At 28.3% G+C, this 144179-nt stretch overlaps 2 protein-coding genes across 6 annotated transcripts; one reads left to right on the top strand and one right to left on the bottom strand.

Annotated features, from left to right (window-relative positions):
- Positions 1 to 2039: 2039 nt before the first annotated feature.
- Positions 2040 to 107274, bottom strand: LOC132919313 (leucine-rich repeat-containing protein 24). 5 transcript variants are annotated; one of them, XM_060980803.1, is made up of 8 exons: positions 106930 to 107274; positions 84124 to 84169; positions 55025 to 55084; positions 18067 to 18163; positions 13890 to 14628; positions 13277 to 13687; positions 11630 to 12005; positions 2040 to 3772 (listed from the first exon to the last, which is right to left on the bottom strand). In XM_060980803.1, the coding sequence occupies exons 5-8, from the start codon at positions 14583 to 14585 to the stop codon at positions 2832 to 2834; spliced, it is 2424 nt and encodes an 807-aa protein (XP_060836786.1). In that variant the 5' UTR covers positions 14586 to 14628; positions 18067 to 18163; positions 55025 to 55084; positions 84124 to 84169; positions 106930 to 107274; the 3' UTR covers positions 2040 to 2831. The 5 variants fall into 5 exon arrangements, with proteins under 5 accessions (XP_060836786.1, XP_060836806.1, XP_060836775.1 ...); XM_060980823.1 differs by lacking the exon at positions 84124 to 84169 and having other exon boundaries at positions 55032 to 55084; XM_060980792.1 differs by lacking the exon at positions 84124 to 84169.
- On the top strand, positions 98979 to 103891 carry LOC132926225 (uncharacterized). Its single transcript, XM_060990566.1, has 10 exons — positions 98979 to 100118; positions 100202 to 100291; positions 100768 to 101407; positions 101466 to 101688; positions 101779 to 102042; positions 102129 to 102506; positions 102671 to 103189; positions 103268 to 103362; positions 103456 to 103658; positions 103747 to 103891. The coding sequence occupies exons 1-10, from the start codon at positions 100012 to 100014 to the stop codon at positions 103877 to 103879; spliced, it is 2652 nt and encodes an 883-aa protein (XP_060846549.1). The 5' UTR covers positions 98979 to 100011; the 3' UTR covers positions 103880 to 103891.
- Positions 107275 to 144179: the final 36905 nt, after the last annotated feature.

The raw sequence follows: 144179 nt of genomic DNA on the forward strand, positions 1-144179 counted from the left end.
TCGACACTTGGTATGGATGAAAAATATTTACAAAAATACTAAATAGTAAATACTGTTTATATTAATATATTTTATTATCAACAATAATTATTAGTAATCAAAATTATCAATTTTAGGAATATAATTCTTATATTTTTTTTTCGTGGCATAGTTTATTTATTGGTTTTGGTTTTTGATTTTGTTATAACATTGTTTTCGTTTAATTGTTTTTTTTTTGTCTAAAAACAAGGTTTTATTTTTATAAATCAATTAAAAACAGGTTGGAATTGAGATATATTCATATTTTTAGTTTAAGTGTTACCGACATCTTGAGAATAATACACAAACAAAAAAAACAATACAATGCAGTACAAACGGGGTAAAGGGCATCACCATTAGTCTCATTAGAGAAAAGTTCAGATTACAAACAGTAAAAATTACATAAAGTGTAGGTAATGCTATTGCATAACAGTAAAACTAATAAATTACAGTGTTTGATATGGACAATAATAACTAATTAGGTTAACGATTTTTTTATCCATTAAGTACACGGAAAATATTATAATTTTATAAGAACTGAATTAAATTTATTAATTATTAATAACAAGAATAAGTTCAATCGTATAATGATAAATGCTCTAGTGATATAGATACAACTGAAAACTTTTTTTTTCTTTGCTTTGGAATTAAATCAAAACATTATAATAGGTACTTAGATACAAGCTGATCCTTAAATGAAAAAAAAACCCAACATTTGATTTCATTTGAATTGTTCTTATTGACATTTATTTATTTTTCATACAAAATATACTATAATATTAACACAAATAATATTTTATTTTATTTTTTAAAATTAATATACATTTTCCAACTATGTACGCAATATTAAATTTAATTTTTAATTGAAACAACAATCATCTTTTTTTACAACAGTTATAATTTATAAATTATACAATTACAATTTTGCCTCCACATTTTTCAGTCGTTAGCGAGCACAATAATATAATATTTATATAATAATAATAATAATAATAATATAATAATAATAGAGAAATACTTTGTCGAGAAATGGTATCTCGTTTTGTGGTCAACCTTAGTCGCTAACCTACACTAACATTTGCTTTTCAGAGAATATCAGCTTTAAACCGTTATGTATTTTAAGTAATAATAACTATAAAAAAAACAAAATACAAAATAATAATAAAATAAAATATAAATACAGGAACTTTTACAAATTCAATTATTTCTACAAAAAACTTTTTTGTTGATGTCTTTGAAATTTGCTATTGGCAAGAGTCATGAAGAGGCCTTAATTTTTTTATAAAATTACTTTACATTTCATAATAAACATAATATGTTTACAATAAAACTATTTTACAGGTATTATTGTATTTTTTAACATTGTTTGGGAAAAATCAAATTAACTGTGATCAAAAGTTGTGTTAGCAAAATCAAAAAAAAAAGATAAAACATTTTTTTTTTTTTTACATATCATATTTAACATTTGTCGTTTGACTAAAAAGTTTTAATTAATTAATACATATTATAAAATATAATATATTAGTTACATAAAGTTTAAATATTATCAATACGTTTGTACAGTTAAAAAATAATGGTATTCAAAGCAAGTATAAAAAAAACAAATTTGTTAAAAATATATTAAAACACACACAAAAGAGTAAAAATTGGACATTCATTAATTGTTGAATTAAAATGCGCATTATCACTGTTTGAAACAAAAATTGAAAAATATTCAATATAAATAATAATATAGTCCTAGAATAAACGAATAATATATAATATGAAAGACGCGTAAATTGTAAAATAAAATAGTTGAAAGATCCATTATGACAATCAGGAGTTATAATTATTAATTAATTTTTTTCTTTTCGACTACAGATTAAAAGGGGACCATAAATAACATCAACAAGACAATATATAATAATAATATATAGACAACAGGGGTTAATGAGAACAAACACATTTTATACATAATATAAATATACCGCCCACTATGTATTATACAACTATTTTTTTTTAAATTTTTTTTTTATTGACAATGACAGTGACAAAATCGAAATTGATTCATTCATAGAAACATAATATTACCAACATAAATAGATATACAAAAAAAAAAAAAATACAACACAATAAAATATACTATCTTAGTACACAACACGTCCAATCCAAAAACCAGCAGCCTCATATCATAGAATATATTCAACATTGTGTGCGCAATACGTCGTTACGTGGGTTAGGCCTACACGAGGGGCATGCATTTTTCATTGATTTTTATAAATCGGACTCCCACTGATATCCGAGGGGCTAACGCACTATGCGTTCTTCAATTATTTATTAATGTATGCGCATAAAAACTTCGGTAGGAGGTAATCTTTGTATAAACTTTTTTAAACGAAACAAAAAAAACACTGGGTACCTATATCGTGCACAATCACACTATACGACGACGACGACGGCACCGCGATATAATATATAACTATAACACGCTTCAATTGTTTCTTTATAAATTATTTTTATAAAAAACTTTGTGTGGGAAGGACAAAAAATAAAATAAAGAATGAAACGACTATAACCGCCGAAAAGTATATGGAAAAACAAAAAAAATGTACAACGCCTTATGATGAGTGAACGAACAAAAAAAAAAAAAGAGAGAAAAAAAATATTAGCATGTTATCGATATACATGTAAATATAATTGATGTATATAAGAACAAAATACGAGTACGTATAATAACATATAATATTATATAGAGATATATATTATGTATTATCATCGTGGAAGTACAGAGGATTCGTTCGTGTGGCACGCGCGAGGAGGGGACGGGACGGACCTTAGACTTCGGTACCGTCCTCGCCTTCGTCCTCGAACAACGGGCCGCCCTTCATTTTGGGCTTTGGAGGCGGTTTGGGTGGCACCTTGCGCTTGACGCTCGTCTGGCTGGCCGGCTTGAGCACGCCCGACTCCGGAGTGCCCACTCGGCTCGGCGCCCAGCTGCTCCGGTTCCTCGCGTCCATCTCCACCAGCGGCGAATAGTTGGGCGGCAGCGCGTTGTGCTGCGGCAGGCCGGACACCTGCGACGGTGGCCCCTTGTCCGGCGATCTGGGCGCCGGCGACGGTACTCTGCGGATGTCCTGCACGTCGTCCGGGTTGAATCTCGGACCGCGATGTCCACCGCCGCCGCCGCTGCCGTGCAGCTTGGTCTTGTGCGGTAGCGTCTGACTGTATTGCGGCTTGGGCCTGTGCACGGCTGCCCCCGGCGAGTCGGCCACCGCTTTGGTCAGCGAGAGCACCGAACTACCGTCGGCCGTGGTCCGCGGGCCCAGATTGTCGTACACGGGTTCGCACAGCCGGCCCACGCCCAGCGGGTCGTCCAAGTGGCCGGCGGTGGGCGTGGACGCGGACGCGCCTCCGACGCCGGTGCTGCTGGCCCAGCTGGGCACGCGCGGCCGCCGCGGAATGGTCACGTAACCGGCCGGCGGCTGAGCGGGACGCGAGTTGAACGGCGACTGGGACCGATTGTACGGCAGCGTTCCCGAGTAGATGGGACTGTGCAACGGCGACTGGAACGACGGGACGGTGGACACCACGCTGCCGGCCGGCGAACTGTGGCCGCCGCCGCCACCGCTTCCCCGGGGGAACGCCAACAGGTCCGGTGGGTGCGTGCCCTTCCGGTACGAACGGCCGTTGCCCACGCCGCCGCTTATGCCGCTGCTGTCGATGATGTTGGCCAGCTCGTCACCCGACTCGCCGTAAAATTGTTCGTCAGCATCGCCTGTACAGAGAAACAAAACAGTACGCACATTAGTATCGATATTATTATACGCTGTACTAATAGATTAAAAAAATTGTATTTCGTCGAGTAAATTGTATCGGAAACACGAAAACCAAAATTTAAAAAATAGCATTTTACATTTATCATTCTAACCTACTACGTAGTATAACTGCAGATTGAATACGTGTGCTCTAAATCGGCGTTAATGCGCATGAACAATACAATATAATAATATTACGCTATACATTATGGTAAACTGTCAGCCCGTGATTTTCTATTCCGTCGAAATTTAAACGAAACAGCCAAGCGAAACGTACGGAAACCAGGCAGACAAAAAAATAAAAATAAAAATCTAAAACTAAAATTGCGCATACAATATAATAAATAAATAATTACGTTCGGTGGCTGTCTCGGGTTCATGCAACAGTCGAAGACGTTCCCAAGTTCCTAGTTTAATTTTATGCGCATATACAAATCCTTAAATATTATATTATAGTGTTCTACTTTCTTTAAAATTTGTTAAATACAAACTCTCCGAGTTTGACTGCTTTAGTAAAGCACTGGAATATATGATTATATGATCTTCTTCTATTAAAATGCGTGCGTTTAGATTTTTAGTTCGAGAAAATAAAATGTCTACAAACTTTATATGTAAAGGCATGCTGCCATTTAAATTTTTGTTTTATATACAGTATTTATTATTCGCTTGAATACTTTATTATGTTCCCGAAAATTCACTCCAAAATAAAAATATTTTGGGTATAAGGTGAGAACTTCAAATGTTAGTTGTTATACTGACTTATTTAACTATATATTTATTAAAGTCAAAACGACGGAACTATTAAACTAGGTAATAATTTTATTGTATTTTTATTTTTTAATCTTTTGTATATTGTATCCGGTAGAACTTTTAAAAATACTTCATAATAATTATACGTATTACGGTTTTAAATAGTGTTGTGTAATACTTTATTCCGCGGAGGTTCTTCCTCCGGAAATTTTTTTCCGCAATATGCCTTGAACAATAAAAATGCTGCAATAATGCGACTGCGATAGAATCGTTGTGTCAGTATAGTTTTAATCGACAATTTCCGAGAAAAAACTTAATCAATGGAATATTTGATTGTTCATTCGAATATTGTGTATTTATAATATTATCTCGATTCAATTATATTATATCCTACGTATATGGGATTTTAAAATTTCGATTTTTTTGTCGTATGAATGTGAAATCATTTATTTTAAATTTCGTGTGAAGTCGTACAAAGATAATTTCTATTCAAAATCACTCCTACGCACGACGAGGAGCCCATTATAAAGCATGTGAAAAGAACGGACGAAACCGGGAGAACAATAAATAATACAACAAATCTATACATACACACACACGCACACAACAGCACACGGTAGTAGCGCGTACCGCGTAAACAACTTTGGCGGGTGGTCCCCGGTGACATTTTCGATAAGAAAGACGTGTTTGTTAGAAAACTACGAAATATAAATGCGTGCATTTTTGAATAATAACATCGATGAAGTAGGTTTATAATAATAATAATAATAATGTAAGCCCGCGATCGACCGACTGAAGTAGGAAAAAATAAAAAAATAATAATACTCGAGAACGGGGGTTTGCGGGGAATCCAAAGAGAAACTACCTTTATACGTGCGGTGTATAATACAAAACGACACGCCACTGCTGTATTCGGGCTGTTCGTTCGTATATTATATTATAAGCTTTTCCACGAAACAGTGGGCACGTCTGTTGGGGATGGTTAGGTATTCGAAATCGATCTCGTAAGGTGAGAGGCGAGGCGGGTAAACGATACAATATATGAGTAATATTATTGTGATCTACGACAACGATTATTATATTGTATTATTGTATCATTTATATATTTCATACCCATTATTATGTCACGGCTTACAGGAGAACGCAGAGATTTACCTACTACAGGTATTTATATTTTTTTTTCGCACTTCCACAATAGTTCTAACCTACGCTGAACGACCGCAAATTCTACCTTTTTTCTCTTTTTCTTTTAGTCTCATTTTTTAACGGAGACTAGTGTCGGAATGGGAATAATACTGAATAAATGATATTCCAAAGCTATATTAGGAGAGTCTTGAATTAAATTCATAATATTAATAGGTATATTACGGAAGTGTAGCAAGGAAAAGGGCAGCCTTTCCTGATATATCAGGAAAATTTTAAAATGCTTCAATGTTCTGTGAGAATGTGACGTTGACGTATTACGTAAGACGTAACCACGTATTAAAATTGTAATTTGTGCGAAGTCTAAGATGTTTTATATCTATATGACATCAGCATATGAATCCTATGAAAGATCTTAGTGGCTTAATTAAATCTCCCCTATATAACAAACTATCAGTCCTGCCCCCGAAGTAAATTCTGACTAAGCCACTTGTGATGCACCTACAGTTTTTTTTTGTGTACCGCATCTTCGAGACGAACAATAAATAAGACTATCAGAAATATTATAATCGCTCAATTATTATATTTTTATGGGCAATTATATGGTGGTAATATATATATTGTTGTAATTATAGAAGAAGAATAATACAAATTACTGCTACAATAGTCGTTGTAAACACACAATTCTTCTACCACCAAATATGAAATTGCCAAAATCTGATCGAACAAAATACAACTATTGCTCGAGATAATAGTAATACAGCCAATTCTCGAATTAATTTGATTTATGTATTTTTTGAGTTAAATACCTCAATTACAACTTATCAATATTTTAGAGGGGACAAGAAAAAATTTCAGTGAGTATTAAGTATTATGATTCGTCTCTCGCCTGTAATATATGTTTTAAGCTGTACAATATTATGCTGTATAAAACGAGATTACGTGTCATATACGCGAAAACCAGAATACAATAATATAATAAATATCATTCTTCTCTACTATTTGGCGTGTGTGTGCAATATTACCACATAAAACATCATTAGTAAATACCTACCTAAAAAATGTTAAAAAAAAAGGCTTTATACATTAAGTATACTGATATTAATAAAAATTAAATTTTGTTTTTTAACACGCTGGAAATTCTTTAAAATTGTTAAATTAATAAATTTAAATCACACGCAGTTTACCAATAATTATTATAAAAATATATAATATTCGAGACGATAGGCTATTATATTGAAGCGGCAAGGCGGCTAAATCATTTTTGCGCGTGAACTCGTTCACCACGTGCTTCATGCGGCCAAATGCACAATGGTCATAGATTGATTCATCACATAATTATAATAGTGATTAAATAGTAATATTATTATTGTTATTACTTATTAGTTATTACGAAGAACTAGATCTCGATCTCCGGGTCTGTGTTTCTGGACAATACGCACGGCGCGCGTTATCGGTGTTTCTATAATATTGCACTTTGAACGGAAACGGTAAAACAGAAGCGACGATGGCGAACGTTGAACAGACAATAGAGAAAACAAAACGGAAAACAATAATATCTCGAAACGTATATAGCTGCTATTACAATATTATAATATTATATATAGGAAGGTTACAATAACAATGCTATAGCGCGCAATTGTTTTGGTCCGGTCGCGGGGTAAAAGTTCAGTGAACGGAAAATGTCCGATTCGGAATAAATGAACGTACATATAGAACAAGTCGGTATAGCTTTTTAAAAAAATAATGATAATCTGTCATGTCCACCATATATTTCACTATATAGTTCACTCTACCAAATGCGAAATGCCACCTTGGACAAGGGTAATAAAGGGTAATAGTGAAACGTTGACGAATTTTTGTTTGAATGTCATAACTTATGTCTAACTTAGACATGTTTAGTAATTAAAATTGCAAATTCTCTAAATAAATTTCCGAGAAAAGCACTCAAAGCTTTTTCATTCATGTGAAATAATATGACACGAAATTGCCCTACCTGTATCAACATGTATAATAACTAACTAATTCAAAAACTTTTACAATTACCTAAACAAAACCCAAGGAGAGCTCTTTATTATAAAATCGTCGAGAAAACATCTAAAATATAAAAATTGTTCCTAGAAGACCAACTAGACAATTAACTAAAAATATATTTTTTGTAAAAATATTTGATAAGTTGAAACAGTTAATTAATTGTATATACATAAAAAAATATAATAATGTTATATTCAATTGTATACACTCCCCCCCCTAATAATATACGTAGACGAATAATATAGATATTATAATACCACACGACGCCGTTACATATTATTTACAGACTGCTGACTAGTGTGTTTGTACATGTCGGAAATGTCTTTCGGTTACTACTCTTACTATTACTAAACTCGTGCATGTCCAATATTTAATAATGCATACATCAGACATTGCACGGTCCAGGGGTAAGATTAGAAGATTATTTACACATAATGCCACATACCTATATGACACATAAGTATATTAAGTATATTATGACTTATATCAGGGACGGACTCTCTGCTATTGTGATATAAAGCGAGTTTCAAAACGTCTAATCTCGCAGCTTGCTTGTTTCTCTAAAACACGGTCGCTTTCTTTACGAAAATAGTAGAACTTATAAGATCTAAAATTAAATAATAACTATCACCATTTCTCTAGACTAGCTTAATTTTCGACCTTAAGAAACTTTTGGAACACTACTCAACGGGGAATGTAAATATGATGTAATAAAAATTAAAATATTTAAAAAATATGTATGTTTGCAAGATATGGCAAGTACATTACTAATACTCATACATCTTAGATTATATTATATTGCTTCAACGCGTTTATAGAACGAGGTAAAATTAAATAAATATCGGAATTCAATCTGCTATATATGATTACAATAATGCACATAATAAATTATACATTATTAATTTTTAATCGGCGCAGCCGGCTAGAGACTATACTTCGCCGGCCTTTAATATCTATAAGTAAGGTAGTCTATTATGAAATAAACTGTAGAAAAATATATGCGTCGGATACGAAGAGGGACGGCGAAGGAAATTTAGTAAAACAATGTTATTGATAATCTTCTATAAACATAGATATTATAAAATTGATTGGCCTTTCTGGGCGTTCTCGAATGATAAGCTATGCTATGTGGTTATATATATTTTTATATTGTAAACAATAGTAATTTTTTTATACAAAGAATACAGTAAACCGGGTTCAAAGCCGGGCCATTTGCTATGTTACGTCCAAAAGTTAATATATGCTCAAACTATGGAAGTTTCCTTAAAAATCGAACGATTGATACTATATAATTACAACGGCCAATCAGAATACGATAAAAGGTACATGACACAACGAAGTAGCTGTGAACCCGGCATAAGTCGGAATGGTTGCCTATTGGTTACTACTTACTACTATATTATAATAATAATAGTGATATCGATGGGGCATATACCTAAACTTCGCAAACGCTACCACATGAGAAATTATAATAGAGATGATCTATATCCATTATATATATTATCTATGTATACAAAAACTAAATACATAAATAACATACTATTATTGTCTTTAACAATAAATATATATAATATATTATAAAAAAAAACGTGCACCACGGCTTGCTTTAGACTATACACAAATATTGCAGAGACGCGACAACGATGGTCGTATTTTGTCTTTACCTATCATCTTCGAAAGTGGGACTTTTTTATCATCACCGTCGCCGCCGCCTCCTCGCCGCGGAGATCCGTCGAAGGTGTAGGGTCGTGTGCCGGTTCACTCTTTGCCGTGGCGATTCACTGCTGCAGCAGGTGGGTGACGCGTACACCAAACACCGCCCGCACCCGGTTGTCGAGCAAACGACAATATTAATTTCATTAATTCTTTTTTAAACTTGGCGTACAATAAGTATACGACACGGGCGTGTGCGTGTGTATATGGTAAATGTATATTATATTGTGCGAGTCGACTATGCAACATGAGCACGCGACGGACATTATAATAATATACAATATTATATTATTATATTGCGATGATAATAATATTATAAATGTTTAAATAGGCGAAACGAATTTCGTGTTTGGTTTTGTGAAAAAAAAAAAAAAATAAGAAAAATATAGTCGTAAAAGAAAGCGCACACGCACACGCACGCGCCCGACCTGCAATATAGTTGCATAGATTGCGTGTAAACAGCAGCAGCGAAAAATTAAACGGATATTGAATTTCGGCGGCTCGCCTAGTATGTGAGTGCATATACCCCTCTGATATAATATAACGACCTACCAACAATATCTACCTACATACTCGAATTTCTTTGCGTCATTATTTTTTCTGAGATTCATTTATAAACTCGATTTCTATACGTATCGATATCATCTGACGCGTGCACATATAGGTAAAAGTATAATACTAATAATATACGCAGGTACTATAATAATATATTATGTCGTTCTCGTGCATTAAATTGCATTTGAATCATCACTGCATCATTGGAAATGTGCCGGAAATAATAAATGAGGGGTGTTGAGGGTCTTCTTTCGCTCGGGATGAAATGTTGAGACAAATACAATTAGAATATTTTGATATGATCCTGCCCGGCCACCTACAATACATATAATATACTCTGAGTGCTGTATTTTGTATAGTTGTGCAAGGCACATTGTTTTGAACTAGGTACTTGGCTTTGATTGACTCAAATTGCCACTCGGTGCGGTTTTTCGTGGAAAGTCGGAAAATAATGTACAAGCCAACATTCAAATACATACTTAAATACGTATAATCAGTCGGAAAAATAAAAGCAAATGAAAATATTAATAATTATTATAAATAGATTTCATTGGTAAGTAACTAGGTAGGCAAAAATAATAATAAAATAGACCTTCTATTCTTAAATAAAAAGCAATAAAAGTATTGTCATTAAAATATAAAATTTGTATTAAAATACAAATATAATTTTGAACTTGTCAACATTATTAATACCTATTTCAGTTTCTCAAGGCCATTTTTAGAAAATTAAATTATAAATTTATAAATGGTGAGTTCATTAATAAAAAAGGGGTTTAGTCTATAAGGGAAAATAAATGAATCCTTTTGTTGGATATATACATACTCTGTATACCTCGACGCACGCCTATAACATCGAGCCGGCCAGAAAAGAATCGTTCTGAGTACATATTATTATATCCACACAATAAGCAAACCACGTCGCTGGACATGTTGAACGGTTTGGTTTACCTTTTGGGGTTGAGGCGTATCTACACACGGGACAACGACGTGGCGCGCCGTAAAGACGAAAACACACAACAATTGATAATCAATAGTTTTGTGGAATGATAATAATGACAATGATTACGATAAAGCGAGTGTAATGAAACAATGGTCTGCCTGTTTGTTGGTGTGATAATTCACTCCAAAAAGACTACGGATTGTAAACGTTTTTAAAACGAAAAATACAGTAGAATTATAAAAAATCGAAAAAATATAAACGAAATTAAAAATAAAATTAGAAATAAATTTAATATTTTATAGAAGTATTAAGTACCTAGCTATAATATACTTTACTGTTAAATAATTTTTCTTTAATTAAACTTTTACTTAAGATCTACATTTTTAAAATACAATGTACCGATAATTATATAATTTATAATTTGCTATAGTATTTTAAATTTAAATTGGTTTTGTATTGTATTATTGTAGGAATTAAAAAAAAACCGAAATTCTCAAAAACGTTTAAAGTATCGATATGATCGAAAAATAACGATTTTAAAAACATTATATAAATACGACGTTATATTTAAATTTATCTATAAAATGAAAAACCAAAAACTATAGGACATTTTCCATTTTTGTCGAAAAAACATAATATCTATATTATAATATTATTATGACGTATAAGGGTAGATACTGACCGCTGACGGATGTCTCGTCTAGTAAATTCCTCTTCAGTTCAGTCATTTCGGTACCGGTAGGTGACGATTCATATCTTCTGGGCGGCTTTTGAACCGGATTCACGACGGCCAAAAGGCTCTTTTGCTGTTCAGATGGCTCGGACACTAGCGACGTGACATGATTGTGATGGTTGGGCACGTCGCCGTTTGAAAAGCCGTTGGCGTGCGATTTTTTCGACAGCACACCACCGCCCGCCGGCCGACGTCGGTAACAGCATAGACAGCACACAATTAACAACAGGATGATGATGAAAATTCCGGCTACCAGGCCAATGATGATGGGTAGCGATTCTTTCATGCTGACAGAACCACCCAGGATGCTTTTGTTACTACTGCCCTGTAATCGGCAAGGTTAATAGGTGTTAAATACGCCAAACAATAATAACAGTTATAATATTATTATTTATTGTCATCACATAGCTGCGAGTAAAACGTAAAAAATGTCGTGTTACTTTTTATTCTAAAACCTATCTGAGCACGAACACTCTTTTCGTGCCCATACACCAGTGCAGTATAAATAGTTAACGGTAATAGTTCACGCGTATTCAATGACTAATTTGAGAGAACTAAGTTAGCAAACTTTTTAATTTAGGGAAAAAAGTTCTATCGTGGATCGAATGAGCGCGATTATATTAAAAGATGTTTGAACTAATTTATAGCCTTCAATTTCTACTAGGTACCATCTATCATATATTTTATATTATACAACGTGTACATTCGTAAAAATCGTTTAGCAGGTATGTTAATAGTTTAAACATTTAAATTACTGTCGTTAAAACTTCTTTTGTACATAACTATTAAATTTATGATGGATACAAATCTTGTACTCGTACAAGTATCGATTAATTATATCACGCATAAACAAATATTAAGTATTACTTACCTTGTACATAGACATTTGATAGTTTTATTGAAAAACGTTTATATCATTACAAGGTCATACGATGAGTAAAGAGCATGACTAATTATTTTTTCTTTAACAAAATATGTTTTGTCTTATACGGATCAATAAAAAATTAACTCTTAAAGAAACAATAATACAATTCAAGCTCAAATTATTTACAGTTATTTTTAGGTAAAAACGGCACCCCCCCCCCCGCTCAAATAGACTAAAAAATGAGCTTAAATGATCTATGGCAGTTTAAGTATGAAAAAAGTACCCGTATATATAAACGGATAATGATCATAGTTAACCTTAAGGCCTTAACACAATTGCGCTCCATGAAATATGTTAGTTCTTTAAAAAAATTTTCAATACGCTATTTAAAAATATAAATATATAGCAACATAAACATTTGCGTTTTCCCAATATGTATGAATTAAAGATATAAACATTTCAAAACCGATATTCTACATAAACTATAATTATAATAATCGGGTATTTAATATTATGAAGTACATAATATGTGATAATATGAAACAAATTTCAACAAATCTAACAATTTACTTTTGTTGTAAGTCCTAAGCCTGTAAAATTGTTAAAAGAACAAACACATAAAATTCATGGGGCATAATAACGATGAATTTTTTTCACGTAAAAAAGTAAAACAGGTGCAATATTGTTGCAGTGTAGTAATGATTGCAATGATAACGGAAGGGGAGTGGTACCTGAACGATGACGGTGATTTTGCGCTCTTCTAATCCGGCAGGGTTTTGCGCGATGCATTTGAATTCGGATTTGCCAATCAACCGGGACCGGGACACGGTCAGATTTATCCACTTGGCCATAGTGTTGTCCACGCTCTCGTATACAGTGAATTTGTAATCGCCGTGCGAGTAATTCGATATGGGCCGGTTGTTGAACACCCACTGGACGCTGGGCATCGGCTCTCCGTAAATCTTACAACCGATAGTCATTAGCTCGTCGTCATCTAGCTGAAATGTGGAACTCTGGGCGGGATACTGGATGACCGGCTGACATGCAAAGTCATCAGGTTTAATGTCACCCCACAGCTTGTTCAACAGTCTCGGTGGTTCGGCGCACGATGCTGTTTTGAAGTAGAGGTTTTTATTCATAACCTGCAAAAGAAGATAATAAATCTTTACGGTTACCGTACCTTTAGACTATATATATAATAACTAAAACACTTTTTTGTCTAAAATAACTTAATGAATTTTTTTAAAATAAAAAAAAAAATGGTTTTTCTTAAAGTTTAGATACTTTAAATTTTCTATAATATAAGTAGTAACGGGTAAATATTATAATGAATAATATACAAACCAAGTTCATAAAAGGCCTAAGCTTGCAGTCACATCGCCACGGGTTGTTGGTGATTTCCAAGTTTATTAGACTGGGCACGGACTCTAGGACCTCCGACTTGATATTAGTCAACTGGTTGCCGTTCAGCTCTAAGCTGTTGAATTTGGTGACGTTGTAGAACGTTTTGGGCTCAATATCCGTAATCAGGCACGCGTTAAGTTCAACTGTCTGCAGGAATGACATATTGTTGAAAAGGCCGTTCCGTAATCGCTGTATAAGGTTGTGGTTCAGGTAAATCTTGCGTAACCGGAACGGATCCCGGAATGTGGCCGGGTGCAGTACGTGAATATTGTTGTCGCTCAGGTCCAGCTCGATGAGTATCTCCAGGCCACGGAATGCGTCCTTGTCGACAAGTTCGATTGAACAACTGCGGGCGATCAGCTTGTGTAGGTTAATCAAGCCTACCTCCCGGAACACATCTTTGTTCATCTCCAATATTTTGTTGTTGGACAGATCGAGCACCTGCATCTCATTGCTCAGGTTCTTCGGTATGCTGGTGAGACCCGAGTTGATGCACTCAGCCGTCTTCTGGCCACTGACCCATTTGCACCGGCACGTCTGCTGGTTGCACACAGTGACCCAGTCCAATTCGGATGCCGAGTGTGACACGATGGGCGCCCACAACAGCAGCGTGATCAATGTATAAAGGTAGATCATTGCTTACGCATAACAGCTGGCACTTGTGTATGATGTCAATGACCTGTGTATCGTTTGCAGACCGGAAAAAAAATTGAATCATATTATTATTATTATAAAATTAATAGTATGCTATGCATACATGCTGTAAATGTACAAGTTATCGTTTTGGACTGGCCGGGCTACCTGGCCGTGTATGTGGGAATTTAAGCATTTGAATAATTTTTTCAATGATATTAAAGGATGCTACTCTAGGTGACTCAAAGTTGGAGGGGGAAGAAGGAAGACATTTTTAGGAAAAAATTGTATGAACTTGAACGATATTCGTTGTTGTCTATAATAAAAATTACGAAGACGTATATTTAAAATACAAGGAATAAGACGTATACGATGTATTTAACGAAATTGACGTGACTACGTGACGACACGCGGTGCGAGTTAGTCACGTGCGGATTTCTTACAATTTCTTAAACCAACCAAAAACATTGAACAATTTCAATATAAATTATGTTCTATATGTACTTAATATATCTATTTATCCATAAGTACCTACATGATATATACTTAAGTACTTAACTATAAATTCAACATGAAGCACTGGATACGATTATTATAGTAAATTCATCATTAACTGTGTCGCTGTTTGCATTATTTCAAAAACAAAATATAAACATATTATAAATTATACCGTCAGGGAATATTTTAACTTGAAATAGAAATTCTATTCATTTTGTGCGACTTAATATTTGTGGAATTTAAATTAATTTCATATTATGACATATTCTACAAGTTTCAAAAGTAAAGTGAACCAAGTTTTGGCTGACTGATTAACACAAGGTATAACTTAATGAATGTATTTATTGACTTATTGTATTAATTCAATGTCGGAAATAAAAAGAATAGTTTGGACGAATAGTATTTCCAGTTTGAGAAAATGTTTAAGTATATATCTTCACGGGCGGTGTTTATGTTTTTGGATTTATATGTGTCTCAATGTTTGCATATTATGTTGAAAATTCCCAATGGATTATAGTGAATATGGTTCATTCATGAATTCAATTCAAATCAAATATCATACAATAATGTACTAAAACCAAAATTCACACATGTTTATTCGATTTCTAAGTAAATGTGTAGTTTTGAGTAAATAATAATAATTTTGAGCTTTAGTAAAAAAATCCGTACCTCCACGGAGTAAAAAATATATGTAAACGTAATACAAATAAAACATTTATCGCATTCATCGATTATTTTTAGTATTTGCGTTTATAAAACGAATATTGATATTGGTAATTTATATTTAATTTGAAATGCACGATTTTACAAAAACAATACAAAATGTACGAAGAAAAAGAGTAGGTTTGTTTTATTCATGAAAAGTAAACAATATATCAAGTTTCGATAAATACAGAAATATAATTATATATCTCATTCGTAGACCATGCTTAATTATATTTGTGTATTTAATAAATTACCAATTAGGGTAGGAATATGTTTTAAATATATTTTTAAAACAATCATAACATTGTATTGTACATTTTTATATGAAATATATATTTTGTTTGTATATCACGGTATATAAAACCATGGTGTAGGCTGTAGATAATATAAGAATGATATTACTTCATAATGCACTATCATATACACTTGAAACAAAGCATTGCTATAAATTAAAAAATGATTATAAATTGTTTAAAACACTACGTTTTAAACTAATAAAACGTTTGTTTTGTATATTTTAAATATATATATATATTTTAATCCTGCAAATTATAATAACGATAAATTTAAATAGAAGTCACCATCTAGAAAACTTGATTTATGGCTGGCTAAAATGGCTAAATAAATTAAAATACAATTTTAAATACTGTTCTATCTATAGACAATTCGTCTGTAATCTATTTGTTTGAAGTATTAAGTATTTCATTTGCATATATTATTCATAGTATTATCAATTATAATATACAAAATAGCCTAACCTATCAGGTACGTGGATTTTAAAATTACATTCCACATGATGAAATTTTTAATTATAATATTATGACTCATTTCCCTACTGTTTAATGAATTTAATTTAATCATTTCATATTTGTACAATGAAAATATATTTCTGATGGCATTGGTATAATTCTACAATTAGGCTGTCAGGGTAGTGATTGTCGAATAAATAAAAACAGTAATATAGTTTATGATAAATATTGATTTTATAAAATTTTAATGACTATTATGAAATCAATGATGATTGAAACTAAAAATTTTTTTTTGAAACTGCACTTAAATAATATAAACACTCAAGGTCTACATGTATTAGGAATTATATGAGGTCATTAAATTATACAAATACACGCGCACTAAATATGCAATATATATAAATATGTAGTTGCTGGTTATATTGTTCATCGGCATAAAAAATAGAAAAAAAAACCATGTAGTACCTTTTTAATATGCACCCTATACAGTTCAATGAATCTTCATTTAAATTGAACACGGATTTTTTATTAGTACGTTTTCCATAATAATAATAATAATTATTTAATGTTAATTGTTTTTATTCTAAATCTGCGGAGGATCAGACACACGGTAGAGGTTCGTATTGTATTATAATATATGAATCATTTTATATTTGCTGGCTAACGACGTTAAAAGTTTTTTTTTTGTTTTGTAGTAATTAATGACGCAGAGATTTAAAATGGAATCGAAAAAAAAATAATTCATTAAAATTATACATTTATGTACCTACGCTATACATGTTACACGACTATATTGAAACAACAGACACATCAAAATAAGTTCCAAACGAATCCGTTTATTTGTTTTTACCATTTTTTAAAAATAATTAATGATTCTAGTACAGAAGATACATGGGATACTTACACACTGGGATAACGCCGAGAAAATTGTTTAATTGGTGGATTTTTTTTTTAATCTCTTAATAGAGCGTAGGTGCAGAAAATTATGTATTATGGTTTAAAAATTGAGAATAAATTATTTAGAAATTCTGATGATAATTTTTCAGTGTCAAAAATCTGAAATAATTTCGAAGTACGTATATAAACGTAGGCGATGAAAAAATATATTTTACAATAACTAGGTATTTACATGTTAATTATATTTTATTTAAAATCAAGCGCGATTGTCCGTGAAAAAAAAATGTAGTTGATAGAAAAAAATTTAACGGAAAACCGCAACATAAATTTATATGACTGAGACCAAGAGTTAAATGATTCATAAAGCAATATTACAACAATATTATATTATATTATAACATTGTATTCAACTCTAAACGTAACATCGTTACACATACTTATATAATAATATTACAAACATGCCACTGTATCGTCGGATAAAAATATATATAGTTTGCTAGTCGTGACATAAACAAAAGAATTGTTTAGATGCAATAATAAATTATGATATCGAGTTCGTACGGATGTTAATTGGGAGTTTAGAAACGGTTAAAATAGACATATTAAAAAAAAACCTTGTGGTTTTGCGCACTTACGTCAACAGTCAACACGTCTCAAAGCTGGCGGCTACGATCCGACGATCTAATGGTTGCTCCCACTCCTTGCCATCCGATATCGTAAAGTTCCATATTCCTGAAACACATAAGAACGAATGACGTCAGTATAACAATTTATTCATTGTATATAACGCATCACATATACGAAGGGAAAAAAGTGCATTATCTCCAGAGGAAAAACGGTTACGTAATACTGATGTTTCAACTTCGCGACACATAAATACATAACAATATAATATTATACGCACATTAATCAATTATCATTGTTGTTACTCGCGTAGGACTTAAAATTTAGACGAGTCTAATTGAGGGACGTGTACATGTGACAAACAACGAAACGAGTGCATAATAGAGGTATTCATCACTGAGTAAGTGCAGTACATAGTGTGCCAACTTTTAAGTATAGTACCTATATAGAATGATTAACAACACAAAATAATGACAACAAAAATTGATTATTCAGATTTTAATGATAATAGCAATCAATTTCAATGACGACGAGACGGGGCGGAAAGGAAATCGGTTTAACGCAAAAGATAATCGTTTATTTATCTATTTATTTTTATTACAATAACGTGGCACAGTTAAGGGTGGAGAGAAGAGAAGAAACTCTGAAATTATTTAATAACGAAAGACGTTATATTTTCCTTCGTTCGTGTCGTAAAAATGTATTCCTAATTTACAAGGCGTTATACTGATTAGTATTTCGAGAGGCAGTGCGAATAGACTTTCGAGACATTTCAGTTCTCGTCGTTCCAAACAAAATCCTCACATCGGTAGTAAAAATTGAACTTTTTTTTTATAATTTGATATTGTACATACTATAGATTATAGATAATATTATTTATATACACCTTGATATACATTGCGTGTCCAGGTAAGCTTAGATATTTTAATATTGTAGTTATATTTATATTTAAAACCTATACGAGGGTAGGAAGAGGGTTTTATTCTAGATAGGACATGAATATTGCAATGCTAGATATAACGATATTTGGTTTATAATATAGGATTGTTATTTATGGAGGATCAAAGCAACGGTATAGTCGTTGCAGTGGATTCAAAGAAAAAGGGCAAGTCTAGAAACATTACAAAGGGCTCGATAAAATAATTATTTAGGAGTGGGTTTTAGGTATTTTTGTTTTATATTTTGAGTTAGATTATCGTAATTATAATTAAATTATAAAACAATTAACTACGAATTAATTAGGGACACCTTTCTGTGAAATTCGTAACATCAAAATTGTAACTAAATAGCTTTATTTCAAGCGAAATATTTCTATTATACTATAATACTATTCGGCAGTAAAGCTTCCTTTAACTTTCTGTTCTTATTGTAAATTATTTGTTTTGTAATACTTACAATCGTAGACAATAATAATATATGTACACTGGAAATAATTATATGCACATAGTCGTATAGATTTTCGATGCACACACGGCATATTATCATTCTTGCTGGAATTATTAGATTGAATAATTTTTTTTGGTGTTGTTAAAAATTGTTTAAAGGACCGTGCCCGAGTGGTGGAGAGGTAATCGGCAAGGGCCCAGTTCGCGCAAATATCTACGTTTGCTCCGTTATCCACCATTTTAGGGAGGCACGCATTAATATATGACTATTTATAACATATTACCTATATTTAGTAATGTACGTGTCGTCTACGACCGAGACGGATTTATTTCGAATTCCGCTTGTATGCTCACGCACGTACGAGTTTCCAAAATTCGGCGGACCGCGACGTACGAAATACAACGTTGATATTATTATAAATTATAATAATTTATACGACAATAGTAGAGACGCGGCCGACCGACGCGCGCGCGCAACCGTCTTAGAAAAATAACGGCGTTCGCAGCGGCGGTTGCCGCACGTTCTCGTCGCTACACCGTCGACCGACGCGCACTGACTGAACAGTGAACCTGTTCTGCGCGGTACACGGCCAACAGACGGCGCGCGTCGGTACCGGCACACTACACGCTCGTAGAATGCACATCTCGGGTTTGTGCATTGTTACACATATTATACTGCAATAAACGCAAACAACGATACATTTGAAGCAGCGAGAATTTCAGCGTAGCAGTCCACCACACGACAAAATATTAAATGTAACCGGGTCCTGGTGGCTTAGGAATACTTTTAATCAATCAATATTATTACACCATTGCAATTAATAAAATAACTAATTAAATTCATAAAAAATAATTCTAATTTCTACAAGTAAACCTTCAATAAGTCCGACTGAAAAACAATTAAAAAGACTTTAATGTTTTTAATACACAGAAACAATTTTATCGAATTCAAGCCAAGAAAACCTGTTAAACGAAAAAAAATGATTTAATCATCCCTACAGGCTACAAATAACACTTAAAACAATCAGACACTGCCAAAGTAGGTTTTTATCTTATAGAAAAATCCCCAGTTGAATTTAAAAACTGTTAATTTTACATAAAATACAAACAACTATAATTAACAAATGGTTAACTGATTTGTCAGATTAAATCTTAATTTCTCATTTATCTTCCTAAAGATATTGTTTGTAAATCTTTAACTTCAGTTTTTCCAGTTTCACGGATACATCCGCTTTAGTGGTGAATTGATTCAAGCTATTATTTAAAATTTTATGAAATGTTTTCGGCCGATTAATTATATATATATAGAAATAAAACGGTTAGCTATGCGTTGCAAGCGTCTTATTCATCTCAAACTAATTTCCGTCGGTTATACCTACTGAATTACACCGCGGAAGAGACCTTTTATTTGTCCATAACCGTGTCATACTATTCAGTGTGACTTATATATTTTATCACCCAACACTTCGTGACACTAACGTCTATGTTAGTAAGTGCCCAGTAAGTCGGACAAGGTTATAAGTTATAATACATCACATGTAGGCATAGTTTGTGGGCGTATACTGTGTGTCACACACCGTCCGTAACTGAGAAGTCTCATCATTTTATGATATTATTATCTTGTCCCGCACCAGTCGTCGTCGCGCTACATAACATCCTAATATATTATGATGTACTATAAATATTATTTTATTTATCGATTCACGTAATAAGAAGTAACATTATTAGAGCTTAATAATAAACTTCTTTCTTACCGTATGAAATATATTAAGCAAGAGTAATTGTTGAGTATTTGATTATACCTTTTAATTTAACTTTAAAAGTAAAAATCACCTGTGTAATGTTACTCAACTCGGATATTATTAAATATTAATAATGTAAAGTATTTTACTTTATAGTATAGGGTTCATTTTTTTGTTGCTGCCTGTTATTTTTCCTCGTAAAGTAAATGACGTACATCGAGTTAATTAGTTTCTTATTATCTACTACCTCGAACGATAGGATCCTAGTTATACTTCTTAAACGAATATTAAAACTATCAAAGTTTTTAGATCTGCTATTAGTTGTTAAAGATAATAATAGACTGCAACATGCCAACGCAATTAAAAATATGATTTATAATATACAGCTAATGTTCGTGATATTTTTGTAATCCATTGGGACTCTATCTAGAATTATAGATTTTATACTTGGCTTTACAAGGAGAAAAAACCGATTACTTTTCGAGAGCATATTAAATGATCCCGAAAGAATTCGGGAATTGAATTCACATTCTACCCACAACAGCCACCGCCCTTATGTACATATTTAATCCGTTTGTTTTTCCTCGCCACCAACCCAAACCACACAATATAATATAATATACGTAACCGATAAGTTATGTATAACGGGTACTACACAATATATCGATACTCACATGTATAATACATATATATTTTCCTCGCTCAAGCCAAGCTGCAGGTGAATGAAAACCAATGCATACCAATACAAAACGATAATAAAACAACATACAGAAAATTCACTTTCAATTAGGTATGGTAGGTATTAACATACAAATCGATTTTTGTAACGTATAAATGTAAAATTATTGACACCTGACTCGAAAGACATACATATAATTTACGATCTCAAGTGTTGGGTATAAATTGTGTAGTATATATTAAAATGACCGCAACGTTACTATATTGAATTTATACGCTCGTTTTTAATACTTAAAAATATGTTTAACAAAAGACGACGCGTCGAAACATATAGGACGTGTATATGTATCTGTTTCATATACGAGGAAACGTTCATTATGTAGCGCTACGTTCGAAAAAATGTGAAAACTAAATAGTCACATTATGGTGTTAATTAAAATCGACGACGTCAACTCTAGACAGCTAAAAATACTCGATCGAGACTTATATGTTTTAGTTTTTAGTTGACACTGTATAAACGGGCGACATTCTGACTTTTTAATCAGTTGTTATCAATCAGGAACTTGGAGAGGGGTGGTCGCGCTGGTTTGCTAAAAGGTTGATGTGCACAATTTATTTTACTATAGCCTTAAAAGTATTTTATATTTGTGTACAATCATATTTTTAAATAATGTAAATGAAACAGGTCGATAGAAAATATTTGATGATAACGTAATTTTGTATTTAAGACTTATTAGTTAGTCATTATTTAAATCTTATTAGTTATCGTTATATATTTGTTTTATACATACATTCATACATAATACATAAAAAACAAAAAGATCATATACAGTGTGTATATATTTACATTATAAGGAGTAACCGAGATTATAAACGTATATATAGTTATGTATATGCGTGTGTGTTGTACAGCATACGAATATATAACTCGTAACGTTCTTAACAACGTATAATAATAAAAGTATTATACACCGTTAACGCATGTTTTAACGTCAAAATACAATTTTAGTAAAACAGAAGTCACTTAACAACATAATTTATATCCAGGCCAGTTTAATATAAATGAATATTATGTAGGTACGTGTGACTGTATGTCGGATCTGCAAGTCTACGAAAGATGGTGTATGAGTGCACAGAGGGATGACACACAAAGCGTGTCGGTCAAAACTTAACCACTGTTTTGGGGTTGCTGGGGGGGGGGTGAACTGTCTGTTATCATTATTATTATTACGTTTCTGAGGATTGCAGGGATATTCATCTAAAAGCCTGGTAGTTGTATAACGGATATAAGATTTTGGTTGCGGTGCGGTATGGCACGTACTCGCGGTACACACACACCTACAGTTATAATCTATTACATGTTTAGCGGTGAAGATAAAGCGGAAATATCGATTTTGTGCCGAATAATAATTTCCGTACCCGTACGCAGAAACACCACCTGCGCGACACGCTGCAAGTGAGTTATACTGTTTTGTACACAATGAGAGCAATGGCACGTTTGAGCCGGAAACTTTGCGACCCTCGAGCTTGATAAGCTGAATATATTTTTTTATCCGGTAAACCGTCAGCTATGCGGTGTCGAGTTAAGCGGAGCGCTTCGTGTCACAACAGAACGCGCGAACTGGGAAAAGTTAACCTAAACATGCAGGTACTTACTGAAGTTGCACAAATCACTGCAAGTATTAGTGAGTTATGGGTATATAAAGTTTAATTTTGTGTTAAAATATAATGGGTCTGAGCATAGACAATAAAAATACATATTTAACATGATAGGTACATTGTATAAGCGCACGTCGCATAGGGGTAGCAATAAGCCATAAAACGTAACGCTTTAATCCACTATAATTTTATAATCAAACATATTAAAGCCTAAGAAATAAGTTCTCTATCTATACAATATAGGTATACAACGATATTGCATTTTATACAATAAATTACGGGATGTAACTTAAGGGTCTTCTTTAAACTTGCAGTTGAAAATATGTATTATTGTAAATTAGTTTTTCAATTTTTGAGTCAAAGTTATAGTATATACGATAAAGTAAGTTATGTTTTTTAATCTAACATTAAATACGGCATAATTAAAATTCTTGAAGCTAAATTTCATAAAAAAATGTGTCTTATATAGAATAACAACACGTTGGTAATTATTTGCCAATTAGCGGGTTTCAATATGCGCACTACATCGCGGCCACAACTGCTGGTACACGTACTAACATTTTAGAAACACTCGATAACACACTAATATTTTTAGTCCAGAATAATTACAAAGCGTCATATGCTGACGAAAAATGTATTTTAGAACGATGATTTTTATACAAGTTTTGTACATTTTTTATTATTAGCGTAGGTCAAAGTTTTGTCGTCATTGGTGGTTACTTTTCTTTGGAGAAAAAAGTGGAAAGTTTTAAAAAAAAAAATGTTTTATGAGCCCCTTTAAGACTTTTATGAACGGAAACTCTGCGAGTATCAAATAAATATCTGGAGTGATTCCAAAATATATAAGACTCATAACAAATTGTTATACATGTATATATGATATGGAAAAATGATTTATGGTCAAAACTCTACACTATATACACACGAGGGGTGACTGTGCAAAATCATAATCAAAATCATGTCCACCCAAAAAAGTTTTGCAAGAAAAACAATTTCAAATATATATATATACACACACACATACATCACCGTGTATAATATAAGTTGTATGTCTATATTATGACGTACTATGTATATATATATATAATACTACAGTGAACACGCTGTAGTGCATTTTATATTATATTATATTCGTGAGGGTCAAAATAAATTCGTATATGATGGGTTGTAAGATGTTCAATGACGGATATAATTGGCTGTTGTGAGTGTTTCATGGCAATATTCGATTGATCTAGAAACAAAACCAATAGATCTCTGTCCGACAAGGAATTTTTTTACGCATCATTCTGCATTGAACGCGTATAATAATATGCATATTATTATAATATAAAATTATGAACACCATGGAAAACATGCATTATTTTTCTAGTGAATTTCACACGTAAATAAGCCCCATGAGTAGTTTACACACACATACACACGGTGAAAATTATAAGACCAGATGGTCATAAATAGGTACACAACTGCTATAAAATACTACATCGGTGTGTGCATTCAAAATATTCAAAAATATACAACGCAAGTTCAAGTCTACCAAGTACCGGGTCGTGGCAATGAATATGACGTAGGCTGACTATAATATTATAATATTTATATAGTCAGAGTCGTCTTTTGGGATTATAGGCAGGGGTGGATTTAAAAATTTTCCGCCCCTATGCCAAATTAAATTTGCCGCCCCTCTCCAAAAAAACTTACTATTATCGTATGTAGACGAGTTCCTGGGAAAATATAAATATTCAACATAATTTTGCCGCTCTATGCGGCCGCATAGTTCGCAGTGCCTTAAATCCGCCCTTGATTATAGGGGAAAATTAATGTGGTCTCCTCAATCATCACAATACGATATGAAAAAAAATTAGAAAAGTTGATCAATTTGATCAATCAAGAGCATTCATACCATTATAATATCTGTGTCAATGTGACTTATATAGTATAGTATTGAAATAAATCAATCATTATGGCAACTTTATTAGCCATTACGTACGACACTAAGCAATTGAATAAGATAATAACGGAAATATTGAATATTCGTTAACATAATACATGGTTACCGTCCGAATCTATATCACACTGCACAAAATATCATTCAATAAATATAAGATAAATTTTAAATGTCCACCAAAAGTAATGTGATAGTTACGTTAACTTAATATACGGAACACATAATTGTTTACATCAATACAATGATTAAATTATGTTTCAAAAAAACTTAAGAATAGAATTAAATTCAAACAAAAATAACACAATACTATACGTTCAATCTGAACTTACATCATCACTTACTATTAATGTTATTATGTATTCATAAAATCATAAGTCCCATTAAATAAAATGGGTATCATAGTAATTAATAAAAAATAAGTTAGATACACTTCAATTAAGCATTTATTAATTTATTTGAATACAGCATATACGCATAGTTCAATATAAATATAGCAGTAGATAAAAAATAAAAAAAACTTTTTTGTTAGTTAGTAATACTATGCCATGTAAATACTTGTAATAGGTCACGGATTTTTACTTGGAAATTTGAATTATTTTTATCATTAATCTATAGAACCGCGAAAATAACAAAACAATTAGAGACAATTATAATATAGTTTAGACGTAGCCAGTTTATATAACATAATAATTATAGACCGAAAAAACGAAATGAAATCGAATTATTGAAATGTTACAAAGAAAAAGATTTCAGCAACCGGTAACTCCGAGTAAATCCTAATGTATTATCTGACAGACCCATCTGGATTTTTTAGGGGGGGGGGGACTAGAAGTTGTCCTAAAATAGGGCCGGGGAAAATTGGTTCAATTGCCCAGCCTCCATACTCGTATAATAGCTACTGTATAAGTCGGTTTATTTTCGAAACTCGCAGACGGCGTCGGCTAAAATGCGATCGAACAGCGTCGGAGATGTTGGCAACAATGTAGTATACGCTAGAGACGAAGACGGCGTGTGTCAATTAGTGGGTGGAAAACGTATATAAATATATAATATACGGCGCGATTTCTTCGGGAGAGCAGCTCACACACGCACACACAAGTCATCGTCGTCGTCGTAGTCGTAGTTTCCGAGGACAAAACAAAGAGCGAATCGTCGGCCGTGAACAAACCGGTTGCCCATTGTTCGGGGCGATCTCAGTGAAAGGTCAAGCATTGTGTGTGTGAAGAGAACATGCGGTGCAGCAGCACAGCATCCATTATAGATGAATATTACGATTTACGTTTAATCTGAACGCGATTTACCTGTAAGTCTACGACCTACGACAGGTTGAGAAGATGGGCGGAATAAAGTCTTTAAATCGAATTAAAGTTTACTAATTAACAAAATTGTACGATCGCCAATCGATAATCTGCCGAGGGCGCTAATACAAATAAATGTAATAATCAGTAAAGAACTTATGATGTATTATATTATATTAGGTATAAAGCGAAAAGAATCAAAATATTATTGTTATGGCGTAGTATGCGATCGGCGGCGATGACGCGTACGAATCTCCTTGAGCAATATTGTTATCCGGATGTCGGCAAGTGTGTGTTTGTAGCGTACAGTGTTTTCTCAGTGAAACCTTGAACTTGATACGCGTAAAATAAATTATCTGCACGACTTTATGTCTGTATTAACCATTTGTATCGTGTGTGAAAACGAAAATCATCATAAGTTAAATTTTAATGAAAAAAAACAAGTATGTAACAATAAAAACGTGACGTTCAGGTTACTCGAGACCATCACACGGTTGGTCGAAGAAACCCAGAACGTGCAAACGCCCGAATATCGGATAATATAAATTATAACAATATATTAAAGGTAATAATTGTTTGATAAATAACATTAAACACGTTAAATAAAAAAATGCAACATTTTCTTGTTTGGAGAAGAAATATTTTTTTTCTATTATATAAGACCAAGTACGACTAAAAGAAAACGTTCAGTATCCATGGAATTAATAATTATACATCAACATTCGATATTTCAAATTACCATAGTACCTATAGCATCTGGCTGTGCAAATCGATCATTCAGATGGAGATGGGCAATGAACTTACAGGTATTGTTATTGTATAGAACAGTTCATGGTATTTCAGTACAGTATGCACATCATATACAATGCGTATTACTTACAAGCTGAGATTGATATTAGCAATTCGAAAATATTTATTCTGATTAAAATACAATTTTATTTCTGAATATATTTTAAATTTTTAACATGTACAAACAATGAAATCATTTAGAATACAAAACAACATTTAAGAATTGAAACCTTGTCGATTTAATTGCCATTTGGAATTTTCTTCTTTTTTTTTTAACGATTAATTTAAAATTCAATTGGATCGATAAGCCTCGTTGTGACTTCCACCCACTTGAGTAAGATTTCAAGCAATTAAATTCAAAATAAATTAATTCATTTTTCTGTGCTTTTAAATGCAGACGTAGACACTCATCAAATTTCTAGTTATACGCAATACGCTAGTGAATTAGTTACGAATGTGGCATGAAATGCCTAAGTAGTACACATACACCAATGTCACGATAATAACGATGTGGAAATGAAAAAATTAAATCGTTCGTATTATAAGCTAGGGCAAATATTATAAAGTGGTATAAAACATTATAATATAGTGAACGAACGTTGTTTTAGTCCGAATGTCGGACAAACATAATATTATATACGAGTATACGACGTAATAATAATAGACCATATAGTAGATAACGAATTGAACTGAACTGGCTTTGACAATATCACGCCTGCAGTGTCGTGTAAATTCCTCGACCGCTGACAAACATTATCCACCATAATATACGCATCCGTCGACATGGATTTTTACTGTTCAATTCGGACGAAATGGTTAGAAAAATAATCTTTTTTCTTCCCATTCCTGTTACATCAGGCCAAATTTGATTTGTGACATTCGTGTTATGTGTAAAAAGAAAAATCGTACAGAAAAAAAAAAGAAAACCAGTGATTAAAATTATACACTTGTCGGACTAACGAATTAAACGCCGTCCACGCGCCATTAAAGATATTAATGTTCCGTTCCTGGTGACTGCAGTAGCTGTATTATTAATATATACGCAAAGACTTAAAAAAATATGCATAATTTATTTCAATATATTTGCTGCATCTAAAATTGGCAATTGTACTCAACCACCGTTATTTTTTAGTATAGTATTTGTTTTTATTGTTATTTATTTATCCTTTGGCTTTATAAAATCTCCACATACACCCAACCACTCATCATCAGCGTATAAAAACATAAATATTAAATATTATACAACTATGATATACATAATAAATATTAAATAATAACTATGTACCTTGTTCGGTTGCATTGCGCAAAACCAAAATATTTCTCCAGTCTTATAATGTCTATGTATAAGTAGAGTTCTGATGTATGCAGCATGCGTAGTGGTGCATGTACGCGGATATATTATTTTCATAAACGTCATATTATCCCACGTAAGTACTCCATTGCAATCAGTTATACCACGGTCACTGATGATTTTTTTAAAACAGATTTGTTTGCACGCTTACAGATACAAAAAGCGACGCTGTCACAACAACGGTGACGTTAATGTAAATACTATAAATATTCACTACGGTACTTCCACAACCACGAAATATCAAACAAATTAGAGAAAATATACAATATACATATTACATATAGATATAGTTACGAAATACAAATGATATGCAACATTCGAGCAGAAGTAACAGAGTTTACACACGATCTCGACGTATTATGTTTATTACGGTTGAGACCCCTCCACTCAAAATTCTGAATCCTCTAGAGCACCATAATACTATTATAGGTACTCTATACTTTCATACGAAAATGTCTACCATTAAAAAAATAAAAAACCATGGTATATACCTATCTAATTACACCTCCATCGGACAACGTAACTGATAAAAATGATGTACATTAGAGAGTTACGCGAAGGTTTGCGTTTGTGACAGATTTGCGATTTACTAAATGTCAGATGAAAACATTTTTACAAATCGTACGACCGAAAGGGTTTCATAAGGGATTATACTCGAGGCAATTAGGGAAATATATACTAACTTTTCATTTTTAAACGACAGTCGTCATTTTGTCCTAACATTTTAAATTATCGTTGGTTTTTAAAATAATTAGCGTGTGCGTGTATAGTAAAGTTTTATAAGTGGTATACAAAAATAAAAATAAGCCAACTTAACTTTAATCGGGTTTCTCTGTTATATTTGCATTGTTCATCATAACAATTGTAAAAGAATACAAGATTAATTTTGGAGCAAAATTTATTACTACGTATTTTCGTATTTATAAGTTGTGTTATAGGCAAAAGAAAGGAGGAATAAGCAATTGTTAGGGAATTATTATAGATTATAATATATTTAATGCGATGAAAATAACTAACAATAAACGTGAAAAATGAAATAAATATTTAACATCTTAAAAATGTACCTATGTATTTTTAATGAAGCTTTTTTAATGGTAATATGGATTATGCAAATTAAACATAATATTATTACGCGTGGTATGGTAGGTTGATATTTTTTTTATTTCTTGTAAACGAAATCTTGGAACGCCCGGCTTAAACCTTTTTTTGGTGATATTGTAGGTCGGTACAAAGGTTGGCATGTAAGTATGAGAAAAATAGTAACAGTGTATAAAAAAGTGCATGAACGCAACTTTTTGTGTTTAACGAGGCCATCAAAACTTTGTTTTTCACAATAAACGACACTGTTATGATCCGTTATATTATAGTGAAAGTTTATTCTACCTAATTTATTTTTGACCCAACGTTGTTCTAAAAGTAGGTTTATTATGAAAACTGCAAACAAGCGGAAAATTGCTGACGTCCATAGTTAGACTCCCAGCGTTTTGAAATTAATTAAAAGTATTATTATAAAATTCTCGAATGACATGAAACATTGAAAGTGAAAAATATATTTAACGAGAATACTCTTTCTGTTCAATGAAAAGTTGGGTTTACCTTTATACTTTATTGTAGTTTGTAAAGTAAAAAAAAAATTGACGAAGTCACTTTACTATATAGAAGGTGTCGAGTGTACCTTGTCATTGAGTTGGACACTGTAATCTGTAATGAATGTGTTAAATTAAAATTAAATAGTAAATTTATATCATTGCATATGAAAAACAAGATGAAATGTCACCCTATTTTTCTAAGAATATTGTATTATAGGTTTTGTTGGTTGTTTATTGATATTTGTATCAATCATAAATGAAGGAAAGAAACTCTAAAAACTGCCGAGTTTAATTTTAAAAGAGTTGGGGTCTAGGTTTTAGATTATTTTGAAAATATTTACCGGGAAAACTATTTATAAATAAATTGTTTAATACAACACACAACCTCGACCTATTGTTGTTGCCGTATAACCGAATCGAAGTTTCATGTAAGCCCGCATAAGTTTTCCAACATTATAATATTGTTTGTTCGTGCACGTAGGACGCAGAGAATTATTTTCACAGGAACACCGTCACAGTGAAAACTTCATATTAATTTACGCGAGCTTAATTAATCTCGGATTATATATTGTAATAATATGACGTTCACAGTGATGGCCTGACATATTGTTTTTTATTTATTCATATTATTATGCAAACATATTAATTTTGCACACGTTACATAATTAAGAATAAAAGACAAATTTAACAAACACTTTATTATTAAGGAACATGAACACAGCCCTCAGGAGGACACACTGCGTTCCAATGAATTCATCGTTTACATGATTAATGTATATTATTATAATGAGATTAATAAAGTTTTCCAAAAAAAATGACAATATTTTCTATAATCATTTCTAACCTAATAAATATGGCCTTTATAAAAAAGTTATACGCCCAGGGTGATTGCCACTCTTCCCTAAATAGGACTGGTTCTAAATTTAGAAAACATTTTAGTTACATATTATATAATATACTCGTATATTGTTAAATCAAAGTTACATTTTGGATTTGGGAATTTTGTAAAATTATAGTCGAGCACGCCGCGTTGATGGTCTTTAAAATTTAACTTTATTTTGATTATTAAGTACCTAGTACTATGAGTTATGACATTACTATTATCCTAGTGCAAGGTTCATTTATCTTGAACTATTATTAAACATACATAACAAGCTTTTAGTTGTTAACAATGTAAGAACTTAAAAAATTATGAAAATTAAATTTGCAGATGAGTATAATATATAAGCTGTTATTAGCTAGGTACCCACTGTCCACGTTTAACATGAACGTATACCACATTAGTTTCGTTTATGATGTTCGTTGATATTGTTATTACGAATTTTTAATTATTACAATATAAATTTCAAAGCCCCACCATCTGACTTTGCTGACTTTACATGGGGTAGTGGTGTATAATAATTACATCGAATACATATGATAGGAAATTAAGTGGAACTTTTTGATGTCACGACTACTCTTTCCTACCAACGTAAATACGCATTAATTCTCTCTTCACCCGAGAACTAAAAATAAATATATACATCTATACTTCAATATATCGTGTATACTGTCTATTTATCTATAGGTAATAGGTTATGATTTAACTTACGAATTAAATTATCGTTCGAATTTAGTATGCATAAAGCATAAAATATTGTACAACTTACCATAGAGTATATAAGTAGTATTATATATATATATATTATACATCATATAGGTATATTATTATATGATATTCAATTACCAGTATTCAGTAATATAATTAGTATACGAGGTTCGCAATACTGAGAGCAAATGACGATGACGCAGTCGTCACTCGTCAGTCGTTACACTTCGGGGTGTGTGTGGAGGGAGGAGAAGAACCAGTGAGAGACTTAACGGTACTTTATCTCATTGATATGCACATAACACGCGATCCCCGACATCGTCTCGTACCTATCTGTACGTGCGTATCATAGCAGGTACACATAATAAAGCGTATGTCATACACGTATTGTATTATAGGCAACTATTGGGCTTTAGACATTATCGCTGTCTGCGACGTGCATTGAACATTCGTCATTCCTGTCGTCGGCGGAGGTAGTGCAGTGAGTTATTGTAAATTCGACAGGTATATCCTAACCCAAATCGTTTATTGTTAAGTAACACAGTTGAGTCTTATGCGCCAGAAAAGCTCATTGTAATTATATGGCATGTACAACATCCGGGGTGACGACGGGCGTTAAATAGAGTTCAAAAGTCATATGAAACACATAGGTAAATACAACGCTGTTATTTCATCACAATTCAATATTATAACGTACATGGCGTGCGAGTGCATAGAACGTGTATTACCTCGCACAAACACGTACATATTATTATTATACGTATTTATTCCGAACTCGGTCTGAGGCAGCCTTATGCTAATATGTCGGTTACTGCAAACGAGTTTATATAATTAACGTATACACGCACACGTACGCACATGGCGTATACCTCACTAATAACCCTCTCTTCCTTTTAACGACGACGACTACCACCATCACCATCAGTACCAAACAACTACCATCGCACAACTATTTTATAACGAGTGTGCTTCCCCGCGGAGTTTAGTACCCCTGCCACACCTCCGGGAAGAACGTAAGAAGATAAGCAGAGAACAACAATAATATAATAATATATTATACACATACGCATATGAGTTGGGCGTCAGCAGGTTTTCCGAATGCGAATCGCAAAACAGGGACACACGCCACCGCAGATTAAAGACGGATACCTGCATGTGATACTGTATAATACTATATGCTATATAAATAAATTAATCTGTGACAGATTACATATTTTACGAAGCACGAGGGATTTGTTTGGCACAGGAGATTGAGAAAAAAGTTCATAAAGCATTCTGCCCTTGTCACAGTTAACGCGAACGTCGAGGAATAAATTAGCAACTGTATTCTTTTTCCGTCCCACTATTATAATTTATAATCAAACATAATAATATCTAATGATGTAATATTATTATTTATATACACACTATAAGTTATAAGTCGAAAGTTCGATTTTCATTTCATATTTCCAGTGCTTATACAGTAAACATGTGTACAGTTGACGTCGTGTAGACTTTGAACTGGGGTGCAAATACAAAGTTAAAAAATTATTCATCGGAAATCGCATTTTAAGTTGAAAATGTTCAAATGTATTATATCGGGTATGGATTACGGCTTAATATGGATCTGACCAAATAAGTTTCCGATATAATACTAAACTGGTAAAATACGATTTAAATACATACGGTTGTAAAATAATATTTGCTAACGGTTTAATTACTAAGAGCATACATTTTCGAGTAAATATTTTCAAATATAATACGATTCTAAGCATAAACTTTTCGGTTAAAATATATTTGAAATCAATAAAGTTCAGGAAAAATATTTTCCAATCTTTACGTTTCAACTTTCAACCAATTATTTGACAACGAAATAATTATCTTTTGATGTTAAGTCATCTTAACAGTGACCCGTTCACGTAATTCTGGACCCGAGTACAATTTAGCGCGTTGTGCGAAATTAAACGAAAATTACGAACCCTACTCCAGTGTTGAATCGTTCTAAGGTTTGTAATGAATGTAATTTTGTAAGACCAGTGGCAGCGCTAGGGACGGGCAAAGTAGGGCCAATGGCTCTACCTGAAAATGCCTGGCCCTACCACTGGCCTTATCTTAGACACACATAATAATATAGTCATTTTTAAATGCCTATTAGGTAGGTATCGTACGTACTACGCGATTACATGTAACTGTACTAGGATCCGGAATTACGCAACCTGTTCGGCAGCTCTCTTATGACTTATTAAACCCATTGGCGGTACTTGACAAATTCAGGAGGGGGTGAAATTTATTTCACATTAAATACAATCCTTACAAATAGAAGTCACAAAAAAAAAATAATGTAAAACATAGATATAGGTATATTATCAGGTTTTTGTTGTAATATAATATAGGCCTCCCTCGTAGGACCACCACCACTGATTAAACCTGTTGCCTAAAAATATAGTTTCAATGTAAATCACTGTTTATATTTAAATATATTCCTGTGATAATAAGTTGTTGATCTGACGACTACTCGTTAATTGAATCCGCTGTTTTTTCATTCATACCTTGGCTTTTGAGTAAGTATTTAGTATCAGCTCATAGAGCGTCTATGAAATTTAACACTAAACGAAATTTAATATAGAAACCTTCTTGGTAATTTCGGGTCTGATTACAAAATCGATTTTAAAACTTGTGCTTAAAATATTTTATGATGGTCGATCGTCGTCACTAGCGGTCGGAGTTTGTGTTTTTCACTGAGATGTATATTTAGTATTTACTATGGCTGGTGGTTAGTATTATATACCATATTATTGAATCGTCGAAAATTGTATACCGATTTGTATTGGACGTGAATAAAAATCATAAATAATAAAGTAAATAAATAATGAATAAGTGATAACCCACATGTGTAGTATATTATGAATCAAAACCAATATTGTGAATAAGCAAATAATATGTGTATCAAACGATCCTTATTGTAGTATAAATAAACAAACCTATTCGTGAACGACTATATATAATAACTATACTGCAACTATGTATATTATTATACTTTAACTTATAAGTATTTCAATACAGTACTCGTCAGCTGAATAAGATAAACCGAATAAATACATTCGTCTGTATATATTATTGTATATAATATACTATCATTAGTAGAGAAGAAAAAGGTCGAGGCGAGAGCTAAAACCGTATTTCAACAAAGGAATAGAGAAAAACACTCGAGTCCCACGCAGTAACGAATGCCACTGGAATGTTGCAATGATCGGTTTATTATTATTATATAGAATGCGGTTCGGCGTCGAATAACGCTGAAAATGTAAATTACATTGTTAAATCCTGATGATTTTTTAGGCGCCACCGATATCATTAAAGAAAATCACGGAGGTACACAATTATATATACAGTAGGGTTGATCGCGTGTTCCAGCCGTTCATTGCGTTTAGTTCCTTCGAAGATTTCAAACTATTTAAATTGTATACGTAAATGCATACATTCAGTGCTGGGTTAACAGATTTTCCGTTTTGGGGCAGATTTTAAAATTTCACCCTTTACAACCATTGTATCCATCATAAAAAAATTAATTATATTAAAAATAACACCGTTAAAATTGTTAATATTTGTTTTAAAAAAAATGTAAGATGACATTTGATAGAGTCAAGTTATTATTACATTTGTTAAACAATGCAGATCCATTTTTATATAAAACAAGCAATATAGAGAAAATGTTTGAAATAAAATCGTAGTCTGGAATGTTATAAATTAGGTTTTTACAATTAGTTTTAAAAAGTATTATTATACTACTATTATTATTGTTATTTACATTTTTTAATAATTCTTCATCAAAATTAAAATACATTAGAAAACTTTAAAACTTTTGTGATCCCCGTAAAACTCAAGCTGCCGTCTTACACTCCCCTTAACCTAGTACTGCTGCATACATTACAAACGGGATAAAATATATTAAGATCTTTAATGATAAGATAGGCTATTACCACGTCATGGGTTGGTTGTTTTATGAATCTGTAGTCAATATCGTATCGTGACTACTTGGCGTGGCAGACATAGACATTATTTTCAGGGCATAGTGATTTCCGAGAAGCATAAATGATATACTCAGTCCCCTACTTCTAATGGCGGTTAAAAAGCGTTCCCTTTAACATATTATTAGTAAGGTAGCTAATCGAACGCTTCAATTATAACCAAGCATTAGTCAACATTACTCAGAATTCCGTTAAGATTAAATCTTGGTTTTTATTTTTATAAATATATCTTTAGATAAATAATTTAAAATTGAGCTTCATTTATTCATATATATAATAGGTAGTGTGAATGTGTGATTTTTTAAGCATGCTCACCCTATCATGCATAGAATTTGAATTTTTTCTTGTACAATTTAAAGCACTAAAATCATTTTTACGATAATATTTTGTCTGGGTGATTTCTTTAGTTTTCTTAAAAGACAACCACTTACAACTTAATGTTATGAGAAAAAATATTCTCTTTCAAAATATTAAATTTGTATAAACAAGAGTTATTCTTAAAAATGTAGTATTATTTGTGATTTAAAGTTTTCATGAAATAAATTACAAATTTAAACATTATTCAGGGATAAAAATGGGATGAGTATTGAGTATGTTTCACAATAACTGTTTAGTGTTTATACATTATTATGCTTACATATTATACTATGTGCATAAATACATTAGACATACACATAATACATAAAATTATATATGGAATGCTTAAGACTAGGTATATGGAGACATTAGTCCCCTGAATTTTTTTCCCACTTTAAGCCTTGCAAATACATGATCAAACATAATGTATAAGTAATAGTTTTAAGACATTTATAATATCAACAAAAATATAGAACGCGCCAAACAACGCGAATGGATACCGAAATACGCACATACAACAATACTTATAAGTACCAAAAATAAAATACCAGATACATATTATATTAAAATAATATTGATAGTTACTGGTATATATTAGACAATACCCCCAGGTAACAGCCCATTTGCTATCGATTTAAGTCAGAAACGGAGGTAAATGGTGCTAATATGATAATATTATGTTTATCGAACAGGAAACCCTGCGAGGAACAAACAAACACCGTCTTTAGTGTCTCTTTCGACGTCACACATCCAGATACGACTATAATAATAATGATACCAGAACACGATAACATTATTTTATTAATAATAGTAAAAGACCCATCCTGTTGTCTCCAATAATACGCCTTCGTTTGAGGCGTGCGCGATTTCATGAATTGCACGTCTCGAATTAAACGAATGACGCTGCGCGCCAGCTGTAGAGTCCATGTTTTATAGCCATCATAAATTACACACGACCCCAGCTATCGTATTTACAAACATATATATATATATATATATATAAGACAAGTACAAATGACCGCACGTACACCATTCGACTCAATTTTGAGACCGTAATAATATAATATAGCCGTTAGCATTATTGATTGACAACCGATTTTGTGGTCGTTATAACTTGTAGAATTCATCCCCAAGACTGTATATAATAAATCTCAACTGTTTAGTATATATATAGTGTGGTGGCTCAAAGTTTATTGAAGGGGAGGTTTGAGTGCGGTGCTCAAAAAATATTTTATTCACCAATCGACATTGGGATTCGCCAACCCAATAAATAGCGTGGATGTATAGTATCTATTGAATAAACCATGTTGAGTTAGTAATAAATACAAACAGCGGTTTCTAGTTTAATATAGTCTCTTTTTCTTATATATACACAACGCCTACCTATATTATGTTGCACGGATGTCAAATCCGCAGTACAAAATACATAATATATAATATGTTAAAAAATTTCAATTGTCACACGGTGTATGCTTGCTGGTGTCTCATTTCTAAGTTCACTTCACAGCAAAATTATTTTAGTATTAACACTGAAGAAAGCTGAAAAATGTATTCACCATAGTTAAGATTTTAAGAAATATTTCCTAGTAATTGTATATTAATTTTCTCAAAAAGTATAACTTGATTTTTTGTTGGTAATGAACTAATCACATATAAAATAAATAATAATAATAACAATAAATTATGGGACGATTTTTAACTCATACGATGGATTAAAACATTGTTTCATAGTAATAATTTTATAATGTTGTTATCATTCAAAGAATGTTTAATTTTTAAACATTATTATATTAGCTATGTGAACATTATTCCTCTGTAAATAATAAAATCAATGATATCTAGAGTAAAATAGTTTGAAATAAAGTATTCGATATTCAAGCCAGTAATTGATTACAAACATCTATATATATCACTTTCACACACCAACTTTTAACTCAGAAATTTAAAATACGATTAAATAACTTTAAAATTCATACATGTAGATTTTATTAAAATCTTAAAATGTCAGTGCTTTATAATCTAATAGAAATCATCAAGTCTTGGGTACTACTTGGCTATACTTTTTTGCGCGCGGACTAAGGTATAAATCTATATACAACATAAATATAAAGTAACACATTCTAGAATAATTCAATATTTTAAAGCCAAACTGGCACAAACCTAAAAAAAAATTGTCCGATAGATGGCAGAACTTGTTTATTTTGATACTGCTATTAAATAATTCAGAAATTGTTTGAAATTTATTTTAGAACCGAGCATCTAGCTCACCCAACTCTATAATTGATATAGAATTTTGTCATTAACTGATATTAGTTGGGCAATTTCAATGAAAAAACTATATTTAATAATTAATTGGATTGCTATTATAGTTACAGACAATTATTTAATAACAATAATTATTAAACATTTTAAAACATGCAAAAATCATTCTCTCAAAATAATAGATTTTAGGGAAAACTGTTCTAGCACTATGCACCTCAATAAATAATGTGCAATTATTTTCTCAAAGTATAAATAAATATCAAAATGGAAAATAACGGTCCATAATCATAATTAATTTCCAACTTACTTTTTAGTATAAGATGATATAAGGCATATTAGATCATCTCAACTAAAATGTATAAACTTATTTGCTTATTTTTTATTAAAAAATACACTTGTGTATAAATAGACAATTCGTGTTCAAAATCATCCATTTATTAAATTTTAAAATATAAAGTGTTAATTGAAATTAAAAAGAAAGTATAATTTGTAATATAAAATAATACTATCAAGTGTAGAATATTACCACGGTTGAGTGAAATGTAAGTATTCTTTTATTATATTTAAATAATATTATGTAATTATTATATTATATGATTATTATTAATCTTGGCACCCTTAGCAAAAGTGTCCAGAGAAAGTGTCGTAACGTTTTGCACGTTGAACACTTACATGTTCAAAATCAATGTACCTATAGTAGATAATAATTATTGAATAATATATTATATTATAAAGGCGATATCGATATACACATGCTTGATTATTTATCCTATTGTTCTTGAAGTCCAAACAATTGATCATTTTTTCAATTTTTTTTTTTTTGAAAACATAATTTACGTAATGCGAATGTGGGTCATTATAGACAAAAACGTTATAAATAAAAACGAATACAATACGAAATGTTTAACAAAACCCGATTGTTATTTCAGAAATTGCATTGAAACGAACAAGGATAATATTCAAATAGACCGTACAGATTTCTGGCTTTTTGTACAAAATACAGCCGAACTCGTCTCGAATGACGTTACAGCCCCCCTTTACTAACGGCAGCCGTTTGGAAAGCGCAGCACAATAGTTTCTGTAATAATGGGATACAATAACTGTGGTCCTCCGTGTAACAGACCCACCTATTACTGTCGAGTTAAAAATAACCGATTCTTCTATTATAATAATACAAATTTGTTATTTGGTTTGTAGCACTTTTCACATATTTTACACAGTAATATAATATTATGTGGAGAGTGAAAAAAACATGGACAATTGATATTATAATAACAAACACGTAATAAATACTAATAATTATATTAGGTAGGTATATAATAATATTATATTCATTTTAAATAAGAGGATATAAATGCGCTAACGAACATGTTCTAGACATCCACGACGACGCGGTATTTATAGGAAAATTACACGCAGAAATAATATTACACGAACATGACATATCATAATATTAGTCGATCTACTTTGTCTTACTTTAATGTTTTGTAGGAAATCGATAGCGAAAGGCAATACGTATATTATATTTTATCATCTCTTTCAAACAAGGTTAAAAGCTTAAAAATTCTTGTACATGGGAATATTGTTGTCGAATAACACCTACGCTGATATCAAAATGACATCTTGCAATGCAGGTATATATTATAAAACATATTAACTTATTAAGATCGGTATGACTACCTTCTTACGTTGACTGTTAAAACGGACAAAGCCGCTAATATAGACACGACCTTCCTTGTAGAGTAGTATTCTATACAAAACAGTGCGTCTTGTCACCGATATAGTTGACAAAGAATTGTAATGTAATAGAATATAGGTATATATAATACATTAATGACTATGCGGTTAAGTATGCAAAATTATCAACACAAAATATTAATAATAAATAATGATTAATGATCAGGTTGTTTCCTGTGGTTCTCACAATTCATCGTCATTTAATACCCATATTAAACGACTACTTACCTTATTAAAATTGCTATTTAACCATCAATATGAAAAAAGAGAAAATACAAATGATCCCAGATAAATGCTAATAATAATAATGAAATAGATTATTTTAAGTTATTTCTACTCATTATTGATTTCACAATAGTAGGGGCCGTGCATCTAGTAGATATTTAATTCCGAACAAGTTATTAAACACATTATCATGACATGTCACAACTCAGAGATCCGAACAAAACGTATAGATCCTATCGGTATAGAAATAAAATATAGCTTTAGAAAAACTGCAGTGCGATGGAGACTTCGCTTATTAAATTGCCATCACAAGCCGCAGCTGTTTGGATGTGTTGTGTCCGTTGTTTGAAGAAAAAATGGTTTAAATTTCTGGACAACAAACGCCGGGACTTGGGGTTTATTTTCGATAGATATTGTTTAGTATTTTGTATAATATACGATAGGATGACATACAATGCGTAGTACACACACAGGCTTTCGTTTGGTCACATATAACAATAATAAATATAATAATGAACGAACCATGTCCTCGACGAGAACGACACTGAACACGAGCTTATCATAACGAGTAATAAACTACACGCGGTCAGGCATTTCAATAAGCGTATAATAAACATAATCTCACAACCGTACATTTGTACAGCAATTACTATTTGAATAATCAACAGAAGAGATGATTAAAAAACAAAAAAAAATTAAATCCTATTATCTCTATATCCGAGGATAGTCCGCCCTTTATTTGGTAATTTATTTTTACTCCTAACTTACGGCTTTTTATTTTTGATTTCATACTTCATTTTTTAGTGATGGATGCTGGGAGACATTGTACATAACACAAAAACATATTTACCTGTATAATATATAATAAATAGCTTCACCATTAGCAAAGGATTTACTTTTATTGAACAATACATACTAGGAATGGTAAATTTTAGAGACTTTCGAGAAAAAAAATATTATCAACAAAACGGATTACCATTGGCTTTGTGTTTTTTTAGTCAACTATGATTTTTCGTTGCAAAATGTTAAAAGTATAAGATCTAATAAAAAAAAAAAATAAATAAATTTTATAAAATATAAAATTACGGTGTAGTATGACCATTGACCACGATGATTCCTCCCCTCAAAATCAAAAATTTTTTATTTACCTTGATATAAATGAAAATTTAAAAGTGAACACTATATCGGTTAAAAATATCCTAAACTAAAACTATGTCGTTGTAAATAAACAAATCTTTGCACACAATAAATTACAAGTAATATTTAACATTTTTACCAACCATGCACAACTATATTATTATGCTCATGTAGGTGTAAATTATACTTAACTTTCGAGTAATAATTTAAATGATTTAACTGATCAGTATATAATAATAATTATATATTAATCGTCTTTTACGGAAATTGCTATAATCACCACGTACTGATGATTCATCTACTTACTTTACGCATGGCTTGGATTAAATGTATCAATGATTTTTACCGCCTCGTTCGTATCGTTAAGTTTTTGCGTTACTACAAAAAAAAAAAGAAGATAATACAAGCCCAATAAATAAAGCGGCGTGCAGACGAAAAATACTTATTGAAAATGAGATAATGTGAAGGATTTGAGAAAAATTATTGACGTTTAAGGAGATGGTTTGTAAGTCGTTAAAACGTAATTTGTGGGGAGTTTAAAGTTTCCGGTAATAGAAACTCACAGTGACGGTTTTTATTTTATTTTTTACTCGTTTCTTCAATAACACGTGCCCAGTAAAAGCCATGTGGTATTTTCCTAATGAAATCTGTTGCCCTCCGGTTCATTTCCATTTAAACCCATTCTCAAAAAGTTCACAACGAAATTCTTCACCGGTGATTGTAGAATGTTTTTTTCCAAATAACTTTAAGGCAATCTATGTATGTAGCCCCCCCTCCCCCAGGAACATTTTGACCATACATCTGGCGGGCACAGGATATTGCGGTCGGTTTAATGATTCCGCCATACTATACACATGCAATGATTTCTGTTTCTCCTGCAATACAAGGCGTATATCTATGGCAAGCGACACCGTTTTTCACCGGTGTATCAAGTGTATTAAACTTTGTTATAGATCTACCATCCAAGAATTTCATTAAATACAAGAAACCGTCGTAAGTAGGGGGGTGACTAAACGTTTTTTTCGTTTTTCAGTCTTCTTTTTTACTTACGTAAGACGTAGGCGATTTGTCATTATTGATTAACGGCCAGCACAAAAGGGTATAGAAACATTTTAAGAGAAAACATTAATAACCTAAATAATTTAACGTCTTCCGGAGGCGCGACACTATTCAATCATTATAATATATAAATATTAAATCTACAATATATATTATAGCTATCAATTTACATATATAATACAATAAATACTTTATATAGAGGAACAAATTATAGGCCTCGGGTGACATTTTTTTTTTATAAATGTAATTTGGAAAATAGTTTCGGTCTTAATGATATATAATCGTAGGATAATAGTAGAATACAATTATTTTCATCGTAGATATTTCATTTAAATAACGATAATAATAGCACGGACAGTGTGGACATAAATGACAAAATGTATGTGACTCGACCTACCTATATTATACGTATTATGTGGGAGTAGGATATTTTAAAACAAAATTGTTTTTCACGGTCTTCAATTATTACTATCCTATATTAGAGTATATTTTCCGGTTTACATGTGTGTGGTTGACATCCCGTATACACCAAACGCAAATATTTAACATGAATGTTTTGTAGACATTATATTGACATGAGGGAGCTATATAGCCTACATAGGTATACGTATGAATTAAAATATGACAATTGTAGTATCACACAATATTATATGTGGTATGTACATTGTGCACAAATATAAAAAGTCTGATGAGATTTTTTTTTATGTACATGTCATATACTAATGATAAGTGTATTTTGTTTCAAGGACAGTTTTTTTTATATTAACGCTCATTTTTTATGCAGATCACTGATCAATATAATCGAAAGTTTAACAATGAATTAGAAATTAAAATTGAAATTTGATTCAAATCATCTGGATGCAGTAAAAATTATTAGGACAGTTATAATCAAATTTAATGAACTAGGAATTTTTAATAACAAAAAGTGAACAGTTTAAAGTATAGATAAAAATTAAATATTAAATTAAATTAATCAAGTTTGAGCAACAATTTTGTGGTATAATAATATGAAAATTGATAAGAATAATTGTTTCAATAAGTTTAAGTAGAAACAGTGAGTGTATTGTGTTTGTGATATATAAATTATTTCTATAGAAAATTTTTTTAAATATTATTTACAAAATAAAATTCGATAAGCTCTATATTATGTACATTTACAAACTTTGAGTTTGAAATTGTCTATAATATTTGAATTCATATTATAGGTATAGTATGTAACATGTATTGTACGTTTAAAAGTAGCCAGTTACTATAGTATTCTGGTAGTATAATAGTATTATATAAATATGTATACAAACTCTAATACTTTGTCTAAATATATTATGGTTACTATAATTTATTAATATTCATATTAAACTATTTAAATAAATTATAATATCTAATCGAATACTCGTAGGTATGAATGAATTAATTAAAATTTTTAACTTTACACGAAAAAAATATTTGAATGAACAATTAGTTTATCAATGGAATGAAAAACAATTAGCTATTTCAAATAGGTGCATTATGAACAATTTATAAAATGCTATTAGCTCGCTCAGTTACAGTGTAAAAAAACAACTAATAGGTATTAACTATAAATAAGTTCTTTGAGTGACGAATTGTGTTTGGATGATATGCATTGCATGATGTCATTTGCTATCTGAGAGAATTTATTTATTTGCTTGTACTAAAAATCGAGGAGTCAATTTAGTTTTAATTCAGAATATATAATTGTTTTCAATCACACAGTAGTAAACTGCACCCCGTCAATTTATTAGACCGTGAAATGTTCATCACAAGTATTGATATCCATAATATCAGTATGATATTATAAATATTATTAATTTATTATACATAACAATCTAAACAGCCAGAATTATAAATTGTGTTGTTTTACATTTCCTGTGAAGTTAAAACATAGTTTTAAATTGGTGTATGGAATTTCGTAATGATAAGTTAGAATAAATAAAATATTTGAAAACAAAAATAGTTAACACGTAAATAGAATATACTATTTATTGTTGTGTAGGTATAATAAATTAACATTGATGTTCGAAAGAATTGTAAAATAGAAAAACATTTTAACATAAAACATATTTCTATCCATTGTAAATCAATGTATATTTCATATCCTAAAAGTACAGTTTGTTTAAAAAACTTTATTACTTTAATGCTTGCAAGGATTTTTTAAATATACGTTATAATAAGCTTTCACTCTTAAGGTAGTTAATGAACCTAATTTTGAATGAACCGTACCTAGCAAATTAAATTATTTTATTGAATTTAAATATAATACTTGGAAACATAATTCTTTATTTAATATATTACTACAACCAAAATAAACAATTTTTATAATACAATTATACAAAAAATATAGTTTTATACCAATATATACATTATATATACATATCATGTTTATGTTTTATTTGTATTGAAATAACTGAGTTTGAACCAATAAACAGTGATTTTAAGGATCGGGTACGGATTTTATACGATTCCATTATGATGATACAGAAATTACTTCAATGAGAAAGTTATAAAAAATTTCAATTATTTGTACTCAGAATGCATGAATAGTATATATATACTCATAAAGATATATCTACTGATATTTGATGTACATGGTGGTTTACATCGTTTTATGAATTTCAAATAAGATATTATAATTCAAACGTATCGGTTAGTGGTATAAGATTTATTTTATGCATGACAAGTAGAACAATAAAAATTGTAAACAATTTTTCATTTATCAGTGTCGTATAGTTTATAGTTAATCGAGCCAAAGAAAAGTTGCTTAACCGGTTTAAATAGCATAAGTTGTAAGTAGATATTTGATTTTTAAAGTAGAATTTGGCTTGTGTAATGTATCAATCATTTAACTTTAGTAAAAATAATAAATTAAGATTTAATTTTAAATTGTGTGCTAGGATTTCTAAAGTTATATTATGTTTATATTTATAGTTATATTCACAATAGACCGACACAAAAAGTCGACGTTTCAATTATAAAAAAAAATAAGTTCAATGACCCCAATGAATGTAAAATAAACACAACGTAGGGACGGACACCCCACGACCAACGACCACACTTCAAGCAAAACTCTAAGTATATTTAAGTTTAAGTAGGTATGTGGCTTAAAAAAGCTGAACATAATTTTAGCATGCTACTTTTTTGAACGTTAGTTTAAAAATAAAATAAAAATAATGATATACAAGATATTGTAATTATCGTGCATTCATTGGTACACCGAAACAACTATGCATGTATATGTATTTATGATTAACGTTAATTTACTAGGTAATTTTTAAATCGTACCGAAAATTTAAACAGTTATAATTCAATTATGTATAAAATGTACCTATTACTAAAATGAAAGTAATAATACTTTGAGTTTCGAACAGCATTAATATTCCTAAAAATTAACCTTGGTAGGTATACAGTTAACACATATAGGTAACACACTATAATCTGTAAGGAAAAAAAATTATATTTTAAGACTTTAATTTTCTAACTAAATTCTATACTGTGCGCCCAATTTTAAACTTTGGCATCATTTTCATAGTTTATCCGTATAATATTATATTAAATTAATGTAAAGGTTAATCCGGATTAAAATCGTGACCCAAAATTGGTGAGGATTATATTACAAGTGGGCACGAACGTTTTGGGAGTGAAAAGCGGAAAGTGGCGGTGACGACGTCAAGACGAGGGAAATCTGTTTACGATAATAAAACTATAGGTAAGTAATAAATATTAGGAGTCAGGTAGGATGATATTATGTAAAATATCAGTGGAATTGTGACACAGAAAAGCTGATGTAATCAATTTTATTATATTATTATTAAATATCCTTATCGATTCGCATTGTCATAGTGATCGATGATAAATAAAAGGATAAAAAGACGAACGTCTGTCGACAGGAGCTGATAAATTAAATAATTTGTATGATTACATGGTATTGTGTTCATATTATATATATATATAACAGCCACGTTTCAAGTTGATCCCTTTAGATATTCGAGCATCCTTCTTAAGATATACTGTTTTGAAGGTGCAATTTGACAAGTCTGGAGTTTTTTTTTTTTTTAATTTGCTAGTTTAAATGTTGAAAATAACACGTTTAGGACGATAAATATTTATAACTATTTAGATTTGGGTTTTCTCAATACTCCCGAGCGGATGTTCAATGTCAAAACACAATTTTGTTGGAATCGTTCCATACATTCACAAGATTTTTTTTTTTCGGTGTATTATTTATACGGTTTTTTTTTTTGTTCACTATTGGTGATATAACACGGATATAGAAAATACATTATCAAAAATACATTAAACTGTTATAAGATACCGGAAAAAAAAATGTTAACGCCTATACCTTATCTATAAACTTTAGTACAAACATAAACAATTATATGAAATTATCGCCTATATGTAGTTAAATGATATAAAAATCATCAAATATTTTTATAATAATTTAAATACAATTACCTATAGAGATGGTTAGATTTCACTTTTAATAGGAAAATAATAGTTTGATGATTTTTTAAATATATTTAACTTAAATAAGTGTATTATATTGAATACCATTTTGTTTTTGTAAAATATATTATTTTTTTTTAACTGAAAATAAAAGGCTATATTGTACAAATAATTACATTTTCATTAAAACAGTTTTAAATAAAGAAACACTATAAAATATCTATTACTATCCAACAGGGTAGAAAGGTTCTTCAGTTTTCTACTACATGTTCCAAAAACAGTAATTAACAGTCTCTGTGCGATTATTCCCTCTCGCTGTATAGCTCCAGTTGTTACTGCAGAACGACATTCTGGAATACATGTTACTAAAATGAAATCGTTTTATATATTAATGAATTATCATGACGTCCAGGCTGTACACGCAACGAATACTAATTCCACGATATTGGCTCTTGTTAAATGAGAATTAATTACGAGCATATTGCAAGTCAAAATGCTTAAGAAAAATTACAGCTTTAAAATAAATTACAGCTTATAATATATTAATTTGTGATGGACTATCGCACGGTCTGCAATGTGTTGACTGGTTTTATATTGTTTTGTATGAAGTAGGTATAATATTATACTCTTAAATAGGTTATCACTGGGTCTTAAAGCACCTCATTGCATACGAGACAATAATGTATATGGTTTTTATATTGAAAAAAAAAATAGTTTTCCTTTATTTTACTTCCATATTATATTATTATTCTTTCTTTTAACCTCGGATACGAATAATTGTACGTTGGCAATAAAATTCGCCATCACCATAAATATCTATTATTTACGGTACTGGAAGCCGGCGCGACTCTCTCTCTCGTGCACGAGGGCTTAGTTCGTTATTATTATGATTATATAATATATTATATATATATGTGATATATATTTTTTTGTAATAACGAAAATACGCCATGACACGATTTCTTGGTTATTATAGTGCACAGGATTGAAAACAAAGCGCATTTTTTTATTGTTATAATGTTCTTACAACTGAAATTAGTTATTAAATAAAATAAGAATAATTACCACAATTATAACATATATTATAATATATAGGTACCTGTAGAATTATCAAGATAGTATCAAAAAAGTAAGGAAATTTATGAATATTAACAAAATAAATAAAATGGAAAAAGGTAATAATAATCACTCAAAAGAATTAGTTAAAAATATAACATATTGTCCCCAAAAAAAAACCACCTACGCGTACCTCGTAGGTACATCATCAACACCTTAACGTAAATGTTTAATGGTATTACATCGGGATGCGTGTGTGTTTTTGGCATCACGATATTAGGGCATACATTATTACGATACATTTTTATGTTGAAAAAATATTTTCTAAATATTTATATTTCAAGATGAGTTATTGACAGGTTATAGCATGTATAGTTAATTTAAGACTAAAACAATCAATAAAATAATAGTATAAGTAAAGTTGACGTTTTTATTAAAACACACACGTGTTCCATACATATATTCATTAATTTGTATACATTTTTTTTTTATGCAATCAAGGCTTGATTATTTCAATATTGATAGTTGGTAGGTATGATTACTAAGATGAAATGTAGGTACTTTAAGATTATCCTCATCAGTATAGCAGAATTTTGGTAACTTTATATAGCTTTACATGACTTTTCACAGCTTTTTTTGTTTGCAGAATATAATAAAAATTATAAAAAATAAATAAAACCCACGATAAATAATTTACAGTAAAAAGAAAAATTCTCATTTAAAAAAAAGAAATCTGTATTTCTTTAGAACACTCCTTATGTAGTATACACAAATCTAAGTATTTGAAAATATGATCTTTATTAAGCATACTTAAAAATGCCAAACATCAGAATTTTAATAAATGCGTAATTAAGGAAAAAAATGCTTAGTGAATCACACTGTATAAATTATGATATCAGCGCGTATCACTTAGCTGACATTAACGACATTCGAGTACCGACGAGTGGCACAAGGATAATTCCGACAATTAATACTGAAGTGAAAACTGACATTTCTGATTATTCTTATCTTGCATCTTGAACTCGGTATAAAGTTATTAGACAAAAAAAAAGAAAAGAAAAAAGATACGATACAATTATTAAAGAATAAAATAACAAATTCACGGTGAAATAATGCTCAACTCGTAAATATAAAAAACTTAACACTGTTTTCATATTTATACATTTTACATATTATGTTATGTACCTCTGTTAACGTATCGGCCTGTTTACTGTTGTACATTAATAGCCGGCACGACCGCAATAATGGGCAATAAACGTTTTTATACGCATCGAAGTTGTAGATTGAGTAACCTTCTGGTTTTATCGTTCTGTACAATTTTGATTTTGGTCTCGGTCTTCAGTGAAACGAAAAATAAGGATTATAGAAACCCGTTACTTATTACGGTACAAAGAAAAAAATGAATACGATGTGAATGAAAAATAATTTCAGTTGGCAGCAAATATCACGGTAATAAAATTATGTTGGAAATAAGTGAGAGTAAAAAAGTATTCCCAAAATTAATGTGGACAATTTAGGAAACAAGTTTTTAATATACATTTTATAATTTTTTTTATAGCATTTGATGAGTAATATATTTATTGATTTCGTCTTCAGATATTTGAATTAAGGGAACGTAATAGTGTTATTTCTAGTACTATTAATAATTATTATTGTTATTATGATTATTTTAATTATCAATAAGAATAACCATACGTAAATAAACATATTATAATATATACATATTATGTTAAACTGCACTGTGAGAATTTGTACGAAATGAATTATTTTTTCTGTATAAAACAACATTCCCCTACAAAGGGGACATTTTAACCTAGACCTAAACAATTTATATAATGATATTTTGATTCATCATCTGACTAAGCACAGATTTTACATAACAAGTGACGATGGTGTCCTTGGAATGGTTATGCTAATAATATAGGCACACTTAGTGGTAGATTATCGATTTAATAGTTTTATAATATGTACGCTCTAAATAACTAGAATATTAATACTTCGACCTCTAGTAAATTTCACGCATTAACATTAACTTTTTCAAAGCACATACTATGTTAATTCAAAATATACATGAAATGAAAGAAAATGTGTTACAAATATAAACATTTTTTTCTCATAAAAAAACAATATAAGCTTTTAAATATATCAAATATTTAAATAATACAAATACATACATTGTCATTAGCAAATATCTTATATAGTCATAATTCTCCATTATGATTTATGACTATATAAGATATTAAAATCAGTGGCGTATCAACGGGTGGGGGATTTAAGGATTTAACTCCTCCATAAGTAAAACATGTATAATGATTTCTTTTATGGAATATTGCATTAAAATTTGGAATAAACATTTATATGCATATAAATGTGGTAACCCCCCACATAAACGAATTCTACGTACGCCGCTGTTTAAAATAAAAATTAATTTAATTATAGAATACAAGTTAAGTATTTATTAGGATTGAATAAAATATTGTTTAAGTATTAATTTATTGATAGTAATTATTAATTTGTAAAGAGTATTTTTGCTTTGCTTGTTATAAACATAATAACATATTTTAATAAGAAGATAAAGACAATATCTTTATTTTTCTAAATCTTAGTGGAAATGTAGAAAACTTATTTTTACAAAATTGTATAGTTATAATTTGAATATGATTTTTTTTGGAATAATATTTAGAATGGAAAGATTAGGTCTACAATTATGGGATTTTGAAATGATGTCTTACGAGTGATAGAGCGTGGAAATGTTCCTGGTATAGAGATTAAAGAATAGATTTATTTATAGTATTTTTAGAGGTACATTGACAGCAAGTATTTTCGCAGAAACTACAATATTACCAAATGACTAAGTATGAGAAAAGATATCAGCAGTTATTAAAATTCTCTACACAACTATTTCGAATTCTTCTTATGGTTATCGTATTCTACTCATTTAATAAAACAACACGATATTTCAATTGGATTTTCGTAATTGTAATGTATAAATAAGACGTGACATATTCACAACTAACTATTTCCAAAAGTACATAAAGACTTTTTAATTTAATGTAATGAAATTATCTAGTCCAATTAGATAAAATCAATCATGTATTAATTACGATGATAAAATAAATACAAAAAAAATACTTACATTAATTTATATTGGATCTCGGATCGGCTATAAAAGCAAGTCACACGTATAAGACGTAAATAGAATTGATCTAAATCTCTTTAACAGTAAAATACTTTACCCTAATTTATTTATGAAATGGTAAAGTTATGTATATAAAAAATAGTAAATATTGACATCTGAGAATAAATTTTACAACCTTTTTGTTCAGTTACCTATGTAATAAAGCTTTTACTAAAATAAACAAATATTAAATATATTGCTACATTAAGCATAGGAGTAGACCGCTTACACAAATATTTGTTAAAAATCTGTAACAAAAATCTACAATTGCCAAAAAAGAACTATTTATCATGAGGAGACTGCACCTATATAAATCCTGAAAGATTTCTTATATATATATATATATTAGATGTACAGACATAAATACGGTAAGGTAACTAAAACTTAATTTAAGAAGTATAATCTTATAAATTAAATTGGCGGTAGTTTGAACCTTTTAAATACAAGTGATATATTTTATGAAACCACAAGCAGAACATCATCATGAATGGAAAAATAAATAGTATCAGCTATTACACTTAGCCTATTATGAATGTGATTATAGTAGTGTCGTTTAGATTGTAACGTATTCAATATTTAAATTTGAAATCATAATATGTGTTATTTGAATTGGTAATTATTTTGTAATGATGTAAGAGATTGTTTATTTTTTGTTTTTTTATAAAGTTTAATAACGTCTACCTATACTATTTTCAATCAAGTAAATGAATATTGTGATATTTTAGTATGAAATAGTCGACTGAAAGATAACTTACTAGTCACTACTATAGTAGGTAACATATAAATTATATCTAGTAATAAGAACAACAATAATATCAATACTAAAAATGATAATAATAAAATATTAAGGTAGATAGTGACAAATGACAATGACTCATGTCTTATATAATAGGTATTAACATTAGAAGAAAAATATGATGATACATACACTATATTATGTATATATTTACATAGAAGAAAAAAATCAACAAAAATCACTAATACTTTAAAATTCGTTATTTCGAAACATCAAACTGATTTGGACGTAATATAATACATATAACTGTAAATATTATAACCATAATAATGAAGGTCACATAAAAATTATATCAATTTAAGAGTATGTCGAAAGCAGCACGACTTGTTGTCTAAGCCAATGCATAACGCATGTAAATATATTGTACATTTTAAAATGTTATGAATTTGTAATAAGTAATAACAATCTATGAACTTACTAAAAAATTAAAAAATCGAAAAAGCCAATATGGAAATTGTGGGATCCTAATTCATATCCTTTAATTTAAATTTGATGATAATCAATTCATTCTGCTATTAAAAATAACAAATTAAAATAGGTGATACTGAATGTTAATGCACTATGTTAGTAAAACAGAGTCTTATATGACGTCATCGAGGAAAAGTTATAATTAAAATTATTTTAAGTTAATTAAAAATGGAAATTTGTTTATCTCTAGAGTATTTTGAAGTCTCCAAATATAACAGAAATTGATAAATAATTTTGAATGATCGCATTGCAATATTCGTGTACATGTACTTATTTTTACTCTAGCCGAACGGGAATTGCAATTATACAAAATTACAGTGCATTATAAACATAAAACAAGCTATACAGTAGCGTTCGTTAAAATCGTCTTTTATAATGTTCACCGTAACTGATTTAAATCAAACGAACGATAGAATAGTTACAGAAGAGTTGTTTTAAAATTACAAAGTAATATTATGTTAAATCATTAAAAACAAATTAATAAAATCATTGATATATGACTTAGTTATCCGATTGGTTATTGTTTATTTTACATTAATATTATATTAACTACCTATTTTAATTTATGTATTTTTCTGTTGCTTATATATTTTAGTATTTTTATTTGTAAAATATAATAATTTATCATACAATCTTACCTACACATAATTGATAATTTATATTATCATAGGTTTATTTACGAAATATAAAATTCATATTTACGACTTGTAAACACTTATGGGAATATTAGTCTCAATTTCTTATTATGTTAATACGTACCTAATACGTTCATAGGCGCAAATATAGTGGGGCTGAGGGCTTATCCCCCTAGTATTGCTATAGCTCCCCCAAAAACTAATGATTTAATTACATAATATATTTGAAATCCAGTACAGAACTGAGATACAGCCCCCCCCCCCAAATTTCAAACACTATTTGCGCCTATGAATAAGTTATTAAAATATGTATAATACTATAATACCAAAAGGTAAAAATAAAAATAAAATAATGCTCACGCATTTTGTTATTATATTGAAGTGGTAAAGATGGATGTGAATTTATGTGAATAAAACAATTTTGCAAACATATTTCTTATTTGAACTCCTATAATGACAAAGGTCAGTATCATAAAACAAAACGAGCACTGAAAATTATTTTTTCATCGTTTGTTACGTAATCTTGCAATCAATTTTGCACGGTTTAATAGGTGTCCGGACTAAGTTCACGATTATAATATTAACAAGTTTTGCGAAACTACTTTAAAAAAATGTGTTACTAAAACCTGTAAATTTGGTATAAAAGAGAAAATATATTTTATTAATAATTTTCTTCCAACAACCATGCTTTATAAAAAATGTCCATTATTTTTAAAATAATTCTCTAATTATTGTGATAAAGTTAATATTTTGCTTTCATTAACGTTCTAAAAAGAGAATTCCTGGCGATCAAGCTGTACAAACTAAAAATTTTCCCACGAGTCACAGCTTTTGAATTTGACTACTTATTTTCGGAATATTATTTAACTTTATATTTACTGAAGATATATATTTTAATGAAGTAATACTAAAGGGATAAGTATAAATTTATTATTGTACCCAAATAAAAATAAACATAAATGTATTGTGCGGGGAATTCACCAATGATAGTCAAAAAAGATAATAAGTACTATTATGATGAAATGTTGACTATAATACTTTTTTATACATTTTAATTTTAAGTCTATGAAGTTATAAATATTTTAAATAATATGTTTAACTTTAATAGGAATCTTAATATACAGTAAAAATAAAGATCAAAAGTATTTTTTTAAGAAAACAACCATTTTCACTTGGTTGATTATCTACTGATTGCATTTTTTAGCAAAGATGTTGACTGATAAGACAATCTAATTTCGATACTACTTCAAGAATTTCAGTTTACAGATTGATGTTTGTAAATTAAACTTGTATAACCCACGGTTGTTAATCAAATATATATATATGCTTTTTGGGATTTACATTTTATTAACAATTTTTTTCCTAATCATAATACTAATAAATATTACATGGCTATTAATAAAATCATTTTTCTTGTAAAAATGAATCCTCTTAATATATTATGTAATGAATGGTTTATACAATAATATTAGTCGTTGGGACTTCGCTCCGTCAGCAGAGGCGAATATATTATTTTTTTTAAATTCCAGTTATGCGAATTGGGTTGCAAAACGAGTAAAATAAGAAAACTTACCAATTACATTTTATTAAGCATGTATCGAGTGCATAGTGATTTCCTTGAATTCAAATTAATCTGAAACACAAAAAAAAGCGAAACGTCAATTTAGTTGTCGTATATGATATATAAACAGTAGAGGGGTGCAGGTGGTACAACATTGATTTAACTTATATTATTATAATATTTATAGAGCATGGAATTCACAAACTAAACTATCGAACGCAAAAGTGCATACGTGTTCAATAGCATTTTAGGGTTCAACATAATACGTAAAACGATTTTTAAAAGACAATGTACGTAGCGAGTATACGAACGAATATCTATATAAAATACTTGTACATAATATAATATCCTATGTAATACGTATACATTATACACGATAATAATAATAATATTAATCGAATATACTAATTATTTGGCGTAATATAACTTAGTGACATAAATATATATATTTATTTATTTATATAGGTTGGCTGTGCCAACACCAAACAGAATATAAAAAAATTGTTTCATCTCGTTTGTTCTTAATTATTATCCGTTATTCCATTCTTCATTTGGTTTTTTTATAAAATAATAATGCAAATGTTTTGTAGTTTACTATATATTTTTAAAATGTTTAATTTTAATAGCTAAGGTTTGAAAATGAAGTATCAGGTTCCACATAAGTTGCCCTTACTATGATTAAAAAAATAAAGTACCTAATATGTGTATAATATAATATTTATTTGTTTTTGCTTTCTTTTGGTTTGGTACAACGGCGAGACAGCTGCAACAAAGTGCATACATAAGTCGTGTGTTTAGATTAGTGATTAGTGATTAATAATATCACAATATTTTTTGCTAGCATATACGACAAATGCACGTGGTTGAATGGCTAATATTTTATACTCCGCAAGTAATGTTGTATTATGCTCGTTGGATAAAAGGTCTAGGTGTTGGGTGTTTCTCGAGCCATCAGCGGCAGTAGAAAGGGGCACCGGCCGAACAGAGCAGTAGATATAGGAACTGGGTTGCATGTGATTTATACCCTGAATTGTACGGAAATAAATCTAGTAATTTTATTTAAAAAAAATAGTAAATAAATAAAGTTAAATATACACAAATATATATATATATTGTTAAAAAAAAGGCCGATATAATCATAAAAAACAAATAACCTTGAACTTAGCCCTAAGCTGAACTAAAATAAAAACTTAAAAAGTACAGAAAATGCGTTATTATATTTCCTTTTCTTAATTGCAACAATTAAAATGGGGGAAACTATATATTATTATAATATTCAATTCTTATTTTAAATACATCAGATTTATATTAATCACTTTTCATAATACATGCATATAAATAAATCCTAAACCTATATAATAATACAATTGTCATCAATATTTAAAATATTTAAATGTTAACAAAAGGAGATTAAATTATAAATATTATTTCGGACGGCGAATTCAAAAATATATACAGGATAATTGACTAAGAATAAGCATACTTCAATAAATAATTTATTCAAATTGTTATCTTTGGGATTTTTAAATATACTAAGGAGTCTTCTGTAACGATATCAACTTTTTTTTTCAAGTTAATACTCTCCTTTTTTCAGTAAATTGTTAATGGAATGAGTTTTTGAAAATTTTGATAAAGGTAGGTATTTAAATTAAAAAAAAAAAAGGTTACTTAACTCTGTGTATTAAGAATATGAATCTTATGGTCCATGTAGGATAATAGGTTTTAAATTCATATGTTGAACGATGTGTAATAGCTACAATAAAGAAGGTTAGTTCTCATTTTAAAAACAGAAGTTTGTATCACAATAATACCAATGGTATAAAATTTAAACAATTTAAAATATAGCTCTTGGGTATATTTAAAAATTTCAAACCTAGTAATATGAACAAATTCAGTATTAAAGCGAAAAAATGGGAATGAGCGCATTACCTTGTATTCATACTATTATACAAGTTAATTTGAAAATACCTACTATAAATCAATTTTCTTCACCATTTAATTTTTAAGAGAATTATTTTAGTTTTAATTTTAATGTCATAAACGTAATAGTTAATGTCATTAATTTTTCAATTAGTACAACAAATTAATTTTGTAATCAAACATAAAAACGTATATAGGTAATATAGTATAGGTAATACAGTAATATAACGATTGATAACTAAAATAAAAAACACATTTTGAATTGTGAACTATATTATACTATTTTCACAGAATAGATTATAATATAATAATGAATATTTTGTAGGTACACAAATAAAAAAAAATATGTACGGCTGATATTAAGTGAAAGATATTGTGGTTTTAGCCTCTTAGGTATGATCTGTACAATGATCATTCGCCGTATACATTAATCAGTTAATGTTTCCTAGAGCGTTCCGCTGATGTGGGCAAAAACGGCATGTGACTGTTTTGAAAAGGTATAACTTCAAAGAGAGTAGGTGTGCGTAGACGTCTTATAGAATATTTTACGATGATCTATCATTTTTCTTTTAACTCATTTTTTCACGCGAGCACAAAAAAACCATACGATCAGAATATAATAATATATCCTGCAGCAACAATATACACACGGATCAATCCGTAATAATGTATTTTCTATAAGGTCCGATTACAAGAAAGACTTTTTTGCTTAGGTACGCTGAAACATTGCATGCTACAATATAGAAAGGTAACATAAAAAAATAAAATGTAGGCACTATACATGCATACTGCGGTATACTGATGTGTGGCAAAAAATATGTGAGTATTTTTTTTTTTATTAATAATTTTGTCAATTACAATTATTTTTTCCATTACTCGCTATCTACATGCACGGCGTGTTAATATATTATTTAAAATATTCTCCCCCTTTCAAACCGAGTAAACATTTTTTTTGCACGTTGGTTTAATCAGCCGATCCAATTAATTTTAAATTGGTGAAAAATCATAACATCGTATAACACAATAAATAAATCACATCGCTGTACACAATAATAATGAGTGTAACACGCCTACGACTGCTCTTTAATAATAATAATGATATAACATATTATTAAGTTGTCTATAGAGAGTAGAGACTGGATACACAAATAATATTAATAAATTAGTATTTGATAATTTAAAATACAATTGATAAATCATCTGAATATGCAATGACTCAAGGGCGGGAAATCACAAAAATACTGCTATCGATTTTTAAAATGAAATACTTATTTAAAATTTCAGATATTCAAGATTTATAAAGGTCGTAAAGTTAGAAATAATATATATATATACATTTATCATATGGGTAGTCAATGGGGAACCTATTAACGAGCATTATAGTTAAAAAAATATTTGTTTCCCAAGATACAATTTATGGTTTATGTAATCTATTGTCATTGTACAGAGTATTATTGTTATATTTTATCAACTGTCCACATAAAGTTGAATAAGTTGGCAACATAAAACGTGTCTTGAAATAAGAATATAATTATTATTATTATATATAACAATTATTTGAATGGGTGTTTATAGGCCTTTAGGGCAAAAGTGACATTTACTTGTATTGTGTTTTTTATTTACTTATTTTTATAACAAATGTTGTACAATGGGACGTGTTAGTAAACTTTCATTGCAATTTACATAAAAAAAAAAAAAAACATCGCTCAATTACATTTGTAATTAATTTGTAGTTGCTAATTACAACATTTCTTCGCAAGTAACTTCGTTCTTTGACCTACTTAAAAAGAGTTTAATAACAGACTCGTAAGTCATAACTTACTCTTACTTAAAATAATTGAACAGTATACAACCTTTTTATATGTTATTTAATATTTAATACATTATTATGTACGACGTCGTACCTGCCTACGAAATAATATTTTTCATAAACCATATGTTTGTAAGTAATTTATTCTTCATAATATCAAAAAAGTAATATGATGTACCAAAGTGTTTTTTCAGCAGATAAGGGTATAAATATTAATAGAAAAATATTAAAAGAAAATTCGTATGTTGTACGCACTATTCATAAAAGACAAAATATAGTTAATGTGAAATATGTAAACATTCTAGCATACAGAGTAACTACCTACCCATTAACTTGCAAAGTTGTTTTGATTGAGTATCATGCGTATAATGCACAATTTAAGCATGGAGACATATCATAAGTAATTTTTGTGCCTAGTTGCGTTTTAAAGATAATAATTTATACATTTTTTCAACAAAATTAAACAGCGTAAAAGCTTCTGTGTTCAATAAAAATAATTGTTTATGAGAAAAAAATACCAAGTGAAAAAGTTGGCTAATTAAATATAGCTTACCTCTACAAGGTATGTCAAAACAATTCCAACGTAAAATTGAAAAGTTATGTTCAAAAATATATCATGGCCCGCGGGTTGATTTAAACGATTCATACATATATATATATTGGCATATAGTGGCCCTTTTATCACAATACACGATAGCAGTTAGGTGTATCTATTAAACGACTAAATACATTTGATACTATGCGCACTGCGTAGTGCGTATATTATAATTTATAATATGTAGATTGACCATGAATATATACGTATAAATAGCCCGATGTATAGACGATAATAAACGATGTTATCAAAGTCTGACGGCTGTCAGTTGTCTGGTATTGGTGTTAGTAGCATTTTCCCACATTTCTATATACTGTATACACGTATCAGTGGATTTGGCGACAGCTGGGTCAGGTCAAAAATGTGTATTTTCACCCTATTATAATGATAATGGAACGACTCTAGACAGTGCGTAACAATAACATCGAAGCCTCGCATTAACAAGAACCCTGTCGTACGTTAGCCTTAGGGTTTTACAAAATTCCAAAGAAGAAAAATGTGTTAGAAGGCAGGAGAAAAACCGCGAAAAATCACGGAGTCGAAATAATAGTAAAATCTTCAGCGCAAATGATGGTCCCGGTGGAAGTGAGGAGGAGGTCAACCACCGCCGATATTTTGACGTAAGATTCGAACGCATATACGAATTATATTGTTTAGAAACACTCAAACTCCGAACAGCGCGTGGTATTTTGTAAAATGCATATTTTTTTATAAGATGCGTTGTGCCAAAATTATTATTATTATTATTACTTTTTTTATTGATGTAAATTGTTATAGTTGTATCTTATATATAACTTTTTAAACATTAATTTAAACATTTTATAAGGGTATACAAGGCGATATAATTTTATTTATAAATTATGGACAGTAATATTGTTTTAAGTTTTATAAAAGGATTTTATTCCTTGTTGACCAGACGACCATCGTCAAATGTACTGTTATAATAACATAACTTTTCCATAGAAATTAAATCATTGAAATTGAACAATGGTTATAATATCAATTTAATTCAATATTATTAACTTGTAAAATAATAAAATATATGCATAACCGTAGCTTTAAATAAGTTCAATGAATGTAAGTTCTTACAGGTTTATACAATATCAAATAAATATTTTATTAAAACAAAAAAAATTTAATTAACTGTTAAAAAGTTAATATTGAAGACATTTCGAATTTTTAATAGATACCTCTTTAATTATGAAATAAATTTGACATGGATATACTAACTTTTTGTATGTATTTATATGCAAATAAAATATATTATTGGGTAATCATCGTAATAATTTTGTGTATCAATATGTTATGAACCGAAATCGCAATGAAAAGTATTGTTTACATACTTTGGTCACGTAGTAATTTAAGCGCATACATAAAACTTATTTATTTTTTTAAACTCAGGAACTGAAGTTTGAATGTGTTTGGGCATTAGAAACACTAAGAAGTACATTATAAGTACAACTAATTAACACGATATCAGTTTTAACGAGCTTAATAAATTCTGAATGTTTAAATAAATATGCTTAATTCACAATTTAATTAAGTATTAAAAAACAACAACATTATTTTGCAACAATATATATTTTTATAAATGTTCAGAGAAAATATACTTTTAATATTTTTGATTACGAATAATTTAAATTATTTTCACTTTTTTATAGTTTGCAAAAATAAAAAGTGAGCTAGAGTGGTTTTTACAAAGCTAAAAAAAAAATCATAAAAAATAGTAGAACTGGGAATTAATAAACAAAATAATTAATGCGTATTTTTATTTTTATTTTAATGAAATAAATTTCCAGATAAGTACTGTATATACAAACATATAAATATGGCCATTATAAATAATATAATACCTACATTAGATATACATTAAAGTTTCAGGGACACAGTTATTTTAATAGTAGCCGAAAATACCAGGCTTTTTTTTATTGTTTGAAGGTAACTTGGTAGGTAAAAAGTTATACAACAGCAAGTAGGATAAGCCTGAGGATAAACCCCTTCGCCAAAAATGTAAAAAAAATTTTTTAATGCTTATAGTAAATGGACACAGGAAATCAGTATATTTAAATAGCATCACTACAAAAACACAGTAATCGTAAATCGAACTATAATCATTATTGAAATGTATAATGAAATTAATAACATTTTAATATACAACTTATCAAAAATTAAAATACAAAAGTAATTCGACATTTTAATATTTTATAATGTACATAATATTATGCGGATAGGCACTTATATTATGTTTATTTAATGTACGATAAGCATAAGTGAAAATAATTTAATTTTAATAATATCATATTCGGGTAAGAAAGAAGCAGTCACCCACTGATGAAACCACTATAATATTATATTTTATAATAAAATATTATTTAATGGCTTAAAAAAAACTACATAGAATATAGACTACAAATTTGAGTCGTAGAATCTGCAATACAAATATATAATACATGCAGTTTCGTGAAATTTTACAAATCCTATGTTATTCGGTTCATTTAACAGTGGTTTTTCTCCTGTTTCTGGATGATTCGAATCTAATCGAATGCTGTTTCCATCTGTCTCTTTTACTTCATTTTTCTGTTTTTCATTCACAACGAATTACCTACGCATACGTAAACTCATACTAGACATTTAACACAAATTTAATTCACTTGAATTTCAATTCACCGCGGATCTTCTACGCTTCTATCGAAGCATAACTTAGTTGGTAGGTATATTGGAAGATAAAACCAAACTTAATTTCATGGTTTATAAGGGAATTTCAAAGGTTATCAGTTAAAAAGTTAACGATTTAAAAATAATATTTGATATACAGCAGCGATTACTGCAAGGTAGTAATTTTTATGATAGATAAGTATTATTATTAATGATGTATCTACTGATGTACCTACTAAATACAACATTACACTAATTTAAATTTTAGTCATATTATAATAAAGACATTTCTCAAAGACAAATATCTGTAAATACGATAATCATAACTCATAACATACATCATAAATACATTAGATGTATAAGTTTAAATATGTTATGAGTAAGGCCAACACTTATATGCATTGTCAAAAAAATAGCTAGTTAATATCAAAATTTGTTTTATAATCTAACGATGCTATATATGAAATTTTATTTTGTACATTTTTGAATATTATAATGATATTTTTACAGTTTTAGGACATATTTTAAGATTTTGAACATTTTAATCATATATTTTGTATCATATTTATGATTTTTAAGACTCGCAACGAATCGATAATCACTATTTATTTATTTCACTCATAAAAGTTATTATGGATAATTGAACTTATTAATAAAAATAGGTAAGATAAGTTATCTTAGATAACTAATCTTAATCGATTAACCGGAAATGTTCAATTGGTATTGCATAACAATATCACATAAATACGTAATATTATATATTTTTATCGTACCTATAACGCACTCGTCAGTCGTGGTTCATACTTGTGCGATGCGTTATTAAATCGGTAAATAATTTTAAAATGACGAAAGTAAAAATTTTAACACTTTTTTAGAGCATATTTTAGTAATTTTTAGGGCATAACTGCATACATATTTTATAGATTTTAAGGGCATATAATTGTTGGACTTAGTTATGAGATATGATAAAATATAGTTATGCAACTGAATATGAAATCCGTAAGATTAACATTTAAGTCAACAAGTAGGTACACTGATTATAAGATACCACTAAACTATTAAAAATTAATCATGCGATTGTTCTAAATGTTGTTTTAAAAATATAAGATGTAATGTACTTATAGGAAATCAATTATATCCAAAAAATAAAAATAATAAAAACTTTTTTCGCAAGTACCTATATACACAATCTATACAAATTAATGCATAATAAGCATAGAAGATAAAAAGACTATACGTAACATGAATTAGTTGAATACGAATCTACTCATTAGTGACATTTATAGCTTGGCAAATGTTTATAATTAACGAGAGATATTTTTAATTTAAATGGCCACGACACCATTTTCTTTTGAGTCTGTGTTGTGGATTTTTAGGAAATGTGAAAGTATGTAACTCTTTTATTAGTGGGTTGGGGTGATTTTCTAGTTTGGCAAAAAACCGTTTGTAGAATAATTCTGCTTCAGTTATAACCGGTTGGAATAAAAATGTAAAAATGTTATTTTTAATTGGTTCAAGAAATAAGATAAAAATAATATTTTATAAGACATAATAGGTACATTCATAAAATCGGATGTTAGTCAAAATTCAATAGGTTTTGTACATACCTTTTATTTTACATACAACGTCATTATGGTTTATTATCATTTATCATGATAAACTGTATTAATTTAAATTTAAGTTAAATGAAAAATATAAAATGTAAAATATGAATATAAATATATTATAATACTATTTAGTTATAAAGTTGCGTGCTGAAAAAGTTTAAATTGATATTTGTTTTGATGTAGATCAAAATTAAAATATGTAGTTTAAAATAAGTTTTAACCATAAAATTATATTTTTTCTCATTATACTACTCAATTACTTTCAATTATATATTAATTTTAAAACTGTCCACGCACTTTATTTGTAGGTAATATATATTACATAAGTGGGAAGCAAAATTAAAATAATGGTTCTAATTTAAACATAGATTTAAAAATAATAATATTTGGTACAAGGATACCTAAGTATTAATAAATAGTAATAAATAGTTAACAATATTTTTTTAATTACTTAATTATAAGTACATACTATTATGTATATCATTAGTTTTATTTGCAGTTATATAATGTATAAATGTAATATAATATGTAATAGTAATTATTAGTGTATTAGTATTAAATATTATTAGGTTTGTTTGTACAAAATAATATTTATTAATAATATTGAGACAACAAAATTAAAAAAAAACCAGTAACAAAGAAAAAAATCGTGTTGATTTTGATTTAAACAGATTGACAAAATGTTTGATTAATGAGTAAAAAAAAGAGATAAAAAGATCAACGCAATATATCTAAGGTTATTCGTCTAACTTTAAAATATTTAAAATGTATTATTTATAGTTAATCAATAATTGTATGTATTGTCTGTATGACTCCAAGCTTACTGCTTAAGGCTTAACCTCTCTCTAGAAATATTTACTACACATTTGGTAGGTAAAGTAGTTTAAATAAAACTGTTTACATCTAAAATACAATTACAGTATAATATTTACAATGACCAATACTAAACAACCTTGAGGGTTCACAAAACATATTTTTAAAATCAAGATATTATGTGAATTCGAACTTTTCCCATTGCATTTTAAGTGAATATTGTGAATGGGTCCGTCTACTGTTTACACTGTATATAATATATTATATGCGGTTTACCAAGTATAGTTGAGTATATAGTGAATCTTGTATAATATCTAAGCATCGCTAAATATATCAAATTATCAGCCCTATCATCGTAGATTGAAATACGATTTGCTGTGATAGCCAAGAGATACTGTATTATAGTAAACATTGTTAACTCTTTTGGTGTAAAATTTTAATAAAATTGGATATTAAAACGAAAAATAACTAATTATTTATAGTTATAGCTAATTTTTTTTAAACTTTTTTGAATGACATTCATTTCCATTTTATATTTTAATGCAAAGTATTTTTCTATGAATTTCATTCAAAAAATCAATACATTTAGACTTAATAATTATTTGTGTATATTTAAAATTTAGACAAGCAAACCAAAATGTTACAGTACCCCTTCCTGTACCACTCCACACGACTGTCTAAATTATAAAATAGTTGTTAAATATATTGCGTCTGTAGTAACATTTTATTATTATTATTAACATGTTTATGACATACACGTTATTGTTCAACAGTTTTTAAGAAATGTGTTGGTACCTAAGGGAATATCACATCCGCTGTGATGTCTCTGTCTTACATATATATACGACATGACAAATTTGCATTCAGAAAAATCCATTTCGTATTGTAAGCTTTAATATTAGAGTAAATTTACCTATTATCAAACTTAAAGATAAAAATATTATTCAGGCAATCAAATAGGAATATAGGATTTTATTGATATTATAATTTTAAAGTAAATTATAGGTATGTAAAATATTACAACTTTAAAAAGCTCATAACTCACTTTAAAATTATATTTACCTACCTAATATTAATAAAAGCCTATGTAAGATGGCCTAAATAATATTCAAAACATTTAAGTTTGATAATCGGTAAATTTACTCTAATATTAAAGCAAACAATATAAAATGGATTCTTCTGAATGAAAATTAGCTGCTGAATATATGCAAGACGGAGACATCACAAGCGGGTGTGGCATCCTCTTAGTAAAATATTAAAATATAATGATTAATGCGTTAGTAATTATTATTTATTACAAATAAAAGTGGTCAAACAATACTTATACATTTTACATTTAACTGCTTCAAAAATAAGATTTTTATATTGAATACAATTTTCAGAAAAATATTTTGCTTTGCAATATGAAATAATAAATTTAATATACTCTCATTCAAAAAAGAGAATATTTGTAAAATAAATATTTTCAAAAACGTTAATACTTTTCAAGATATGAGTTTTTACTGTCAAAAGAATCAAATAGTATGGTAAAATACATTTCGTTTTTATAAAGCAAAAAATAAAAGGTTAGTAATACAAGATTTGATATATGTAAAAAATAGATTAATATGTTGATATTGGTGATGGAATTGGTTATTGCATGACTTGTCGCTTAATTATTTCTATCGTATGACACAATACAAATATATTTCATTATCTTTTGGTTCATATAAAATGTTAAGATACCTACAACTAGATATAAGTACGTATTTAAAATAATTTGCCAATGATGTGAATTACAGTAAGTCTGGTATGATGTGAATATGTGGTTATGTTTTGTAAAAAAAAAAACAAATAATAAATCTATTCAATACACCACAGTAACTGATAATATACATAAAATATATTAATTCGGAATCGAAAAAGAGTGCCATCTAAGATAATCGATGTACAAAGGTTAATAATTGGCATAGACGTGAATATATTTAGATATCATCATACGTATTTTATACTAAAATTGTCCTAATAGGGCCAAGCACTACAAATATAGACACCCTGAGCGGAACCATATATTTGCGCCACCACTCTCATAATAATAAATTACAATTTTTACATTATAAATTGTATTCATATTTTAAACAATTATCTTACTTAAGCTTAAGTTTATTAAAAATGAAAAATAATATTGAATTTCAAAATATTAAAAAAAGTTGTAATATTTATCATTTTATCATTAGAATAAGGCACTTAAAATATTTAAATTAAAATGAGAAATTATTCATAAAAACTAACGATGACAAATCTAGCAAAACATTTTTATTAAAAAAATATATATATACATCAAATATTCCAATGCGATGATTATATCAAAAAAATTATATTTTTTATTATTGATTTGGTTACTAAATATATGGTATTTTGTAAAGATTAAATTTTATCTTACATCCAATTTAGACTTTAAAATAATTGTAAAAATTGTACCTATACATTAAACATTTATTTTAAGTATATAGTATCTATAAACATCGAAAGAGAAAATAATATTTAAACTAATCAAATTTTATAAATGATTTATTATTAACTTAATTTTACGCATACGACCTCATAGTTTTTGTTTGATTAGTTTAACTGAAAACAAATAAAAATAAAATACGATAACGTTATTGTAAAGTTTTAGGTATAAAAATCAAAGATATGTGATTATAAATATTTCTATTAAATAAAAATTAAATTTCGAATGTATCAAAAGTATTTTCTAAAAAAACACAAATTCAAAATATTTAAAACTAAATAAATTGTTAATACAATAATAATGATAATACAGCGCTGTGTAAAAAAGTACGAAAAGTATATATTATTATGTAATCTATAAATTATAATTTTTTCTGAAATAAACAATAACAATAAGTGAATAGTATACGGCCATTGATTATAAAATATATGTCATTATATATGTATATCATATTTTATTTCTATGTAGTATGTATATAAGAAACAGTCTCTTATATAAACAATGTATACGGTACGGCTATATATTAGTCCTACCTTCACAGCACTATACATTTACACTTTATTATTATTATTACTGATATTGTTATTCCAAGGTTTGTCGACCCGTGTGTATTTACAAAACTCGGGAACAAGCGGTTGTTTCTTGTTTGTTATGATTTCACTTGTATAACACATTGAAACTTCGAATAGCAGTGGTGGTGATGGACTAGGTCAGTATTCAGTTAAACGAAAATGTATTATGTGCAGTGTGCACAGGACAAAAATGGAGAGACGTGGACTAATTAAACAACGAAGTGAGTGAAAATATCATAGAAAATAATAACAGCCCCGAGCTGATTAGATCTTTTTTTGTTTTTTGACAGATAAATATTAAACGTGATCAGAATAAGAAAAATAGGTAATAATAAGTAATTTTAGGGTGTATTTATTTTTTGAATATGTTTAATATTAAGAGGACGCCATACTCGCATATGCTGTCTCTGTCTTATCCCTGGTTACATTAGAGTAAAAGGTTCTCAATAGCTGCTCGTGGATATACTTAGTATTCTATAAAATTTTTTGATATATATACAGAATTTGTAACTCAAAAATAATTATTATTTGATAACAGTAATTTACATAGTCAATGTAAATAATAAAAAATTTACATGATTTAGAATTTAAGACAATGGTTTTTTTCTAGATTTTAATTCACTAAACTTTTGAATTAGATCTGAAAAATCAAGTGTGTTAGTTACTTCGTTTGCACTCTTGATAGTTTCAAAAAAATTCGTTAATTTAGGTAATATGCTTACTGCGTCTTCAGTCTCCTTCTTTAATTATTGTTTTGCATAACCACTGAGATAAATACTTTTTTTCTCAGACATTTTCAAATTTCAATAGTTTATGGCACACACTAGTAACGAACAAAACTCACAAACTCGACCAAAAACTAATTTAATAATTTAACATCACTACGACAGTCGACGGAATACTAACAACTAATGTACCGATTGTACTAATGATGCGAAACTGACCAACAAAATGTATGTAAAGATAAACTGTAGACTGAAAGGTAAACTACGTAAACAATAATATCATAAAATTTCACAGTTTAATAATTTAATATCAACAGGGGCCTGAGGCAGCCTCCCTAGCCCCCCTCTAAGTTGGGCTCTGACAGTAAATCACATAATATGAATGGTTATTATAACTAAAATAATAATATATATACAATATAAATTATAGGGACTTATGAAAACATTTTCTTCTAATATTTAATTGATTTATTTAATTTTAAATCTAATTTGAATGACAGTGTACGTACTTTTTTTTACTTCCAGGCTTAGAAGATGTTCTATTGATTTCATTTTCTTTTTAATTTATCAATCCAAAAGGTAATAGGGTGGAATCTTATTATCACGTAATTCAAATTAATGTTTCTTTTTATCTTTATCATATATACTTATTGTAAATGTATCTGTATCGATCATATATAATTCTTATCAAAATAAAAATTAATACATTTTAATCTTACACACGTGCAAATTTCGACTTTTACTGAACTCTATAACCTCAATTGTACATACAATGGAACCTATTATAAAGCATGTAAAAAAAAAATGCGTTAACAATAAACAAAGTGATATCTAAAAAATAGAAACGCTAATATGTTTTATATATCCAATAATTGTAACTGATAACATAATGTAGTTGAACGAAACGAATGTGTATACGACAATAACACATTTATTTTTACGTCACTTCAAACGAAATGTTCACAAATAAAATTTGTTCATGTTGTTATGTCTCTATTTTCAAATAAAATGTTGCCCTAGAATTCGCCCGAAATATGTACAAATGTAACAAATAACGTCAATTTAATAATTTGATAACCAAAACAGGTTTACTGGAGAAATACAATTGTACTTGACAATAATATGTAATTTAATTTTAATATGAACTTATGATATTGTTTTAGTTTTAAACGTATAAGTACCTATAACAATTAAGTTTGTTTGTTTCATTATAAATGATGATTAAATTTTATTGTATTTATTTTATTTTATTGAAAGTTGAAGTGAAAAAGTGAACGACATTATAAGTTCGTTGAAAATTGTTTTTGAGAAACAGTTAAGACTATGGTAGATTTGTTTCTCCGGTGTAAGTTAGTTAATTTTTTTTTATATAATCTAATCTACATAATATTATTCAAAGTAAAATTGTACAAAGAACTTTTCAAGCAATGCCATAGTGAAAGGCATTTAAAGATCGGCTACAAGCTCCTTTATCAAAACTTAACGTGAGTGGGCAACTTGACTTGGTAGATCATAAACAGAGAAATTAATAACCTAATAATGATAATAATAATAATAATAAAATAATAAAAATGTTGTTGTTAATCATATTTATATGGTATTAGCTTGTGATTAAAATACATAATGGCTAAGTAAATCGATATTTAATAAATATAATTGTTCAATAAAATTTTAACCTTATGTCAATATGTAATTAAATAATTCTGATAATTGATATGCAAAATAAGAAAAAATACGTCAACTGCAACTGTTGAGAATTATTATCTGACAAATTCAAACCTTTAGCAGAATTTTCATATTCATATTATTTATTCAAACCAAAGCGTACATTTTTGGATAAAGACGTGTTATTTTGACGAATTAATTTTACTTATTTATAACATAATTACAAAATAATTTAAATAAGTGTCATACTTTTCTATGGTAATTCATATAAAACGCATATTAAATAAATTAGGTGAGGTTATTTTTTTTGTCACAGCTATTATGAGTATTAATTGGGAAATTAATGTTATGCGAATGTATAAACACAAACGTTAATACAGTGAATTAAACTAATGAATAGCAATTTAACACGGAACTTATTTAGATATAAACAATAAAAATAGTTAAATTTATTTTATGAATTTTTAAGAATTTATAGATTATAAAAGAATAATCAATTTTTGATTTGGGTCTGCATAAAAATGTATAATATTTAATCACAGTATATCATTATACTCGTACATTTTACCATTTAAAATATCATACAAAATAATGTTTATTTGTCATTCATTAAATACCAATTATATCCATAACATATATAATTCATTTATACAACGATTAATGACAATGAGGTCTAGACTCAAATTTCTAATGTTCAATACATATTAAGTCGTAATATAATCAGGGTCACGTGTTGATTAGTTATAGGTACACACGTCTAAACTATACTAATGGTAAACATTTAATCAAATTATTATTATTGATAGTTTATAATTCATATATATAATGTTGAATTGTATACATATATCGTGTATTTATTAAACTGTAATCAACAAAATATATTCATTTAATTACCTGTAACTTAATCGCCATTTCATTATTATATGAAAAAAAAAATAAGTAAAAATAAAGACCTAAAACATAACTGCTTAATATAAATGATATTTGTCAGACCAAATTAACAATTATTTAAATTTAGCTGTAGTTAATTTGATTTATTAGGATATTTACCGATTCCCTATAATCTCACTATAATTTAGAGATAATTATTATTTGACAAATTATATACCTAAATACACATTGCAGAATCAGCTAACATAAATATCAAATATTTTTGTTAGAAACGAGTCAAGAGCTCTAAACCAACACCTGGAACAACATGTTCGTAATTTTGAAATTCCACATAAACACTGTACAAGTTTTCGACATGATATTATCTTTGGAGAAGTGAACCAAAGTTATTGTTCGACTTTCTCGAACATCATTTAAACCGAGTTAATTATGAAATTTACATTTTCGCTATATCCACGTTATGCCATGAACAAATATACTATAGGTTGGTTGGGAATAAATATTTCGACAATTCAGTTTGACCATTACCACCCCTTTTAAGTCAAGTTGATAAAATATCATGGCTGTATTTGTTTTCATTGTTTTGCAGTTTAAAATTGTTTACCTCATCACTTCGTGTAACTTGTATACCGTGAACCATGTACGTGCCTTTAGTGAACAATGGTTATCAAAAGAATTAACATAGATTACGTCATATGGTTTTGTTCACCGCGATTTGTTTCCTAGAGTTTACCATTACCGCATTGCAGAAGCCTTGATCAGTGTAAGATGGTTAATAATATAAAAATTGGCAATATGCCTTAGTTTTAAATAAAAATGTTTATAATTTAAATATGTATGATATTTAATTTAGTTTATAACACTATGTATGAATTATATCAGAAATATTTGGTATATTGTATACATAAGAAATTGCAGAATAATATAAATAAATACAACCAGTCTTGTTGTAAAAGGGGGAGTGGGGCAACTGATTCATTTGATTTATAAAATATTTAGCAGCCATTTTCGAAAACATTAAGAAATTTATCGATGTTTGATGTAAGATATCGAAATTGATAAAAACTATAATCTAATAACACGTCATGTGTTTATGCTATATAATTTACTTATTTTATGTTTATCCCATTAAAATGATTGTGTAAAATCCATGAGCAATTAGACATCTACAGTTTTCCCAAGTATTGAGAAAAGAAGTATTATATTGTGTTATTTAATAGTACCTATATAATATATACTAAAAAAGCTATTTTAAAAAGTTCACATGAAATTTAAAAAATATTATTTATCAGAACTAAAAATATTAATCCACGTTAGCCCATTGAAATTATATCTTGACAAAGTGACAAACATTGACAAATCCACAAAAATGATTTTTTAAACATAAAATAATGAATATTAAGAACCCAATTAACCACTGAAGATTTTTGATACAAAAAATATAAGATAATCTACTTAGTAGCTATAAGGATAAATATTGAGACCTGCATGCATTTTGCACCAATTACAATGCGAATAGGGGCGTACTCAGGGGAGGGGCGAATGGAGTAGTCGCCCTTCCCATGGCCTTTTTTCTCCAGATGTATGTACTATATATTACTAATATATCACTACCTAGTAATTTGTGTATATAATTATGCATATAATGTATGAAGTTCACCCCCCCCCCCACACTCATAAAAGAGTCAACGGATGCCGCTGGATGTGAATAATATTATGTTCAATCAAATTTTGATTCAACAGTGACAATTGTGTGTGTGTGAGGGAAAATTTAGTCGATTTTGAAAACGGTGTTATTACATTATATAATTTCGGCGAATTTTTCCTCGATCCTGGCCCAATGTCCGCGTGCGTATAACATTCGCCATCACGGTCGTTATATACTGCTGCAACGACCCCAGAGGAAATCAATTTCACAAAACACCCTCAGCAAGCGCGTGCAACGTACGTACACGCATACGTAGTCGAAATACGCGTATATTTTCGTACTAATATTCCGCCGCTGCTGCCTAGGCGCGCGTTGTTGGTTTTTCGACAACCCTTCGTATAGACCGCGTACACACACACACTAAGTCCCACAATCATGTGTACATACATTAACCCCGTGCGTCGTCGCGACCGGGTGTACGAAACTACTACAACTATAATAATATATAGGTACTAGGGAGGTCAAGGTCGGCGACAGCGGTAACCGTACGTGACCACAATAGTACATATATATGACTCGGTATTAAATATACTCACTATGATATGCGTTGTACATGCAAACTGCAACAACGACGACGGGTGACGACGAATAAAAATGTATATAAATATTAAATAACAACGAAATCGATAATTCTATAGGTAGATCAATTACAAATTATATTTACATTGGTAAATATTATGGTGCAGTGTAAAGATGCTTTTATACTTTATATCGTGTCCATAATACGCGCTATGTTGAAATTCCAATTGTTTAATTGGTTAAACGCCGTGATAATCTTTTTAATTTACTATGTTACCTATAAAGGTTCTACCGTAAAGTTTAAACGTATTCAATTTGTCTACTAGTGGTCAAATGGTTATCAAACAGTACTACTGATAAAATGTTGAAAATATGATAGGTTACACTGGCTAACCTCTAACCAGATTTTAAATATTTTTACTAAGATAATGTGACCAAATAAAATAACACAACAAATCGTAGACGATAGAACGATGTACTGTGTACACTGCGGTTATAATATGTATCACAACTACGTAGATACAGAACGTGCGGTGTGCGACGAATCAAACTATTGAATTAAAAGCATGAGGTATTGCGTTTGGCTTTAGGAAAATTAATGAATTCGAATCGGATTTGACGGGTTTTATTTAAATTATTAGGTTTGCAGTGTTATATTGCTACTCCGGTTATATTATATACACATGATGTCAAACCAGCAGGACTTAACGACAATATGATCCGCGTGGCGTGTTGTCTATACAACGGATATGCTGGTTTTATAGTATAGGTAGAGATTAATTGTATTCGCTTTTGTTGAATTAGTTTTTCTTTTATACTCGATTTATTTTAAAATACAGCTACGGCTATTATTATATTTCAGTTCACCTTAAAATAAAATGATGTTGATGAATTAATTTGTCTACCTATACGGTTTGCTACAAATAAATTAGTGTTGGCTAATGAGTACCTATTTAGTGTATAGATTTTTACTTTTTAGTGATCAAACGTTTTTAGTATTCCCTAATTGCGGACAAATTTTATACAAACAATGGGAATCGTGGACAAAACCTAAATATAATACCTAAATACGAATGAATTGTCGACAAATTTTTAATCATTATTTTTTAATACAATGATTGCGGACAATTTGTGTTTGTTATTAATTTTTCTTGTCCTGAAAAAGTGGTGAAGGTATAATTATAAATAAAATAATATTATATATTATATAATTATTATAAATTATAAATATTAATATTAATATTTAATATTTGTATCCGCAACTCACGTGGTTTTTATTAACTTGATGTCCGCTAATAGTATTTTAATAACCTGTGTGTACACATTTATTACGTATAATAATATTGGCTTGAACAATTCATACGCAATTATAATGCAACGACTATATTGTAAATTTAATATTTAGACCTCGGCTGGTAGTGAAAAATCTGAAGCCAAGTCGAAAATAAACAGAAAACCTTTAGTTTAGATTATTTTTATTCCTATACAATTATTTAATACTACCTATTTAATTTATATTATTACACTGTACCTACACCATTTTACTATTTGTATCCCATAAGTAAATCCAATTAGACTGTGAAATGTAAGTAATTTATAATATAAGCATTAGTTTTATTCTATTATATTCTTAGATTAACAAACGATAGAGGGACCAAAAAACTCATGCTATCCTCAATTCTGAACATAGTTAGGACCAATGGCTTTTACACGTGACCTTATATTCAATGTCCCCTCACTAAAAATGTTCTCAGAGTACGGTTCATTGACATATTTTATAACATTTTATTTTATTTTCAATATACATATCGAAATTATAATTAAATAAATAAATTATCAATGGTAAATATTAATTATAATAATCAAATAAGATTAAAGGATTACCGTTTATAAGATTTTAAATTTTCATAGCATATTATGATAAATTATATTTGGTATAGGTAGGCAGTCAAAATACACAATATCTCTTCAATTTCATATTCCATATAAAAATATATTATTTATTATATTATCTTTTTTCTTGTTCTTTAATTTTAACTATCTTGAATCATAACTTATGATAAACTATTTAAATGGATCGCCTTAAGCATAAAACTAGAATTCTAGTCTATATGGCTTTATGCATATATATATGTCAAATTTAGTTGTATTGAACTGAGGTAATACATTGAGAAACTAGACTTAATATTTCAGAAATAATGTTTAAGCAAACGATACAAACAAATATTTGCATACAACTAGCTTAGCATGCGATATAAACAACTTTTAGGCTAAACAAACATGAATACATACCGAATTAACATTAAAAAAATGGACAAAGCCGACATTAAGTTATTTAATGTTTTCTAAATTTACATTAGTCATGTAAAATGACTTATGAAAAATATATATTAAAAACAATATATATGGTTCAGTGAATCGACAGAAATAAAAATAAAAGAAATTTATACTTTAAAATATATATGTATATAATAAATATTATATTATAACAGAATACAAATATACTATAACGTTTATATTTTTATAACCAAGATGAAATAATTCAGATTGAGCGTCTCAATTAACAAAACAATTTAACTAATAGTGAATAATAGTAGCGGTAGCTCATAAGTGCAAAATATGACCCAAACACAACCCAAAAGCGCAAAAATAAATATTCCATAAGCGCAAATACATTTTACAAAAATAAAGTATATTTTATCAAAATCGTGTAGTTGCTAATTAAGTTATTATAGTAATGGTATTAAAATAAGTACAAAAAAATTAAAAATTAAAATTACATATTAGCAGTTCTTAAAAATTAAGTTTGAACTTTGAAGTCCACAGTTTTTAAATAGTCCAACCGGGAAATTTTTTTTTCTATGTACAAGTTCCATGCTGTTATAAATTAATTGACTTTATAACTGCGATTTGTAGTTTTTCATCCATTTGATTGAATTTTTTAGTAAACATCTGCCTAGTGTTCTTTAAGAACTTTGATAAAATTATAAATTGATGGGTATGAAATTTGTAATGTAACAAGTACAATATTGTATCAGGTAATATAATTTATTTTTGCCCTTTAATCGCACTACTAAAGTACAAAAGCGCAAAACGAATTTGCGCTTTTGGTCTATCGAAAAAAATAGACGATTTACGCTTTTGAGTTTCACTGATATTATGATAATTAATAAATACAAATATTGAAAAAATAAAAATGAATATTTAATGTACAATGTTAAACATATTATAAGAAATAAAAGTCATAGCTGATCATGTCAATCAAATGTTATTACTTTGAGTTTTACTTTAAGTACACTGAAACTTCTTTATACGGACACCATAGAGAAAATAAAATGTGTCTGTTACTAAAAAGTGTCACTTATTAGAAGAATTATTTTTCCTTAAAAGATTAAACACCATTTACCAATTTAACTGTTTAAATTTTAAGATCAATATTGAATTTGAATTTACAAAAATGTATACAGTATAATATACTATATAACATATCTATTATCTACATATAATTGAGATTGTGAGAAGTGTTAAAATGTAATTTCTAGAAGTTCAATAAAAAACTTAACATGCTTTACAGTACCTATGTACATGGTAAGTCCTAAAACGTAAAATGAAGATTAACCGCTTATTTAAGTAATTTTAAAAACAGAAATTAACCAATGAAATAACCTATAGAAAAATTCATAACTAATTATTGAAACATAATCGTCTATATATAAAATATTAACCATTAAAGATTACCTAGAAATATTAAAATGGGTTAGAGAAAATGTTAAAGAATAATTTTTGAATATCAACATTAAAAATACTTAAAAGCTTATCCTAATTTCAACTTTTAATCTCTATACAACATTTAACTAATAATAATTTGAGACCATAAAGACAAATATAAAAAATGTGATTACAATATTTAACGATATAAGTTATAGGTTGATAAAATGTTTGTTCATAATTTAAAGTTATATGATTATTTACAGGTATTTGTGTAAAAAGTTTTGAAACTTTCACTCTATGATTATTCATGAATCTATAAAAAAAAATTGTAAAAACTAAAACTAAAATAGACCAATATACATTTTATTCTTAGTACGCCCGATTTAACTAAGCTAAACTAGTGCATTTAATTTATACCATTTTACAACACGAAAACTAGGTTTAAAACCTTTTCAGGGCTTCCGGTTATTTGAAGATCCAACCGAACAGATACGCTTAAATATTGCGTGGTGGTCAGCAATATTACAATACACCTACAAGTAATTTTAAACATGTTAGAATATTTTTTTACAATATTACGTGATAATGGCCGAAAGAAAACATAAGACCTTGATTATATTAACTTATATGTATTTTATAAGACAGTTGCTGTAAGTTCTAACCATACAAGTATTCTGTAATGTTATTATATAACTATCACCGAAATCAACATTTTTAAAGAATTAACTTTTAAGTATTTGAAAAAAGAAATGAAATCGTTATTTTGACGTAATGACTGAGGATTCTTTAGTCTTATACATTATGGTAGGAAATAAAAAATAAAATACACATTTTTCTTACCTACTTTAAATTAAAAACAAATGCCGTTCATTATTTATTAAAATACGAGTTAAAATATGTATATTATTAGTAACAAAATATAATAATTTAAGTTAATTATAATCTACTGTACTAAAAAAAATACACGAGTTTTTATATAATAAATCATTTAATTTTTTTCTCACTTATCTGTCAATTGCATTTTTATTTTAGTTAGAAACCTAAAATTACAGTACGGGTGTATTAGTCAAGGATTGCCGTATGGTCAATGTAATCAGCAACGCGCATTAGTGACAAAGGCAAGATTTACAACATTCCACGTCTGGTGTACCTTGAAGGGAATAAATTCGAAAGCACTTTTTAATTTCACGGTTTGGCTACAATATTTCAATAATAATATACACGAGTAATTTTTTCTTTATAGCAAGAATACGATGAATTATACAAAAATTCTTTGAGTTTCAGTGGAGCGGTGGCGACTATAATCTTTATTGTATACTGATGCAAATTAGATTGTTTTTTTTATTTATGTATACTATATTCGGTAATACCATTTAATTTTTAGTTTGTTGAGAATTTTTTTTTTAAGGGTCAAGAAAAACGTAAAATATACCAAAATATTAATTTAACGAATGCTAACAATTATTATTATGCTCCATTTCTTTTATTATATTTCAATAACTAAATTTAAATATAAATTCTAAGTAATAATTAAATCATAATACAATTTATGAATTTTGGAAATCGTTTGGATAAAATATAATAAGAAAACATATGTACGAATAAAATATATATTTCACCATAATGTAATTATTATTATTATTTTATTTTATTAAAAAAATTCTTCAGGTGTAATAATTATAAATTATGTATTTTTTCTGTAGAAAGCTATAATAATTCAACCTACAAGGCATATTGATGTATATATAACAAAAGTCCGCTATTTGGAAATAAATAAGCTGCACATATAGAAACATTTAGCTTTATAATATGTTGATATTTCATGTTATTGTTGAAATAAAATTTTTCTTTACAGATATTTATTTTTCATAAATGATTTTAAAACCTTATTTTTAAAGTTAAATTTATGGATTATAATCATAGCCCACAACTTATTTTATTCTGGGTTGAATATCTTTAACTATTCTTTTAGTTACCTATATAATAATCTGATAAAATATAACAATAATGCAAACGATAACTTTCATATTTAATGTCCCGCAGAGTCTTTGTGTGCTTTATGTAAAAAAGGTATACAACCAACGACAACTATGAAATGTTTTATGTTAAATAAGTTAGAAGTTAATGATTAATTAAACAGGCGGATGCAACATTTTACATTTCTTAAAATTGTTCATTTTAAATGATTTATGGAATTATTTAAGTCATCGACGATATATCATAAATCGTTATATTCGTTATCGTCATATATATATGAAGTTATATACATATTATATTTTAAGTACAATTTGTATATATTATGTACCATATATTTTATTATTCTGTAATACAAAAGTATAAGAAAATCAAATATTAAAACTTAATAAGTAATAAGTAGTTAAATAAATATTTGTAATCATCAGTTTGAACTTGTCAGCCAATAAGAAACATAATGTACACCATTCATGGTTATAAATAATTGTATTTTTACTTAAACTTTTAAAAAGTTGTTTAAAAGTAAATAAATCTGTTATTATTTATTAATGAGTAAACCTACTTTAGAGTTTTAAATCATTATTATCTATAATATAGACCTCAGCTGTCTGTAGCTAATACTACTATTTTCTTTAACTATAGTCGAATTAAAATTGTTAAGAATAATTAAATTAAAAAATTATTTTGTAAGTAAAATAATACAATACATTTTTAGATTTTTAATACATTTCAAACTAACAATAAACAAAAGATACTTAGAAAACAACTTGGATTGTGCTATTATTATATGGAAGGGTTTTATTTTGCTTTATTTTCAAAGTTCTAAACCTTATGATGGCGTGGTGGCTAACTACCCATGTCCAGTAGTTTTGGTCACTTTAAAAAACGACCTTATGTGAAAAAAGAGGTAAAACTAGTTAGGGAGATACAATAGGGTTAAAATTATTTATTTGAAGAATAGTTTTAGGTGGGAGAAGGGCTCTAAACACAATCGACCACTATATTTCATTATTCTAGGTGGCTGTAGCGTTCCCACCATTGTCTGAATAAATCAAACTTTCATTTTCTTAATGGTTTTGTTTTGTCAAAACTCCAAAAACTTAAAAACCGTCTTCGATCCTGACGCCAAAGAGGCAACAAATCAACCAGACAGCTATAAAGTGAATAAAAACAGATTTTTTTCCCTTGTACAATTCTGGTGTCGACAATAATCATTTCTAAATGAGCAGAAGATAAATTGTAGTAAAATCGATTGATCGCCTAGGTTAAAAAAGTATTTATCCAACAAACTTTATTTGATATAATATGTTTCGTACAATATTTAGCGAAAATAGTCTTAACTAGTAATTAAAGATTTAAGACTGAGAAAAGTACATTGATACATTTACATTGAGCTTTATAATAACGAGAATTGCATTTGAAAACTACTTCAACAATTATAAAAAACCTTTCTTATATAATATAATTTCCCCAAATATTTCAATTATTGAGTGTAATTTATACATCCAATAGATACTTTCGTCTTTTTTTTTAAGAATGGTGGAAAATTACCAAATAAATTGTAGTAAATACCTAAACGATAAAATGTTTGGATATACAAACCCTGCAATTTTACTGAAATTAATTTTGCAATTTTGTCCACCTTAAAATTAGTACTTACCGGTCGTTACCGGTATTCAACAGTAACACAGTTGATCTAGTTAGTAATAATATACAATTTTAATATCACGATATTGTATAAATTACCGAAATATTGTCAGATTTTTCGATAATTTTTATATTATACGGTACTTCGGTATTTCAGTATTATATAATATCACTCAAGCAATATTCAAACAATTACGAGCATACCGGTATAATAATTCAGCATTTAACATAAACAAAATGATATAAAATCTTAAGACCGTAAAACCGTCAATTCTAATATAGATGTAACAGGGTTTTCAAGAGAATTAAAAATTTTTTTTTATAAATATGTACCAAAACTTTATTATGTTCGTTTCAATTATTAGATCAAATATAATAGAATATTTTAAAATTACATAGAAAGTAGATATCTATTAAACTAATTTTTATTTGTTAATCTACTTTATCACCGTAAGATATTTTGTGTTTTTAAAAGTATCAAAAAAATGTTTTAATGTTTTTTAAAATGAAGAATATTTAAGAACTGTACAATAATAATATTAATTCAAAACACGTATCATAAAATCTTCAAGCACTAGTCAATAAATTATGGTCCAACAACGTTATCGTTCCTTCATCTAGGCTTGAGCATATAAATACTGAACATAAACATTTTAATAGTAGGTTTTTATTATTGACATACAGAAATACTAATTTTTTTCATCAGAGAATAATACTTATTTTAAATTCACGATCTTAATCTTAATCAGCACAGCAAAATGGTTTCTACAATAAAAGGAAGTTAGTAAGATTACAAATCGTTTGTTTCGTAAGACAATCCCCTTATAATAATATAACTGATGGATTTGTGTATTGGTTCATTTCTCTGTTAGGTCTTATCGGTACTCTGCAAATGACTGTGTGCAATAAGTCAACGGAAAACACAAAAGAAACTGACTGAGAAGTCTTATTATTATGGCCTCAGGATTAATGTGTGCATCACCCCCTCGACGCATACGGGAAATGACCACTGGGGAGGGGACTTATGAGTCACATCTGAACTTTGGAGGGTATATCGAATATAAAGGGTCTACTCTGGGGTCTATCGTCGTTGTCTTGGTTTTATAGATGGAAATAAAATGTTCAAAGTATTATAAAAATGATGGCAAACAAATTCAAACAAAAAAATAATATTAAATATTGATTAAAATTGAAAATCCTGCATATATTTACATAGGTATAATATTAAACATTGTATAGTTTTAAACTATCCACCATTTATTTTCTCTAACTATTTAGTTGAACTTTATGTAAATTGTATTGCTCACAAAATCGACAATTTTGTTTGTACCGGGGTATTAACTATTGTTACATAAAAAAAAAGTGGACCATAAAAATATTTAAAAAATATTATGTTTATTGCTTGCTGTTTTTTTTATGACGGTCACGTTTAACATGGTAATGTGCTCGTTGGTATGACTTCGCATGATCTGTTAACTTCGCACTAACACGTACAATCATTGTCGGGTAGTATCATTCCCGTTTGAATAATAACGTTATTAACCATACAATTTGTCAAGACCCCCCGCGTAGAACCGATAGTTGACAAATAACAATAAGGGGCTTACTATATAGTGTCAAGTATTTTGTTGTATAAAAAAATTTACCAGAAGAACTTACAAGTCAATATACCTATACAATCATTAAAATATTATAATTCTAGATTCATATATTATATTCATGGTCTACAAAGTTATAAATTCATCAATGTTTTTAAAATTTTAAAATTTACATACAAAATGAGGTTAAATTCAAGATTCTCAGAAATTAAATCCATCGACATTAATTATAGATTATATATACCTACATTTTACACAGTTAAATAAAAACAAAGACCTCGAATTAAATCTTGTTCATGTCGGAAAAAATACGTGTAAGTATGATTGGTAAAATAATTATTATACCTATATCAAGTTTTTACAGACGAAAAATATTTCTAACGATTATCATAAGTACGTTTTTTTTTTTGTTACTTTGAAATAAATTAATATATTAATATCAACTAATAGTGAAAATAAAATTTAAAAAACATCCAATATTTTAAGTAAAAATATATATTTGTTGTGTACAATTATTACAATAAATTACAATCCAAATACCAAATAAACCACATCAACCACATAAAAGTATAATATTAAAACCTTAGTTTTAAGTTGATCTGCAAATGTTAAAATATTAGATTTACATTTTATATACTGTTATTCAACACTTAATTTAAACATATAATACGTATTGTAAGAATAAATGTTTCGATTCAATTACGGTTAGGTTAGGTTAGGTTAGAATTATATCTTTTTAAACGTATTTAATGTTATTTATATACATACTTATATAAATATAATGTATACTATTCAATTTTCATTTTGTGTATTTATTATAGGCTTATAGCTAAAACATTATTACAGACAGGAGATAATAATATCGATTGTATATTTATTATTTTGTCAGTAGTGCGCTAAAATTATTTGCCCCTAGATAGTGCACCGGTAGTTCACCTACATATAAGGTTATTAGGTATTATCGGATCGGACATTGGTGGCGGGTCCGATTTGAATCCGGGCAAAGCATAAAGAACATGTTTTTATGTGCGTTGTCCGCGCGTTATCCGCTGACTTTACGACCACGGCTCCCTCTAGTTCTTCCGGCATACACACAACAATAAACGAACAAAGTAGATAAGGAGTACCGAATATTGTATACAATGATACATACCCGTATTATACGTAGCAAGTAAAGCATTGAAATATTATATTAGAGGAAAAACCTCCTACGGTACAGCTATATAATGCGCTGTCGATTTATCTAATCAAATTCAATACACATAAACGGTACGATAGACGGTACGCGTATGTTGTTTTTCTATTCTTTATTCGATTAAGTGATTTTCGCTTTAGTGTTCCTCCACACAGCAATATTTGACGACTCGCGTATTCACGTTGTACGTATACAGTATGCACGTGAGAAGAACGGTTTAGTAGTGGGTCGGAAATGGAATCACGTATCCGCAGATACGGACACCGTTATAGCTACCGAAATTGATAAATCATTTACCTAGGTCATATTTAGCGATATTCTCAAGATATTACATTTTAGTTTATATAGCTAACAGTCTTCTATACATTTTTAGTTATTTACCAACGAAGGAAATTAAACACAACGCTGTTTATGAGTAAACAACCTTAACAACCTAACAACAGCAATTTAAACATATAAATATACGCGACGCACGCAATGTTATCATCTAAAAACACACTACACACGCATATCAATGTTGTTGGCTGAACTTTCGTTATTATCTTAAGAGGACACCACACCCGCGTGTTGTCTGTCTTACTAACGTAAAATATTGAAAATTTCACATTCACAATAATTTTATTCTATTATTTTTTAAATTTAAATGAATTGATCATTTATACAATTTGAAATTAAGATGATTATGTTATTGGGAAGTTTTTACTAATATCTTAGTTATGAAGCAAGTTATGAGGATTTTAGAATTGTTTGTAAATTTTAAAATAATCATACCTTATTGCTTCAAAATTAAAACATCAATAAAAGTCTTTGAGTTGCTCTTGATAGTAGATACTAATCTTACCTATAAATTGAATTCTTAAGGTCAATTCACTTTAATTTTAAAAATAATAGAGTAAAATGAATTATTGTTAACGTAAAATTCGATAGATATATTGTACGTTTGTAAGAATCTTAAGAGGCCACAATTTGTGTTATCTCTATGATAATATGATATACGTATATAAATATTACTTACCGATATGTTTCAAATATTGAATTATGATTGAATTCCGCAATAATTTCTAAATATATATACAAAGAAAAATAATATAGTTATTATAGAATAATGAAAACACGAAATCTACATTAAATTTTGATATATCTATAAATATAAATAAACAATTCCATTAATTGATAAACACTCATAGATGAACGCATTGAAAAGTGGAGTCGCATAATATTAGAATGGCATAAAGAGAAAAACAGAACTTTAGTGAATACTAATTATTTAAATTGTTCGTAATTTTATCTTAATTTGTACTTGCATACCTATACATTTTATTACATAATTATATAAGGTGAATATTATTATTATATCTTTAAACGTAGATATGGTTTATTATACAGATTAAGATAATATATCTATACTCTGTACAGAATCTCAGGTGGAACACTAACATTTAAAACTATTGGTATATTTTATTAATCTACTTCACTCAAAATTTAACTTAACGCTTGATTAACAACTAAATTTTAATAAAAAAAAAAAGAAGGTTAAATAGTTTAAAAGTTACAAAATTTATATCCAATTAGTAAGGTCAATGTTCAAAACTGTATTTTTTCAAAAAACTGCATGCGTATATTATTAATTTTGGACGACATAAGTACTTGTATAGGTATATGTTTTGAAAGAAACTAGAAATTTTATATTTTATTTTGTTTATTTCGTTTATTACTTAAAATATTTTTATTTACCTACGTACTAAGTAATAAAAAAAAGCGAAAAATAGAGTTATGAAAAATGACACATAATAATATATTTTCCACCTATGTTTAAAACTCCTACATAGGTAATCAATTGTTTTAGTTTTTTAATAATACATTTAGTTAAACTTGTAGATATTTGAACACGATTTAAAACATTTATCGTAATAAATAAATTACAATCATGTCAAAAAATCTCTTATTATTTTTATTTTACTTTATAAATTTTGTTGATTTTAGTATGAATAAAAATATATATTGTCAAGAGAAACGAAAAACACGTTAACTAGGGATACCTAAATGGCGTTGACAAACATTCCCATGGGAGTCGAATTCATATGGTCACAAATATATATAAAAAAAATACTGTTATTAAAAATAAAAAAACCAGGTCATATTTCATCGCGTCCACTTGGTGTTTGCAGTGACCATAATATGTGGCTATGATGATAATGCTTCTTGTGGGGATTTACGATCCTCCTCGCGTAAGGGGTTTAATGGACCTCTCGGCCCGTTAACTCCCTTGCCTAGTCCTGTGTGCAACAACCCCAAAAACCGTTTAAATTAGGGAAAGCACAGTAAAATTGTTGCATGGGTTTTAAGAGTATGCTTTTGGTTTCGACGTCCGTACCCTTAAATATGGTCCAACTAGGTACCTATATATAAAAATACATGTATAGAAGTATAGTAGTTTGTTCACCGATTCAACGTGCTTGGGATTAATGTTTTTACAACGTTCCTATTAATTAGATGATAAGACCTATCTATAAACTAAACAAGTATAGGCTTCAATAATGTTTTGAATGATGACATTTTCATATTATTGACTTATTATAAAATGTTGACATACACATTAATAATTAAATATAAAATAAATTAAAAATTAAAATAAATTATTAAAATAAATTTAATAAAAAAATTAAAAACAAGTTGGCTTATAAAAAAAATCTGTTATGAAGAGTTTTTTGAAGACTTTTACAAGTTTGTTTTTTATTTATTCAATACAAGTTACAAATAGTTATTTTTAACATTAAAACTTAATATTTTAACCAGAGGTTTTAAATTAGGTGCATTTTTTTTCTAGAGTATTTCGAAAACTGTCAAAAGATATTTATTAACTTTTAAATCTGCTTCCAAAGTTGATAAATACAGAATAAGATTAATTCATTAGTAAATGACCTTTTTTTTGGTCCAACACAATTATAATTCATCACACATTTAATTTTACTTTAACAATGATATATATATATATATATTTGGGTAGGATTCGATCACATAGTATGTAATTATATCTATTGGTTATAAATTAAAGACAAAACTTATCTTACATTGTTTTTTGGAAAATTACCTAAAACTATTAAAATAAAATAAACAAAGATACATAATATTAGTATCTGGTTCCAACTATACTTATAAATTTGTAATAATTATTTCTTATCAGGTAAAACTTGATAATATTTACTGTTTATAAATAGTGATAGTTGATGAAGGTAATTAGTTATCATTTTATCAATTATAACAAATATGTATACTCTGTTCAGCGAGAGAACGCGCCGCAAACCGACCAAAATCAATTTTTCTGCGCATTCCCCAATGATACCCAGCCATAACCGAACCAGTTTTGATAGCATGGTGACGCAGGGAGTTGCGCAGAATCGGCGCCCTCTCTCGCTGGACAAACTATAGGTACACACAATTAAAAAAAAAAAAAAAAAATGAAAACCTTATTTAAATTTTATATTCTATAGGTAAGTAAGTATTATTATTTATTAATAACTATTATAAACATTTATATGAACTGTCAAAAATGACAAATGCAGAAAATAAATAATAATATTATTTAAAAAATTTAATGTATAAGTTATAACATCAAAAACATTGCATAATATAGTTACACAAAAACAGAATACTCTACATAGGTTAATAAAATAATTTAATAGAAAATAAATTTACTTAAACTATTAACCTAACACAGTTAAAAAAAAAAAGTTAAAGAAATTAACAAAAACCAAAGTCCATGTCTAGATGCATGCAGCCTATCTAAACATTAAAATATTATTATTTAATATTAACTATTAACTATTTTATGAATATATAGTTTATTGTCATATTATCTAATGTTCAGTTTAATAATGAATAAAACTATTATAACTAGGTACTTAATAGATATATTTTTACTTAATTATACAGTGTATAATAAAAAAGTCTTATATCTTATGTATGAATTTAAAATCCGATAAAATCCAAGTATTATAATATTCAGTTGATATGAAAATTATATGTTCCAGAAACAGAATTTAAGCCTATGAAATGTTTTTATTGAAAACAATAACATGACTAAAGTTAACTATGAATATTGCATTTTTTCAACATAACACTTACGCATTACATTTAACAGTTTTGACTTCTTTAAACACGTTTGACTAAGAATAAAATGTATTAATATAAAATAGTATTTTATGGGATAAGTTCAAAAGCTTATCAATTATGAGAACATCATATCCGCATATTTTGTCGTTGTTTAAACAGACACTTAATATAGAAAATCTATACATATTAAATTTTTACTACAGTGCATTTTAAGTTATTATTAGAGAAAACGTATTATTATTGAAAAATAATATGTATGAACTTATCATCAAAGTTAGAGAATATGAACTGTGCTCGAATGAACTTTTTTTATATTTTAATTTAAGATACACTGTAACTTATAAGTAGGTCTTAAAAATTCATTTTTTCAAATTCATATAGTTCGTTTTAAGACAAAATCTTGAACACAGTTAATATTTACTCTCACAGACTTGATATCAAAAATATTTTCTCTAATATAAACTTTAGTAACCAGTAAGAATTCATTAAATATATTATTTTCAATGTTACGCGTTAATGATGTTGCAGAGAGGACCTCGGACATACATAGAAACGATGTCCTCTTATATATAAATTACCTTTGCTATTATAAATAAATGTATTTTTTGCTTAAAGAAACAAAAGTACATAAAAATATCTTTTTAACTATTTCTAAATTAAGAATTATCCAATAATAAACAACTTAATGGTTTTTATAATGGAATTGTGATAGACTAGCAGTACAAGAATAAACATTTTTGATTTTGCACCGATGATTTTCTGTTTTTGTCTAACACGCGCACACCATAGGATTATAGACGCGTTCTATATCCAATGTACCGATTGATATAATGAAGCGATAAGAATTTTGAAAACAGATTTGAATTTGTCTTCAAGTCTACTTAAGATCATTACCTACAATTTTGAATTTAACGTTTTTAGGAATTAGGGTGTAATATCAAAAATGTGTCGAATGAATCGATCTCAAGTAAACGTAACGACAAATTCAAATCTGTTTACAGAATTCAGACTGATCTTTACATCTGAAAAGCAGAGCGGTGAAATTGGAGTACATACATCTGTCTAGTTTGTAACACTTTAAATAAAAATTGAATTTCGAGTAAAACTACAGCAAAACTAAGCTATACAATTATGTACACAGGCAATAAAAATTATTTTAGAAAAAAAATTGATGTTTAACCAATTGACTTACGATAGGAATTATGCTAAAATGAGTTCTTAATTTGTGTTTAGTAGACATTTTGGGATAGGAAATAATCTTTCATCGTTATCTTGGCAAATACTGTTACACAAGGAGAAAGAAACTTTCTACAAAGCTGTTCTCCTGTAAGCGTGAATTATTACCAAAGTTTCATAAGTACAGAACTTGAGTGAATATTTTTTAGTGTTACAAAGGCCATTTGCAAAAGGATGGGCCGTTTTCTTACATTCAATGAAGATATATATAAGTTTTTTATGCAACCAAAAATCGTTGCAAAATGTCAAAAAAACTTTCCATTTGATACATTACACAAACGTTTCCGATCACAATCCAATAAGCATGTTACACTTCAAGAGAAGCAATTTTTAATTGTCTATTATGTAAATTTCAAGAAGGTTTCTAAAAATATTAAATCTCCAATAAATAGGTAAATTAAAAAAGTTAAAGTTGTAAAAAAATGAATTTGATAGGTAATATTATATTGAACAAATTATATTTTTCTTTAAAATGTATTTTCCCGGTATAATACTCGTATATTAAACATAGGTATATAAATAACTGGACGGGCATAAAATGGAATAAAACTATATTTAACTATAGTACCTAGTTATAGATTAGGTTAGATTATAGCCTTGAATATCGGGTAAGTGCCAACCTTTAACGTAATTCGTATAACGTACACGTTAGACACTATCGCATGAATATGTATAACATTATGTAATAACTATAATGGGTAAATAATATATTGATATAATATGTATATCTAAGTTATAGTTATACTGCACACGGCATACCTACGTACTTATTCACATTTAATTTTAACTAAAACTTTCAGAAAATTCGGTAGAAGTATTTCAATTTTCAATGATACAAAAATCGTATATTTAGGCATGTTTTAAAGTGTATATTATAATATAAAATTGAAACATATAAATGGCAAATTTAGATAATAAATAATACTTATTGTACACTATTTTATGGAGGATTATCACCTTATTTATAGTTTAGAAACAAAAAAGCCATTGGTTAGAGTTCAATATTTGATATTGATACGTTAACATTAAAAAAAAAACTAAAAACCTGTAAAATGTCACTTAGATAAAAAATATATATCATTTATCAAAATATAGTGTCAAAAAAAATTTTAAAAATTGAAATTGTATATTGATGTATATTGAATCAATGTATTCTAAAACATTAAGCTTTAAGCTAATCATGCATCATATACATTTATAAATATGTACACGCGGGGATGGTTTTTTAATCAAAGAACATTTTTTTAAAACGTTTTTGGAAATATTTTTAGTTTAGGTATATAAATTTAAGTCGTTAAAAAATTATTAAATGACAACATACATTTTAGATTCTGCAGAGCGGAGAGAAGAATGTATTAACATTACAAAGATGCGTGTTTTTCTGTTTATCATCACCTTTTGAAATACTAAAAATGATTCGATTTTCAAAAATGGGGGTGGCAGATTAAATCGTTGGTACTTTAAAGGGTCAAAAGTAAAAATGTCCTAAAAGTAAATTGTATAATCGGAAGAAAAAAATTTAAGGAAAAATGAGAATTTTTACGGAAATTCAATCTTTAACAAATTCGATTTTTTTTTATTTTAGTAACTCAAAAATGTATTCAAGTATATTATACTAAAAAATGTCTTAAAATGTTTATATTATTATCATCTTCATTGTATGATTGAATTTTTAACACTTTTTAAGCGGGATAGGAATGACAAATTTTATATAAATTACCCTCGTCTTACGGTATTTACAAAAGCTTTTTATCAAATCTTGAGCTATAAAGCTTTATATAATATGATCAAATATATAATATTATTATCATAATAAATAATAATTACTAATAATTTAATAAATGCTATAGTTTTAAAAAAATTATATCAACGTATCGTAATATTAAAACTAAAATAAATTACTTTAAATTGCTTTATGATATACTATGTAGGTTGATAGACCGTTTTCGTTCAAAATCACTTCGTATACAGTAATTCATCATTAAATACAAATTAGACAAATTCATAATAGTGACCCACTCAACATCTAATGTACAGCAGAGCGATACCCACTCGTCTACCTTTTTTTTTACTCTAGAGCAGAAATTTTTTGAAATATCTATTTCGATATATTAGTACAAATTGAATTTTGGGCGAGTTGTTTATAAGTTATAAGCGGGTATATATTATAATATTAGCACTTTTTAGATAAATTTTGTATATATTATATACATTATAAATAACAGTTAATCATGTATAACGTTTGTGGCGGAAAAACGAAGAAATAACCCCCTGCCCGGTCATTACTGTACACTATAGTAAGGGTTTGGTCCGGATTGCATTAGAGACGAGTGGTATTTTTTTTACTACACTTCGTTCTTTCGATTCGAGTACATGACAAAGCCGGTTGATTGAACGACTCACATGCATCTTGGACGACCGGCGGTGACGACAATGGATGCGGAATTAAAACCTACAGGAACATCCAACCGTTTCGATTAATTGAACTCGTAGCCTTAGGGGACGAAAAGTAGACGAATAAAAAAAAAAAATAATCCCATGCGAACCGAGACAAATATATTAATTAGCCTATCGGTTGACAAATCGATTGTTCAATTTCTCTCATCACTTCGTATAAGTTTATTATTGATATGATAGTATGAAAAATTCACCAGGCAATTCGCTCCAATAGACATTAAATAATCTGCAACGGATAATGAATGCATTGTGTACTGCAGTTTACCGTTTCGGGGGTGAATATAATATTTTATTTCACACTATATTGTGTTGATGTGCTTCGTTGGTCGATAACGGACGTGAGAAAACATAATATTTGCATTATTTACATACTTTATTAGATATGTAGCATTTGTTACACTGAAAAGTCCTCTCATATCCCTCTCCTTTTTATTTGTAAATTAGCAAATAATAAAACGGGTAACTCGACACCATACAATTATATCGAATATCATAAGACACCATATAATCCTTTGAATATGAAAATATTGTACACCTTCCAATATTTTTTACGAACATAGTAAACATACGTCGTGAAACCGTAGGAAATAGAAGGTACACGGAATAAAAGGAATACGTTACTGTTAAGTGACGCATATCAACATCCGCGGGACGTGGCGTAGGAACTTCGTTAGTTTTACTAAGCTACTTTTAAAAATGTATAATTACATTTTTAAGGTGCATTGCAATATTAATCACTATACTTAACACACCAATTATATTATACACCATTTGTTTAAAAATGTTCAATTGCAAAATAAAATTGTAGGTAACTACTTTTAAAGTCGTCAATTTAATCAAACCTACTCAACATAAACTTACAGAAATATTACAAACAGGATGATACAAATATTATTATTATTTTAATAACAAACATTCTGGATATTATAATAATTCTATTTTAAATATATAGATTAATAGCTTACTATTTGTGAGTTATATATGAATTTACAGACATAAAGAGTGCCTATTAAATTTTAATGATCCTTAAAAGCCGCAATATTGAAATTCAAACTGACATTCTGAAAGTTAAAGACTAAAAATTAAAAGAAATTTCTATGTATTTTATGCAGGATCTAGGTAAAATGATTAAACCAATTTAAATCTTAAACTATCTCTGAAATTGACATAGATATGGGATAAATTCTCGAATAAATTATAAATACACCCAATAGAATTATTTCAAGTAAGAAATTTATTAGTACATATCTTAACGTAAGCTGTAAAAAATATAATAATTCAACAACAAAAGTTAGTAAAAATCAGAATAAAAATATAGGTATGAAGTTTTTATGAATTGCACGAATTTTCTATGTTTTTATTAGGTATACCTAACTTTATAGACACAATAATATTTTGCTTATATTAAGTATTTTTTATAGTCTTGAGTATAAAATGGTTATATATATATATATAACCAGTAAAAGTCTAGTTTATATGTACTGACTAAAATATATTACAATAGTGAACCATCAGCTCAACAGAGAACACGGACTAAAATCGGTACAAATACTTTTAAATGCATAATTTAAGTACTTTGAAATATTTATTGAAACATAAAATAATACTCAATCCTCGCTTATATATTTATAATTTACAAACAAAATTAATCATTGACATTAATTTAGAACAATTTATTATACGAATATTTTAATCAACAATCAGATTTAGAACTAAATGTTAAAATTATTCTTGTTATTATCTACAAATAAAACATAGAGTAGCATATGCTATCATATATAGCTATTAAATATATCAAATAACAATTAGTAGGCAAATCATTACTCATACCTACTTGCTTAAAAATAATAATTATAAATTTATAAACAATTTACTGAAGAACTTGTCTTTTTTATAGATACCTATTCCGTTATAGAAAAATATATTTTATAATTTTTTACCTACCCATATATTAGTGTTTTACAAGGTGTTTTATATTTTTTTCAGAGTACTCGCTAAGATAGGTACTTACTTTTTCCATAAAATGTCGAGATTAACTACATAAGGTAATCTATACTCGAAGAATTTTCACTTCCACTATATTTTAAATGATATATTGTAATATTTAATATAATTACATTGCCTTAAATCTGTTATATATCTGGTTATACCTATAATATTATGCTTTCATTTTACGATGGAGACAATTGATAATAAATAATAATACATCAAAAGACTCCCCCTCCCCCCACAATAATATTTGCTAAGACTTGAACAAATATCTTTTGATTAGGTTCAAAAACCAAAACGTGTTTTTTGATTATTTACTTAGAATAGGTAGGTACGACGTATGCATTTTTTGCATTGTCCTCTGCCAGACCTTCGAAAATATATTTTCACACAAACAAATGACAAGGGGAATATATCCCCTTTACTAGCTAGAGATTAAACAAGGTAAAAGGCGGTTAATATGACTTTTTTTTTATCGATTTAAATGGGTATCTACCCAAAGAATATTCAAATAATACAGAAAAATCGATAAAATAAAATTTGGGATAATTATTACGTTACAGATTCCGAAATAAATCCTACTATTACACAATTAAGACAATTAAGTTATTTTAGTCTAAAGGATTTTATGTTTAAAATCCACGAGTCAGTTGTTTTCAAAAAATAGATATATACCTACATAAACATGTGTTCTTATATAGGTACACAAAAACACGTAACGTATTTCTATAGCCGACTGATTGTGTTTTGGTTAACATCACGCAAACGCCTCATAAGCAATATCATAAACAGTGTGAAAACGTTTACAAACCAGCTAGGTCAGCTATTCTTACGGACAGATTTTACAATATCCCACGAAATACACTGTGCATGTTACAGAACCAAAACATAAGTATTTTTTTTTGTTTTTTTGGTAAATGTTATTACAGCATTGACTTTTAAGGTTATTAACTCAACAAAAATAAAATGTATATAGTGGATATGGATTATAGGAGTTGAATGCGGTTTGGATACAATACTAGTGTAGAAATAAATACCTAAAATAATAAATAAAATATATATTAAACTAAAAACCATACAATTATGACTTAAATTTTAAAGATTCGTTTTCGAAAAAATAACATACAATATGATTACGCTATAGCCGCTATAGGTAAACCGGGAAAATATTATATAACATGATTTTTCACTTTTAAAAGTAGTTTAAAAAATATTTGCGATTATCTAATGAAAAAAAAATAACGAACAGTCTTTTACCTAACTAAATTTTGACAATTTTTGAGTAAGTTCCACTCATAATAAATGATGTATCGTTACATTCAAAATTCAAATATAAAGGAATATATCCGAGGGCATATCCTATCTCCAGAGACCACCCGTCAGTATCAGCACATTTTATAAGTACTTATTATTTGTTCAAGCACCACAATATAGATACCTACTGAAATAATTAAGAATATCAAAGCAAACCAAATATAATGTGAGTACCAACCTAAATATGGTCAAAAATATGATAATTTGAGTATAAATAAAAAAAAATATAACATACAGAACAACAAATAATCTAGAAATGAATCTCTATTAATTTAGTATTTGAAATACAAATTTATTTCTAAATAAATGTAAAAGATAATTGTGCATTTGTGTCTTTCCTTACATATAGTATGACAACAATATTTTTTAAAAACACCTCTAAAATTATGTAAGTTCATACAACAGCATAAAGCACAGTATAATATGATATTATTTTCGTAATTTATTATAATATTAATTTGTTCAAGGATTTTTTTTTAGTTACGTCCTTATTTAAAGATGATGTTGTTTCAACAAACTCTTTATCAGTATAAAGGTTTTTATAAAGATAAATTAATGTCTTACAATGAACATTTTTAAACATCTAACTATTACAAGATTCTGCGGTTTTAAATCAGGGGATCATACAAACGGAAGTAAAAAAAGATGATAATACGAGTGATAATATAGGGTTAATAATACCAATGTAATTTATGTACCTAGGTATGTGCTACATGTATAACGTATTGCGTAATTAAATGTTTAAACGGTTGGCATGTAAAACAATAATAATAATAGATAAGACAGATGATACAATATTATTAAGCCACGCAAAACCATCATATTAAATAGTGAACACTATAATATTATAATGTTATTCCGAGATTGTTCATAACTTGAATAAAGTATAGATAGGTAGGTAGGTGCATTGAATATTCATCATTGCAATCCAAAAATAACGACTTTTCTGCTCAAAAATTAAATACCTCATATTTTATATTTTACGTCTACGATCAATTATTATTTGTAATAACTAATAATATTATTCATCAGCGAATACGAACAATAAAGAAATAAAATAATATCATATTTAATACTATATAATATTACACAAATTGAAATGACTTGCCTACAAAATATTGGCAAAACGATCGCTGTTAAGAGGCCGTTCTGGTAAAAGTGAAACGTATACAACGCTCAAGAGATGGCGTTGAATTTCATATCGCCGCGGCGGCGGTCACCCGTAACCACGCCCACTTTTACCAAAGAGGGGCTACGCGCAATAGTCTCGGGAGCGGCACATTATTATTTCACGGACCGCCGTCTAGAACGTTTCGTATCAATACGGTCACTTACGTAATTTAAATATGATACGGGCGCGCGTTCACAAACGAGGCCGTTCTGGTAGCGAAAAATCGACCGTAAAAACATGCTTTCGTACTTCCCATTTTCCTCAGCTCTCAGTAGTCGTAGAAACATGATTTATACACCAAAATAAACTTGAGAAGTTCCTCTAGATGATCTCGTTCCAGATTTTTGAATTCTTTTTTCAAACCGGAGATATTTGCATTTGAAATTTTCAAAATTTTTAACATTTTTAAAAAATCACATAAAATAGAAAAAAAAGATATCAAAAATCTGGAACGAAATAAATTAACTAAACAATCTCTTTTACAACATAGTTCTAATTTATATTTATTGCATTATTACTTTAGATATGACATATAAAATAATAAATATATATTATATATATAAATACATATAAATGTATGTTAATTAATAAATGACAATACAATTTGTTAGGTTTTTAACTTGCGATAATAGTATACATTTTTAATAATATAATTGATTTAAATACAACATTTAGATTAAAGATAATTTTTATAATTGATAATTTAAATTAATATTAGTATTCACAGATAATGGATAACTTACGTATAATATTATAATATATATTTTTTTAATGAAATGTCATTATAGTTATAATGTACATATACATATTATATATTATGTAAAAAGGTCATAATTAAATGTAAAATAATGAAACAAAATATAATGTATAACAATTCAATGATAATATAATAGCTTATTGCCGTCATCAATACAAAAAATATAAACATACGTTACAAATATAATTACAATATAAATAAAATATTAAATGTACAAACAAATTAAACAAATTAATTATTAATCAATACATTTGATACTGATTTTTATCACTTAAATTTTAAATAATTATTTTTTCATTTTTTTACTTTATACCATTTCGTGCTGTAAATTTGGATAAATATTTATTTTATTTTTTTGACATTGAAAGGTTTTTATTTCTAACGAGTCTTCATCAAACTCTTTATTTTTTGAATAGTTATTTTTATTATACCTAAGTATTAAATGATGAGTAATGCTAGAAAAAAAACAACCTAAAAGCTTCGTACTCCACCCAAAAGTTTTATACAAAAAAGTAATATTAATACCCGTATCGACGAGTGTTAATGTAACTTTTACGACAAACAATATCCCCATTAACCCCGATACAAAAGTCCCAATTGTAGTAAACCAACCCCATAATTTAAATAATTTGTCTTCAACCATTTTTCCTAGTGAATTCTCGTCTATCAAATATTTAAATTGAAGGCCTTGGCTTACTGTTTCGTAACCCATAGATTGTCTAATTATATTATTTTTGACAGCGTCCACTTCTTGGGGATATATTATATGTTGTTGGAAAGCTTTCATTGTATCTTTTGTATAAATACCGGAATTCATGAGAAAATCTAAGCTTTTGTATGTCCACGTCCATGCCGTATTTGGTTTTAATTTCTGTGGCGTTTTTATTTCTTGAATATTTGGAAAAAATCCATACCAATTTCCATCTAAATTAAATGCAGGTGGGAATAATGAATTGCAATTAATTTGCGTTCCATATTTTTGTAAAGTATGCGTTTTTGGAGCCATGTAATAAGTTTTGTTATTATACAAAACTGTTAATTCATTGTAACACGACGTGTCTTTTTTAGTTACCTCGACACTAACTTTTTTACATTTTATTAAATAAATTATTTCGGCGTGCTTGACGGCAGTGAATCCAGGCCCTCCACCCATAATATATGCAAACTCGGGAAGATTGTTTGAGGCTAAGGTAAGTCTTTGCTGTAATAATTGCCGTTCAAGCACACATTGTTTTTGTAATAAATCATTATATAATGCTGTTATTGTTGATTTAAAAAAATTTTCAACGTATACAAATTTTGTATTTACATACGCTATTAAATCAGTGTTTTGCGGAGAAATTGATTTTATATGAAAATTATTTAAAAACATGGTATCCGTAAGAATGAGTAATTGTGTATGTTCTGTTTGAATTACAGGGATTTCACAAGCGAATGTTTTTTTAATTTTTTTGAGAGCAAACACTATTTTGTCTGTCTCTACGATATACGTATATAAAGTCGAGTTGTCGTTAGTGATCGAGGTAATTAATGATGCTGGACCGTCAAATAGAACAACAAAATCTTGTTCTTCACAATTATAATGATTGTTTGTCCATACAGTTTCGCCTTTAAACGTATCAACACCATAATTATCAGATAATTTCATTTTTGTACCCGACGGAAGAATAAGGGTGTTGTCTTTACTGTTTGCTATCGCCGTACCTTCTGATAAATATATTTTAAATTTGGCCTGTACTATAACGTTTTCCCATTCTCCCCTATTTGATTTATAATTGGTGCCTTTACAATTTCCAAATCTGTCCAGAGATCCCGCTACTGTGTGCGATATTAATGTTGTTTCATTCATTTGCAAATCCGTTACTAAACCTCCCAGGGGAAAAGTAAAGGATCGTTTTTGATGAATTTCCCAACATCGAGCATTTCCTAATTCTACTATTTCAGAAAAATACCCTCCCTCTACGGCTTGCGCGTCTTCAAATATCGAGCATCTAGTTATTAAATAATCAACTGATATGAAACACGATTTAAAATGAACAGGGTAGGTTTCAATCCTTTGTAGCAATTGTATTCTTGGTACCTGTTGTGTTTTTGATGGTATTGGAAAATCGCAGTTATCCACTTCTAAACTGTTAAACGACGTAACATTTTGAGCAGGCCCATCACAATCGTACGCAATGAATTCGGATTCATTAAAATGTATAATGGTAATGATAACAAGTATTATATTTTTGATATACATGTTGATTGTTGATTGTTTAACCTATAAAATTTAAAAGTAAATAAATTAACTAAAGAAAATAAATATTATCCATAAGTATGACTCAGAAATGGATGTATTAAAAATTAATCAAAAAAGCATGCATTTATACACACTTAAAATTGCTAAAATATGTCTTTATCAAATGTAAATATCGAATAGAATTAAAAAATAATAATAAATACTTATTAAATAATACAATTTTACTTTGAATTCGTGTTTATTACAAATTTAATATAAACATTTAGTTATTAATAATATATATTTTTCACCTAATATATTTAAAAATAAAACTAAAATTATTATAGTTGTAGTAAAAATGTATAAAATAATATAAATGTATATATTTGTAAATTTATTTCAAATATACACGTCAATCGACGAAATTAGTGTGTATTTAAAATACATAAAATCTATTATTTGTAAAGTATATTAATTTATTGTTTTGTTATTGAAATTTAGTAATAAAAATTAATAAGCTGAAAATTAAAAAAAAAACTGGAAATATACAAAAAAGTTAAAATGAAATTTTGTAGTACCTATTTAGATTTATTGAGATGTAATACAAATTTTTATTGCTTTAGTTTTTTTTTTTGACTATTTAGTAAGAATATAAAAATGCATAAATTTCTGGTGCCTATTCGTAAAATATAAATAATACAATAATAAGTATTTACGCTTACTTGAAAAGTTGAAAATGTCGTAACGCTGGTCCAGAACGTGAAAAGTGATTTGATGTTTGATTTGTAACTATTGTCTTGTAGACTAAATGATTTCCACAGTGGACAACAAATTTATAACCTTTTTTTTAGCTGTTTAATTGTAACTTTACATGCTCTTATTTTAGATTAGCTAATTTAATTAAATAGATTATATTTAAATTATAATTTTTATGTCCTTTAATTATTGATAAATAATTATAAACGTATGCAAATAGCACATTTAATTTATTATACTTAGAGTAAGATTATGGTAAACATAATGTCATGTATAAGACAATTATATTGGTAAAAAGTTTAAAATTTCAATTACATATTTGTGATAATTATAATAATAATAATAATGAGTGCCAATTGTAACCCCACAGTTTTTAAGTGGTCTAATCTGGAAATTGTTTTTTCTATCTACGAGTTGACTATAACGAGTACCATTTGATATAGGTTTATACTGAAAATACAGCACAATTCCGTAATTTGTTACAATAAAATACGATACGATTAATTTAATTAAATAGATGATATTTAAATTATAATTTTTATGTCCTTTAATTATTGATAAATAATTATAAACGTATGCAAATATCACATTAAATTTATTATACTTAGATTATGATAAACATAATGTCATGTATAAGACAATTATATTGGTAAAAAGTTTAAAATTTCAATTAAATATTTGTGATAATTATAATAATAATAATAATGAGTGCCATCAATTTTAACCCCACAGTTTTTAAACGATTATAATTATTTTAGTTAGTCTTAGGCATACGCGCGCAAGAGTGAGTAAACACAGATCACTGTTATAATATTATCATTTTGTTATACTTTAAATTTTCTCACTTTACTTTTATTTTATTACGTACTCATCGTATTTTTAATATAAAATGGATCCATCAAAAAATAAAAAACGATATCAATCAAAGAAGTTATCGTTAAAAAAAAACCTGAGTTCTCGAATGAGGGACCTTTTTGGAATTCGTAACCAAAACAAGTATTTAAATTAAACATAAATATTTTTTTTAATAATTAAATAAGTATATAATTTTATATAATTCATTTTTATTTTAATTCAAGGAACGATTCTGAGGTAATAGAACCTGTTGTGGAACCCTTTTTCTTAGGTGCTGATAATCAACCACCATGTTCATCAAGGGAAACAAACAGGTAAGCTTTAAATCTATAATTATATATTATGTATTATTTAAATAGATTATATGCATAGGCGCAGTTTAGGGGACTAGGGTGGACCTTAAGTTTAAATGCTTATAAAATTGTGCCTACCTAAGTATTTTTTTATAATTTTATAATTATTATTATTTTGTAAAAAGCAATTCAATTTCAATTTATATTGATAAATATTGAGTTTATAGTGTTTAAGTATATTGACTGCACAATAACATGCCAAATATTTATTTGTTTATTTTTTCAATGAAGTTTAATTTGTATATTGTATTTGATTTTTGATAAATTTATAGTTAATGCCTAACTATTATTTTCATATGTCACACTATTATCCTAAAATTAATCAAAAGCTGCTGCACCCCCTCCCAAAATAATAATAATACAAATTGAAATTGAGCCTGTGATTTTTATGAAACACAATCTATTAGTTTTATATAGCTTTTTCAAATTTTTTCTAGTGAAATAACTAAACCGGAAGACATTGAAATTAATGATTTGGTTACTGAAGAAACCTTTCACAAACATGATTTGGTGTGTGAACAATCTATATCTAGTAATCAATATGTTGGATATGAAAACTCCGGTAGACGAATAGTAGATATGAATTACGTTTTTTATCAAATTAAAAATAGTGATCACAAAGGACCATTTGGTTGTTCATTTTTAAACATGACGTTTATTTCCGAAAAAAAACATGGATTAAGATCAACTTTTAAATTTAAATGTGATATTTGTCATATTATTATGTTTATTGACTCGGAAAAATCGAAACCGGAAAGTTATTTACCAATTAACGAAGCCGCCGTTGCTGGGTCGATATCAGCTGGAATTGGATATACGCAATTATCAGAATTGTGCGCGACAATGGATATTCCATGTATGGCGTCATGTACTTTTGTATTAGTTCAAAGATTTATCAACAAAAGAATTCATGATGTCGCAGAAGCACAAATGAAAATCGCCGGTGATGAAGAACGTCGTTTAGCAATAGAAGCGGGATCAGTAGATACTGATGGAATTCCTATGTGTACGGTTGTCGCAGATGGACAATGGTCTAAACGCAGTTATAAGACTAAATATGATGCATTATCTGGAGTGGTAAAAAATGTACATATACCAATTTTATAAATTTTAATATTACATTGCATAATTTCAGGCAACAATAATTGGTTATAGATCGAAAAAAATTTTATTTGTGGGCATTAGAAATCGGTTTTGTGTGATTTGCCAGAGGGCGAAAAATAAAAAATTAAATCCACCTGAACATACGTGTTTTTTAAATTGGAAAAGGGGTGCTACAAGTATGGAAGCTGATGGTGTTGCTGATGGGTTTAAACAGAGTTTAGAAATGCATGGTCTAAAATACAATAAACTAATAGGTAAGCTACTCCACGTTTTACAATCGTGCATATTTTTTCAACTATATAATTTTAGTTAATTCCTTATAAATATAATGAAAAAATGCATAGGAGACGGAGACTCAAGCGTTACAAAAAGATTAGCTGAAATAATGCCTTATGGACCTAGACTACCCGTCATAAAAATAGAATGTCGCAACCATTTATTGCGAAATTATGGGACAAAATTAGTAGCTATGACATTAAATACCAAGTATCCGATTTCGTTAAGAAAACATTTAAAATCAAATATATTACGCTTTAGATTTTCAATAACTAAGGCAATTGAGTATCGTAATAGTTTACAAGGCCAAACAGATTACCAAAAATCAGTAGGCAAGTTAATTATTATAATTATTTTTTTTTGATAACATTATAAATTAACACAATTATAGTATTATAATATTATTATATTATTTAAGGATTACGACAAGATATAAATAACAGTTTTCGACACATTTTGGGAGCCCATGATCGATGTGAATCATACTTTTGTAAGGGTACGCAAGGAAATGAAAAAAATATGATCGAAGATGCCGAAAGATCAGGGCTTGTGAGCGATATATCCCAATTAATATCTCGTTTAGTAGTAAATGTTGATAGTTTACTGATGAATGTTGACAATAACGTATGTGAACAATTCAATAGTGTAATTAATAAATATTTAGCGGGTAAACGAATAAATTATTCCCAAAGAAATTCATATAATGCTCGAGTTGAAGCTGCGGTTATATCATGCAACTCAGGTGGAAAGTTTCTCCGGTTAATGCATAAAAATATGGTCGATGAAATAAGTCCAGGTAAATAATAATATGACATATATTAATATTTAAAGAAAAATGATATAGGCACCTATAAAACGTACATTTTTTAAAACGTAAATATGTATTTAAAAATGTCAAGTCATTATTTTTAAATCATTTTAATATTTTTAAATCATTTACACATTTATGTTTTTTTTTAGGGGAAATAGGGAAAAAATTTCTTGCATCGAGTGAAAAGAAAAGATGTCAGCCAAAATCTAAAAAACTTCTTTTTCCTGGAAATTCGGAAAAAAGGTATAATAATGGCCCGGATCAACATTATGGTTTAGCTGAACCATTACCGGAAGATAATATTTCAAAAGAAGAACTAGAAAAAACGAAAGAAAATTTCATTAATGCCTTACGATTGGACAAACATGAACGGTTAGCCATTGAAGAAAAAACAAGAGATCAGGCCAATTCACAAATTTGGCATGTTGAACGTCGAAGTCGACTCACGGCGTCAAATTTTGGTCGCGTTTGTAAACTTCGACCAACTACGTCGTGCAAGAATACAGTCTATGATATAATTTATAGGAAGTTTTCTTCGAAAGCTACAGATTATGGTAAAGCCACTGAACCACAAGCTATCGTCGCATTGGAAAAACAATTACAATGTAAAGTAAATCAATGTGGACTTATTATTGATGAACATTTTCCTTATTTAGCAGCTTCTCCAGGTAAAATATATTATAGTTCTCAATTATAGATATTAATTAAATCAATAATACTAATTTAATTTTTTTAAACATCTATAGATGGCCTTGTCGGTGATGATTTTATAGTGGAAATTAAATGTCCGTTTGGAATAAAAGACACTAAGACATTTTTAGAAGCTATAAACAGTAAAAGGGTATATAATAAAAAGTTTATTTTATTATTAAAATATTTAAAATCAAAATTTGAAAAATGTAAAATGTTCTTATATAATATATTTTAATTTTAGTTATCCTTCTGTCGTCTCAGTGAAAACGGAAAAATGAAATTAAAAGTGGATCATAGTTACTACTATCAAGTTCAAGGACAAATGCAAATTTCAAAACGAAATTTTTGCTATTTCGTTGTTTATTCGGCGAATTGGATAGAAACACAAATAATTGGTTTCGATGATTCTTTCTGGCGCGAAAAAATGATTGAAAAGTTAAAAGTGTAAATTAACTTTATTTTTTAGATTTATGATAATTGGATTTTGAATATTTTGATGTAATTATATAAATATAACAAATTTTATTTTCAGTTTTTATACAGAATGCTTACTTCCAGAAATAGTCAATCCCCAGTATGGAAAGAGACTGTTGGTAGATGACATTTTAGATCCTCAACATATTTTGGAAAATATAAAAACAAAACAAACAAAAAAATTAAAGTAAAAAAACGAAATAAATAAAGCTGTTTCTAGATGTATTGACGTGCAATGATATACAGCTTTTAATTTATATATTTGTATATTTTTTAACATTATATAATAATAATAATTAGTAATTACTACTATTATCATATCGTGATATATATTATTCTTATATTATAGTTTTTTTATTTTATACGACTTGACAATTTATTATGTGCTTCTCATTCTCGTATCAAATGTACTTATTGTATATTATATAGGTTGTAATTGTTGTAAATATGAATATACAATTATTTAATTAATAATTTAAAAAAAATAAATGTATATTGGTGCCAACTAGTTTTGTCATATTTTTAATTGGCTTCAATTTGTTTATTTGTTATTATTAAATTTAATAAATAAATAATCTATAATAGACGTACCTACTAATTAAAAATAATTACAGTATTTGACTGATTTATGTAAATAATTAATATAATTAGGGATTTATATCACTTATTATTTAGACTATTATAAGTTATCGAGTTATATCGTAAGTACATTAATTAAATTTGTCACTTTATTCAACAGGCTATTATTTATTCATATGTAACCGTGCAGATTGTAGGTACCTAAGGTGTTTTTTTGTTATATCGATTTAAATTTCATATTTTTTTTTTCATATGTGGTTCAGCGTAAATAAAATTAACTAAATCATCAAATTCTCTTCAAGATTAAAAAAATAATTATTCAAATCGTACTTTTATTAAACAAATTATAATAATTTTATGATAACGTGAGATCTTTAATACGGCGTGCAGAATAATAATACACGAAATATAAAATTCGATATCGGTTAAAATATTATTCGGTCGCCAACATAATTGTTATCGTATTGACAATATTTATTTATAAACTGCGATATGAAAACCAGTTTAAACCTATGGTGCGGTACGGCTGCAGTCGCGCGCGGGGTGGTGGCATGAACACTGTTCTCGAACGCTGCCGCTATACTATGCAGAGCAGCACATGACGACTGTAAATTTATGATTTTTTAACCAAAAACATGTTTTCGTACTTCCCATTTTCCTCAGCTCTCAGTAGTCGTAGAAACATGATTTATACACCAAAATAAACTTGAGAAGTTCCTCTAGATTTTCTCGTTCCAGATTTTTGATATCATTTTTTTTCTATTTTATATGATTTTTTAAAAATGTTAAAAATTTTGAAAATTTCAAATGCAAATATCTCCGGTTTGAAAAAAAAATTCAAAAATCTGGAACGAGATCATCTAGAGGAACTTCTCAAGTTTATTTTGGTGTATAAATCATGTTTCTACGACTACTGAGAGCTGAGGAAAATGGGAAGTACGAAAGCATGTTTTTACGGTCGATTTTTCGCTACCAGAACGGCCTCTTAAAACTGTTACTTATCTTACATATGGTATAATTTTTGTGTATTATGTCTTCATATTATTTTAGTATTATACTAATATACTATTATATAATAGAATAGAAGTATCTGTAATCCCATAAATACTAAACCCAACGTCGCCGAACCTCATCAATTCAAAATAGCAACGCGTACGCGATACGACATAACGCTCCAAATGCGCGTGCGTGACATTATTTTATGATTCTATTGCTATTAATAAACGATAGATTTAATTTTAGTGTGGCGCGCAGACGGTATAACTATTAAAGAGAAATATTAGTATATTTCAATGTCATAAAACATAGTCGATTAGGCGTATAATCAAGGCTTATCAAATTCTTCATTAAGCGGGTATCTAGATCCGAGAAAACAGGATTGTTTTTAGAAAATCCTGACAACAGACGACACAAATAATAATAATAGTTAATGTAAAGATTTATCCTAAAATAATATACTACTCAATATTAATTTTAAGGTACAAAGAAACTTGTCCACTGCACAGCCACTCCCTCAAAAATGTGAACATTTTTCAATAAATAAAAAAAAAACCAAACAAATATTTTGTTAACGGTTTTTGGAAATTATAGAGTATCGAAGTCTATCGGCGACGATCGTCGACACAATATAAAATCGATTGCGCCGTAGATACCCAGTGCCAGTATAAGCAAAAACACAATAATATAAATATTATATATATAACGTGTAGCCACGCTTGTTGTTAACAACCGACGTCAATAAATATAAGCTATTTTCGATTTAGGTAATACCAAAAATTTTTTTTTTTTATTTATCAAGCAATAGGCTGGGTTTTTAACGGTTTTTTAAGAATTCAGCAAAACGAATTATTCATAAATTACATACTTTTCAGGTGCACATAACATTCGTGTCGACTGCACATTTTGTATTGCCTACTGCACAATTAATGCACTGCTGTACTTAAAAGCCTGACGTGACAATAACGATGAATAATATTCGTCAAAAACAATAATATAAATCACTAATAATAATCAACTACGATAATGTTCGATAATAACAATAATATTATGTCGTTCCGAGGCAAAGACCAGACTACGGGTGGAAAACGGCGGTTTGACGGTTGGTGTCTTTTTACCGTCCCCTCGCGCATAGCGAGCGGGCCGGTACCGATCCGATTGCCGCGGCGACGATACGCGGGGGACAGGTGTTCGGATCACTGCTAGTTACCGTAGCAAGAGCACAATAATATCATCAACGTCGTTACATTTAAAATTTAAATTATGAACGTTAGTCAAGGCAGTCGTTCAAGTCTCAAAACGTAAAACAGTTTTTTTCGAAATCGGTATGATAATAAAATTACAAACGGTAGGTAACGGCGAAGCACGTCGGTAAAGCGAGTCGCCGACACGGACGTGGTGGCGTGACGACGGCACCGATTCACGGCGTAAGGTAAAACCCGCGCCTGTTCGATACCAAGGTTACCCCGTCACCGGTATGAGGCGACCTTAATAATAATACGCGCGGAGTAAAAGTGAGCAAGCGAGTGAGTGTAACGATAGCGAGCAAATCCGCGTTTCGGCTACGAAATCGTAACGGTTGGCCGATATTAACGGGACGTGACTGCTGATGTCGTGTCGTGAAAAACGACAATATTTGAAAATATAGTAACCCGACGGTACTCACCGGCTTTGGCGGGAAATTCGTCGGTAGAGTCGAGACACTAAGGTTTGTCGTATCCGTTGTGCGGCGAGTGTCGACGACGACGTGCGTGATTTCCACAGCGACGGCGTTTCGGGAAAACAAAAACAATTTAAAAAAAAAAAAAAAAAAACAACTAAACCGACGAGAAAATATATTTACACGGACCGCACTTCACAACAATGCGCGGCGACGAATCAGACGCACATGGACTCGATGAAAACGATCGCGCGCACGGACGGACGAACAGACGCACAGTGGCACACGGGACGCGACGATAACCGTTGACGACGGTGATGCCGGACGAACTGCCGCCGTGCGCTCACGAACCGTCTCGGCGCGGTTGAAACCGGCCGGCCGGTGTCGTGTCGGTCGCCGTCGACGACGGCGTTTATTGCCTGTGGGTGGCATCGGCGACGGTCGCAGTGGGTGCGCGGCGGTTGGCATCGGCGCTCTCGCTCTCTCTCACTCACTCTCTCTCTCTCGGCCGACGCTCGTACAACAGTTGCACTCACTCGACGTTCACACTCGGTCGGTCTCTGTCGCTCTACCGCCGCAGTCGTGCCACAACACGCACGCGCACGTGCGCGGCCGTACGTCGCCGCCGAAAAGACGGTTTTTTCAAAGTCTTTCCAACGCCGCCGGCATACGACTCTCTTCCTTCGGCGCGTTTCGTCTCATCCGATTTAATAACATTATTAGTATATGTCGTGTATAAAATATGCAAGGGCAGTTCGAGGGTTTCCCTATAATAACAACTATCATTCCTCAACTCTTTCGATATAACCAAAATTTTAAGTTATGTAAATTAATGTAAGTCATAATAAAGTGGTTTAAGGCATTATATATATCGGGTGCTGTTCGCCTTTGTGTGATGAGATTGAAATGTTATGATAACAAATTATGTATTAATACAATGAATAATTTTTCCGAATACGAGAGCGACCACATTACATGCTGTATAAAGAAATGTTTATTTATAATCGCATTGGTAGATGACGTTTTAGACATTTTTGTTAAAACCAAAAATAGAAGCTTATATTTTGTAATGTGAAATGTTTTTTTTTGTTAGTTTTTGCATTGTCACCCAACCCCCACAGGCCCCACACACCACATCGGAACAAAAAAAATATGTCCCTTAAGCCACGCCTGGTTAGGTTAGTATAGTGTATTATAATGATTTGAATTTTTATTTTCACAGGGTCCTCAGTCGTGTCACACAATTCGATGCGATCGTTGATAGTATTATTATCATTGTCTGCGTCCAATAACACTACCTGTCTATACCTATCTGCGTATAAAATTTATAATATTGTATTATTTTTACTGCAAAAATGGGGTCGTGGTATGTAGTTTTTTTAACCACTGTTATTATACACATAGGACATACCTACCGCCCGATACCGGGTACAAAACCGAACGGTATTTGAGCGTCTTGAATTATTATGTGCTGCGAAAAGAAACTCCAATGGAATTTAATAAAACTGTCAAATTGTCAGCCGATAGTAAATAGCTACAAAAAAAACCTATAGGTACTTATGGAAACATTGTTAGGATTTACAAAATCAAATATAATATTATTAGACTATTACACATCGTATCATAAAATTATACGTTAATAATTTAATATACTATATTAAATCGAGATTTTATATTTTTATTTTATATATATTATTTAATATTTACGTGCAAAGTTTTATTCCCTCAGACATTCAAAAGTCATAAAAATCAATTCATTAATTTAGTTTTAAAGCCTGCCGTGGGCTGAATTATGTTGAAATCTGAAATATTTGACAACATAATATCCCCATTTACACTTCAAACTGAGTTCAAACCTTAAAATCTTAAATAAATATATTAGAAATTGAATATCTATTTAAATTAATCAGGCGTATAAAACGAAATAATGTATCCTCCAACAGTTAGATCTTAATGATAAATAATTAAACAAATTATATTGGTATTTTATAATCGAACATAACGATATATGAACAATGCTATCGTCTAAATTATTATTGTCTCAAATAAAGTAATTTTATAAATCTATTATAGATCTATATGAGGCCAATAATATTTATTATATTGTTTTGAATGTATTTATGTATCACACAAACCTATATAATATTATATAGTACCCACGTGTACATGTGGTATGGTTGTATAAACAATCTACGATAAACAAGATAATGAATTGAGTATTGACGATCGTCAACTATTATGTACACTAAAAATAAAATAGCACAACGCAAAAATGTTTATAAGTGTTATATACACGTCGTAGATCGTGTTTATATTAATTATATTGTAGTACCTTCACAATTAATTACAAAGATTAATACATATATCAAACGTATCGATAAAATTAAACAATGAAAAAAGTAGATAATTATATATTCATAATATAATTTAAATCGTTAATTGGTTAATTACCGTTACCTTTTTAATTTCGTTTAATTTGTTGAAAATAAATGCTTTTTGTATTATTTTACGATAAATTAGAAAAATATATAATATACAACAATAATATTTAGTAATATGCTTTAAAATTTAATATTCCAATATTCCATGCTACATAAATAGGTTAGGTACATAATATTATGCGTATGTCTAGTATTTTTAGTCTGCCAAGTATTAATATTTTATGAAATACTAATAATATCAAACTCAACTTATTTTATAAATAGGTGTATAACAAATGAAAACATTTAATACAAATATAAATAATTGGATGAAGATTAAATACAAATAATATTTAACTTAAACGTAATCTATGAATATGTCCACATTAACAATTAAAATAACAGCAATAAATAATAATAGCCATGAATAGTGTAGAAAATAGGGTGGAAAATACGATTGGGTGTATATTTCCACTGAAAAAATAATAATCACTGATGATCAATGGACACCAGACATTATTAGAGTATAGATAGTTTGAGAGTTGTCGAAGTTGAATTAGTATATTTCTGTAGAAAAAGATGAGTAATAACAAGAATCAAGAATAAAACTGTCAGTGAACAGTGAAATGCCAATACTTGGGGTGTGGGCCTTAAATAAAAATATGTTTCACGTAAGTACAATATTCAAATATAGATATAATATAATGCTTATAGCCTTATAGGTATATTAAAAAAAAAAAAAACGAAAAATAAGGGCGGAAATACATCATAATATTTTTTCAATGGAAAAAAAAATATCAAAACATTTTATATATTATCTCATCATACCCTTGAGGCCTCAAGTATGAAACTTTCCCACGATATATACTTCTTAATAATAATTATAACATTCTTTGTGTATATTTGGTCTCTATGGGTCTATTCATGTCTGCCGTTGTATGTAAATATAGTATATTTTGATTTTATTGAAATTATATATCACAGTCAAAGGAAAAATGTATAAATCAGTTTTATTTTTATGCATTCATAGAATTTAAATCCAGTTTAATATTTTTATAGAATTGCATAGGTTACATGACTAGAAAACAAATATTATCAATATATTAAACACGTATATATTGGTAATAATAATAATAATAATAATTATAATATGTGCATTAAAAAATTTACAAAGTATATACATATGACCTATATTTTAAAAGAATAAAAAATAAAAATAATTTACAAAATACATTAAAATATATTCAATGAAATAAAATCAAACCTTTAAGTCCATTCAGACATGAATACATGATGTGTTATTCAATTAATGATTAATACACAATATATATACAGCATATTACGATAATAAAATCTGTAATGATAGTAAATATAATTTATTAAGCAAACATTTTATTCATAACTGATTGTGGTTCGTGAATTCATATATATATAAGATAAGTGTAATTTCTAGCGTTTATTCTTTATCCTAAAAGTCCTAAAAAGTGCTTAGGGACACAAAAAAGACGAATTTACGATAATTTCAATAGGTATTTTTTTACGTAGGTTTTTGATTTTCTCGCACAAAATAATTGGAATTTCGCAATTTTTATTTAACCAAAGTACAATCTAGCTACAATTTCCAATTGATTTCATACACTACATGGAACTTTTGTAGCACGTTTATTGTACACTAAAAGTGTTTTACTAAAAAAAGTATAATGCACCATTGTAAAGTCGATAGCTTTTTTCGCTCTGCTTGGAATATAAAATGGTTATAAAAGTGAGCGACCAAAATAAAAGAGATAAAAAATTTAAAATTTAAAAATTCGGAGAATTAAACTCTTTATAAAGGAATGACAGCTAATAGATAAATCGTTTTATATAATTAATATATTTAATAAACACGCATCATAAGATTATTGTAAAAATATATCTATCAATATAATAAATAAATCTCATGATAATATTTTGAATATTTATTTTAGTTTTAATCAAATATTTGATTAAATATTTCTAAAGGTTATGTTGTAAGAGTCTAAAATTAAGAAGTCCTTTTGTTTTTATTCAAATTTAAACCATTTTTGAATAAACATAATACCACCTTGCACTTCAATTATAATGATTATTATACATAATAAATTATAATTATTGTTTTAAAAGTTTAAGATATTATTAAGACACTCAGTCACATATCAGTTACATCCACTCAAGTCCTATAATATTATACATACATTTTTTATTATTATTAAAACTGTTTAAATCGTATTAATTATTTTATACATTATATTATTATATATATGTATGGGTATAATATATATAAACTTTTAATATTATCTGCATTTTGTTAAGATAAGTTTTAATGAAATTGTGAATAATTATTTATAGTAAAATAAATTTCTAAACAAAAATTTAAATACACAAATTATACAGAGAGGAGAGACAACATTGTCTACTAAATCACACTATATACACTTAAGCACATTATAAAATTAGATTATATTTGTCCAAACTGTTGTTTTATATAAAATGTTTAATTCAAGGATATATTAAATTTCAGCTCTTAAACTTTTAATTTGTTTATAAAACATAATTTAAGTATATGCTTAATTACTTTTAATAGTGCTTATAATTTAAAATTAAAACAATATATTCAACAGTAATTTTCTGTTTGTTTAGTAAAGTACAATTATTTTATCAACAATCAATCAATGTATTTAAAATAGTTTGGTTTTTTTTTTTTTTTAATCAAATATTTCATTGTTTAGTATTTAAAACTATTTTTAAAATACTTGCTAATAATTCATTGACCTCTGCTGTCTTTGTTTCTGTTAGCAGTGTTAGCTGTTAGATAATAATATAATATTATTAATAGTAATTGGCAATTAAAATATTTGTAAGTAAATTGATAGCAACGAATTTGATGGTGGCGTTGATGGATTCGGAGTCTTGATTGAGCGATTCTACCAATAATTCCCAGAACTTTGAATTTTTCCTATCCAAAGCATAAGTCCCTATAATCTTAAGAGAATCTCATACCTGCATGTGTTGTCTCTGTCTTACGAACGTATAAGACATAGCAAATTTGCGTTCAGCCGATTCAATTTTATGCTGTTGCCTTTAATATTAGAGTTAATTTACCTATTATCAAACTTAAAGGTAATAATATTATTAATATTATCTAGGGCATCTCATAGACTTTTATTTATATTTTAATTTTTAAGCGAGTTACGAGCGTTTTAGTTTTAATATTTTACATGACTATAACTCACTTATAAATTAAGATATCAATAAAAGTCTATGAAATGTCCCAGATAGTATTATTACCTTTAAGTTTGATAATAGGTAAATTGACTCTAATATTAAAGCTAACAGCATAAAATGGATTCTGCTGAACGCAAATTTGCTATTATGTTTTACGTTCGTAAGATGGAGATAACGTCTTCTTAAATCGTACAGCAATCTGTGAAAATATGTTTGATGATGATATTATTTGAATTTCATTGATAATATTATCACTACCTAATGTATAAGTATAACTGAAACATTTATAAATTATAACCACGGACTAAGATGTACAGGACTGGAAACTAATGATGATAACGGGTCCACTTTAATATTATGATTGAGCGGGGATGAAAGGGGGATTTTGAGCTCTAATCAATACTAGCACTCGACGTAACAAATACAAAAATTATTTATTAATCGAAATTACAAATTATACATTATACATAAAATAAAATATAAGACCTATTTAATTTAAAAGTTATAATGATGTTAATTTGTTACAAGTTTTGATAATTTTTTTTCTTATAACTTTTCTTTTTTAATTGTTTATTTAGTGATAATGTGAATTGCTTCATTATCACAGTGATGTAGTATTGGAAAATATTAGTCATTATTTTTGGTATAGTGAATAATGAAACTTTTTTTATTTTTTTTCAGAATGTGATAGATAATTTATTACATAACACCTCCGCATAATTGTGTGTATTTTCAGCACGAACGCCACGAACTAAGATATAAGTATTTGTAAGATGTAACTATATAAGTATAATATCTTAGTTCGTGTCGTTCGTGATTTTCAAATAAATATAGACTCAAATTAAAATTAGTATGCCGATTTATTAATTGCTTTTAATGTATACCTAGATAAGCGCTAATGTTGACAAAAGCTCGAAGCCCCCCGTTTTCCGCTTATTCTATACATTAAGGAGAGCGCACCTTTTATACCCTCCAAGTTGGAGGCTCCGACCATATCGTATATCCAGTCCTGTATATCTTAGTCCGTGGTAATAACTATTTATATTTATTTATTTATTCATTTATAATTGTATTCACTATAATTGTTATATTTCACAGTGAACTTTATCCGTAATAAATATATAAATAATATGAATCCTATATAGAAAGTGCTAGACCTTATACTTAGAAGAATGTTTATGCTATTTGAACTCTTTGGCTATTAAGAAACTTTACGATAACGAAATAAATTGTCAAATGATACAGTAAAGAAAATAATAAATAAATTAAAGATGAACGTTTCAATAATAAGCATTTAAGCATTTTTCATCTAAAATGGTACTGAATGGTTATACTCTTATACATAGAAAAATATTATCGCTGCGTAAACAGATATTATTTTTCCAAACATAAAAACCAACGATAAGTTATTATTTATTTGGTCTATTTGGTATATGAAGTATATTTGTACAATATTATTTTAATGTTTGCACTCTCTGATTTAAAGGTATAAATGTAAGTATAATACGTAAATACTTATTTGAAAATTTTCAAAATAAAAACGACTTATAAAAATACATGCAAGTCATGAAAGTTTCCATATAGTCATTGATTAAATTATACTTTAATCGACGCCTTGGTTAAGCCATAATGCACGCGACCTACAATTAAATTACCATTATCCGTTATTTTATGTTCATAATAATATAAACATTGTAACTCTAAGATGAAGATAAGGAACTTATTTATTTCACAATCAGTAACAGTTAATAAAATATAAATAAAAATATTAACAAAAACATAGGAAACCACGGTTCAAGATAAATTATTGAAAAATTATAGTGCGAAGATTTCCATTATTGTTTTTGGAAATGAAGAACCTTTTGTTCAGGTTTGAAAGAGAACATTTACCAAGAAGAAATCTACAGGAGTTCTAATTTATTAAAAGTACTTTTTTTAATTAAATACCAAATAAAAAGTGTAGGTATACCTAAAACTTGTTATTTTTTTAACTCAAATGAATTATTTGAATGTTACTTTTCTAGATTTTAACGGGGTTTGTAGAATATTACGAAAATTATCGTATATAGATTCAAAATTATACAACACGTGTTGTATACTGCTCTAAGAATCGTTAAAATGAAATTTATATTAAAAACTACAACTGCAGCAGTTTAAAATACTTAAAACCTTGCCTATAAGCATACGTACCTCTATTATTTGTTGTTGTTATTATTACATTTTTAAGTGTTATTATTTCGGTTGGACTGTATATTATATGATATAATTAATATATCTAAGCATTGATATGAATAAAAAAATAATGACGAAAACATTTGTTTTAAACAGTTTCGTCGCCAAACAATAATACAATGCATCTAATTATAGTCGTATAGGTAGTTTCTATAGTATCAAATATAAAATATTTAAATATATGTATATTAGTTGAATTTCATCGTTAATAATTTATACATTTTAATAATCTATATAAACTAAAATGAAGCTATATAGAGGACTAATTGAGGTTGTTAACTGCGTGTACGACATATTTTCTCACCTAACAATGTAATAATTTGACTTAACTCCGTTAAGTATACACGACATTATAAATTGTAAATGTTTTTATTTTAATTGATGCCGAGAGCCACCAACTCATTCAAATAATAATACTATTGTTATTAGTTCGGTACTAACAATAGTTGGTATACCCATTAATATCTATGATATAGATGGGCGCGCGTAGTCTCAATTCGGTGCCGTTACGCACCTGCAGCAGCAGTAGCGTATACAAGTGTTTTTTTTTTTTTATTATTATTAAAAAGTACTATATTATACTATTCGTGTTCACAGGGTCTCGGCTGTTAACACTCGACTACTTAATACACACTAATTCAAAATCATTTTCAAAGGAAACAATAGGCGTAATTTCCAGACAAAAACACTATTGGCCAGTTATTTTGTTTTGTCGTTGACGTATTATAAAGTGTTATTATGAGATTTCGACGACAATCGGAAATTGGCGAAAATTATCTCACACGCGTATACTGGTCGATATACCAACTCTGGATTAGTTACACGCGATTATCATTTATCAGGGTGCCAGGACCGGTAACCGTAAAACCTTTATATTATTTTGTCAAAAGGACTTGCTACAGGATATGATCATTATTAAAATAATAACGGTTTTAATTTTTATATAAAGTATATATATATATAATAAAAAAATAGGTTATCCAAACGGAACAATGTATTAGAAAATAAGATTGTATTGAATGAATCGAATTAAACTGTACCTATATTATTATATAATATACGCACGCGTACAAGTGTTTGTGTACCGGTGTGTTTTATGTTTATGAACATTTTTTTAGCTAAATAGCAGGTACATATAGGCACTTAAATTAATTTGAAAATATGAGTTTTTATTAATTTTAGAAGTTTATTAAGTACGTGAAAAAAACGATAGTTTTATTACTGTTATTTGTTGTTACTAAATAGGTATTAATATAATATATAGGAACGATATAATAGTTATTGTTAAGTAACCGTTTACTGTTGCTGTACTTCACAGATTACAGGATATTTGCAAATATATTAAAAGCTATAAATATAATATTATTAATTATTATATTATATATTTATATCAATGGTTATATATATATATATAGGTAAGTACATTAATGATTTTTTCATAATTAAACGTTTCGACCCTTAAAAAAAAATGAGACGTACATCGGGGTAATCATTTAAAGAATAAGGTCAAATTGTGAATTTTTGTTTGATAAGATTTTATATTTTATGTTATATACCTATATTAACAATTAAAATGTATATAACTGTATGATATTGTTAGGTACTCAATGCGCTTATAAATCGTGATATTCGTATTTGATTCTATAAACTATAAAGTATGTAAAAACAATTTATTTTTAGATATAATATTTTATTTTGTTTATATTAAAACAATAAAAAACATATATGTTAGTACCTACACGGGGATATTCATCAATCAAGTTAAGTGCTCACTCCCTTTTTTCTTAATTATGCATTTATTCATTTTCTGATTTTTAGAATTGTTAAGTATACTTAAAGATCATGTCTTCAAGTACTTATTAGTTATTAATACTAAGGATAATAGTGTATAATAATTAAGTTTCACTGATTTTAGGACTTCGATGATTTAAATTTCATGGTAATTAATATCAATATACTGACATTTATTAATAATTTATAATTCATGAAAATATAAGTAGGTATTCTAGACTAAATATTACAAATCTTTAATATTATATTTAAAACTATTATTATATAGATTAATACACATCCTTATTATTACATAAAGTTTAATATTTCAGAAACTACTTGTTGGAATTTAAATTTATACACGTCAAGATTTTCAAAAAAATCATTTGCTTAACAATTACAGAAAATTAGTGGTTCTCTTTTGAAAAAAAAACATTTTAGCAGAGGACACTCATTAAATGGCATAAGAAATCCAAGTATTTGAAAATATATGATCCTTGTGTAACTACTTTCACTTAAAAGTTCCAAAAATTAGAATTTAAATACATATTGTTAATAAATAGAAAAAAATGTTGGTGAAAATGTTTAATGAATTATTTGTACATGATAACATAATTACAAACAAATTAATATTTTACCATTTTAAAATATTATTTACTGAATGTAATAAACATAATAAAAAAAGTATTTGAAAATAATATGGTCTTGAACCTTGGTTGATAACATTTATAAGTAGGTATAAATACAATAAGTATATAAAGAATTGTAAATTTGAATTTATTTACAAATGTGTAGGTTAGTTATGTATATTGAGTATTGGCATATAATATAAGTTTATATAATACTAAACATCACGTCACATCTATTTTATATTTTATTTAAAACCATTATTATAACTATAGCATCCTTGTCCCTTGGTAGATAAAGTTTATTCATGTGTAGGTATATGTAGATTATATGTATATTGTATATGAACCGTTTAATTTTATATAATATTATCTTTAACTGGATTTTAGAACATACGTATAAACACACTTCTAAAAACATGCTTTACAGTGATTTGAATATATTTTTAGGATGCTTATATTGTTACCATATATTTTTCCTAAGTAGTATCATATATTCATATCTAAATCAAATAATTGATAATTATTAATTAATAATGTATAAACTAAATATAGGCAATAATTATGTATGCAATTTAGTAGATGTTTTAAATAATATACGTTATTAAAATATTGCAACTTGCGAGTATCAAAAAAATAAATAAATAAATAATTTATCCATATGATGTTCATTTAAAAAAAAAAGATTTTAACATAATAATTAACAAATATAAATTATTAATTTACAACACTGTAAAAACATTTTATTACATTTTTAATTAAAAACACAAAATTTATAAAAACTATATTATACACACAAACACATATATATGTATATTATACATTTTTTTTAAATTTAGAATTTGTACAATCTGTAAATATTTTTTTACATTAAGCATAAATGATGTTTAAAGGTTAATAAAATAAGATAAAATAAGTCAGCTACATATTTTTAATTATATATAACATATATATTATGTACATATTATTTATACATATGAACATAACTGGTGACGTTTAATCAAGATTTCTATATTGTGTTGTTAATATTTAAGAGTTAAATATTTCATCATATAAAAATTTAAAAGTCGAAATTTATTGCTTTCGTATAATTTAATACATTATAATAATTATATTTATCATAATATATATATATTATATATCATATCTATACCTTAAATAAAACTAACAAAGGAACAAAATTTTTGAATTTAAAATTTGAAAGACTTTTAAAAATAAATCAAAACATTGTATGAACATAAATTTTTTTTTATTAACATTGACAGTGTATAATATTATACTCACGAGTGTTTTAAACATATTTTGTTATCAGTTTTTAATAATTGAATTAGGATTTAAAAATGACGTTAAAATACTTTTAAGAAAAAAAAAGGTGGGCAAGTGGGTATCGCCCTGCTGTATAGTAGAGATAGAGAGTAAATCAAAAATCAAAGCATTATTACTACTCAAAAACGTGATGACCGACACAAAAATAAAAAAATAAAACATACATCATTGTAAAATCAATACATTCATCATTCCGTTCAGAATCTAAAATATTTGGTTTTGGTACACTTGCCGTTAATATATATGCGTACAATTATATTTATAAATTTACACTTCATTATGTATTTTTAATAAGTTTTATTACTTCAATTCTATGATTGTTTATGTTTTTTCCTCTTTTATCCGCACTGCCAACTTGGAATTCCTGACCAAACAATGTGCCTTTAATTTCAACAGTATATTCTTTACTTTATTTATGTTTTTTACATTGTATTTCATTTCTCGGACACACTGCACAGTACACACACAGTTAAAACTTTTTATTCGCCTCGAACGCTTCTTGATTTTCCACTTTCCCGTTGTTTGCACTATCGCTTGGAAATCGCGCACAAAGCTCGTCGTCAGTCAGTTTTCAAAAATTAAATTTCTCTCCATTTTTCCCGTTGTCCGCGCAAACAACACGATTCGTTTGTCCCTCTAATCACCGCGGTCGCTGCTGCGATGGCATACAGATTAATGTAATATAGTGGTGAGTTTTGATGATTTTGAGAGAAACGAAAGCCGGTTTGACAATAATAATAATAATAAATATTATGTCTTATTGTCATCGTGTAGTAAATAGAGATATATCGAACAACAGATATTTATATATTTATGAGTTTATGAGTATTATACAAGTACATATTATATATATATATGTTGTATATTTTTTTTTAAAAAAATTATTAAAATCTCCGAAGACGCGCAAACTCCAACAAACGACTGTGTTGACGTTATAGAGTATATACGACTACATAATCATATACAACTGTATTATAATAATACTGCTGCTGCAGTACAGCGATGCTATATAACAGGTACCCCTACTGCTTTCTCAGCGGGTTTAATAATTCTCTCGCATCGCGTTGAAATAAATATGAACGTACAAACAGCAGCAACAAAATGTAAAAAATAAAATGAAAATAAATAAGGGACCGGAGGAACAGCGACAACATTGCAAAGTCGGAACGAGTGAAATGCCGTCTTGAAGATTAATCGAGCACCAAAAATTGACATTGGGAAAAATACGTTTCCGTCTGTTAAAACGTACTGCGAGTGTTATATAAAATGACGCACACAGTTAACTGCAACAGAATTATTATTATACATCCGTGTACGCGGCGCATTGTCTGTGACAAATATGCGATTCGGCACGCAAATAGATGTTTACCATCGCGCTGTATTATGTGTATTTGCAGGACGGGACGTCTCGAAATCGCACAGGTATAATACAGGCAACGCAAATTGTACGTACGTTGTATGTATGTATCATATGTCTTATTAGTTATATTACATTTTATGCAGCATATAGCAAGGGGATTCTTGACGATGTGCATTGTAATAATATAATATGGATAACATCACGATATAATGAATAATATTATTTATGTTGTAGACAGGTAAAGTTATATTTATATAAAAATTTTAGCAGGAAATTTTATTGACTGAATAGATGTGCAGAATGAAGATAAAGACGCACGAAGAAAAATTAATTTTAATAGTTATAGTACAGGGAAATATAGTTTGTCTGTTTAGTTTTAACATATTTTGAATTGGGTTCAATATTTATTTTATACATATAAATAAATAACACTAGAAGCTTATTATATAAGAATAAAAGCCCCAATTTCGACTTTCACTTTTTTTTCCTGGAGGCAAAGAAAACTTTTGTAAACAACTAAATATTTTGATTGGGTACACAATTTTTTTTTTGTTTTTTTTTTTTTTGACAAACCAAAATTTGTAACAAAAAAACACATTTAGTATTTTTGAAACAATATTAAATGTGTTTTTCAAATAATTAAATTATATATTATTATTTTCTTTATAAGATGAGTCATTTCTATTGTAAAAGACGATTCCACTTACGTTATACCTACCTCTCTATAATTGAAGATAGATGTGTAAGTTAATTTTGTTGATCCGGAAACCATATCATTTTAGTTTTCTCGAGCTTAAGACAAACAAAAAAAATATAAAAATAACTTGAACAGTTCATATATTTGTCATTTTTTGACGATAACTAATAATCCACTATTGTCGAAACTGCTCGAGTGCTTGGAATGCATCGATGTGTTTGTATAAAGATAAAAATAAAATAAGTGGTATTATGCGTAATTGAAATGAGTAGGTATGTATATAGTTCCGCAGAGTTCTATCGAGCAGTTAATTCATTAAACAATCGACACTGAGTGATATACTAACGCATTTTTAGTTTAAAATTTTAAAACTTAAAGGAAATATACCTTTGAAACAATTCGGAGTGAATATTTTAAACAATACAACAATATAATACCCAACACGATGTCCAACGTATAGATAGATATTATTATTACTGCGTCCAGGCGTCCTATACAGTCAAGCATTTTATTTTATGTGTAACGATATAGTATTGTATCTTACGTTTAACATTTCTTAGTCCATCACATTTAAAATTGCTCTCACACATTTGCGTGTTTCTTTTTACGACTAAATATAGGCTTCATAATGCGTTTATGTGTACATATGTATATAATATAATATGTACAATGTACGTGTGGGGTTTCAAGTCAATTTCGCACGTATGACCATTCCATTGCGTCATAGTTATTGTTGGTATCGATTTTTATATTGTATATCATAGTGTACTGCAGGAAATCATTATGAGTATATATGTGTGCAATTTGTAAATGTACAATAGTAGTAAGTACGTTTTTAACGGGTGTGATTGAAAAAAATATTTTTCACCCTTTCAACTATCACTACAACTCTCTATAATGCTAATGCAGTATGTACTATGTATTATTATATTGAATTATATTTTCTATTTAACCGACATTAATAGTATTCCACGATGTTGTTCTTTCGTTACATTTTTTTTTTGTTACTACCGTTCTTGCAACAAAAAAAATGTACATAAACACACACGAAATGTCAGTGACCGATTTTATCGTTATATTTTATTGCAAATGAGAAGGCGCATTAAAGCAGTAGTCTTATGTTTACAAGGACAAGACATAAACCTAAATGGTGTTTTTCCGATTTCCAAAACGGAAGTTTTGCATAACAGTCGGTACATTTTATACTAATAATATTCTATGTATTTGTGTTGTATTTTTTATATTGTATGTATGCATTTTAGTGATTATAAATCGATAGCTTTTAAGCAAGATGTGATCAAGCTACCGAGTCTTTAGCCATTACGTTGGTTTCAACATATAACTAAATATTCCCGATAATTTGCTATAGCCTTTTAATTTTATGTAAGAATTGACCCATATATAATTTTCATTTGAGAAATATATACATTTTTTGGTCATTAAACGGATTTTTGTTTCTCTATGTCTACTTCAATTATTATATGTATAGTACAGCTATATTTGCCATAACATGGTTGACATTTTGTTTATCGATTTTTTACTTCCTTAGCATGTGTTAATACTTCATAAACAGTTTTCTGTCTACCTAGCCGTTTCTCTTCGCGTGTCTCCACATCACATTTAAAAGGAGATATTTTTTCTATTTAATTAATCATTCATATTTCTTGATCATACGAAGCTATACATCTCACTGCAAGTTCTTAAAATATTTTCCTCGCTGCTATAATAATTTTCTCGATGAAACAATTTTCTTTTTCTTAATCAATGCTGATTTAGTTAGTTCAAATCTTTGTCTTATCTTCTCTGTTGTGCTTCTCTTTGATATTATTAAACTTTTAAAATATTTAGATTTGTTTACTTGAATCAAAAGTTAGTCGACTAAATAAATACTATTCTGGCTTTTAGAATTTGTGTTACATATTATGTGCTACTTTAAGTGTTATTTAATAAAAATAAATTGGAAATAAAATAGAAAAATTAAGAAGTCGTTCTCAAGTACTTATAAAAACATCATGACGAATTAAAATGGCTATTCAAAATTTTTACCGCTTCATTAGGTTTAACGGTAGTCGGTACTTTGCTCATTGAAACTAAAACAACTAGCTTCTACGCGATTTATATGTAAATCAATTAATGACGTATGCAACAGTTTAGCCATGACCACTGACTTGTTATTGTGTGGGCAAGTATATAGCACAGATTATACAATCTGCAGTCTTAGTTCACGCACGAGAGTTCGACACTGGCACACACCGGATCTGAAAACATCTCACATTAAAAATGATAATTTACTTATAAAAAATATTACCACGGTATATTGCTAATTAGTCGCCAATTATTACGAATTACAAAATACTATGTTCACTAACGAAACAATATAATCTCGTTTTTATGCGAATTTATCACTCATTTTCTCGATTTAATTACCGATGTCCGAACAAGCTTTAGCAAAAAGAAATGTCAGCTTTTTATTCTTATCAATTAGTCAGGTATTACATTTATAAGAATTTAATAATTTAATTAATTTACAAAAGTAAAGAATTATAAATTTATAACGAAAAAAATAATTCAACATATGTATAATGAAGCATATTATACCTGTAAAACGATAACGAATAATATCTTACACTAATTTAGTATTCCATTATTTCGTTCATAATAACTCCAGTGCAGCTGCTGAGATATTGGTTGTATGTTCATAATATTAAAATTAACATAATCATGCATTCACGCGCGAGTACTGCTGTAAAATTTAAGAATCTTTCATGCACTTTATGTCTATATAATACATATTATACTTATTTGGAACCCGTCAAAACTAACAAAATATAACAGCGAATGTAAAACCACGAATTAATAACGGTGAAAATAAAAATAGCAAAATTACATATTAGCGAAAATATTGTAATTTATTAAGTATTTTAAATAAGGTCATTAAATTCATTAGGTGTTTATTGATTTAGTAATAATAATTATAATTATAATTATTCTTATTACTATTATTTATTATAATAATTTAAAAAAACCAATTAGGTGTTTTGCGATATAAAAGTTCTTAATATCATTAGTGTTATAATTTTTAATCAACAAATGAATTCTTTCAGCACAGCCTTTGGATGTGTGTGTGTGTGTGTGTGTGTGTGTGTGTGTGGTTGTTCTCTGGTTTATAATACTGTTTTTGTTTCAATTCCTCTAAGTTTTTATTTTTTTTATTTCATTGATCAATTTCTATATAGTAGGGTGGGTTGCTCTACGATGTGTATTCTAATATGTAAGTATTCTTAATTATTAATAAAAAACTTATATACATAATATAATAGTATATAATGACAAATATCGATAACATTAGTATTGACATAAAAAGACTGGAAATAATATAGTTATTGTGTATTATATTGATTATATTAGTAATATAAAATATATATAATGTAATAATAATATATATTAAGCATTATGTAGGAAGACAAAAATGTTCAAGTTACATGTCTGATGTACAAAACCCGCATGAAACCAACAAACTCTATTACCTCCAAGAAAAAAAAAAGGTAACAAAAGTTTAGTTGAATCCAAACAAATAACCCTGAAACTCGTTCTTATATACAGAAACCACACACTGTTAACCGCAACCAACCACATAACACATTACACACTCTACAGACTTATAGACATACATCCGCTCGACAGTATAGAATAGTATTACTATATTCTACCGAATTTCTTCTAATAAATACTCAATTCAAATTGCAGTTATTATGGTAATTTTTTGTACCGTATACACGAATGTAAAAATGGCATAATCGATTTCTCCTATAATGAACTTTTCGTATAAAACCGTGTCAAACGATTATACATTTAACACAATCGGACTGCACGGCGTAAGGTTCGTTGTTTGTATATAAAATATTATAGCTACCTATAGGTATACAGTTGAGTATTATAATTTAATACCGACATTTTACACAAAACACGAATATATAGTGTGGTATGTTTTTTACAATATAATACTATATAATATGTCTTTAATATTGGGCCTATTTTATAACGACGGTCTACACTCTTGGAAGACCAACAATTTTATTTATATTTCGTAAACTATATTGGTATAGTATATATTTATTATTAGGACCCAATCCAGAGAATTCTGATAAAATGTAATGAAAGTAAACATTAACGGTTTATTGTGATTGAGATAAACAAACTTGTTTATTCTATACAATAAATCCATAATTACAGCAGGACGAAACCGAATATACATTAACCACAGCTCATAAGCGTAACCTACAATTTACAAAGTTGTTGCGAAGGAAACCAGATCGATGTTAAATTAAAAGTATGTTATACGTTTATACTAGAAATAATAAGTAGGGCGGACTCATATAACGTTTTCTAGACTTGAAATTTCTTTTCAGCTTGAGTTTGAACAATGTAAATGTCAGTTTTAAAGATAAAATACGCACCTTGCGTAATTTATTATTAAAAAATAATATTGTAAGGTATTAGATAGTTAGTAGATTTTTATTTGGCATTGTTTACTTTAAAAACGATTGATTCGAATCACTTAAAAAATACTTTTAAAAGTCTTATATAGCCTATGTAAGGTTTGTATATGAATAATACAAGTTCAGCCATTTAGATGATATTATTAGGTACGATATCAAAACATTTGAAACGGTAAATTCTAATACCTAATTTAATCAATTTGTACTTATTTATATCGTAGATTTGATACATCATATTTTATGAAGGTTATTAAGGCTATACTGAAACTCATTATAACAAGAATGTAATTTAAATTTTTATTAAATTTTTACACCTCAAAGGTCGACACGATATAACAGTTAGAAAACATTATTATTTATTATGAGCAACTTGTATACAATAACGGTGGACAGGATGTATTTTTTTTTAACATATAATATTTTAATAATCACGGGTGTTTTGTGATCGTGTATTTGCGCACCTACGCCGCACATCGTTTGATTATTTTTCTTGACGTGTGACTCAAAAAATATTTACAAAAAAAACCTAACTCAACATAAATGAAAAAAAACTGCTGAAACGCGGCACCAACATATTATTATTAAATCGTTATCTTCAATGTACACTTTACTTAGCGAATGCTCGTATATTTGCTCGTATACATACTAATAAGTACTTATACTACATTTTGTTTTTTAAATAGTTAATAATGTTTTGTTTAAAATATTAAAAAGTAAAAAAATCGTAATTTCTTTTAAAAATAATAATTTGATATCCGAATTACATTTAACTATTAAATTTTCATTAGTAACTAATAAGTTATAGGTTTTATTTAAAATCCAAATAAATTATTTTGAACGTTTATACCTATATAAAATGTTTTAAACACTATCCGATCCTGTCCAATATATGAATTTAAGCATTGTGTTGTTTAGGGTGTAAAGACTATAGACAATAGGTATATAATTTAAATTTGAGTACAGCCTTAGTTTATTTGGAACAATATTGGTGACTTCCAAACAAATTTCGAAGCATTTTCAACGGAACGGGTAGTTGAATGTGATTAAATAGCTCACATTAGAGGGAATCGTATCGTTTTTGAAATTTGCAGCGAGGGTTCCTTTTTTTAATGGTCCTTTTGGCTTTTATGCTACATTCACGAAAATTAAAAATATTATTTTAGTTATTTATGAAATTGATACCATTAAGTCATTGAGTCATAGTCATTGACCACTATAAATATTCAATCATTCATGATGTATGTTAAGTATTACAATATTCAAAATATTATGTTACATTTAACTAAATATTAAAATTATATAATGCCTGGTAAAATTAATTAGCGCAGTAATTAAGTGGTAGTTATTCAAGCGTTTCATAATTGTATCCGATAGGTATTTCTTAAAAAATTTTAGAAAGAGGGACACACTTTTGAACAGGTAAAATTATAGTCACGCGTATTAGGTTATATGGTAGAAATATTTATAATATTCCGTTACGAGGATTATTTTTAGTTTCTATTACTGTACACAATCATATTATATTAATTTGTCATTTATTTTTGCTCTGCGCGCGGTCTTTTGGGACGAACATGTTTTTGTTTTCATCTTTAATTTCGGAAGTCAGAGTTGTAGATACTCGTACTTTTACTATCCAGGCTGACGAAAAATGGCATTTCCCACCTGTCAAAATAGTCAGCAAACAAAATACTATGGCCTGCCGACGGTAATTAGACTCATAAATTCTCAGGATACTTAAGACGCCCACGGGAAAACAACAAACGTCGAAACGGCTACCTCTTATTTATTCTGGTACGCAGTTCTTGTTTTATATATATATTTGTTTTGGTTATTTTGGGCGTCTCTCCGAGGGCTTTTGAAAAATTAAGAATACACTCCTATATCAATGATGAGTAGATTGGTAAATTGACGAAACATGCGTTTACGTAAATGAGTATTTCCATCAGAAGACTTAATTGACATAATACAAGAAAGACATTACCTATTAACGCACACTAATGTGTTCAATATGTACTTATTCTATTTTCAAAAAGCGTCTTCAACCGGCAATTGGAATGCACAAAAAATGCGGTCGACGACCACTGAAAAATGGTGAGATATTTTTAAACGAGCTTATATTGCGTTTTGCTACACTTTTCTTATTATTATCTTTGGTGTTCGTTATTACTAAAGACCGGATTTACACGCAATCGCAACTTTTATAGAAACAAGTTATAAATTCGAATAAAGTGAGTTAGATTTAAAACACTTAGAAATGTACATGGTAGTAAATGTTAATAAATTATGTTTGTAAAATAGCTTAAATTGACGTTGGCTTCGCAAAAATCTGGTTTTTTTAGTTATAACCAAGGCTGTGATTTTAATGCATTAGTATGTTTTTTTGCTTCAACGTATAATAAAATGAATTCGTTCAACAATCAACAATATTCGTTTTGACTTATTTATAGTTCAAAATAACAAATCTTGTTTTGCATATTTCATAGATTAGGGCATAGAAATGAATGTTTTAATATTTTTTGTAATATTCTATTTTTAGTCAGGTATTTAACGTGTATTATTGACTATATTGTACTATTGAAGTCAAGATTAAATTAATTTACTGATATCAACTCGTACATAAAGGATGACAAAAATCGTTAGACAATCGTTTTTAGTTTGGTGTGATCCGTTGACCAACGTGCGTCGCGCATATGTTCGAGTATTATTCTTATTCACATTTATTTCTTTGTTTAATTGTAAAATTAATAAAAAAAAGTAAGAATAATAGTTAAATTTTAATAGTTTTTTTGCATATTTTTGAAAAATGAGAGAATATTTTTAAGCATATTTTGCCAGTTTTTAGTGCATATATGTATGTATATTTAATAGTTTTTAAGTGCATTAAATTCACAGTCTTGGTTATAACTATATAGGACATTCGTCGCAATAATAAAAACAAATTCTCATAGTATAATTTAAAACAGTATTCTACTTTGATAAACAAAAAAATTTAAGACAGAACATTTTTATTCATACTTAGAATTTTAAGTATATCAAAAACAAATAACTAACAATATATTACAGTTACATTTTGTATATTGCTGTATGCTACTATTACTAACATTGCAATTTTTAAACAATGTATCGTAGAATTGTTTGACTGTGATTTTTAAACAGATTTAGTATTTGCTGGCTTCGAGAAAGCATTAGATACAGTGAATCAATTAAATATTTTAAAGGTTTTTAATATTAAAAACCATCATTGATATTATGTCATAAATTGTAAAATATAAGAATTTTCGATTAAATGATATTAAAGTGACTTTAAACGTACCTCAAGGTGAACATTTACTTATTTTTCTGTTGTTTATAAATTATTACGTAAATGTTATAAAATACTCAAAAATATTACTTTTAACTGATGATGCTAAATTATTTAAATCTATTTAAACGTATATAAGTCATACCTGTAGTGTTCAATCCGATTTGATAGTTTTGTTAAATGATGTATACCTACTAGTAGTGGTATGAAATTAAATATTAATAAAAAGTTCATTGATGACTTTCACGTTAAAAAAAATCACACAGTAAACAACTACCTATTCAATAAATCATTGTAGTCTTCAGCGAATGAACATTGTAAAAGATTTGGTTGTGATATTTGACTCAAAGCTTACTTTTGGTATACATATACAGCATACACTATACAGCATATTTAAAACAAAGTTTTTATTAAATTGACGTATATTTCATGAAAAGAAACTGTTCTGAATTTTACTGACAAAATGTTTTAAAAACAGTTGACTTCTCTTTAATATGATAATATCTTGAATATGCTTCTCTCATCTGGTGAACGTTTTGTGTCCCAGAATCAAAAATTAGTCTGTACAAAATATTGTTTTCTTTTATTTGTCTTTTAATAAGTACCATTCTCAGAAGCCTGCATCTTCCGTTTTTATTCTATTTTAAATTTTATTAAAATAGATATATTAATACATAAAAGAATAATTAACATTTTTATATAGTATTATTAATAATAGCTTAGACTGTCTACAATATCTTAAAAAATAAATCCATTTAAAATATATTATTTAGTAAATATTGAATGAAAGATAGATTTAAATTTTAATAAAAAAAAAAAAAAAAAAAAAAAAAAAAAAAAAAAAAAAAAAAAAACACTAATAAAACCTCATATACTATTTTACTAATATTTTTATGTCCGGGGTAAACAATTTAAAATAAGTTTAAAAACAATTACATTTGAATATTATCATTTTTTGTGTGATGTTCATAACTTACTATAAACATTAATTATTATTTACAGTTAGACCAATCCACTATGGATTGGTCCGAAGAAATCGAACTTTCTTCGCAAACGCAGAGCACATTCGACGAAACTCTTAATTTTCCACCAATCGAAACATATAAAAGACCTCTGTCCGATTCTTCGTCATTGAAAACACCCGTTTCACCGAATATTTTAACTTCACCTACAACCACTCCAATAAAAGGAAAAATCACAAAAAAAATCAAAGTACGATCGCGCTCTAACTCAGCAAACAGACAAGAAAAAATCCCTGAAGAAGAACTAAAACCAGTTGTGGATTTTTTCACAGTCAATGAGTCCCTACCTATCACATTCCTTCAATTCAAACACATTCTCAATAACTTCACTAATAAATCTTTGAATATTCACTCTCTGACGGAAGATGTAAAAATCGACATTCCGTCACTTATGAACCTGTTAGATCAAATTCGAAAAATAGCAAAAGACAGATCACTCAAAGCGCGGCTAACAAAGTTGGCAAATCTCCTTTTCCAAGCACTACCTCCCCAATAAAACACTCAAAAAAAAAAAAAAAAAAAAAAAAAAAAACCAAACCCTCACTCAATCACCTTTAAAATCATTTTATTATGGAATCTATCATCCAATGGAACATAAATGGCCTCCTAAAGCACTACACAGACATCCATCGAGCCAAATTTGCCATCAAACCTATTGCTTTTTGTTTCCAAGAAACAAACCTAAAACCCAACACTACCTTTCCAATACGTGGGTTCAATGGTTTTTTCAAAAACCGCCAAACTAATCTCCGAGCAAGTGGAGGCGTTGCTATCTACGTAAATAACCTCGTTGAAAGCAAGGAAATTCCTATACAATCACCCCTTGAAGTTATAGCAGTTTCCATACTCCTTAAAAACCCAATTTGTATTTGCAACATCTACTTGCCAGACAGTTCCAACTTATTACTTAACGACCTAAACAACATAATCAGTCAATTACCGAAACCATTTCTTTTATTAGGCGACTTTAACAGCCGCAATCCTATTTGGGGATCAAACTACACCGATGCCAGAGGGAAAATTGTAGAAACTTTTCTTGACAACGACCAAATCATTCTCCTAAACACCGGAGAACCTACCAGACATAATGTAGCAAACAACTCCTTCTCAGCCATCGATCTATCAATAGCTAGCACCACTCTCGCACCTAAAACAAAATGGAAAGTTCTCATCGACTACAATTGCAGCGACCACTGGCCGATATCTATTCAATTACTAGACCAATCTCCCCTTATACCTTTCCCACCCAAATGGAACACCAAAAAACCTAATTGGGTCCTATACAGTGACCTTTTAAGTCAATCGACCATGGAAAATCCAATACAAACAGAATCTATTACCAATCAAACCTCAATCAATTCCATAACTGAGAACTTTACAGACCTAATTTTAGAGGCCGCTTCTAAAGCAATCGGCAAAACGAACAATAATATCAAAAGAAAATTAGTACCCTGGTGGAACCACGAATGTAATGAGTCGATAAAGTCATACAAAAAATGTCTCAACAAATTCAAAAAATCCAAATCCACACTCGATCATATCCAACTTAAAAAAGCCAGGGCATACTCCAGATATATCACCAAAAGAAGCAAAACAGAATCATGGCAAAAATATACTAATTCTATCAATATCAATACCTCCTCGACCGAAATCTGGAACAAAATCAAAGCAATTAAAGGCACCCCATACAATCGTTTACCCCCGGTTCTTCAACATAACAATACTTCTCTCTCAACACCATCGGACATAACCGAAGCCTTTGCGGAAGTCTTCCAAAAAAATAGCAGTGACTTAAATTTTGATCCCGTTTTTGCCACATTCAAAAACAATTATGAAAATAATATCACCAATGAACCAGAGCTTGATCCTCACCCCCATAATAATTTCTTAAACATACCCTTTAGCATCTCCGAAATGTTGGATGCTATGTCAAACTGCAATAGCAAAAGCCCTGGACCAGACGATATACCATACTGCTTCATTAAAAACCTCCCTAACAATAGTCTGAATCAACTCCTCCTAATATACAACCTTATTTGGGAAAAAGGCTTTTACCCAGACTCATGGCGCAAAGCAATAATCATACCTATTCCAAAACCAGGAAAAAGTAGTTTTAACCTATCCAATTACAGACCCATATCTCTCATAAGCACACTAAGCAAACTCTTGGAAAAAATGGTCAACAAACGGCTAATCTGGCATCTTGAAGTATCTAAACTCCTACCAAACAACCAATGTGGTTTCCGGCGAAACCACTCAACCCTAGATCACCTTGCATATTTACATACGGACATCTGCAACGCAATAAATACCAAACAACATCTTATTCTTATAGCACTTGACCTCGAAAAAGCCTACGATATGGTGTGGCGCAACAGAGTTCTTCAAATTATTAAAAAGTGGGGCATAACTGGAAAAATCTTCACGTTCCTCAAAAATTTTCTTACAGATCGCTCAATACAAGTAAAAGCTCACAATTACCTCTCCAACGTATATCCCATTGAAAACGGACTTCCCCAAGGATCGGTCCTTAGTGTAACTCTGTTTCTAGTTGCTATACATGACATCTTTCACCAAATTCAAAAACCCACTAAACATCTAATATTCGCTGACGATTGCTACATCTACTGCAGCGGAAACAACATCAGTACCACCATGGAAATCCTCAACAACGCACTTCACTCCCTACAAGAATGGGCTGACAAATCGGGATTCATTTTTTCCCCCTCTAAAAGTAAATGCATAAAATATAACCTCAATTCAAACAGCATTCATAAACTCTACCTTAATGATATTCAAATTCCGATTCACAACTCTATCCGAATACTTGGAATGATATTTGATAGCAAACTAAACTGGAATATGCATCTTAAACATCTAAAAACCACATGCAAGACTAAAATGAATATTATAAAAACTCTCACCCACCATACATGGGGAGCAGACCAAACGTCCTTGATCAACATATACAAATCATTAATTTTATCACAAATTAACTACGGATCCCAAATTTACAACACAGCCAAGTCTAGACACCTCAGAATCTTAGACCCTATACATCATGAGGGAATACGCCTCTCTATAGGCGCCTTCAGAACAAGCCCCACAGAAAGCATTTTATGTTTTTCGGGAGAAATGCCTCTCCAATTCATAAGAGACAAAAACACACTTTTATTCTGTATAAAAAGGAAAACTACTCCTGAGCACATAGGCCATACAGCTCTTTTCAAAAATAAAAACCCAATTATCAACCGCAATGTAACGAAAAAACTCACTACAATACAGGACATATACTCAAACCTATGCATTAAAATGAATATTTATACCTCGGTCGAAGAAAAAATCATCTTCCAAAAAACTCCTCCATGGATATGGAACTTTAAGCTCTCGACAGAATTACTCACACTCAAAAAACAAGAAACTAACCACAAAATAATAATGTCTAATTTTTATGAAATTATCCAAAACAGATTCCCTACTCACATTCAAATCTACACTGATGCTTCAAAATCTGAGCACGGAGTCGGTTTCTCAATTATCCACAACCAAACGATAATTCAACACAAGCTCCCTGAAATAACAAATATATTTACCGCTGAAAACTTTGCAATTCTTGAAGCAATCAAATTAGCAAACTCACTTCAAACAAATAACTTTTTGATTATTAGCGATTCCCTCAGCGTCCTAACAGCTCTAAAAAACCCGTGGCCTAAAAATGAAATCACCCAAAAAACTCAATCGGAACTAATAAACACCCAAAAAAACATAGAATTCATGTGGGTACCTTCCCATGTAGGCATAAAAGGAAACGAAATGGCCGACGACGCAGCCTCACTAGCTAGTAAAAATATAATCAATAACACCATTGATAAAATATCTTCCATGGACATCTTCACTTCAGTTAGACATAAAACCCTCAAGTCATGGCAACATCACTGGGATTCCATTCCTCCAACCAACAAACTTAAGCACATTAAAAGTTCAGTGAAACAGTGGTACACTCCCCCGGAACTCAGCCGTCGACAAAACATTGCCATCAACCGCATAAGAATCGGCCACACATTTCTTACACATTCCTTCCTCATCAGTAAAGAACAACACCCTATATGCAACATATGCCAAACTCGCATCACTATAAAACATATCTTCGAAGAATGCCCAATGTATGAACCAACCCGCACTCTTCTCAACCTCCCACGCAACATCAAAGAAGCTCTCAACGAAGAATCAACTTATAAAATCATCAAATTCATCACTATAAACAACCTTATAAACAAAATCTAATTTTAATTCAAACCCAATGTAAAGTCATTAATATTATTAAGCATTATTAGTATTTATATATTGTAAACATATTTCATAATTGTTCATATTCTTAAGCAGCTTAAAAAATGTTGGCTAATAACCCTAGCAGTTGAAGCCTGTAAATCTTTAAATAAAAAAAAAAAAAAAATTAATTATTATTATTATTATTATTACTATTATTATATTATAATTACTTATTTTATTTATTTTCTACAACTTATACTAATATTTATATAATTGTAATTGTTATTTATTATTTATGCATGACTTTATAATATAAAAACTGATTATACGCCCAATAATTATTTATTCACAAAGTATATAGATAAATATTAAATATTGATCAGTCATACAGAATTAATAATGTTAAATTTATATTTATTATTTATTTTAAAATATATGTATATTAAATATAGTAAGCAGTAAACGCAAAAATAAAACAATATTTAATTTTGAAGAAAAGCCAAAATCGTAAGACAATGTATTGGAAAACGTTAGGATTAGGTTGTTCGTTACTTTGATTATTATTTATTTATTTATTGAAAGTTTCTATTTATTTTAAAGTATTATAGGATTTGTACTGACTACACTAACAAAAAAACGTCGATAAAGTGGATTTTAACTTGGACGTAGAACAGAACCATTTAGCATGACTGCTTGAGACTTGGCTCTTGCCACAAATATTTGCAGTTAGTTCAACTCTAAAATGTATGCGTATGTTGTATGTGAACATTTTAAATAACGTATTTTTGTAACGTTAAATACTTTCCTAAGAATTTAAAAAATATGATTTAATGTATTAAATATATTATACATATAAATTATTAAGTATTGACAGTTATACAGTATAGTAATATATTAACTGAAATAATTCTATGATATGTATAAATATATATTATTTGAATTTTATTGTTGTGTTTAATTTTAAAAGAATGATAGAAATATTAAAATAATTTATTTTAGTTGAAATGATTTTACTGTTTACTTCATATAAGCTATAAACTAATTAAAAACTATTTGAAATGTCAAAGTTATCTGCTTCTTTTGATATAATATAATATAATAATATATTTTATCGACTTTATACTTTCGAGATCGCGCGTGCAATGTGCACATCATATTTACGCATTAATTTATATCACCACTCTAAAAATATTAACATTTTTAAATTCTAAACATAATAAATAACTTTTTATTGTAACGTTTATATAGTCTTAGCACCTAAATCGTAAATCGTTACGTACCTATAATAAACTCTTATATGCAACTTATATTCTACTTTATGTCTTTATGACACTTAATTTGGATGGCCTCGTCTGCAAATTAATAATGTAAATAATAATTAATAATACCTATCGTATATTCTTATATTTTAATCACATAAAAATGGCAATAATTATTAATTAGTTTAAACTTTCTAAAATATATTATATGATTGAATGAAATATAATATTTGTATTTTTTTTTTTTTATGAAGGTAATTGAAAATCAAAGGTACCTACTTTTTAATTATTTTTATATAAAAAAATCGCAAGCAAATATTATGTAATATAGTATAGTTGTTATAGTAGTAACCTACTATCCACGCATGAAATTAATAAAAAAAATGTTAACAAAATTAAATTTCACTTTTAACACGTCTACATTTAATGATTTTTAATGTATACCTTTATAAAATATATTATTCAATATATTATATTGATTATTTCTGTCTTATAATTAAAACCTTTTATAAAATTTTAAATAAAACTACAAATACAATTTATAAAAATAAATATAGTGTATACTGTATATAGGTATAATCTATTTTTCCTTTTAAGAAATGGTTGTGTACTGTACCCATTATATTATTTATAGTGTTTTTTTTTTTATTAATAATTAGTCTCTGGTCTATTATTATATCTTTGCGCCTTGCTTAATTTAATTTATGACTCAAATTCCAAAAATGAAATCGAAATTATTTGAATAGTGATGATTCACGAATATTGAAATAATACAAATAAAAAAGTTAAAATTATAAAATAATAATTTACCTAAAATTACCATAATATATACAATATGGTAAATAGGTAAGTATATATTATATTGTTTATATTATAATGTAATATAACATTTTTATTTTAGGCCATTGGCCGACAATTATGTTTACTTACTACTTATTAATATTTTTTGGTTTTGTATAGATAATAATAAAAGTAATGGAAGTAGTGTGTTGTTGTTATTGCTTGTCTTATTATAATATAACAAATATTTTCGCTATAGGTACCTATAATAATTAATATCAGTATGAATATTTTCTCTACCTACTTATATCACTTTTGATGTTAATTTAATAAAATTAACTTTGCATCATATTGTATAAATTTTAAATATTTCTAGTAAAAAAATAAAATAAATAAATATTACCAGTGATAGAAGAGACACGTGTAAATGGATGGCAAAGATCAATGATTAAGGTTAGAGTGAACAAAACAAATAGCGTAAAGGAGGAATAGCGTACATTTACAGTTTGATGAAGACAATATTGTGTTGTAGATTTGATCAAAGCATTTAGAAATACCAAACAAAACTGCTGAGCAGTATAATTTTCTAGCAGAGCGTCAATGGTTAGGATATGCAAATATTATAAGAAACAACCTTTGAATAACTATACTTGGTGGATTACTTCTAAAGATATTGGAACGAGGCTAATACGCAGATTTAATAACTATAACTTATAAGTATATAGTTCTGTGAAAGGGTGGAAAAATCAGAGCTTATATTTATAACGAGTTTATAAATGATTGTACATAAAATTAATTTATGTATGCCTGTGACACAAATCTACTTTCCTGCGTTTCCACGCTGTTACCCCAATATAAGTGTATATTTTTAAACTGGAGATTTTTATTCTACTCAATTTATTGATTAGAAAAACAAATACTATTATGAAATATTATGTTTTTATGTGTTTTACGTATTGTAACTAAGAACAATTAATTAATGACACATTTTTAAGTACGTATATCTATATATTATACAAAATACTTTTGAATTATTTTCATTTTATCAAGTTGATGTAAATACGTTTTATTATTAAATAACGGTTGCAGGTAATTATTACATTACATACCTACTGATATACTACAGCAGGCCCGGTTCAAGTATTTAAACACACCTAGCAAACCTGAGTTTGGCCGCCCCTTACATGTAAATATTACATCAATTATATGATACAAAAATGTTAAAATGCGTGCCCTAGGCGTGGGCTTATGTCGCCTATACCCTTCGAGCCGGCCTTGTACTGTGTTAACAAAATGTATTTTATTTTTTTTTTTGTTTCGTTCGAACTACAGCTATCGTAACTTATTATTTTATCAATTATATTAATATAATATAATACATTAATACCTACGAGTTGATTTCAAATTGTGTTAAACAGTGAATTTACGACGGGTGTAGAAAAGCAAATTTAATTGAATACCACTCACATAAACATTTAATTTTCGCGCACTAAAGCCACTAATGTAGGTACGATAATAAAGGACGTTCTCACTTAACATGTAGCGGAAAACTATACTTCGATATTGGAAGTCAATATTTCGACCGTAATATTATTAGGGCGGTCAGTGCTTACTGGTGTTTAGAATCGTTACTAAATGCACTGTTAACAATATAAAAGAGCAGCATATTAAGTAAAATAAAGTTAGGTATAAGAAACATTTTGTCGATCTCCTATTTTTTTTTTTTTGTAAATATTTCGTGACATTATTCACATTTTGTCGTACACTATTACAAATTATTAATAAATGTATAATTACTATTTATAAAACACGTGTTTCAAATATACGAATTTCTCACGGACAAAATACGAAATAATTATAGTGATATGATAACCTTTTTATATATTTTTATATTTTGCACTCAAATCAACAAATTTATGAAAACAATAATTGAGTTTATGCATTTATGAATGTATCGATATCGAATCTCGATAAATACAATTAATTATCCATTGTGGCATACAATTACGTAACTGTACAGTTCTTTAAGCCATTTATACTATAAACAGTATGAACTATGGTTTTCAAATATTTTTATAATATATTTTATAGTATAATACTATATTATCTATAACTGACAAATAAAACCATTCATAAACTATACGTTATTATCTTTTAAATTTAAAACTACTTGATATTATTCATTTGTTATCATTTTTATTACACCAATAACATTTATGATATACAATAATATTATAACTCATTCATTATTCCGAGAAAAATATCAAACTATGATGATGTCGAATAATTTTTTAATACTACAAAACGAATAACTTTGATTTTTATATAAATACATTTTAACGTATTGTGATTTTTTATTTTATAAAATATAGTGAAATAGATACTAAGGTACCTATAATGAGTAATGACTAATTTTATGTATGTGGCGACTATATGTGCTCGGCCTGTAAATAATTACAATAATGGAGAACGACGTCTAATTGTCGAGAAGTCCCCTTCGACCCTTCCACACAAAAGAGTTTATACGGCACAATATGTATTGTAATTATGATTCGATTACGTATAAGTTCTTATCGGTGTTTTTGTTCTAGGAAAAAAGGTCATTATCAGCTCACGGTCAACCCGTTAATTGAGAAATGCGTCGTAATAAATGTATCTAACAGATGGTACAGATTGTAAAAAAAAATATTTATATGTACTTTTTACAACACGTTTTGTCATTATAAAATGTGTCTTTTTATTGTAAAAAATGGATTTTACCGTATGACCACAACAAGAAAAATCGCGGTTAGGTTCTTGCGACATGAAATGAAATACGTAATACTAAATTACGAGGTATTATAATTTAAAACTAAGGACTACAACTAATGACTGTATTTATACACGTAATCCGAGTTGGAAAAGTTACCATCAAAATTCAATAATAATTCTATAATTTTATAATCAATTTATACTTTTGAGATGTGTCGATGTGTGTGAGATAATGACCCCCAGTGTTTTACCAGTCTGTAAGCAACTGAGCACTATTTACAAACATTTAGTCAGTAAGTTTTCGTTACGTCGAATTTTTGAACGGGTTGACCACATGAGTACAAGTGTACAACTATTACAGTGTTATGTTCATAGTAAAAAATAAAAAAATTATCGTTATAAATTTTAGTGCATTTCCAACCTTCCAGTGTAATAAAAAATTCATAGTTGGTGGAATTATCACTATAGTCGCTTTATAGTTTATAAATTATAAAATCATATAACCATACACATATTATTATGTTCGTAAATTCATGGTTTTCATACTAGTATAATGTTATGTGAAAACCATATTTTTCAAGTAATTTTCATTTGCGAGAAAGGTCGTATAAGGAAATATGGAAATATTATACTTCAAAATATAAAAAACTATAATTCTAGATATTTCTGCATGTCAATATTTTTTTTACTATAGTAAAAAAAAATTAAAACAGTGGGGGTGGGTGCTTTTTAAATAGTTTAACTCTATTGTTTAATCTTAAAAATGTATAATATATTTTATTGCTAATTGTTATAAATACATTTTTATAAATTAATAACTTTTAAGAAATTTGGCATGTAGGTAATAATAAATTGTGCTGTTATTAAAAATAATATTTAAGAAAATAACATTTTGTAAAATATACCCTATAACAGTATAATATTTAATTTTCTAGAAATAGAACATATGTTTCAATAAGTTTTTTTTTTATTATTACATAATAACAATATAAATTGGTATGAATAATTTGAAACTTGTAATATTATATTATTATTATTATTTATATTTTGTAATATAACAATATTTTTGTATTTAAAAAAAATATTTTTATTCTTAAATATTTATAAAACTAACAATTGATTGGATAAGAAGCGAATTTGAAATTAGTTTGTTATAGCACTGAATATAACGCGTATAAGTTCCCGAATGTTTGTATTGAATGTTTGCGCAGAATTCCTTAAATTTGCGAACAAACTATGCTTGTTAAAGTCGTGTATAGAAAATATAGGAGGTAGTAACTGTTGTGGGTTCTTTCCAGCAATACAATAATTTTAAACAAGTTTTGTTTTGTTTTCTCGTCTACTCGATTTCGTTGAAATGTTTACTTACGGAAGCCAGTCGATAAATTGTGTAAAATTAATTTCGTGTTCACACTGCTGTGCTTGAATAAATTTGATATTATGTAAAAAATGACAGTACAACCTTTGCTTAAAGTAATATTACTATAACCTTTTGTAAACATGTAATCTTTGTTTAGTTGAGCTCGTAAAATATTTTATTACACTAAATGCGTTCTATCGTGAAAAAAAATAGTTTAAAAAGATTATAAAATGTTATATCGTCATTAATGTATACAAATTATTAAATATAGGCTTTTACACTACAGTTTAATTTTTTTTTTAATTGTACATATTTTGTAGGTACATTAAATATGTATTTTTACCTTTTTGCCTCTTTGAATTTTACTCAAAATATTAAATATTATTTTATCTATCGACTATCGATTTAATCTTATACCAGGAAAAAATCAAAATATAACTGTTCAGTTTATTATTAGACAATATAGATTTTTAATATCTTAATAGATTAACATAGTTTTTACTATAGTATACTGCGAGAATACTAGATCAATTAACACTATTAATTACAAAATGTGTAGTTACACTGACTACATTGTTGTCTATAATTATTGATCACTACATTTTTAAACTCTAGAAAAGATCATACGTAATGGTGACTACTGATGTATTTAGGATGCTGAGGGGTGAAACAATTATCCTGGAAGCCAAATTCTAAGTCCCATCAAAGAGGTTACCGGTGCTTAAGATTCAAAAAGCGTAATACCAATGATTTATTTTTTATTTTTACTATAAATGACATTACCATCGTATAACAATTTAATATTTTAATGTTTTATTAATTTACAGTGTTCGCGAAAATAAAATAATATAATATATAAAGTGAGTGTTAAAAGTAAATTTTGGCTACAAAACTATAGTTGCATCCCAAAGATAACTATTAACTAGCCAAAAATGTAAAGTCTCAGTAGCAGCCCAAGTATTTGTACGTTATATCTTAGACACAAACCGACTCTTTTAGATTTTAAATGAGTTTTTGCTTCCAATATTATTAAAATATATTATCAATGCTATTAATAATAACGACAGATGAAATTCTACAATCCTAATATAAGTTTATAACATACGTATTATAATATTAATGTTTTTATATTCACAATAATTTTAAGACATATCTATATAGTATTATCTTAAATTCTTATTGACTGCTTAATAAATAATAACAGCAGTCGCTACAAATTTAAATTTAAAAAGAAAATATGACAATAATTTAAACTTTAAAATTATATTTTTTAACCTGCCTGTAGTAGTATAAAGTTATAAAAAATTAAAAATGGGTAGAAAAATTAAGTATTTTTAATTAGATTTAAAGTATAACTGTCGTCCCATTTATCCGATTTTTTTTAAATATGCTTATATAATAATGGTTACATTTATAGGAAATTTGTTATAGGTACTGTTAAACAATACAAAATAGTTTTCAATCTATAAAATACAATATGAAATTGTATACCTATTAAAAAAATTACAATTAAAAACAATATATAATAAAATACCAATCAATTATTATTATAGTATTGGATACATAATCATAATTTATGATATTTCAAATTGTTATAAACATATAATCATTAGCACTTAAAAGAGTTGTTTGAAATGTTTGATTATTGTCAAAATGAATTATGTTTGTACTTCATATCAAACAATATTGTAACAACGAAAAAAATAATTATTATTATTATCATTATAAAAAATTGCATTTATTGTGTGATGTGGGTATTATGTACGTAGTCACATAGGTAGACCGCGATATTGTATTACATAATATATTTACATTTTACATGAGTCAATAATCGTTAACTTTTTAATTTATTGTTTTAATTATTATGAATGAACGTAGAATATACTATATATTTTCGATCACATTTAAAGTATGAACTTGTTGGCATGATGCGTTGGGCGTGGAATCTATACGCTGTGCCTTTCACGCAGCTATAAAAAATGTATAAGATTGGTGAAATGTTATTTAAAAGTCTATTAATAATATATTTACGCTCAACGTAAAATTGATTATACCGTTTTTAGTACTGTTTGGTAACTTAAAAATCCTTTAAATATAACAGTTACTATTAAAGTGAAATGGGTTATTCTAACTGAATCTATACGCACACCGATGTAATAGTACGAAGGGACATTCGAAAAATTATGGTTTTTAGTTTGTCATTTGGTACTTGGAAAGACGTGCTATTTAAAATTTGAAATCGTTTATAGTTGTAATAAAAAAAGGTTACAGGACTGGGTTAATTTTGCACTTACCAATGAATAAACAATATATACATTGTGTGTAAAATATAAAAAGGATAATTTTCTTTTCAGAAATAATTTACTTATTCATTTAATGTTTATTTTCTTAAGACTTAACTCAACAAAATATTCTAAACTTTAAGTGTTTATACATAAATAATCAATTATTGAGTAGACATAAATGTATGTAAATTTCATAGATTTATTATTAATAGTCTGATACCTAATTATTTTCTTGTAATATTTTTTTAAAAAGTAATGGAACTATTAAAATGTTCAATGAGTCTATGTTACTAATTACTGCAGCACTGCGTTAGTTTATTTTGTAGTAAGTACACTTTGTACCAGTGTATCTGAAAATATTTACAACTAATGATTTTATTTACGAGATTACATATGTGTACGCTGTACATATTATTACATTCAGTGCACTTTCGGTGATTTATAATGTTATATATTTATCAGTGCAGCGTCGAATTCATATCCTAAGTAGGAGATTACCTTTAAAAATAGTATTTACCTACAGTGCGTTGTCGGTCACAATATTGTATTTTAATAACGAACAATGAAGACGATAATGTACATTAATATTTATTGATCTAATCATATTATTATTATTACGTCAAGCAATTATTTATTATTAAGTTTTTAAATGGATTTCCAAGCCTAAATAATAAGAATAATAAGAATTATTCGTAAGTACATTAAAATATTTAAAGTAAAGTCCGATATATAAGGGGCCTACAGTGCATAATACAGACGCGAATCCTCGAGAAACGACGAGGGGCGTGTTTCGCTTGGCCGGAATTGATATGGAAGCTTGTTTTGTCGAAATGTCGTCACACTGCATAATATATCACTATAAAGTGCACTCACGGAAGCGTTTTGTTTGAATTAGACGGCGAAAACGGTCGGTGGTGACGAATGTTCACACGAAACTGAGGGGCAATGACCAACGGAAATTAGCAAAGTTACCATACCGCGGTTACCGCAGTGGTTTGTGCACGGAGAATTCAGGTTTAAGAAAGTTAGACCCGCATCGTCCGTTCACTGTAATAAGCATTAAGCATATTGTACAGCTTGGTAGATCATTGACCATGAGATTGTTTACGTCATGATGGATCACTAATTAATAATATTTTGCACTTGCTATAATATGCAATTACAATATATTTACTACTTATAAAACGATATCACTCGTATAATGTATATATTATGCATACTATTACTATAATAATTTAAATAAAACTAAATACATACTTATAGGCGAATTGAGTATTGGAAAATTAGATGTCAGCAACCGTTGGTCAATCTTAAAAGGCCTTATGAAATGATCGTTGCGGCTGTTTTATCCTATACACTTCTATCTTAACTGTTCGACTTTCAGTCGTATGTCATCTTATCGTTTTCATTTCATTTTTTAATTTTAACTCACGAGTGGTGTATAAATTCTGTACGGTGTGACGAAATTCCGGCAGTAAATATCGATTTAAATTTTAAACCAACCGTTTTCGCGTCGCAGTTTACGAGGTTGTTTTATATAATACTAGCATTTAATACGACTTAGCAAGATTGATATCGAATATTATATTATGAACCTGGCGAGCAATACTAATATTGTTATTATTATTCGCATAGCTCGTTTATCTGTCGAAAACTAAACTACAGATTATTAGTATAACTTATATATTAACAAATATATGTAATTAGTAAAATAAATGTTAATAGACTTACCTATGGGTTTTTTTTAACATAATAATAAAAAAGTTAGGAAAAAGGGCACGGTTCTGCTGTACCTCTAGTAGGTGATGTCGAATGGATCACTATTATGGGTGTGTTAAATTTGAATTCAATGAAAATCATTGTATACAACAAAAAAACCGATTCTGAGCGGATTCTGTCAGCCTAATTTATACCACTAGGCACTAAGTATATTTCGTGATTTTTCGTTTTTTTTTATATAGCTATTAAAACCATTTATTTTACTTTTAGTATTACGGTAGGTTGATATTTTTTATTTTTATTTAATTATTATAATAATACACATTTATACTATATT

This window comes from Rhopalosiphum padi, chromosome 1 (genome assembly GCF_020882245.1).
Source record: "Rhopalosiphum padi isolate XX-2018 chromosome 1, ASM2088224v1, whole genome shotgun sequence".
NCBI classification, from domain to species: Eukaryota; Metazoa; Arthropoda; class Insecta; order Hemiptera; family Aphididae; genus Rhopalosiphum; species Rhopalosiphum padi.

What these genes read in the sequence shown, in the direction of transcription:
- LOC132919313 (XM_060980823.1), bottom strand. Translation starts at nt 14,585, where the DNA reads ATGATCTACCTTTATACATTGATCACGCTGCTGTTGTGGGCGCCCATC. An exon ending in TTAGGCCTTTTATGAACTTG is followed by an intron (nt 13,688 to 13,889) that starts GTTTGTATATTA and finishes CTTCTTTTGCAG; the next exon opens with GTTATGAATAAAAACCTCTA. An exon ending in AGACGAGACATCCGTCAGCG is followed by an intron (nt 3,773 to 11,629) that starts GTCAGTATCTAC and finishes TTCTCTGTACAG; the next exon opens with GCGATGCTGACGAACAATTT.
- LOC132926225 (XM_060990566.1), top strand. Translation starts at nt 100,012, where the DNA reads ATGGATCCATCAAAAAATAAAAAACGATATCAATCAAAGAAGTTATCG. An exon ending in TTATTTAGCAGCTTCTCCAG is followed by an intron (nt 103,190 to 103,267) that starts GTAAAATATATT and finishes AAACATCTATAG; the next exon opens with ATGGCCTTGTCGGTGATGAT. An exon ending in AAGCTATAAACAGTAAAAGG is followed by an intron (nt 103,363 to 103,455) that starts GTATATAATAAA and finishes TTTTAATTTTAG; the next exon opens with TTATCCTTCTGTCGTCTCAG.